The sequence below is a fragment of the Parus major genome, chromosome 3 (genome assembly GCF_001522545.3).
Source record: "Parus major isolate Abel chromosome 3, Parus_major1.1, whole genome shotgun sequence".
NCBI lineage: Eukaryota > Metazoa > Chordata > Aves > Passeriformes > Paridae > Parus > Parus major.
The window spans coordinates 82,155,659-82,299,837 of NC_031770.1; the positions used below are offsets into that span (position 1 = coordinate 82,155,659).

General features: G+C 36.9%; 2 protein-coding genes across 12 annotated transcripts in view; one reads left to right on the forward strand and one right to left on the reverse strand.

Moving 5' to 3' along the window:
* Positions 1–3,801: 3,801 nt before the first annotated feature.
* SENP6 (SUMO specific peptidase 6) lies at positions 3,802–77,369 on the reverse strand. 7 transcript variants are annotated; one of them, XM_033512951.1, is made up of 26 exons: positions 77,228–77,369; positions 58,460–58,553; positions 57,723–57,755; positions 52,124–52,187; positions 51,524–51,666; positions 45,935–46,036; positions 40,626–40,646; positions 35,653–35,723; positions 33,199–33,335; positions 30,391–30,793; positions 29,386–29,556; positions 29,038–29,270; positions 26,426–26,596; positions 25,516–25,558; positions 23,643–23,822; positions 21,522–21,748; positions 20,826–20,932; positions 20,623–20,739; positions 19,617–19,739; positions 19,256–19,348; positions 15,795–16,228; positions 12,736–12,839; positions 10,590–10,678; positions 8,407–8,475; positions 8,096–8,246; positions 3,802–5,801 (listed from the first exon to the last, which is right to left on the reverse strand). In XM_033512951.1, exons 1-26 carry the CDS (start codon positions 77,277–77,279, stop codon positions 5,601–5,603), a joined length of 3,633 nt encoding a protein of 1,210 aa, XP_033368842.1. In that variant the 5' UTR covers positions 77,280–77,369; the 3' UTR covers positions 3,802–5,600. The 7 variants fall into 7 exon arrangements, with proteins under 7 accessions (XP_033368842.1, XP_033368844.1, XP_033368843.1 ...); XM_033512953.1 differs by lacking the exon at positions 57,723–57,755; XM_033512952.1 differs by lacking the exon at positions 40,626–40,646.
* Positions 77,370–111,616: 34,247 nt separating this feature from the next.
* The window catches only part of FILIP1 (filamin A interacting protein 1), a 102,573-nt gene continuing 70,010 nt past the window's right edge, over positions 111,617–144,179 (forward strand). For 2 of the 5 annotated variants that reach the window (XM_015622757.3, XM_033512956.1), the window contains exons 1-2: positions 111,621–112,066; positions 138,831–138,971. The gene's annotated coding sequence lies outside the window, so the exon portion shown is untranslated. Of the gene's footprint in view, positions 112,067–138,830; positions 138,972–144,179 lie in introns of all 5 variants that reach the window. The other 3 variants (XM_015622753.3, XM_015622756.3, XM_015622755.2) reach the window with 2 other exon arrangements.

A 144,179-nucleotide genomic window follows, 5' to 3' on the forward strand; every position in this document is an offset into this window, starting at 1 on the left:
TTGAAATCTAGAAATTTCAGTGGTTTTATAGGATGGGAGGAAGCTGTGCAACTTCTCACGGCCTTTCAATGCCCTTTTGTAACATGGAGATATTATGACAATATTGTTTACAAAGCAGTTTAAGTTTCAGGGCTGAGGAACATTTAAGTAAAAAACATACTCCATTTGTTTGCATTCCAGTACAATTTATGACCTATTTAGTGCTATTTTCTGTGAGAAACATGTCATCCTGTAATAGTGCTCTTTTGGTGTTAGCCTCTCTGACTTTTTTGTATTACAGAATTGACACACTATCTGGCATATTACTGATGTATATATAGTATAAAATAAATTTCCTGGCCTGAAGAGGCAAATATGAAGTTCCCTAGAACTAGAATAATTACTGTTTTCAGTCTGCTGCATAAACAGTGTAGCATTCATCAAGGGCAGGTTGGATGGTCTCTGAGCTGGTCTAGTGGGAGGTGTCCTTGTCCACAGCAGCTGGGTTGGAACTAGATGATCTCTAAAGTAACTTCCAACCCAAACCATTCTATGATCCTAAATCTTTAGATCCTAGAAACTTCAAAGTATTTCCTGAGAGTTCCTATAATTAATGTCATAGGCTTGGTGGAATGTATAATGTCTCTGTCCAGACTACCACTGCATTTCTTAAATACGCATAAAGATACGGGAAACAGGCTAGTTTTTCAAAATGGAAGTTAGGAAGAAGCCTGATGTAAACAGGCACTGTTACAGAGCTTGTTTTAAACAGTTACATCTGGAGGACAATGGGGTACAGGTTGCTAACAGTTTGCAAATTACTGTTGTGAGAATTGCATTGCTATCTTTAGTTACAGAATATTTAGTTGACGTGAGCATATATGTTAAGGTAAGCTAAGTTCCTAAACTTAGAAATACGTTTAAACAGATACAGTTTTGTGTAAATAGTTGATAAATTTCCCTAAGGCACACCACTAAGGAAATCTCACATATTTTAATCTTGTGTTTAGGCCAGAGTCTACACAGACTCTGCAGGCAGGAAACTCAGGCTGGCCAGAGCATGATGCTCTTCCTCTAAGTGGATCCTCACAACTAATGGGGAATAATAAATACTCAGCTGAAGCAAACTAGTCTGGTTCCCATTACTCTTACCCAGTCAGCTTACAGTAGAAGATAACCTGGTCCTGACAGTGGAACTTTTAAGGATCATCTAAAACCATGAAACTGCAAATGGACAGTTGTACAATGTGGACTCGACTATACTATTAAAATAAACCATCTGTTTATGCAGTACATTCAGCCCTACTGCTGCAGATATACAAGAACCCTTTATTTTAAAAATGGCAATAGTTTTCTTTCCTGCCACTGCTGTATTACTTATCTAACGATTGTTTGGGTAAAGTCATACCCCAAAGAACTCTAGAGAGTTATATAATGACTAATAAGCATTAACAAATAAGAAGAAGGGAAGACAAAAAAATAAAAAAGGCAGGTAAGTCAAGTCTGTCTCATTTGCTAGAAATTGGATACTTTTAAATCCAGATAATCTTCTGTTCATATATATTCATGTATGAACGTTGCTTATCTATCTTTTTAAGCATCATGCATTGCAAATAGCACTGCTTACTCTCCCACAGGAACATCAACTGTGAGTCTAAAAGGAAATAAAAACCTAAGGGAAAAAACAAACAGGAAAATATAAACAAGTGAAGAAACAAGCTGGCTGTCTGAATCTATGCTGTGGCTAGCAATTACTCTCAAAACTGAATAAGGAATCCCTAAGGAATGGTGTACATTACCCAGTTTCCTTTTGTAACCACAGGGTTGCACAATTCCAAATGCAAATTTGTTAAAAACAAGCAAAATCAAGTCCGTCAAAAAACTACATCAGACCACAACTGACAGAACAATCATCTTCAAGATTACATCCTCCCCTAACCAGACAAGCCTAGAAAACAGACATTTTCATCATAGCTCTGAGCAGGCATTATTGAGTTAAGCAGAAAGGATTTACTTTGAAATGGTGGTGAAAGGTAAATAAAATGGCTGTTGTCTCACTCTTATTGTTTCAAAGCTGTCATTTGCAACATCAGCTCCCCTCTGATTTCCAGAAGCAGATGGGGAAAAGTCAAAAAACTGGGAGAAGCACCTTTGTGAACCCAACTCACTGCATAGAAGTTCTTTAGGGGTACTGAATAAGCAGCACTGGAGAAAGACTATTATAAAAAGTGTTGTACCAAAATAAAAAGAATTTTTTTTTAAATCAGACTCCAGTACCTCTCATCATTCTTAGGAATCAGGACTGCAGAAAGCAAGCATCTACTTCTGTTCATATGCTAAAATACATGTCATGTTAGCAATGTAAAGCTTTAACCAGTGACCAAAACTACATTCTATTTAAAAATCAGAAGGGAAAATATGAATTACTAAATTAAGGAAACCCCTGCTGTTTGTTTATAAGAGAAGTCTGGTATTTCAGTTTCCAGAAGTACTATATTAAGAGAAATTAAAAATCATGTATGTTCTGCTTTTCTCATTTGCTATGCAAAACTTGTAAAAAATGAAAATGAACAGCATAGTTTCCTCATCTTGCTATAAAGCTTGCTTGATTTTTCACTTTTTTTCACTGAATGTCTTGGAAGTCAGATTCTTTCAAGACAAGAATGTATTACAACCTCAAAAATCAATTCTGTTCAAAGTCTCTGGTCTTGAAAGAGTGTGCTCAGTTTCTCAGCAGGAAAAATAGAAATGTCACAAGGGACTACTTAGATGTCTCTTCTGCTCTTGCAGCTATCCTGCAAATGTGCACCACAAGTACATGCATTTTTTATGCTAAGTAATCTAAAACCTTAATAAGAATTCTGAAGTGTTATTCTACCCAACCTGAAAAACAATACAAACAGATACATTTAATTAGGTAGCCATCTGATCCCGTACACTGCAGAATGCAGTCAGGCCACTCTTAAAGCACTTGTAATCCTGAATCGTCTACAGAAATATACAACATATACTTCCCACAGAATACATATGTTGTCATGTAATTATTAAATGCACTCATCTAGTCCCCACCCTACTAGCTTCCACTGAACAAATCAGATTCAGAAAAGGCACTGGTAAAACTTGTTAAGATTGCAAAACACTGCAGCATTGCCCACCATCATGTTAATAAAAAAGACTTACCAAGCACATGCAGTTGTGACTTGTTAAAGTCAGAAGGTCTTAAATAACTCATTCTTAATTCTGTAGGTTTTTTTCTATTAACGTCACATTTTATTAAAAAAATAGGTTTCCTATATTCAACATGTATATTAGCTTGCCGTATGTGACTGAAGATCTTGAGACCATTAACACTGAATGATAGTAAATCCAACACTTTCTTCACAGCTTTGAAAAAGGGTAAAAGGGAGGATGAAGGGGAGGACAGGAAAGAGAAAGGAAAAGAAGGAAGCACCAGGCCATTCCCAGTAAGAGAACAAAATAGTTCTACAGCATCAAAATATGAAAACCTGCATGACAAATATTAGAAAAAGGAAAACTACTGTATCAATGAAATGTGGATATATTTCATATAATTAAAACATATCATTGGGAAGGCCTAGACTAGGAAGGCATACATTCTATATGCAATTGTCTTTCCTCTATTTCAAAGAAATTATTTTCCTTCCCTCTCTTGTATAAACTACTACTCCAATATGTCAGTTGCACTGAAGCCAGATACACAAGACCCTGCATTTCCACAATCTGGAACTACTTTATCCCTATTTTTCCCCACCAGTGGCAAGAATACTGGATAAAAATTTGAAGGAGGAAACAACTCGGAGATGTGCACATTAAGTATTTAATTTATAGTCCAGGAAAATGCCCCCACATTCTTTCAACAAGAAAACTGCAGGAGTCATCTCTAACAGAACACATATATGTGGTGCTTACATATTCTCCATGGGGCCCAGGGTTTATGCGAGAGAAAGCAGGGAATGTACAACTCCCCCAAAATCCCACAGGTTATCTGTACAAAAGATTAGCAGCCCACAGTTGTATTGCTCTATGTACAACCACTCTGCCTTGGTGAGAGAAACCCCTGGTAATCAGAGGGTGTCACAGAGAGTCCTCTGTGCAGGAATGCCCTGGAAGTAATGTCATTAGCAGCTGTATTTTCAGGGTTTAGTGAGAATCAAAACTCATGGAGGCCATGAAGCACTGGGTTAGATTTGATGTTGTGTACAAAAATAAAATCTCAAGGGGCCCAGAGTTCAGCTAATGAACTCTCTGCTGCTTCTCTTTGGGAGAAGGGAATGGTAAATGACACTCCCAGTAGAAAAATCAGGAGAGAAAATACTATCTGCAAGGAGAGACAGAAGATCCTGCTCTACTCCCACAAATTCCTTCCTGGGAAGTGGCACTTTCTGGTTCCCTTCAAAGATATCTGCATTAGTAGAAAAATGGAGATATATATCCTTGTACAAATCTTTTCTTACTTTCCTCATTTCAATGCCAAAGCCTTTCTAGAAGAGGGATAAAAGGCTACATTTGCAGTTTAAGCAACAATGACATTTTAGATTGTTGTAAAATCAAAACACACTGGAAATATCCAAGCAAGTCCCTACATTAGTCTGATGCTACCTAAAGCCAAGAACAAACAAGCAAGCAATGAACACTGGTATTTTGGTTTTTTGCATGGATATTAGAAAAAATAGTAATCATACACTTTTTTTCTTTTTAAATGTTCATTACTTAGATAAAGCACATATGAATGTAACATTCAGAATTGTAACATAGAAAATGTTATGTGGGCAATCTGCTATTCCAAGTACACTTACCAAAATACAATTTTATAATGAAGAAAGTCTCAAAATACACCTGTACAACAATTGGGATCCACAAAATATGATTTAATAGAGTCACTCAAGATCACTTAATTGAAACCACTTTTATAATACTATTTGAAGAGTTACCTCTGGTCAAAGAGCACTCTCCCTCTTTCCCTAGCCTGTCCCACTAAAGCAAGGGTGGAATTGTAATTGCAATGCATATCTTCTAAACCCCCAAATCTGAAGCGGTCCTATGAACTATGACACTGCCTACACTTAAGATACTGCGAGGATGGGAATCACCCTCTCGGAGGCCATGGTACATTGAGACACTTACCCATATTATTGTTTGTAGCGCAAGCTGAATAATCTTGTAAGGGAAACTAAATAGGGGCAAAATATGAATTAATTATCTCACTACCAAATCATTCCCTATGTGTTACTTAAGCATGGAACATTAAAACTTAACTGAAAGAGAAAAAAGTAACCATTTCAACCTATATTTTCTTTATTTCCTTTATGTTTAGAAGTTGCTATTTAAGTTCTATTAACAGAAATACATAACCAAAGCTCCCTATCGAGTGGAAAAAAAGTAATTACAAATGCTGAAAAAGTTGGCCTCATTAACATATGTACAGACTCACTTAATACACATCTTTGTGGGAATTAAACCATTTTATGACACACATTTATACAGGCATTAAACATTCCCAAGTAACTTTGAGCAGAGAACACGCCAAATCTTTAGTCTGGGCAGACAAAAATGTAGGTTTCAGTTTTGATTGTGGAACTAACATGCAACAGATACAACATTCAGTCTGAGCTGTTGTTGGTAAGTTGTTCTGTCTTTTCCTGCAAAATTGAATTTGGGTCTTTCTGTCCCTTCTTGTCCTTGTTCTGCTGTTCCTGGAGCGTCAGGATTATTTGTCGTATTTCTTCTCTTTTGGTTTTCATTCTTGGGCGTGGAAACCAGTCTGTTAAGTTCATTGGTAGTTCAAAACTCAAAATGGGATTCTGGAAAAAAAGATCATTTGGATATTAAAGAGTTATAGCCTAAATGATTGAAGGAAACTACAGTGAGGAAAAGTACATGTTTTCTCACTTCATTCCATGAGCATCAAACAAAATTTCTACAATTTCTCTGTTTTGTACATGTATAATTATGGTAAAATCAATCAAGCTTCAATGTGTTACAGACTAAAATTCATCCAAATCACAGTCCTGATTATAAGAATAGCCTGAACAATCTACTTGTTTGCTACATCTTTTATACTAAGCATTTGTCTGCATAAAAGCAAGTGAGGGAGAAAACCTACTGTAAAGATATAGGACATTTTTCAAGAATCACTATCATCAAAATCTAGAGCTGATCAGGAATCCAAAACATTCCTCTTCTTATAAATAACCTTTAGGATCACGACCAAGTAGGCAAGAGAGATTTAAATTTCACCATAGAAAACAAAGCCCCTGCCTTACTGCCAGTGCTTTTTATACTTCCATTCTGTTTTCTGGCTAGGTAACATTCATCCAAATAATTATGATAATTATTATTACGAAGCATTATCTACTCCTCTTCAGTGATACCATACAACAATTCCACCCTAACCAAATGACAATTTGGGGAACACTGCTGTCTCTCAAAGAAATTCCTCCCTTTCTGTACTCCAGTTTACATCATCAGGGTTCTTTAAGAGTGAATTACATTCATCACTGGGGGAAGATCAGCAAGGCTGCTTGTGAGGAAAACAACCCAGTGACGTTCTGCACCGAACATGTCAGTGCCTCATGTTGCACTAGCAGCATTTTTCCGTCTGTGTTCAGTGCGGGGAGGACGAGCGGCACTGCGCTGCGCTGCCCCTCCCGCAGCGGCCCCTGCCGGCCCGCAAGGGCACGGCCGGCTCGGAGCGCGGAGCAGCCGCGGCCGTGAGCGCCCGCCGGGCCGCTCCTCGCGGCTCACCAGCCCTGACAAGCCACCCTCGCTTTCGGAAGATACACATCGTGATTTCAGTGCTTAAAATAAATACGCAGATAACAAAAATATGTGCCTGGACTGTTCACCAACATCAGATTAAGCACGTGCTCCCACACGCTCTCCATCAAGTTTGTAGAGCTGGTGCAAAATGAGACTGTGGGCAATTTTCCAAATACAAAGCAGCTGAAATAGTTTGCTGAGTAACTTCAAGACAGTTTAGTACTGTGCAGCCAGCTCACGTTTTCCCTCCCCACTGGACTTACTTCTGAGAATATCCTATGATTTGCTCTCTGACACATGCACGTGCCCATTCTCTGGCAGACAAAGCTGCTGCACACTGCTGGACAGGCAGCACAAGGGATTCAGCCTGACATAATCCAGACATCAATTTGCAAGAAGCAATGGGTTAGGATTAATAAAATTTGGCTGCTCCTCGTACTCCCAGGGAACAGAACAGGAGGCACTTGGTTATAGTTCTGAGCTCTCAGGAACTCATAGGTAAAGCAAAGCTTTTGCCTTCCATTTGCATGAATGCACTCTGCTAAAGCCTTACTGCTCTGGTGTAATGTATGAATGGAGAGAGAGCTGAAGAATGGATAAACTGCCAGCTTTTCCAGGTAAGGATTTAGAACAGGGTTTAAAACTACACAAGAGTTTAGAACAATGCTCTAAAGCACCAGGGATTCTGAAGTGTTACTACTGTCCCATGCAAGCAGCAAACTCACTTGACCATCATTTCTCCTCCCAAACTAGACGAGAAGGTATTAATGCCTCCACTTGTGAAAGGAGGTGTAACTTTAAGACCAAGTCAGCTTGCAAGTAAGCAAGCATTCAAACAATTCCTTCAATGGAAACAAGATTTGGCATTTAGCTGTAATGATTTCACTTACATATTTTCTTAGAAGTTAAAAATATCCCCAAAAGAAACATAAACCCCCTACCTGTGTCACATTTCTGAATTTAGCCAGTCACATTTCTCACAGGACAATGATCAAGCTTTTTGTAGTGCATTTGTAGTTTAGATTTTGAACTCAAGTTCTTACTGGATGATTTTAAAGGGTACCCAGCAGAAGAACAGAAAGGAAGACTAAATGGGTTTTCCTTAGATTCCCAGAGAAAATTTCATGGCTTACAATTTCTTTTATGTATGTAAAAATAAAAAGGATAATTAGTTTACTTTCAAAATGTTACTCTGTGTTTATGTATAAATTACTTTGCAACACAATCTCATTAATAGGTATTGGGCAGCACTAGGAGCTTTTTATAAATGTAATAATTTCCACAGCTTATATTTGATTGCTGCAGGAATCAAAAATAGCTTCAAGAACATACATACCTCAAAAAAGCTCTCCACATACTGCAGGATGTACACTCCACAATCACTGAAGTTGTTCTGCTGTGGCACTTTTGGGTTGGAACCTTTCATGACATCTTTGGAAAAGCTTCTTTTGCTGCCTTTCCTGACTTCCCATTCCACCTCTAAATATCTACAATAAAAGACCGTGCAAGTTAAAATATTTTTTAATTCCTTGAAGAATTAAAAACAACAACAAACCACAAAAAAAACAAACAAAAAAAACAAACAAAAAAACCAAAACAAACAAACACCAAACTAAAGAAAGCCCAAGCATCAGATAGAAAACTTACTCCCTTAGTGTTTTCACAACATTTGACCGGGAAGGGCCTCTCAGTGAGTCCATAAGCAAAATGCAGGGCCTAACAGAGAACACAAGTTTTAAGTACACAATATTTTACAACAGCTTGAAAAACACAGCATTACACAGAAATAGTTTGTGAGGTGGCCTTAACAAAACTAGATCAATACTCCAAAGTTCTGCCAGCACTGCTGTAACCTCCTAATTGGGATAGCTAAACAGCAAGTTATCTTTATATTTAACCATACACTAAGTACACTTAGTAACGTACTTAGGAAAATACTGTACTGTCAGACAATTTGTTACAGTTGCTTAAGACACCTTCAGGTGTCTAATGCTACTTAAGAGAACAATGTATCTGGGATACTGGCAAGAGAAAGTAAGGCACAGAGCCCTCAAACGTCCTGCTGGCAGCTTGAGGCTAGATGGAACACTCCACAGCGTGCTAGAAGACATTAGGAAAGCACGTTCAATAAGTGATCCCAGCCTGAATCTGAAATGCAGCTGGTAGTTATACACAAAACACGCACCAACTCTATTTGGAAGACTTTAAAAAGTAATGTAATGTATCTATAACCAAGTATTTTCTAGAGAACCAAGTCTGCTCAACTCCTCTCCTGCATACTACAGATGCTTTAGATCATTTGATCGAAAGCACTCTACCTTTTCAGAAGACAGAAGCACAGCAATCTTATATGCCATCTTATATGCAAGTTGGATTCCCACATCAAAGCTAACTCATACCAGAGTTCAAAATTTCAGCATTATATGCAGTATGTATTTTAAGGGATAAATAAATGCAATTACTTTTCACAAATCTCTGCTTTTTCTTATCTAACAATAACATATATACATTCAAAGCATCATTTGAAGAAACTTCAAACTAGTAAATTCAGATGAAATATCTGCATGCATTTATGTATAGGTGTATTTGCATTTATAAACTGATTTACATGTATGCAATTTTTTAGGCATAAGCATATAATCACTTGAATAATATTTGCTTGTGCTTGTTTTAATTTCTGATACAACTACTTATATAGGTGTTGCTCTTTAAAAAAAGCATTAAATGCTCATTAAAATGCTCTTTTAAAAATGTACTTTGCAGGGGGAAGAAGTGAGAACCTTTTCAAAGTAATTACTGTTTTATAGAGAAGTATTTTTAAAATATTCTAATAGTAAAATATTTAAGTGCCTTTAGTGACTTTTGATACTTAAGCATCAAAGATGTTATGAAATTTCACACTGGATTAAGATACTGTCTGCTGGGAAGTATTATGTACAGATGATCTGTCATCAAAATGGGACACATTCAGGCAAGCTATAAGCAGAAGCTCATAAATATTCTTAAAACACAGAACACAGATGGACTTTTCCTTGAAAACGTATTAAGTCATACATTCCATAACACCTCTCCATCTGTAATTCTATTCTACCTCCAAAGAATGTACTGTGAGTGTACTGTAAAAGTCTTCACCTTTCTAGCAAACCTTGTATCCACAAGAAAGGAAATACAAAAATAGATAAATTATGAGAAAAACACAAAGGAAACTGTCAAGGTAGCAACACTAGTAACAATATTTCTGGATTTTGAATAATGTATCTGTTACACCATAATGCAAAGATATGCAGTCAATATTTACAAAGAAATTATTCCTGGGTATCAAATATTAAAAAAAAGAAAAGTTTTCAAATCCAGAACAGATAAAAAATTTTTAAAAAGTGTGGAACACTTTTTTGTAAGAGAAAAAAGTTCAGAGAGAGACAATAAAGAGGAACAGCTACAACACATTTAGATAAGAGAAGGGGGCAGTTAAACATTAATCTGCTTTTTAACATAGGATACATTTGAACATGCTTCTGCATCTTGTTTTTGTAGGAATCTGAGTGCAAAATACCAAAGAACAGCCTTATTGGAAGAAATAATCTTCATTTGCTTGATGCAGCACAAAGGCTTAACAGAAACCAAAAAAGCTATTATTTCACTAGTAGTTCCATTCAATAAATTTTCTGCTCACTAAAGATTTTTAATATCAAGTACAAAGTTCTCTCTCAAACCATAACAGCATGCTGATTAAAGTATTTGAAGATTCATGTATGACTTTCTCATAATTGCTGTCATTTATATTTCATAAACTTCTATGAAATTTCCACTTTAACTCTTTTAATACTTACTGTTTGCAGATAGTTGGCTTCAGGTACCACTGTCCCATTTCTGAATTACAGTTATCATCTGCAAGGCCACCATCATCACTACTGTCTTCCTACAGAAGCAATATAGTTACAGGAGTTTAAAAGCTAATACTGTTTTTTTTTCAAACAGATGAAATGGAAACTATTGTTACACTTAGCATTTTCATTCAAGACCAATAACTTAGTTTAATAAAGAAATGATAGCTTTGATCTGAAATGATTCACAGTCTGTTAAATAGACCAACTTTTAGTCACACAGTTTCTTCTGAAATTCATGCTAGAATGACATGGATTGAACACTATTTATTTAAGGACTGTGGAACTAGAAAAATGCAACCAAAATTTTCAAAACACTGCTAGCTTAGAAAAGGTGAATCTTCATTATCTGGTTATAAGCCAAATGATCAATACTTTTCCTTGCCAATGAATACTAGAAACTTACTTGGCAGTTTCATATATGTTATCTTACAGGTGAAATGAGACAAGATCTGCAACAAGCTCAGAAATAGTATTTTTGCTCCAAAATGCAACAACTTGATTCTTAGGGCAAGGAAAATTAAACAACTATGATACAGAGGATTAAGGATTGCAAGAACAGTCATACCACAAGCCTGGAAATATCCTCTGGCCTTTTGACTTCAAAATTGATTGCTATGAAGGTTATGGAAATTTAATGAACAAAAGCACTACGTTGTTGTACCTAAAATAATCCCAGTGATCCACAGTTTCTTACTCCTCCATTGAATTCAATATTACTACCACAGATCACTGCATTATGGGGAAAGATGTGCTTTCCAAAAATGGGAATCCCTGTACCAGCATGATTTATTAACATTTTTGTGTGCATTGTGTACATTTCATTAACACACAGGATCCTGGCACTGAAATCCTCAAGATATGCCATGAACATGTTACCATCTTAGAAACCACTGCCTAGCTCCTCGTACACTCGTTTTTGTTGCAGTTTCAATTCCTTTTTTGGCAGATGAAAAGGTTGGTCCACCCAGCTTGTCATGGTTATTTCTACACTTGCTTTATGCATTCTAGAAAATATCAGTGACAGCTTCAGCCTGAATTAAGTTCTAAGCTACATGGCAACTAAGAAGCTTGGAATTTGTTCCTTTTCTCAAGGAATGCAGCTGGCCATGTCTTTGCTTCCCTGCTTTCATGCCATGTATTTCAGACTGGAAATACTGTAATACATATTCTCCATCTCCTGGAATCTCCTACAAAACAGACAAGCAGTTCCATCAGGCAAAACTCAGAATGTTTGCACAGGTGGCATGACAGGAGAGGTGGGCTAAGTCCAGCTGAAAAGCACAGCTGGGTTTCAGCATTGACTGGAGCTTTTATATCTGTGTACATATATACATAGCTACTTAGAAGTCATCACAGATAGCTGTAGACTGAAAAGTAATTGTTCTGGACTCAGAGGCCCAGAAAAGGTCATACACCTGGAACCTGAACAGGAAGGTCAAATAGGAAGAGCAAATATGTAACTTCTGTCCTGCTTGCACTGAACTTACACTTGCAGAAGCAACAGAGCTATAGAATAATGCCCTCATAACCAGCACTGAGTCAGTCTGGGACATTTTAATATTCAGTCTTTCCATAGCTTTAAAATCCAAATGTTTTCCAAAATGAACAAGGACCACACTTGATTTTAAATCCATGCTGTGTAAATCCGATTATGAGAAGCACCAATGAAACAAAACAACAGAGTAGGACATACTTATAAGTGTCTGGTTATATCCAGGAAATGCAGCTGAAAGAAGGGAAACTTGTTCTTGGGTTTAATAGATGAACATGGAGTGGGGGAAACAAAAGATAGAAGTGTACTGACTTTCAGTGTTCCCACTAAAACCACTGTGTAATATTGTCATTACACAACAGACCCACAAAATTACATGCAGCTTTCTATTAACAGTTAAATGAAAAAAATGTATAATCCTCTCCGTCAGCTAACCTGCAGATTTTTGTAAGTTAACCAGTGCTTTGGACTTGACACTTGTAAAGAAAAGTAGCTTTAGATAATGCACATTCACAATCTGTATACTGCTTTTAAGCTGTCCATTAAAATACAACACAACAGTTCACATTTCCTAAATAAAATTGCTAAATTCTTTACCTGGTTATCTTGGTCTTCAGAAAAATCTATAAGCTCATCTTCATTTAGTTTACTGCCATCAGCTGAGTCTTCACTATAGTTTAGTCTGATTTTGTGCAATCCATCTGTATCAATCACAGACAGCAGGATATTTAAACATCAGATACTATGTCCTCACTGAAGACCAAACTCATTTTAAATACTTAAGATTTCCTCAGGATTGCTCACAGTAACTGATACAGCTAACATACAATAATTTACTTATGCATATGAGCAAAAGTGAAAAGCTTCGTACAAGTAGCACAACAGAAACTATTTCTTATTGTGTGAAATGCCTAAAAAAATTTGAAACACCCACTATGAAATTTCACATAGTTCCATGGAGCCTTTATAACAGTCTAACGTGGTACTGCTACCAAAACGGGCACTCTGATATGCTCTCTAAAATAACCATCTATTCCTATCCCTAGCTGGTTCCTTCCATAACACCAAATACATCCACACACACGGTGGATCACACTGAAATAGGTGAGCTTATTATTTTTTAACTGGAATCATTTCCTCCGTCAGTTCACTGTGCAGTCATATGAAGACCTGTGTTGGCAAAAGGGAAAAGGCACAGCTTGGGAACATACTGGTAGGCAAGACAGAATGAAGGATCAGCTCTCCTGGAAGAAGCAGCTTAGAAACATTTCACAGTTTGTTACATAAAAAGATTATCTGTAAATTCACTCCCAATGACCTTTATATATTTAGTCTCATACTTAGTGGGAAACAGCATCAGAAGAAAAAAAAATGTTCTAACTATACCTGTACAAGAAGCAAATACAGACTGCTACAGGCTCACTAAGTCTTACTACTACCATACAAGACTTCAAAACAGATTTTGATGGGAAAAATAGTAAACTGTGGAAATAAATGAAAAATAAGTAATTCATGCCAGAAAAACTCAAAATCTTCCTAGAAAGGGGCTACGTAATATGTCTAAACAATGGCAAAAATAAAAGTATTGGTTATGGTGTCACTGGAGGACATATTGCCTATTAAAGGAAACTAGGATTTCTATAAGAACAATAAATAGGGCAGCGAACTAGCTAGTGGGAAAAAAAAAAGGAGAACATCTGCATTAGAGAATATTTCAAAAGAGATGTTAAGGTAACACTTTGTAAAGAGGTCACCAGCAGAGCTCCACAGGGACAAACTTGGGAATTAATCTTGCTCAATACCTTTGAAAAGACCTTAGCATAAGAAGTAGGTCATATACTAATGTGACTTACTACTGACAGATTTCTAAAAAATAAAAATTGGTATTGAGACAAATCACATTTTGTTCAAAAACTGAGCAATGAAAAAGCCATTAGATAAGTAATAAAAATAAATATGTTTTGGATTATTTCAAAGTTATTTAGGAATGAACTTCTACAGATTCACAAGTTCAACACCAGGATTTAGACTGAGATCAAGCCATCTCAGTTTAGACTCCTGTGTATAGTTAGCATCTAGGGTCTCCATGTTAGTAAACCATAATCAGAGCACAGAGCTACTTAACTGAACAGCTACTCTATATCTGCTTTAGGATGAAAAGTCTCTTGGCTTCACTCACTACACTATCAGAGGCACATGCGGTCTTTTGAGATATCCTTGGATGGATTTGCACAGTCAAGATCCACACCCTTCCAGAACTGCTCAGATAACCCAAGGCAGAATGCCTATCTTCCATGTGATTGAAATGGGAGCTTAAATACAGTGCATCTAAATTTAGCTTCCTAAACATATCCTTAGGATCAATCTCACTCTTAATTCAGGACTGTGCCCCCTGAGAACATCTACTTTAATAAAACAGTGCATCATCTTCAACAGCAGAGCAAGAGTCTGAGCATCCAAGTCAGAAATGACCATCAGCTGCCAATACAATGCAGCCAGAAAAAAACCACAAGAAATGTAATCCTAGCAAAAATCAGTCATAAAGTAAATTCCAACTAATTACAGACAAGCAACAGTAACAGCATCCAAGACATGAGACCACATCATACAGCAGCAATATCATAAACAGTAACAATCACACATAAAATGAAAAGACTCAAACAAGAACATATCTATGTGCACCCCCAGAACGTCTCACAGACCTTCGAGGAACAGTGACAATGTTACCACACATGAATACATTTAGAATAGAAATTAGTACTGTTTATACCCACAAAGATACCGAAGTTGTAATGGCCTGCAGAATACAGATTAAACCATACGACTGGTAATATTTTCAAAACTTGTACTATAAGGTATACAATTCTTTACTGTGTAAACTAAGTCAGTAGGAATACTACTGGTGACTAAAGTAAAAGCTTTTGCATCATCAGATGTTTCCTAGTCTATGCCTTAAGAAGATCCAAATGTTGCAGTGAACAGAGAAAAATAACCTTTTTCTAATTCCTTCACCTGCCTTTGCAAGTATGCCAGCTCCTTTGTTCACTTGGGTACAAACACTGTTGCAGATTGGTGAGTGCAGTCTCCACAGCAGCAATGAATTGAGAAAGCCTCTCTAAATGTAACACAGTGCTCATGGAGGAGATTTTTTTTATAATTATTTTCTACTTATTCCTTTGACATACCTTCTTATCAGGACATTAAAGAAATCAATAGTGTTGAAGCAAAATATCAAATGATAAAAGATATTAAATTATAAAAGATATTAAGGCTGCTCATATAATCTTAGGTCAGTTTTCACCTGCACAACGTTATAAGGATCCAAGGTCAATTACTATTCCTTCTGTAACAACTGCAATCTTGAGGGATGCAAAGTGGTATCTACAAAATTACTTTGTTAGAAAAAAAAGCTCACAGAACTGAAAAATTAATCTGATTTAGGAAAAGTGTTTTACATCCAGTCCTTTGCCATGAGAGTTATGTCAATAGCCACAGAAACCTTTTAGATGCAATGGCTATGAATTACTTATACTGCAAGCATTTGAACTTAAGCCACAAACTTTTGAAGTATGAAGTTTACATCATTGCAGAAGTAGTAATGGATCTGAAATCTCCAAATATTTCATTAAAATGTGCATATTTCTACAATTACATACCCATAGATTGGCTAGCAGCTGTGAATTCACCCTGTATACCATTTTCATCCAGAGTTCTATGGTCTAGTTTATGGCATGCCAATTCCACAGTGTTGGGTTCTTCCACGTCACTGTCTATTTGATTCAGTTTTTTGAAAGCACTTTTTCCCCTACAAGGACTTCTTCTACAACATGAAGATTCGCTGTCCTCTGTTTCAGTGTTTGGGTCAATTAAAGCTGTACTGTACTTTTTGGTAAATGTCTTCTTTGCTGTGGACTTGGAAGGCGAGTTTTGTGCATCTAATTCATTTGGCAAAGGAGATGGTGTGCTGCTCTCTCCATCTGAAGAGGAAGATTTCATCGGCATTGCAGCATTTTCAAGATAATGGGGATTTGGTTCATATTTGGGTTTTTCTAAACCAGGAAAACAGATAACAGCCAAAAACCAGTGGGCACTGTAAAGGAAAAAAAAAAAAAATTAAAAACTCGTAATTACACTAATGCCCCCATAATTATTCAAAGATAAACTATACTAGCTGTTCATTTTTCTGACCAGATTTTACTCAAGCCTTCACAGGCTTCTGTAAAAGTACAACTTCTCCATGCAAATAATCACCAACAAATTAATTAATATGATGCAGTATGTTTAAAGCAGGTGCTGTCTTAAACATTTCAATTTGCTCACACTTTCTACATTTTTTTTCTTTCTCTGAATTGAAGCTCACTTCTTTTTTAATATTTTCTTCATTAATGCATGAATTTGAGACTGTAGAGTTCATGTTTATAGCTGTTGGAAGTTTTCTAGTAGTTCAGCAGTAGCAACACAAGTAGTCAGATCTATGGCTGAATTGCCCATACTCTTCCACCTATGAGATCTTACAACTGTATTTAACACCTCACATTTTAAAAGAAAACTTGTCAACAATGAGTTAAAGAAAGAGAAAAAGAGTGTTTTTAATGCCATCACAGTGACTCTGCTGTCTTCCTCACCCTTCACAGAACTCACATTATAACTTTCTCAAATCAAAACCAGTTATATCCTCCAACACAAAGTGTAAATTTTTCAACAGCTTCCCCTATTTCCTTGCTTCTTTAGGCTTCACTGATTTGCTACTCAATCAGAACTAGAGCAGCAGCAACTTCAGGGACTGAGGCATTACAAGTGGATTTTGATTGTCCAATTAAATTTTCTGAAGGAACTTTGATTGTCTACAGCAAATAACAAAACAGAAGCTTGCTATGTATTACACAGGTGAAGTCACATTTCAATGTGTTTTAGGAGACAAAGAAAAAGCAGTAGCTAAAAATGCATGTCTAACTGCCATACTAGAAAGATAATTAGATGGTTATGAAGCCTAAACTCCATCAAAACTTATTGGCAGTTAAAAGTAAATGGCCATTAAAAGCAGCATGTGTGGTATGGTTTGTCTTGAATGACTCAGCACACCTAATAAATGAAGGTATTAAGTACTGCCCAACCCTGGAATTTGTCTGTACTCTATTAAACAGAGACGTTATGTACCAATTACGTCAGCAGACTAGCATACTAACCTGGATGTAAAAAGAGAACAGTTTGTAACTTTTAAGAGAACAACCTGTTTTCACTAGACTTGAACAAGAAGGACACGAATTTAGTCACAGTTATATCGAAACACACTGTTCTGAAGATGATTCTGCCCTAGAGTCAACCTGCCCACCTCCAGTTACTGCAGTCTGACAGCTGGTTAGATGATGAGTCTACATTCTCTGAACTAGTGGTTACGAGATAGTCTGGAAAAACTTGTTGAAACTAGACACCAAAACCCAGCAACTCCCCAGCAAACTACCACTTTCTCATCCCCCTGGCTACTTGGTTATTTTTCTGCTCAGCTATTTTCTTACTGTACCTACCAGGAAACCACTGCTACAAATGAACTGTCCTACTATCACCACCTGACAAGCTTCAGCTTGCGGTGAAGGGACAGTTCTGAAAAGTGTGAACGAGATTATATCCAGGTGACAGATGCACACCAGGAGTACACTTTTCATGCTCTAATCACAACAGGATGAGTCCATGAGACCAAGCTACTCTAACCCGAAATCACCAACTCACACATGGTGTGAATGCTATGCCTTCAATATGAACTGTTATATTCTACATGCTGAGACAGACATTGCTTTAGTTTCTTGTCAGTAAATAAACAAGACAGTGAAAACTACTGTGTTTTAGCAATTTAAGTAATTCTTATAAAACCACAGAACTATTTGTTTTCCTTTTCAGGTGGCTTCTAATTCACACTCATTTCTCCTCTGCACAACCTCCTTTCTCCTATGTATAACCCATGTGCATATGTGAATGTCACATGAGGGGATGGTGGCAAGTGAACTATATAACAAGTGCAAAGGCAGCTTAAAATTTAAATGACAGACAATTCAAAGTCTTGGTACTTGAAGTTTCATGGGAGAGGGGTGGTAAGGATGAAATCTGCAGTGGACAGGGACCTGCAGCAGATCTTACAGCAGTGTCATTAAAATCACCTAGACCTGGATGTCTTGCCAGATGTCACGGTATGTCAAAAACTAAACTTAGCTAATGAATACCTTTGTTGGGGAAATACAACTTAATAAACAGGATAGATCTGTGTATGGCCAATTATCTCATAACAGCCTCTATACTGTTAGCCTCAGAATTCAGCTGGAGAGGAGGCAGGAAAATGAGAAGATTTAGAAACTTGCCTTCGACTGTACGATGACACAGTACTTAGATAAATCAGTTTTTATTAAAAAAATCTCTTTTAATTTTTGAAATATCAGCTAGGCATGCCTACAAGCTGTCCATCAGAAAATTCCTATCTATCTGTTATTTTGTTTTTATTGCATACATTTAAAATAGAGTATTTTAACTTTCATAAATATTTTGGCTTAAGAACTGTTTAGATCACTTTTGTGAAATACAGAAATGTGTTTGTGACAAATTGCTCTGATCTTAAGGAACGCAAGCATTATTGAATTCCTTAGCAACCAATAGAAGCTAATGGTCTGCTTCCTGACCCTTAACAAATAGGAGGACAAAGGGATATAAAGAATAAAGTTCTCAAGGCAGTAGCGATTTTCAGTTAGGTTTTCTTTCAATACCCATTTACTGTAACTAAAGATAATGTAAAAGAAGATCTCATCTATACCAGAGAGATCTCATTAGAAAGGACTAAAAAAGATAAATCCAAAAGTTATCTATGTCAAAAGCTTAGAAGAAAGAACACAAGAGATTGAGGTAAAGCCTAGAAAAGTACTCCGAAGTTAATTTTTGATGTCTTTATACTGTCTGATAATTCTTACACTACAACATTTAAACGTCTTACACAACAATTTAATTTTTCTCACCTGGAAAAAGATGTTTATTCTCTTAATTTTTAACTTCAATTCTAATTATAATGTAACTTTCAATTTCAGAATTATGAAGCTCAGGCCTTTACCAAATGTGATAAAAAGATATGTTCACTTACGCTTCATTAAGGGGAACAAAAATGAAATCTTTCTCAAAAATATCAACATGCCGTGTCCACGTTTTTACTCGCCCATGTCGCTTTTGTTGTATTCTGCAAGAAGAAACCAACAAACAATTTGCAGGGTGGCTTATTTTATTTGAAGGAGTATTTTCCAGATATGTTCACCTTAACAGCTTGTTAAGATTTTCAAGGGATATTCTATGTCTGCTACATAGATATTTATAGATATATAGATATCCATACATAAGGTCTGGATATTTCCTAGAGTTCTGTTGATATTTCTCTCTGTAAAGCATCTGTTTTTAAGAGTCTTCACTGCACTTATCTCTATGTTAAACTGACTTATCAACAGACTTACGAAAGGTTTGAAGTTTCATGAATATTTCTTCTTTCTCTTTGATTAAGGCGTTTATAGAAGAATGAACTGAACACATGTATTCTATCAGCATCTTCTTTTTTCAGCTTTTCAAGTACCAAATACCTAATTAGTTTAAAAAAAAAAAAAAAAAGAAAGAAAAAATAATGGAGGTTTTAACTCAAAAGTACTCAGCACCAGGGTAAAAAGGACTGCTAACAGGTGCTCCCCACCAAATTGTAGCAGCTTCCCACAGAATAGCTATTTGGAGCTGACTATCCACAGGAACTAGTTAATGCAAAATTTATGTAAATAGTTCAAGGCATTAATATTTCAGAGTATTATTTTTCTGCTCAATCAACAAGCTGTTCTGCTGCTCTTGTATTTATTTTTGTTTCATGGCAGGAAAACAAATGTTCAAGGAGTTTTTGTTACATAAAAACCTATCTAAGAGACATATACTTTGTATGTGAGCCATCAGATCTCCAAACAATCTTAAGAGTGACACACTAGTTTTATTTTTACTTCTAAAATATGTTAATAGACTGAAAAATATACTATTTTTCAAAATATATACAAATATGCTACCTTCTGTGTAGCATAAAACCAGCAGCATGTAACAATTTAACACACTTCTAACATCTGCAGCATCAGTGACAGTATAAAATTAACTTATGTATTATGTTAATCAAAACAAATTAAATTCCAGGAAACACAGATACTCTGGAAAAGAACAACTAAACTTTAAAAAGCTGGGTTTTTTTGTTAGTTAAATTTGCTCTTGAGATGTTAAAAAGTTCAAAGAACCCTTATCAGGTTGGAACAATGTCACTGTGAAGCAGGATAGAAGAACCAAACTTTCTTGCAAGATCACAAAACAACCTTTAAAATTACAGCTATATATAGTTGGAGACCAAGTGTTGTCAATTGACCTATGAATTTTTAATGTCAGAACTTTTCAAGTTTCAAAGTAAAAGACGACTAAAAACTGATGTGAAATAAAACTTACTTTAAATAAAAATCAATAATAACATCATTTAAAAATTCTCCTTCATTTAGACAATGGAGGTCTTCGTTGGTCACAGAAATACCACCTTTAGCTGGAGAAGGTGGATAAACTATCAACCTGAGAAGAAAAATACATTCAATAAGAAATATGAAATGCCAAAAACCCCTCAGAGAATTATTACAGGGCAAAGATAAATATCTTACTTTTCTATAGGACCAATAAATACTGTATGTGGTTCGCCAATTTCTTCATCATCATCAAAAAATGGTAACTGTTTATTTCGCTGCTGCATTTTGGACTCAGAAGCAACCTTAAGAGAACAGAGTCAATATTAATTTGCATACTGTGCCCAATTTTACTGAAATGGTAATAAAACTTAGTGAAGTTCAGCAGTGTAATATCTGGTTTTTTTGAGGACTTCAAGTCTGTGGGTTTTTAACTTTCCTACCTCATCCATTTGACTTAGGTCTTTGCTCATTTCTTGCAGAATCGTAAAACTTTCTAATGCCTTAAAAAGTAGTTTGTTTAATGAAAACATTAATTACATTAATACAACAGTACAATTTAATTTCTTGTTTGAAATACCGTATTTTACCAGCTGGAAAAAAGTGTGCTGTCTGATTATAGTAAAGATTTCTCATCCCTTAATAATATTTAAAATAACAACACTACTTGTGGGCCATTGTATAAGTTTACTATCAAACTAAACACCCTAAAAAGCACTGTGAATGCACAGACTATTTCCCAGAGTTTCATAATCCACCATGGACCAGTCTGCAGATTCTCATATAAAAGCCAGAAAAAGTTGATGGAATTTTTTTTTGGCTAACACACTATCCTTAGTGTATTTGTAGCCCACATAATATAATGACTTAGTTCTAAAACAAAAACATAATTACATTTTTTAGTTTGCTTTCTCTGTGAGATGGGCTTCCTTTGGAATTGTCCTCCAAGCACTTAGTAAATGCAACAAGCCTGGCATTGGCTTCTTCAAAGGAAATTTTCACAAAGAAGTCAGAAATATTGTTTCTAATACCAATGTCCATAATTATTTTTTCAAATATTGAATTTGCATGAGGATCAAGACCAGTTTCAAAAATCAAAATTATGTATTGTTCTTCCTGACCTGCAAAAAAAGCAGAGAGAAAATTATTCATTTAGGAATAAAATAAAATAAAGCATGTTGCAATTATAAACAGATTTCATGGAATTTTAGGCCAACATGAGTACACACTGCTGATAATGTATGCAAGCAGTAATACAGATGTGAGCAAAGAGACAAGACTAAATGGTGAACTTTTCTTATCTGAATTTGCTAAGAGCGCCTTCAACTTCTACCTTAATGATGAAATGTTAAGTACTACATCTGATAAATTTTTAAATGACACTAATGCAAAGCCAAAACATATTTTGAGATAACATTTTTGTTTACTGAGAGTAAGACTTTGTAACTAATACTTTCTCCTTTTCTTCCTGGAGTTCCTAGCCTATCATTTCACTACAATTTAAAAAATGTGTATATTCAGCACAATCTCCTCTCTGATCCTAGAAGGTTATGCTATAAAACACCACTGTTTTTGAAGAAGTTGGAGAGAATTACTCAGATTAATCAGCTGTTATATAAATATCATCCACTTATATGATCTGGAAAATTAAAAAGCAGTAAGTTTCATTGAAAGGAATTATTTTACACAGCCAGAAAAAGGAATAGCATTCAGGCTGCAAATCCCAGTCTCATGTCACTGCCTAACACAGAGCTGCCAGGACCTGTTTTCCTGTAAGACGTATTTCAGACACAAGCATAACCATTTCCCTTTGGTCATTCTTAACCCAGCATGCTAACTCTTGTGAAAAATAACTCTTGTGCAGCATAATTCCCAATTCACTGCACACAGAATTTAGATGTCTAACTGGCTTTTGGGTGTTCCTGTTTTGGGAGCTAGGTATCTACACACAATTGCTTATATAGCTCTGGATACAGGCTAAAATTAATTTCATTGCTTACAAAGCAGAGAGCAACTGTGTTATCACAAAGCTCCTGCATATCAAATGCAATGAAGCAGTTGGATGTAAAACTCTCGGTGGCCCAGCCTTAAGGAGAAGAGCAGGGCAGGGTCACTGCTGAGAGCCATGCCAAGAGAGTGATTTCTCACACAGACAACTTGGGAAGCTTTTTCCTTTTTGGTGAACACCTGTGTCCACCTGGGGTTTGATTCCTGCTCCCAGAATTGTGTCCGGTCTCCTGCATGCTCTCCAATTACTTCTGTAACTCTAAAACTACTTACAGCTCATGCTTCTTACAGGACATGGATGAGACTATTATATAGTATTATGAGAGCACTCAGCTCTGAGATTATTGAAAGCATTCTTCCTCCATTTGAATGCATTCATGTATGTACAAAACTGTATGTAAGTACAAATAATGACCAAATTTAACCTGAAGAAAAGCCTGTTGAAGAGAAAGAGGACTCAATGATACATTTAATAAGTGTGCCTATTAAGATGCTAGGACCTTGAAAATTATGTAGAAATTGCATTAATCTTAACATACATGAAGATAATCCACATGTTCTCCAAGCAAATATTTGTCTACCTCACAACATCATGAGAAGTATGCTGGGGGGAAAAATCCCAAGGCAACCTATATAATGCTTTCTACTAAAGCTAAAGCCTGTCAGCAGTACAGCACAGAAGGCAGAAATATTACAAAAGCTGTCATACAAATATAACAGCTTGTATACAAAAGCTAATCAAACAAACTTGCTTTCATTAGGTACAAATGTTAGTGAAAAAAGTGATATTAAATTGATTTAGTGCTGTAACTAGCATGTTTCTGCAAAAAGAATGCCCAGCTGCTCTGAACTGTACCTTTTCTCAGCCTGGGATGGTAATAGTGTCTGAAAAAACACTACACCTACCCCAGCTAGTGATGACCCTTTTAGTCTTAATGCACTCATTCATGACCCAAAACATGAAAATACAATTTGAAGTGAATAGTAGACTAAAATTGTTTTACTTACTGTCTCCTTTACATTCGTACCAGACATTGTCTTTACTCATTTTCAGTTGCTCTCTCAGACTGCTACAGGTTGAAGGTACTGTTTGTAGGAAAACTACTGGCAATTTTCGGACACTACACCATTCACATTTAGTAAGCTCTGATGTTTTCAGGTTAATCTCTCTGACATCACTTTCTGATTCTATGAGAAAATAATGACATATTGAAATACAATAAAAGCCTATAAGTTTCCTTTACAATTTCCCTCTTGATTTTAAAAAGTAATCACTATGTGCTCTCTAAATTTCTTAGAAGTTTTTACAACTTTGAAATTAACACACATGCAAGAAGTGATGGCTTTTCATATCTTAAAAGATAGGCTAAATTCCAATGTCATCTGTCAAGAAAGACATCAGAAACAAACTGTTTTCCGCCCACCAACTTTACTTTTCATTCCACAGAAAACAACCCCCATAATTTCCAGTGACTTAAATTTGCAACTATTGCTACAACACATTTTACAGCAAGTTTGTAAAATTTTCTTTGCACATGTATCTTTGACTGAGCTCCCATATGAAAAATAACTTTAAAAAGAAGAGCATAAACACACACAGAGAATTTATCTGATTCCCTGAGGAAACAAAGGACTACTCCTAGTTTATTCCCTAAAAGGAATGTCAGTAACATAGTAAAATTTTAACACTGCATTGGATGCTGCCAATGCCAATGCTGAGTATTTTACAGGTTTTACTGAATTATTAAATTTGATAGAGAAGTGGATATACATGCAAAACTCAAAAAAAGAAGGAAAAAAAAATAAAGAAAAAATAGTGAAGTGCTAAGTGCTCCAACAGACACAGCATTTAATGAGTCACCATTTTTTATGCTATTGACAAATTAGGTGCTGTGGAAATAATTTCACCACACAGCTGTTTTAACTAAAACTTGGTAGCTATTTCTACAAATTACACAAAGCCTTTCAGTGTTTTATTTTTAAAAATACATTTAATGCATGACAACTCATAGTTTCTATGCATCTGTATTTTACATGTAACATAAACTTAAATGCTTGACTTAGCAAAGGCTATGCTTATCTTTACAGGTTGTGAGACAACTTTCTGCATGTAATAATTGCAAAATACAGTAGTTCTCTTTTACAAATAACAACAACAAAATTCAACAGGACTGGATCTTAAGAATGTAACTTAAGATTGATAAAAGGTAACAAAGCTTTTCAGGCCCAGAACTAAACCCTACAAAAGAAAAGATATGACCCAGAGCAGGAGTTGTAACTCACCCTTTCTAAATTATGTCACTATTTCTTTCAGTGATATAAAATATACAACTTTCAGGCTAGAGACAAAATTGTCCAGAGAGATCTAGACAGGAAAGGTCTACAACATCAGTGTGGTTTTTACTGTCTATTTAATACAACCGAAATAAAAGAATTAATAAGGTGTTAAAAAGCTAACAATTTACAGGAGGGTTACTCTTGATTTTTGTTAATGACTTTTGTTAAAGGGTAGAAAGCCTTTGCCAATCAACACATTATCAATAGATCTTTAAATGAATGATTAGATCAAGAAAAATCAGATCAGCTGAAGCAGAGCTAATAACCCAGCTGTACTCATGTCACAAATAGTGAATTTTCTGTCAGTAGAATGTAGAGATAATGCAAAAACATTTTGGTTTTAATTCACTAGGCAGTTCAGGCCAGATTTGTACTCTCCATTTTCTTTTCTCTTATCTAACTACAGACACTCATTATAATTTATTACACAAATGACAAAACGAGAATGAACATTTAATTATGATTCACTTGCTAATACCTTTGACAGAGTTACTTCATTCAAAATAAATACACTGAGTACTAACATAAAATGAAACGTACACACCTTCTTGGCTCTCTAGGCGTATTTTGATATAATCCAGGCAAAACTGAAAGACAAAACAATTGTTAAGGTTTCACATCTGCAAATTTAATTGACTGAAAGCCTTTAAACTGTTAGCAAACACATTTCAGTTGACTTAGTATTTAAGTAATAAACATTTAAAAATTAATATTTAAAATTAGAGTTTCAAGAAAAAACAAAATCTACATTTTAGCACAACTCGAGGCAAGCACATTTTTTTCTATTCTAGTCTGTTTCAGTCATACTGAAAACTTTAGATCTCTCTGAAGTACTCTGCTTTCAGAAACATTACAGTACTCTGAAAAATTCACGAATTCTCTTTCTTCAAAAGAAAATGTCATCTGTCAGCATTTAGGCACATCAAACAATAGTGTTTTGTGGAGAGGTGGAGAGAACAAGTAACATCTCTCTGCTCTTTCTGTGGTTACTCCAGCAAGAAGTATGCATTCTATGTGGCTGGCTGCATACAAGTAACATTCAAGGTCTCCTTGAAAACTCCATGTAACTTACAAAGCTAACAAAAGAAAAAATCTGCAGAAGTAGAATTACTCACCTCTAGGACAATGCTTCTTCCTCACACCTATCAATATCGACTTTCTTGTAGCTGTTGTTTTCAATTTTTTTAACAAATGCATGCTAGCCCATAACCTCCCCCAGCATGCAAACAAGTTTTTTGAGAGTGCTGCAGCACAGTATCCCTATTAAGAACCAGAGCAACTGCATGTATTTGAATGAAGCAGTAATTTGAGGTTCTTTGGAAATCAAAATCTCTGAAATTGGAGACAAACTTACTGTTGTCCAGACAAAGGCAAAACATTATGTTGTTCAAATACAAAAATATAATACCCATCAAAACGTGAAAAGAGAGCTATGAAAGAGCAAGGCTACTCACAATCACAGGTTCCACTACCATTCTGCGCAGCATTCCTATTCGTATACTTCGGCAGTTCAGAATGACACTTTCACAGGAACTTTGATAATTTAGAGGTGCAGCCTCGGTTATCATCTCTTGAGAAATAACTTTGCGACGTTTTATTGGAGTGTTAGACACAATGTTCCCAAACTGAAAAGTAATTTTCAAGGGTTCAGAATGTCTCACTGAGGTTTATTGCTAAATCAAGCTTGTTAAAACTAATGACTCTATCTTCAGCTACTTTTCTGTTGGTCAACAGAAGTACTTACTAGTGCATCCACCTCAAACATATACAGAAGGTAGATAGTTACTAAAAGACTTCCTGTAACACCTGAGGATGTCAATATTGCTACATTCAAGAAGAAAATAAAAGCTAAGCTGACACTCATGAACACTTTATTGACATTTCCAAATCTCCAACAGTGCTTCTAAATTGCCAAAACCAATTTATTTTTACCTTCTGGGAACACTATGCAGTCTAGCAAAACGAAGTTAATTTTAATGCACTTTATTTAGATAAAAAAACACTAATGCTGTAAAACCACCACGATGCTGGTGGTTTAATTTTTTCATTCAATTTTTGTTAATCCAAGCTTTTGGAGACTAATTCTTGAAGTACACTGCATCCATCACTACATTTCCAGAGTACAGTTTTCAAGAAACATAAATAAATAAGCCAAATCAAACTTCCTAAAGACATCTCTACAGAGCAACTAAGATATTTTTAGGATAGATTCCAAGATCAGAAGACTGAACATTGAAAAGCAGCCACGTGGCATTTGGCCCCAGTTCAAGGAAAGTCTCTAGATGCTGACTGAAGCTGTAATCTCAATAAAGTATCCTGTTAACCAACAGAAAAATTTTACAAAAATAAACTATTAAAATGAAATAAAGTCTGCTGATAGTCAGCAGATAAATATATTTATTTGTTGTATTGCTTATATTGCTCTATTTTGTAGACGGATTTTCTGTACACTAGTCTTTTCTTTGGTATTTATATTGTTCATAAAGCTGCCCATGAATAAACGTTCTTTTTGGTTACAAAATGCAATTAAACTCCCACAGAAAAAACATTCTAAGGGATTCAGTGTTTCTATTGAGACTAAATCTTGAAAATTATTTCAAAGTCCCAAATCACTAGTCTATCTTGGAAATAATTCAAAATATACTTTTGGATGCTTCCTTCATTGTATACACTGGAGAAGGTAGGGATTCTAAACCCTTGTAATTAAAATGTTTTCCTAGGCTTCTTGTTGAAAAGAGCATTTCTTTTTTGTCTGCTGGACTGGCTAAACATTATTAAAAGCTTAAAAAAAATCGCAGACAAACAATAAAACAGCAAAGTCTGAAATGATGCTATATTCAAGTAGCCTCTTCAGTGCAGAATTAATGAATATTTTGAGAGAAATACAGCTGAACAAAGATTTGCAATGGTATCTAAGAAGAGTGCTGTGATATCTTGGTAGGTTCATTGAGTCAATGCAGAATTTTTTATCTCACCCATTTTCAAAAGCAATTTTGGATTCTAAAATAATCTAACATATAGTATTAGTGGTTTGTAAAGACTAGTGAACAGGAACATATGGATATACAAAAAAAAAACATTTTTGAGAGTTTCAGAAGTCAGACACCAGTGCCTTCACAATGCAATGCTTTCAAATTAATTCAGCACCTACTGCCAGAATAACTTAATTTAAAAACTATTTATAATCCAAGTTTTGAGTCTCACAGCTTTATTGTAGGCTGGGGGTTCACAGCTTCATATTGATATTGGTGACTAATTATACAACATATTATAAACATCCATAATTTCATCAACTACAGCACCAGAATGTTGGCTTCTGAATCTCAACATAGCAAGAAGGTTTTGGCATCAGTACTTTAGTGTTCTAACTCAAAGAACTGGATATCTGATTCGATTCTCTTGTTGAATCAAACTCACAATAGTGAAACTGGACAAGTGACTCAAGAATTGCTTTCATCAGCACTGTTATTCCACTACTAATTGCCACATGGAATTTATTCCTCTCAATAGCTCACTATTGAGATGACTTTTAACCTAGTATGAAAACTGTCCCCTTTGGCCACACTTCAGGTGTGCCCATGGAGTATTTTTTTGTCTTTGATTATGCAATTCTTACAGCAGCACTCAACTAAAAAGCACAAGCCCCATCCACAAAAGTCCTAAAATAAGTGTTATTAATTGGGACAATTCTCAAAGCATTTTAATTTTAAAGGGTCAATGTGTCTTTTGATGTTTAACTTCATAAAATCTCAACAGGCAACTGACATTCTGCTGCAAACTAAGACCTTGAGCTTCACAGAGAATCCCTGTCCAGTCTCAGAGTAAACATTCAACACAGAAGCATTTATGTTAACAGCATAATTCAAATCATTGTGAATGCTTGTAAAAATGTAATGAACACATTTTCTTATGTTTCCAGTATTAAGTATGCAGAGAGACTACTTGATGAGCTGCTGAATAAGAAAAACAATCAAATATAGCCAACATCTGACAATGCAAAACAAGCCTTTACATATTCCATTTATTATTTGAATCTGTTTTCTTTAAACAAAGCATTAAATAGTACCTGATCTTTCATTCTTGCTTTTCTTGGTAGTGTGACTGCAATTTCTGTATCTGTTGTTATACTACCTATTCTCTGTTCTATTCCACAACTGTTCTCCTTTAATGCTGCTTCCACCTTTCCTGTAGAAGGAGCTGGGGAGGAGCGGGCTGAATCTGCAGGACGAGGTGAAATGCTTTCCATGCTCCTAGTGCTGCCACTATTCTCGTCCTCATCATCATCACTAGACAAAACAACTAAACAGAAAATATTACATTCTCAACCACTACATTTTTCTGTAACCGAAATTTCTTTTCATTCTTGGCTATTCTTGCTAGTGTGATGGCAATTTCTGTATTGTTGTTATACTACCTATTCTCTGTTCTATTTCACAATTGTTTTCCTTTAATGCTGCTTCCACCTTTCCTGTAGAAGGAGCTGGGGAGGAACAGGCTGAATCTGCAGGTCGAAGGGAAATACTTTCCATGCTCCTAGTGCTGCTACTATTCTCCTCCTCCTCTTCCTCACCACTAGACAAAACAACTAAGCAGAAAATATTACATTCTCAACCACTATATTTTTTCTGTAACAGAAATTTATTTTCAAGTAATACTTCAAAAGTTATTTATGTAAATGTCCTGCAGTTCCAAAAACATTATATCCATTATAGTACGCTTTTACTAAAGTTTATTTGGAATCTGGTTGCAAGCACTCTCTTCCTTGTTTTTTATCTCTTATAACTAACTATACAAAGAATGGGTATCATTAGTCCACCTCTAAACAGATGTGAACTTTTCTTGGTTCAGTCAAGAACTGACAGTAATATAACCTATAAACCTGCAAGAGAAATTGACTGAAATCATTCAAACCAATAGGATAACATAGTCTAATAAAACTAACCAAAAACACTTTCCTTTACTCCATCCTTCCTGATTATTGAGTTTACACAGAGAAAGCACAGAAATTAATATTTTACAAATTATTAAATTTAAATAGATTAAGAGCTCAGAAGAAAAGAGGAGGGAAAACACAAAATAAAATCAAATTCTGTCTTTCCTCTTGGGAGAATGACTGATGGAATTCTGCTAAGAATATTGTTTTTTCCAATACCCCAAATGTAAATATTTTTAAAAGCAAACAAACAAAAGAAAAAAAGTCACAAAATAATTTTTGTTTTTTCCCCAGTGTTAATCTTTCTTGAAGTGTACCTCTGCATATGAAAAGGAAATTATTAAAAGTTCTGTCCCTCTTCCCCAAGAACACAGACACAAAATAATCCCATGCAACATCAATTACGTAAACCCGCATGAACAGTTCCTTCGCTACACAATATTCTGGGTTTACAGCTAATGGCTGAATTCATAAAAAGGTACTTACTTGGATCGTTTAGTTCAGATGGTCTTGTACCCCTCTGTCTTAAGTTTCCTGTAATTTTAGGATTTTTTGTCCCAGTTAAAAGACCAACTTTTCCATTCTGTCGTAACATAGAATGTCCTACTACTTCATTACTCAGTAGAATATCCGCTGGACCTTTCCCAACAGCAGAACTGTAAAACTTCTTTGTGCTGAACCCTGTACCTGAAGATTTTTGCCCTGCTGAATTCTGATGTATTGAAGAACGTGATAAAGGTCCCACAGATTCACTTAATGTCACAGTTTGTCTGGAGACTCTTTGCAAATCCTTTAGAGAAGCACTTTCACAATGTCGGCATTTGGTCTGATTTTCATTTGCCCTCCCACAATTTGGGCATTCAGTAGAATAATCAACCTGTTCCGAAAGCTAAAGGAGAAACAAATATAATCAGTAATTCTAAAGAAAGACACAATTTCCAGATCTTGCACTTAATTTCTGTTCAGAATGAATCATACAATCACTTAGCTTGGAAAAGACATTTAATATCATCAAGTCTAACCATTAACACAGAACTGTCAAGTCATCACTAAATCAGATTCCCAGGCACAACATCTACCTATTTTTTAAAATATCTTTGGGGATGGTGCTGCAACAACATCCCTAAGGATCCTCTTCCAGTGCATGAAAACCCTTTTGGTGGAAAAAAAATTTCGTTAATATCCAGTGGAGATTGACAACACTATATAAGAAATTACAGTAAGCAGAGAAAGCAACCATTAAAACACATCTCAATTTTTTATTTCATTTAAGAAAATTAAAAATGTTCTAAAAGGAACAAATGTAATTTGTGGCAACTTTTTTAAAGCAATTATTGTTGGATAATTCAGATTTTCCTTCTTGTATTTTCTTCTGCAAACAAAACCTTGCATACTGTTCAGTGCATACATCTATCCATCAGCAAGATGGTCCAGTTACACCATTCCTGTAAAAAACAGTTCCATGGGACAAAAGTAAAGTAACCTAAGGATCCATAGAGCAATGCTGGAGAGAATTTGAAGAAATCCTGTAGGTCAAATTTATTTGTCCTTCCAAGGTATCTTGTAACAGCCTGGCAAGGCATGGAGGAAAATTCACTCCTCAAGGGAGATGAAGAAAAAGCAAAGTATATATATTGCTGTAGAGTCATGTGTCAGAGAGAAGAAAATAGGACTTGAAGAATCAGAATTCCCCAAACTTTCAAGAAGCAAGCAGGGGCTACAAGGGAAAATTCATCCTATCACTGCAAAAACAGATGTCTTTTGTTTTTCTCATATTTACTAGATCCCACTTCATCTTGTAGTACAAGTGTAGAACTTGGACTTCTAAATCTGAGGGATTCAATATTAACATATAAACTACAGAACAAGTACCAAAGTGAATATGAATATTTTCATCTCTAGAGATGAAAATTTAGTGCATGCTATTGTCTCCTGGAGCACTGAACTCAAATGGCATAACCACTGTACTGTGAACTACTGAAGGCAACAAATACCTATATCCCACCAAGAACTTTCAGAATTTAGTTTTAAAGCACAGCTTTCACAATTTACACCTCTCCCCATACCTGGCCATGACATGCCTCCAAAACAGGACTTCTACAGGTGTGGGAAGCAGTTTTGAACCCCAAATTTAAAGACGAAAATCATACAATGAGAATATACTATTTTTACAAAATTTCTGCAATTTAACAAGGTTATACATACCATAGAGAAACAGAAGCAAAAAACTCCAAGTGTATAAAATATAATACACCCTTAAAATCTGAGTTATGGGATGAGATAGCAAGTGATATGATATCAAAACCAGTGTTGTGCCTCAGCACTGTTACAGGATGTAGTTCTTAGATACTGCTTATCACATTGAAGAATTTCTATCAAACATTAAAAATATTCAAGAGAAGGCACCAAGAGTACCTGCAGGATCTTAAGTATAGAGCAATTGCACTCCCCTACTTCTACCACATGCCTAAAATTTTAAACCAGTTTCCTTATTAACATCATATTAATTAACTAAATAAGCAATGGAAATGCCAAAGAGCAGTACCAGGTGTTTCAAACAAAAGCTAAGCATATATAAAAATCATAAATCTATAATTTTTTTAGCTTGTTTCTTTTTTTTTTTAAACCAAGATCTCCTTACAGGAAGTTTTGCTCTGATTAGTCGAACAGTGTGACCTGTATGTGGGCATCATGAAACTTCCATAGTAGCTTGACAAGTTGATAAAAAATACAGAGAGCTTTACAGCAATTTCCAAAGTATCTTACATCTGATATTCCAACAAGTTCCTGAAAAAACATCCTGGTTGGCTGCATCTAGACCACAGAATACCATTTGGATACCTAAGGAGCTACTTTTGCTGGAAAAGCGAACATCTAAATAAAAGGTACTTGAACTTTTACAGTACTTTTCTCTTTACTGAGTACAGAAAATCATGACACTAAAAAAAAAACCCAAAACTGTCCAAGAGCAATATATTATTCTTCTATTTCTGCAAATTAAAATCATCAGTCTCTGGTTTACCAATTAGCCATTCAATTAGAGCATAGATTCTTTTTCTTTTCAGTGTAGCTTCTGTCCGTTCAAATCAGGAAAGAAATATTTCATAGCTAATAGCAATATTAGCACTTAAATATCTCTATCACTGTAAATTTTTTTAAATTATGTAAATCCTACTCCAAACTCTAAGGATTTTTAAAACATCAAACTGTTTTACTCCTGAATGTCTGTCCTTAAAATATGCAACAACTTTTAAAGTTCAACAAGAGTTTATATATTTTGAAAATATAACCCACCTTTGACTGAGTTAAGCATTTTTTTGGAGCAGAAAGACTCAAGTCAGATTGATAAGAATTGCAATGACCTTTCTGTCGCACCTTTCTCTTAATGTCAGATTCTGATTCAGACTCATCTGTATTCTCCATTGCACTGTCTAGAAGGGAAAATATGCAAGAACATTAACAAGAAATGTCCACTCACATACTGTTATAATTATGATCATCTTACTTCTTTACATATACTAACTTGAACCGAACATAAACACATTTTTAAACCTCAAAAAAGTACACCGTTTCAAATGTCTCATGATTGATTTGTCGTGTAACTAAAAAAAAAAAAAAAAAAATTGCCCAAAGTAACTTCAACAAACTACTTTACATATACTAACTTGAGCCGAACATAAAGACATTTTTAAACCTCAAAAAAGTACACCGTTTCAAATGTCTCATGATTGATTTGTCGTGTAACTAAAAAAAAAAAAAAAAACATTCCCCAAAGTAACTTCAAAAATGTACTTTAAGTAATACTATGGCAGAGATGCTCATTGACAATTTTAATCTTATATCTTTGCAAGAGGCTTTGGATTTGCAAATCTATGCTAACTTCACTGAAAATCAAGTGGAGGGTCTGTTGCCAAAAATAGGAGGGGATGCTAGATTATGCTGATGAAAATCTTTACCACAGAATTACTGGTGAGTGCATTCAGAACAATTTGAAATGCTCTTTGTAATCTGGATTTCACATAATCATCAAGGCTGGAAGAGACTTTCAAGATCATCTTGTTAACTATTAACGTGGTACCACCATCATCACCTCTCAACCATATCCCCAAATGCCACATCTCAAAGCCTCTTGAACACTTCCAGAGACGGTGACCCTGTCACCACCACAGGCAACTTTTTCCAAAGCCTAAATACTCTTTCAGTGAAATATTTTTTCTACTTTCTAATCTGAACCCCCCCTGGCACAACATAAGGCTTTTACCTCTCATCCTTCTACCTAAGACATGGAAGAGAGACTGACCCCCTCCACCTGGTTACAACATGTTTTCAGGTAGTTCTAGAGAGCAATAAGGTATCCCCTGAGCCTCCTTTTCTCCAGGCTAAATGCCCCCACAGCTCCCTCAGCTGCTCATTATCAAAACTGTGCTTCAGACCGTTCACCAGCTCCACTGCCCTTTTCTGGACATGCTCATGTCCTTTCCAAATGAAGGGGCCCAACACTGGACACAGCAGTGAAGGTGTGGCCTTCACCAGTGCTGAGTACAGGGGACAATTATTGCCCTGGTCCTGCTGGCCACACCATTGCTGATACAGGCCAGGATGCCACTGGCCTTCTCGGCCACCTAGGAACATGGCAAAGTGTCAACCAAGAGATTTACTCCTTCATCACAAGACATAGTAGTAGTGAATTATATTGTTGTGTCCTGGTTTATACTGAGACATTAATTTAAATACTGTAAGAGTATAGGAACACAGAAACTCATTAATTAAATCTCACTCTGTGCATTTTAAGAAATGGAATGTGTTGCACAACAGTGCCTTAATTGGTTTCATGAAAAAATGCTATTTATATACCTTCAAATGCAGTCTGCATATTGGAACTTTTTTTAAGACTGTATTATTTTTAATAGACATGAACACCTTTTCAGTATACAGACTGATGGTCTCACAAATATCCCACTATGAGAAGACATCTCAAAACTAAAGAATGACTCATCTTCAAAAAAGAATTAGTAACAGGTGGTGTTTTTTTCCTAAGTTAACTTACTATAGAGTAGTACTGCTGAAGATCTACTTAACACTAACCTAATATGGCACAGCAGTACAACTTGCCAGTGCAGGTGACTAAGCAGCTGAACAGCAGGTTTTCAGACTCTATCTGTACTAACAAAGCTTAAAAAAACCCAGGGTATTTTCTTTTCCAATTTCACAATTTCCACACCTGAAACCAAACTATATCTTTTCTACTGCACTTCCGTCAGCATTTCCTAACTATGAGCTAAGAGCATGTTCTAGCTGACGCTGATTCTTTTATTAACTCCCTCAGTGTATGAATACACTTCATACCAAGTGCTGATTGATACATCGCATTTTTCTTGTACTATCGCTGCTACAGAAGTTCCTCATCAATAATTCACAGATAAGCTAGGGGTTTGGGCTCAGATTAGTTAACTCCAGAGATCTGTTCCATCTCCAATTTTATAATCCTAAATTCTCCCTTATTTCTGTTGCTTTTAAAATAACTGAAGACTAATTTAAAATTATTACATGACTGAACTAGTTGCAGAAATCTGTCAAGAAGGGCAAAATCATCCCTTCATGCACAAACTCGTACAAAACTAGAGTAACACAATGCTGTAAAAGTAGATATACTAAAGGTTATATGAGATTTGGCAACGTACCCACCCAGATCAGGTATTAAAAAAATTATTCTCTTTAGAAGAAATGAAAACTCCAACAGCAACTTACCCACTCCTTGAGACCGTGGTAATCTAATGTGGTCTGCCTCCACTTTCTGAAGCTGAGGTGGGTATTCTTTTCTGGAAAACCAATTAGATGTATGGTTGTTCTTTTAAGAGACATCATTATAATTTAGTCACAATTATACATGAACAAAGCAAACCTGAAATGTATCTGAAAGCTACAATAAGTAGCTTCTCCTATTACATACTATTTGTACACATTTACCAGAACAATAGAAACAGCAACAATAAATGTCTTGGAAGTGTTTCTGACCTACATCTCCCCTATACTCATCAATAGTTCTGGAGTCTGTCACTTTTAGACCCAAGTTTCCAAATATTGAAGCCTGCATCTCCTCCTCTTCATCATTCATGAAATACAAAACAGATACTTTCAAAAGCCAAGAATAGAAACAACTATTATTTTAATATTAAAGTAGATTCCACAGGTTCCACAACTTAAAAAACAGGAAGAGAAGATGCAAAACAGAGGAAAGAGATCCAATGTCAAAAACTATTGTGGTCAAAAACCAGAAAGAATAACACAGCAGGCATGGTTACTATATATTTGTTTTTAAAATATTGTAATATAGACAGCTGGTATAACTTGCATAATATAGATATCACATATTTTTGTGCAAATTAATGTAATATATGGCATTATAGCAAGATTTGAGTCTCCTGAAAGATGTTTTCAGTTTACACACACGTGTGTCAAATCATGCTGACAGCAAATTAAGATTCCTGAAGCTCAGTGCATGTGGGTTACTGTTTGTAGCACATTTCTTTCTCAGCCTTGCAGCAACAGATTACTATTCTTGCCATAACAGAAGATGGCAAACATCTGAAACACAGGAAGCCTTGCCAACAAACTCACCAGAAACTGGTTTTATTGGAAAGTTAAGCACTGGGCTGCAAATGGGTCACACATGTGCCATATTGCTACCTCTGATTACAAGGACATCAACAGCAAGAGAGCAAAGCAAACAGCTGTAGGTAGTAACATCTCCACTAACAGCTAAATTTTGAGGACCCATCTGACAAAAATTTGGCTATGGCTGAAGTAGACTTTAGCTCTAGGTATAAGATTTTATTTCTTTCAGCACAGCATTTCCTAATGCATCAAATTATAAAACCTCTGAATTTTCTGCATTTCTAGGCAACATTATTAACTAATATCTTTGGAGCAAGATTAATCTACAGTGGCCTTTGGGACACTTCTTACCTAATACCAAACACATTTGATTGTGTTGATGGGCTGCAGCTTCAAAGAAAATTCTGGGAGAAAGAAGGACTGAGAAACAAGCATGGCTATTCAGAATGTAGAGATGTCATAGTACTTTATCATGACTGCTGGCAAACATATCACAGATGACAGATGAGGTAATGTATTTGTTACTGATTGTGTCAAATGTGTTTCTGAAGCCCCAGATTTTATTTTTTTTTAATACCTACACACACAAAAATTGGAAACTCAGTATGAATATTTATTCATAAATTAAACACATGATTTTTTAGATAGTTTTCCTTAAAAATTCAAATCACGTGGAATTACTTTAAGCAGAATTAGTGAAAATAAAAGGCAAAGCTCAAACTCATTATTATGAGAAGCTGTAGTGTCAAAACCAATGCTCATGACATTTTAAAGGGTAAAGAAACTAACACCATTTTAGGCTTGAAAAACACAAACACTGCAGTAAGGGTGCAAGTAAGTTGTGTCACAATTATCTTTCACTAGTATTTCACAACAATAAGTCTCATTTTGAACATAATTACTTCTAGAAAAATTATCTGCTGTAAGATGTCTAAAATATATAACACAAATGATATTTAAAAGAAACAATATTGAAACTATTGGTCATTTAATTGAAAGCAAACAAAGCAAACGATATGGCCGATTTAGAGTACTAAAGCACTAGAGTACTAGTATTACCCTTTTAATATGCAAAATATATTTATCTAATTAAGATGACAAATTCATTATCTATCATATAAAGCTAAATAATCCTTTTACAACGTGTCAGAATGCACTAGCATTATCTATCCCATCTGAATTTTATGTTAGCATCACAGACTCATCTTTATAGCTCTTAAACAGCCAAACACTTGCAAGTGTACAGAAGCAGTAGCAAGAAAATGTGTATCTTTCTCCTCCCACAATACAGAACTCATACACTCATAATGAACCAGTAACACCCAAACCCAAGTCACAAAAACCAGCTCCAAGAGAACTGAGGCTTCCCAACACACTTTAGTGTGGTTAGCAATTAAATGTCAGGCTTGAAGTTGCTTTGAATTAGAAAGAAAAGTGAAGACAAATTTAAAGAGTATTTAATTTTAGATTTCAGCTTAAAAAAAAATGTAAAAAAATGCTTTCTTGGAGACAGTGACAGCCCTTCCACAAGATGGCAGCAACTTTAGGCACCTTCTAAGACTTTCCTTTCCTGAAAAACCCACAAAGAGAAAGGGAGAGCACAACACCATGAAGTTTTTACAGACTAGGAAACAAAATTGCCCTTCTGAGCACAATGTTTGTTGCTGCCTGAACAGCTGCAGATCCACTAATACCTTCTCCAGTAAAATACTTAATACACTGAGCCATTTAATTGTGAGTGCGGAAAGAGAAAGCAAACTGGTTGTTTTTTAAATCAAACACTGTATTCACCTTTAAAAGGACTTTTTGGAAAAGAAAAAAAATCTTAGAACAGATTTAAAAACATACAGCACTTCAAAACAAATGTCTTCTTGCTGTTAAACCCTGGCCAAAGCTAAATCTTCCATTTCAACAGGAATAATTGAGGGATCAAACAGCTGAGCTGATCAAGATGCAAGATTAGCTATATACTGTGTCTAACAGTTAAAAAAAAAAACAACCCTCAGAGGTGAAACAATTTTAGGCATCTCGTCTATCTCTATTATAAGCACTTTTACTATCTTTAGGTACAAGGGAAGTAGACATGTATTTGATAAAAAGCAATCTCAGGAAGTAGTAAAGCATCAAACAGCAAAACATTAATTACAGGAGCAAGGAAGATCAAGCTTTTTCTGCAACACACAGGATTGAAACACTGAGGCAGTCTGGACTTCCTGGAAAGCATAATGATCTTTTGACATATTTTACCTGCTAAATGCTACAATATTCTTGAGTAAGCATGTTTTGCCCAGACAAAATGCTGTCACTGATTTCGTATTTTCAGGAAACATTCATTATTACTGCTATATTCTCTTGTTGATGGAATTGGATTTTTAGTATCTTCACACTGGCCTGGTAGACAGACTTTTATAAAAGTCTCTAGATAAAGTGACGTTTTCACTTAAAATTTCATCTCTAGGAAAACAAAAAACAGAAAAGTGGGGGAGGGAAGGGGGAAATGAGGGGAAGAGGCAGGCCCACAATTTCTGGCTATGCCAGAAAACAAACACAAAGAAACATCTGGATCTGGGAATTTGGTACAAACCACATCAAAAAGGCTGCACCAAGTCCTAATTTTGTTGAGGTGCAGGCTTACACAAGAGCTGTGTTTAATGGACAGCCTGGGTCTTTGACAGGCTGCCTTATTCAGCCTTTCCTCTACTTCTGCATGCACTGATTTGGAGATGTACCACTGCACGCAGGCTGTTGGTTTCTACATCATTACACAAAAAGAGAGTAAAGCACAATAAGATTGAAGCACAAAGCTGCTGAGGTGAGATTTACCTTCAGCATGTGTTAGAGCAGAAGCAGAGTAAAACCAAAGGCTGAGAAGAGAAGCAGCAGCACAGGGAATAGGGTTTTCAGAACACAGGTCAGCAACCCCCTTTAGACCAGAAAGTCAGGAGCTGCTGCTGCTGCACTTATCATGACAGTAAATGATTAAAGCTAAATTTAGCAGCTCCTGCCTACATCATCTTCCCCTGCTAGGACAACAACAAAAAGCAGGCAAAGAAAAAGGAACATATCCAGTAGTACTGGATGAAGAAGCAGCAGGTGTCCCTGTGAGAAAATTAAGATCACACCAGCATGGAACTCAAACCTTTTCTTCTATGCCATACAGTGACACTAACTCGCTGATGAGCATCTATTTGATAGTTCTTTTAAGAAGTAACAAAAGGCAGTAGAACAGAAAGGCTTGATTTTCTGAATTTGAAATAAATCTAGAAAATCCTGAATTCACGAAGAACTGTGCTATTTATGTCATTATTAGTTAAACATCATATATACTTTTAAACAATTCAACCTGGTATCAAGCTCATACTGCTAAATGTCACCTACACAGACAGGATATTTACAAAAACTCAATGAGTTCATTACTACGAAGAAAACATTTCCACTACTATATAAATTTATGCTATATATGAAGGAAAATAAATGTATACTATTTCATAGTGCTAACAAAATATTAACAGCAGTAAACCAGATGCAAAACAAGTGAGAAATTAGCCTGAAATGAACAATAAAAACCCAGTGTACCAGGTTTTGCTATACATTCTCTATTAACAGCTTTAACATATGCACTTCATGAACAAAATATACACAATAATACAATAAAAACCTTTAATGTTATTCAAACCAAGCTGAGATGATAGAGTGAAAGCTGTTAAACAGCCTACTAAGAGCATCAGAATAATTTTACTAAGGTGCTTCAGAACCTTTCTATTATAAAAAGTTCACTGCTCTACAAAAAGAATTAGCACTGAATTCTTAAAATCCAGAGAATATTTACGCAATTTTGCATTGGATATATAAATAAATTTCTGGTGGAAAATTATCCAAAATTCACAGTAACACAGCATTACTTAGAGATGGATGTAAAGGTCCTTTTTCAATAAAAGCGAGTAAATTAACCTTAAAAACAGAACTAAAAACAATCAAACTCTACCACACATGAGCAGATATGATTGACTAGATTGAATATTCTTTAACTAGCATTAATACAGCACTCAATCAGTTAATTTTCATAATGCTTATTGCCATGCTCATTTGATCAACAGTAAGCTTACCTTTCCTTTCGGTCCAGATTGCTTAAAATATGAAAAAAGAAAAAAACACATAAGATGTAAAGCCCCACATGTGTTGCACATCACTAAATGCAAAAGTTATTAAATATAAATTGTAACTGTTTCATTGTCTTTCACTCACCAGTCTAGATTTCAAACAAGCAACTATAATTTTTTCACCACATTATTGTCAAAGTAATTAGAAATGCACAAACACTACTTCACAGACAGCAACAGTCAGTGGTCTAAATAGTACATTTACTTGATTATTTTTCAATTAGTAAAATTTGATTAACTCTGAACTTAACCTGGTGAATCTCAATTCACTTGCAATGCAGAAGCCAGTAAGAAGAATTCTAATATATGACTTATTATCAAGCCTGATTTCCAATCACAGGACCATGAAGGTTGGAAAAGACTTCTAAGACAGAGGTCAACCACTAAAACAATCCCTGACTGTCACGCAAATGAGAAAAATATTATATAAGGACTTATTTCCAACTATTAAAAAATATGTGTTTAAATTGAGAAACAAATTTCAGCAGCAGTCCTTAAATACTTAAGAAAGCACATGGAAAGGCTAGAGAATAAGGATAAATGAAAACCTCCTTCTGAGGTTTAGGCAAAAAGTAATCTCCCAAAAGAACCTAGGAACTAGGGTCTAGGTTTTACAAGTATCTCCATTAAGACGAGTTAACATAGAAATGAATGTAGCTGATGCTCACAATTCTGGTCCTTTGTATACCAAAACTGATATAAAAATAAATCTAACTAAGCTTAGCACACAGACAACTTGAAAATAGCATCTACATGTCTTCTGTCATTTCAAAATTTACAATATGGAATGCTGTAAGCTTTTAACCTATGTGAGTGTTCCTCCCAAATATCAAAAGCCTAACAAACTTCAGACATACATTACATTAACTGTATTCTAAAACAGAACAAATTCAAATTGTTTCCTGTTTTACTTCAGCCAAACTAAACAGAGTAATGATATACAGTAATAAAAACTCATCCTCCTTTTCACAAACAGTGCCCTCACAAGAACAGAACAAACTAATTCTCTTGTTACTCAGAAAACAGCAGGAGTGGAAGCAAAGCAGATAAGAATATAGTCCTGATAATCCTACAGAATGCAGTATGAAAGTACTCTGGTACTCCACAGTGCTCTAGTAAGAGAGTAAAAGGACTTCAAAATTGAATGTGACTGTGGCAACTTAAAACTGGGGCGGGAGGTAATGAGCCAGTGCTGTGTGAAGGTGGAGGAGAATTGCTCCTAGGTGGATCTAGCCTTTACTAGCAATAAATGCTGCTTTTGTGCAGGTCACATCACAGTTTATCAATCCAGTCAGATCCAAACCATGTCTGGATGGAGCCATATCCGGTATCTTTGCATCCTTGGCACAGTTAATATGTAACTTGAATTAACTGTTTACAAGTACTTCAAAGAGCCTGTTAAGGGACACATACCTAATGCTAAGGTAACTTAAAGGCAGGAAAAAAATTTCCAGAATGCCTGATATTATGCATTGTCATTACATTAGATGCCTTATTTGTTTGGTTTAAAATTCTTCACCAATCTAATGCATTTAAAGGAATTCTCATTTTTATACCTCAGGAAGATTAAGAGGTGAGAATTCTAGATTGATTACTGTCCCTACCAACTGCTTCATGCAGCTCATGCATAAGATTTGTTAAACATGCGGTACATACATGCTGTTTCAATGCCAAATCTGGAAGAACAGTCAGTCAATAGCATAAGACAGAACTGTGCATCCATTAAATGAAGCAAAATAGTGTGAACCAACTACAACACTAGGCCAAGCTATATCTGAAAATCTGTCGTTATCAGAAATGAACAAATTTTAATTTAATCCCCAGATTCCACTGAAAAAAACCCCCATGAATATTTATCATAATATTATTATGAAATACCAAGTTTTGTGGTGCTAGAAACTTACATTTTACAAATGAGTGCAACAGATACTCAGACTTTAAATTAACATGCATGAGCAAAAAAATTGCAGGAGATAAGAAATGCGGTACAAATCATACACAAATTAAACTTGATAGAGACTGTAACTGAGTTCATAATCGGCTTGCTCCATGTGACACCATCCCCACCCAAAGAACTCAGTGTAAGTAACAGAATCTGTTACGTCAGTGCCAGAGACTAAAATTGCTCATTTAATAATGTTTTTATTTTTAGTTATCCTTTCAAGAACCTACCATGATTTAAGTACAATGTATTAGGTTAGATCAAATTATTTTCCCCATGTTGTTACTGATCACCACACCATAAAATGATCTACAAATGCAAAAAATTAACAGAACATAACTTTGTGTCTCCTGCAAATTAGCATAGGAAAACAAAACAAATCAATTTAGAGTTCAATTTCCATGGTATCAGCTCTTCTGTCTTGATATATATAGGTTTGCCACTCACATTTTCTGCAAATAGTCCTTTTTGAGGAATCACTGCCAGCATTTACTTTTAAACTCAACTACTGCCTAATGTCAGTAAAGACTAGTCAAAAAAGGACACCAAAAATTCCTACACAAGTAAAAAATATATGACCAAAATATATTATATTACCAACTTTATAGGGTCTGGAATTTCACATTATGCTCAGTTTTAAATAGTCCTATTTTAGCTGGCTTTTTTCTGACTATTGCCTTCTCACTCAGAAACCTATGTTTTCAACATCAAATAGCCCTGAAACCTCTCTTTTTTATTTATTAAAAAAAAAGTCTGTCAGGAAGCCGCATTTTATTAATTTTCAATCCTCTAACTCCAAAACAGATTTAGAAGCTTTTAAAAAGCAATTAGTTGAGTCAGAAGCTACTGGAATTAAACACCATTTGCGAAGTTCCTATGTAAAGCTCACCCTCAGTCAATTAGATCATGCTGGTTCTGATATCCTCCAGTAACAAAGCACTGCTTGGGATTGTTATGACTATTTCCTGCCTTTAAAACTCCAAAAATATTCCTAGCATTAGAGTTAATTGTCTGTTGCTAATATAAATGAACTACAATAACAATCCTAAAAGAAAACATATTTAGAACACTCAAGATGACTACTATCCAATTACTTCACACAATATGCAGCCTGCCTATGTTATGCATTAGTTTTCTTTCTGCATATCACACATGCCAAGTCACTGCCTTTTTTTTCTTCACATTACAATTGTAGGCTTATAAAGAAGTAAATCCCACAGGCAAGAAAGGCAAGTAGGCAAATCTAATATCCCCTCAAGATTAAGGATTTCTGGAGCAGGTTTAAGAAACCTATGGCACTGAACTTGGTAAGATGAATCCATTTTGACTGGCTGTTTGAAGAATCATTTCACAACAAAGCTCAAATCAAGTAGATGAGTATTATCAAATCAACGTTCAGAGCAGTCTTGCATGATTTTGCTTAAATCATTTTCATTAGCACTGCATATCAAAATTTCAGAATTACAAGAAACCCCACAAACAAACAACACCCCAAAAGACCCCCACAAATAAACAAAAGCAAGCACACACACAAACAAACAAAACCCACCAGAAAGGCAAGAGCATGAATGCTTAGAGATGCCCCACATTTTCCTAAATAGGACATTGAACAAAAATATTCTAAAAGGGTCGTCATGCAAAAGAAAGCACAGCTGATTCAGCCTAAACCACAGTGATAACATAAACCCCATCTTTCAGCTTAATGCATGGTAAAAACTGTCAATCCTTTTTAGTCATCAGCCTCACACTGATGGCAAGAAATGTAAATAACTGAAAAGAGAGACACTGCATCTGCTATTACTAAGGGGAAGGAAATGTCCCTCCTACATACCATACATATACCTATATACCATTTACAGACTATAGCACTGCTGGAAACACAAAGAGGCAACAACCTAAGTCCTCAAGGACAGGATAAGACAGGAGCTCTCCTGTGAGGAAAGGCTGCATGAGTAGGGCTGTTCAGCCTGGAGAAATGAAGGCTCTGGGGAGACCTTACAGTACTTCAGTACTTGAAGGGGGCCTAAAAGATAGATGGGGACAAACAGCTTAGCAGGGCCTGTTGCAATAGGACAAGGGGTAATGGTTTAACACTAAAAGAGGGTAGATTCAGACTAGATAGAAGAAAGAAGTGCTTTACAATGAGGTGGTGAAACACTGAAACACGCTGACCAGAGACCTGGTAGCTGCCCCACCCCTGCAAACATTCATGGTCAGGTGGGATGGGACTCTGAGAAAGCTCACACAGTTGAAGATAATATCCCTGCTTATGGCAGAGGGCTTGGACTAGATGTCCTTTCAAGTCTCTTCCAGCCCAAACTGTTATTTTGTAACTGCAAAATTCCTTTTTCTATCTATTCTATTTATTCAATGACAGATTAATACATGTTTGGATCACATCATGCATTCACATTAGTATGTGAGCTTTCTTTTTCTGAAGTCCGCAAATCCAACTGAGGGAAGCAGGATGAAAACCAAAAAAATTACAATGCCTGTATACAAATCCCACCACCCTAAAAAATCTATACTAAAAAACAGAGAAGAAAAAAGGCAGCAGAAGAAGGAAGCTATAAAATGCCAACAGGATAAAGCACTCATGAGGAATGGTGGAAATACACAGAATTCACAAACAAAAAGAGCTCTGAATGGATAAACTTTGAAATAAAATTCCTTAAAACAGTTGCTATCTCATGTTTGTGAAACATACTGGCTGTAAAAAATACCTAGAATCAACCCCGCAATTTACAGAGGTTTTACAGGATTTTAAGTCTCAAACCAATGAAGTTCAATTCAGCATAGTTCCATAAGATGCCCTTGTTTCCAGTCATCCCTTCTAAAAATCATTTACATAGATACAAAGCTTTGCTTCTGTTAGTTGTTCCAATTTATATGTTTTACACTATATTTACAGACTATATACAATATTCAGATCTATGGTTTAATGTTTACATGGATCTTACACAAGCTGGACTTGCTGTGACTTTGTATTTGCTGATCACGTTGTCAGTTAAGTGGACTTCTACTGCAAACTATGTTTGTCTATGTCAAGGCATTTTCTCAAAATATGCCCTCCCTACTACCTGCCAGTGTTCTTGAAAATTACTAAATTCTAGTATTCTGATAATAATTCCTAAATGGTTTTATGAAACTTTAGCAATTAAGGTCAAAGCTTTCATAATCAAGAATGCACTCATGTGATTACTTACATTTTCTTAAAACACTTCATAGCATAAGGAAACATATATGACATACAAAACCAGTGAGGACTTTTTACAATTGAAACATCTGGAGAAACAAATGTAATTAGTCTTACCTTTGGGCTGCTGTTTTTACTACAGCTGTCTGTGCGTGTGCGTGGTGAAAACGTCTGCCATGTACCACAGTCACAGGACCTGATATATTCTGAGCATTTTCACTGCAAACATACAGAAAAATGTTTAAGAAAAGACTCTGGTGTGTTTGTACAGTCTTAGGTAAAACATGTGGCATCCTAATTTGACAAAACCAGCCACACAACACCAAGTATTAAAGTATTTCTGAAGCAATAATACACGTTGTTAGGATGCTTTTACAGGCATAAAACCATTCAGCTTTATAATAAAATGGACATATAAGAATACACACAATTTTTTTTTCCAGGAAGGTAAAGATTTATTTACTCAACCCTGTACTGCAAAAAGACATTGCCTTTTTTAAGAACTTGTAACCATTTATAACTAATTTTATACCTTCATCTCTCATTTTATTAAGGCACAATATTAACTTCTTTAATATGACTTAAGGGGCAAAATGTGAACACACTGAATTCAGGTATATCCCTCATAAAAAAAAGTAAACACAGCAAATTTATGGATACAAGATGACCTGTAACTGAAAAAAATCAACACATTTCAAAAAGAATAAAGGAAGGATTCTCAGGTACTCATATCTCAACAGGACTCTTATTCACCAATACATCTTAGCATTTCTAGGGTCTCTTAATTTGTTACCTTTTGACTTTTATCTCATTATTATGTAAAACCAGTAATTACAGAGAGAAGATTTTTTACCATTACCCTCTATGCTAACTAGATCAATAAGACAGTGCTCCTTCAGAGATCATTAAACCCTGAGAATTATCCTGCATGCTGCTGTGACAGGACACACAATACTATGCTTGAAATGTTCAAAAATCACACAACTTTTAACAGACAGCATGTTGATGACGCAAACTCTTTCAAATTATGGAAACACAGTGCTTAAATTGTGCTTTTCAAATTGTTTTAATTAATTACACTAGAGAAAATTATGCGAAAAAGCATTCGTACTAACAATATTTCTCAGAAATATTATCATGCCATTTGTCCTTCTTGTTGCTATGCACAATGAAAAGAAACCCCCAAGTACCACAGTTCAAAGAAAGCTGACAAGCAATTCATAATCCCTCCTTTACATTTCCTCAGATGAAAAAAACAAGTAAACTGTTAGTTAAAAACTGCTTTTTAATTTTCAGTTTAGCACTACAAACCCTTTTGGTAGCCTTACATAAGCCAAGATTAGAAGCTTTCAGAGCATTTCTGACTGCCGCGAACATAACCGCAAATGTTAAGAGAACAAACTTAACAAACCCAAGAGGTTAAATTCTCTTTTCTACAATACAAAATTTAAAAACATCATAACCCATCCAAGTAAATAGTCCAACATCATGAAAATTAACAAACACCAACCAACCAGCAAACACCAACCTCCTGACAGTAAACACACTCATTTCACAGGCTTCATAGTCAAGGCTATGCAATTTCAGCTGGTCAGTCATCATCCAGACCTATCTAGAGTCAACCTTCTGTCTAATTTGCCACCTCAGAAATAAAAAGCTGACAGCTACTTGCCCTAAATACTTTAGAATGTGTCTAATCCTCTTTGGCTTCGCATTTCATGTCTTTGAAAAAGATACTAGAAAAAAAACCAGAAGCAGAGTGCAGGAATGCCTTCTCAAATGCTTTAGACCTAAGGACTTCAAATAAGCAAGAAAACCTATGTATCTCCTGTTTTACCATCATGTTTGTTGGATCTGACCTTTGCCAAATTATCATGATTGTGAAACTTTGCCTTGTGCCCCTACAGCAGGGAAAAAAACCTGTTAAGCAGCACTTTTGCTTTTTGCCTCACACTCATGTAGTGAAAACTCTAGTAGATGCTGGAATGGAGTATCGCAGACTGCTCAGGGATCAGATTTGAGTCAAAGCAGACTGTTCTAGATGGCACACTTAAATGGTTCATATGGCGTCAGACATGTTTCCAACTAGGACAGCTGTAAAATACAATCTGCTCTATAAGCTTGTTCTCTGATTGGAACTTACCCAACACAGACAGAAACACTGGAAAATACAATCGAAGTCCTAGTGAGTTGCAAAACAGGCACATCAGAAGTGAAATCTGAGTTTGCAAGTTTCAGCACAATTTCTTGAACACTAGTATAACACACTAAAAGCAGGGTGCTGCCTGTAATGGTCAGAAAGTTCCTTGAAAGAAAAAATGTTCTAAAAAGAACTCACAGTATTTTAACACTAAATGTTTCATTAATGTTAGCTCAGAAACCACAGAACGATTTGAAGCCCAGGCTCTGACGAACACGAAGTTTTACTATCACGTGCTATCAGCTGATCCTAGGAAATTGTTAACACCACATATTCAAGAGACAAAACAAAAAAAATCTTGCACGGGGCAAATGGATGGAACTAGAAGTAAATGAACAACATTTCAAAAACACTACAGACATTAATTCTGCTGTTCATCAAATAACATTTTTAACAGAAAAGAAAATCTAGAAGGGCCTTAATAAAAGTTACTGAAAGCTAGCAAAGATAAAGCTATTTAAAGACCTCATGATTAAAAAATACAACCAAAACTAATTAGGTTAAGAGTTTGATACTGGATTTTCTTAACCAGGTAACAGATCATGAACTTTTGCTTGGTTTAAATTTCTCTGACAAGTACAGCAAATATTTCTTCTCACTGTCCTTGCATATCCCTTCTTTCTATCTCTTACTCTCTGAATTTTAGGGACTGTTCTACCAGAATAACTCATTTGAGTCAAGCCCCATTGATCTGGAATTTTTTGTCCCTATTCTGCAGATAACATGTCAAAAAAGGATTCCAACATTGTGATAAAAATCACCATGAAAAGAAGAAGAATATCAAGTATCTGATCATCTTGTATTTAATACAGCATCTTAACTGCATGATCAACTTTCAGAATCTTCTCTAGATGAAGAGCCTAAATATTGAAAGAGCAACATTAAGCCCCTTCCATTCTGCATATCAAAGTGAACAAACCAGCAATCACCACTAAGTGACTAGATCACAAACTTTTACTGACACACATTATGAAAGGTACAACAATATCCCAATGAAGTCATTAAATCAAGATAATCACTTGGAGCATAACAACAAAATACAGTGACCAAAATGTGAGAAGCAGTCACAGTAGCCTATACACATCCATTACTCCTAACAAAGTCCTTCATTAATGATAGTGTATTAAGAAGAGGGTGGATGCTTATATTCTTCATTTAAATTCAGTATGCAGCCCAGTACTAGATAAAAGGTGGGTGCCGATTTACATGCAAGAGATTTTACTTTTGTAGTTGAATTTTGTAAATCCTACTAGATCCTAGGTTTACATTGCATTATTTGTCAATAGAAGAGGGTTCCAATCCAAGTAACGGAATGTCTGAAGTACATGCTTAGACCATCTAAAAAAAAACCTCAGTAACTATTTACCTTAAAACACAACCTGCATACCCTTCTGGAACTTAATAAAAACCTACAATGTACAGTCAGGTATGACTGCTTTAACAGAAAAAAATTACATGGTAAGGTTGGATTTCACTATAAATTCCACAGCCACACAAAGAAAAAGTCCAGAGCTACCAGAGAAGAAGAGGAAACTTCTTTTAAAGGTGTACTCAAAACAAAGAACAAAGAACAAGAGTAATGTAGATACACAGGTTTCTTCAATAGTAAAGAGTAAAGGAGCCCTGACAGATCTGTAATTGTTACTTTTGCCTTTATGTCTATGTTCAAGAACAGAATCTTAAAGAATGGAAATGACCAGGATGATTCTGTAAGAACTAGTGAATTTGAAGACGAAAACTGGGTATTATCTTATAAATCTGTTGTTTATACAAAAAAAATTAAAATAAAATCTAAAGATGAAACATTATTTGCACAGTTAAATCAAGGAAAATGAAGGACCATACTAATTTGTATAAATGTAAAAATAAACTATAATAAAAGCCTTTGTCTTTAACAAATTTTGTCCAGTAGTTTATCACAAGACATCAGGCTCAAAGACCAGAACAGCAGGAAAGAATATGTATTACAATGAACTTCAAGGATTTATTTTTTCAAATGACTATGGTAAGATGGTCCCACTAACTAATAGTGCTTACAGCATACAAAAGCCATGTCCTGACTGCAGCAGGGAGCTAGAGCTTGCAAGCACAGCTACATTGCTATTCTTCACTTGTCAAATCATGGCTGGGGGTCATGGTGTCAGGGGGAAGAATAAAGACCATATTCCCAGAAGTGTGCCATTTTTGTCTCCCTCTCTTCATCAGGACTGAGCTGCTGGGATCAGCCCTGCAGACCCCATCCTCAGCTGCTGCCACTCACCACTTTCCCACTGCTCCAAGATGTGACTGCAGGATGTGGCTCTGAAAAGCAGTGAACAAGGCTTTGGGATGTGGCTCTGAAGAAGTGGTGGAGGTGTGTGGAACTGAGCCCAGCGGAGTGGCCCAAAGCAGGAGCAGAACTGAGCCTCTGAGCTGAGCATGAACACAAGCCTGGTGCAGTGGAGCAGCACAACATAGATGATGTCACTTTCAGGGTTTTGTCAGTCATTGTTTTCCATTGGCTCGGGCTTGGGAATGGGAAGAGCCAGGTGTGGGGAGTGCCTACCGTCTTGTCTTTCTCCCACTGGCCACACAGAACTAACTCGAAGTGGTAAACACCTTTTGTGCATAAAGCACCTTCCTTTATTTTTGTATGCTTTTGTTATTAATATTGCTGCTGTCACTGTGCATTTCTTACTCCACTGCTGTTTGCTTTCAGTAAGTGGTTATCTTAACCCATAGTCTCTTCCCATGTCCCTCTCCTACTGGAGGGGGCAAGAAGGGTCATTTGGAGTTTAGCTTCCAGATGGTGATAAACCACCACAAATGAAGACAAGGACATCCCTCATGTAGCTACATATACATTGAATAGTTGAGGACTGGCCCATCTATAGGTGGGTATCTTACAAACTCTTCCTTCCCGCAAAGGTTACCAGACTGAGTGCACTTTAACAGTATGAAACACTCCCTGAGAAAGTCAGGTGACTATATCACTTTTTATTATGCACTACATAAAGAAATCAGTCTCTTACAAACTAGGGACATTAGTAACAAGCAAGTACAACAATGAATGCTTAAAAACTGTTCCTGTCATCTCTAAACACAAATGACAATCTCAACCTATCCCATACAAGTATGGGTATTTGCTGAATCCTTTAACAAAAGGTCTGTGATTCCAAAATCAAGTTATGTCTTGCAGTAAGAAAACCAGAAAACACACCCTGACTTAACCTTGGCCTTTCACAGTCACGTCAAGAAGAAAATCTGCATGGGGATGTAAAAAATATTTTCCTGCCTACTCTCACTGTATAGAGGGAACAATAACACACGCAGACAACATAGGTAAGGTACCCATGTTGGGTAGGAAAGACCCTAAAAATCTAGGTTTCCCCTTTTACACAGAAGCACAGTACAGTTCAGCTTATTAAAATGCACAGCACACAACGTAAATGGACTAGAAGTTCTGTTTATCTTGTATTGATTTGTATCAATGATCAAAGCAAGGACACACAAATTCAATGCATTACCTCAGTTTCTTGCTATTTCCCATCATGTTGAGGCCGATTGCGTTCCCTTTTAAAAGTTTGAAACCTCCAGCTTTGCCTCGCCTTGTATATGCTTTTATGGCATCGCTGCTGGTGCCGAGAGCTCCAGGTCGACAACGAATTGACTGTCACAACAGAATTCACATATATTAAAACAATTATATAATTGGGTAGAAGTTGGAAGGAGAAAATTAATGCAAAAGATGAATATAAATATTATTTCGACTTCATTTTCAAACTACCTTTATACCAAATTTCATGGAAAATATACATTGTTTACACCCATACTATGATTTCTCACTAAGCAAAGTACAATATATATTTTACATGTAGTACAGAATTTATGATAATTGTCTAAACTTAGAATTAGTTATTCTTGGTCATATTTTTCAGAATACTATAGAGATCAAGAGGGGAACAAAAAACTTTAAGGGTAGGCAGATAAACAGCTTGAGCATATGTTCCTAAAACACAACAGAAGCTTTCATTTCTTTACACTGCACACATGGCTATGCAATACTGCTTAAGAACCCAAAAAGCTTTAAAGATACATTTTCACCACTTGATAAACCAATTATTTACCTTTTTTTCTTCATTGGGACTGAAAGACCCATCACTGTCATCTAAACTGAGCAGATTTGCCTCGCTAGACAGGTGTGGGAGAGAAAAGCACATATATTGTAATCCAACAGAGTACCCACAAAACATTTTAAAAGCAAAAGTCTTTTTATCCCACTTCCCTCTACATTTAAATGCATCATTGTATACATTTTATACATTGTATAAATATGCATAAAACAACAGGAACATGAAATGAGCAACAGAGTGATCAGATGCATAATGTGAACCTGAAATTAAGAGTGTACATCAAATTATTTGGCAAAAAGCAAAACTAAAAGGATTAATTCAAAATAGAAAATGCTATTGAACCTTCATAAGGTTACAATATTACTGACACTATAAAAGATTCTATACTCTCCTTATAAATTGAGTCTAAAACTTCATTAAACTATAAAACATGATCTTTTTTGGTTTTTTATGCCTATCAATTTTCAAGTATGTAGTTTAAAACTGCAAACTTCATAGTACTTTGAAGAACTTAATGTAACTACATTTTAGCCCACAGCAACTACTACCGAAGTATGTATTCCTAAAAAGAATATATTCAGTTTGGTTCTACTGCTTATTTAAATGTGTTTCTTTAGCACTTTCAACATATGTAAACCCCAACAATTAGAATGGGGAAGAAGACAAAAAAAAGAAAGCCACTCCATGATACTCTAAAAACATTCTTTTCAGTAACAAGTACTTATCCTCAGGTAATCTTAAGTATTCAAATTGAAACCGCAATCACACATTTCATACTGACAGCAGCTAGATTAGCTGAACAAACTCTAGCTTCCAGGAGAAGCAACCTGTAGACAAGCCCTTCTCATCAACCCTGTTAGGGTTACTCCTATGTTGACTAGAACAAAACAACACAACTTGTATCCAATTTGAAATTGCATGATTTTAAAAGATTTAATCAAGAAAATTCAGGCAGAAATTCCTTAAAATAAAAGCAGTTATGCCAGGTGTTAAAAAGGAAGAGCTACACAGGAGAAACAAACATTTCTTAGCTGTGTCAATTTGACATGCTGGCTTGCAATACATAGTGCCTTTAGCTCTTCCTATATAAATAAACTAATCACTCAGTGCCCCATCTCTCAAATTCCTAACAACTTTTTCCATGCATAATATTTCCCTTCATGTTACAACTTATTTTCTCACCTGATGCAATACAAACATCCCTACAGCAAATAAAAAGAAAATAAAAACGTTGGGTGAGATCTGCAGACTCTGAAACTTCAGGACATAAAATCATGCACACAGTTCATTTTGAAATGGGAAGAATGATGCAAATATCCAAATAGCCAGTGGCACTGTTGTCCTTTCCTTTTATTAACAGAGTACCACAATCCTAGGTGTCAGTGGTAAAACAGTGTAGTAGATTCATCACTAATTTCAAACAAAGGCAAAAGAGTACATTTGTACTTTTGCACAGACTACACACAGATATTAAAATTTTTACATCCTGCAACATTTTTTTTAATTCTCTTTCAGAACAAATCATCCTTTCAAGGGAGCCTCACGGAGCCTTCTCAGACATTCATCAGTAGACAAAGAGTTCCACAATTTCAGAAATTTTCCACATTCCAGAAAATAAACAAAGCCCTGCAGCATAGACATGAGCAGCAACCTACAGCACCTGCAGCTCTGCCATTTGCCTATGGTGCTGCCCTAGTCAGATCATTTCGCCTCTAGAAATGTTTTTGTTCTTAAGGTTCAATTCATATAAAAATGATGACTATTTTCAAAACACCTTTGTACTGTGGCAACACTTTTACGATTTCAGCATGCCTCAATACTGCAACCATTTTAACGAAAGGCAACTGAGGGGGGAGGTAAGAGAAGGTTAACCAATTGCAAATGACCAAAACACTGAGCCAAGGCTTAAATCAAAACAAACAAGAGTAACCCTTATCATGCAGCATGACTACAGCAGTATTAGCAAATTGGTAGTTTTAAATGAACCAATACTTTTAGATCATAAGGAATGCGAAGTGTATGCATCAGAACCAGAAAGGTTGTTTTTTCAGAGAGCAGAATACCTAGCAACCGAGCAATGTCTATTTGTTCATGTATCACGTGCTTCCTGTTGCCTGCTTCAATGATGCAATTTATACAGGCAGGAAAAAAAACCCAAACCAACCCAAAACAAACATTATACCACTCCCGCGACATACCAGTCAGTAACATTTTTAACATCCCTAAAATGAAACTTCAGCTGTCTTGCTGGGAGGATGTCTCTACACTGTCACTTTTAACTGGGGAACCATGAGTTTCCTGGTTATTTTCACATTGGAACATAAGTTTCTAACTTTTCAATACATTCCTTAAAATTTCGTAATAAATAATGTCAAGTCTTCACTAATATTAAAGAAAAAAAACAGAAATAATTCACCTAAACAGAGTTCTTAAGGGGAGTTAATAATTACACATTCAAATTTAGGCATTGAACAAGAAAACAAAAATTTCTATTTACTTACCTCTAATCACATACTATTTGTTCAGTGTTTTAAAATATTAAGAACTATGCAATAGTTAGTTAGACAGCTGAGATTAATAGGCTACTTTTCACTACTATCTAGAAGCAACCCAAACTTTAAACCTCTGTTGACCATTGAGGTTACACTCTAAGCTGCAATCACATTTCTATCAACTACCAACTGATCCAGTCACATGTCAAACATAATTGGAATTTCTTTCTGAAAAGTATTATATATAAAACCAGGAGGTTGACGTACTTGCCCTGACAGCACACTGTGTACATTCTTTGTTTTAAATTACATAGCGGTAGGCAGCACACTAAAAAAGCTGCACTATCAGAGGCACAAAAGAAGTACAGGTATTAACTAATTACAGTGACATTCCATTAAAAATAGCCTTAATTTTAAAAGTTTTTATCAATTAAAAGGCTATAATGCCCTACTAACAGGCTCATGAAAGAAGTACAAAACATCTATATAACTATGGGAGGGGTTTTTTGACAAAGAAATACAAATTTTATAAGCAGTGGAAAAAGCTCAGTGTAAATATATAACACAGTACAATGCTTTTCCATTTGTCAATACATGGAAAAAAGAGGTTTATTCCCCTAAATGGAAGGGACAAAAAAATAAATCTTTTTGAAATAAAGCAGTAGTTAAATAAAGACACTGTAGTGCAAATAAATTAGACCCATTTATTTATATTCCTTGTTTTTGATAAGACTGCTGTTATCTCAGTGGAAGGCAGAAGTCTAGACTATTAAGAAAACAGTATGACAGCCAAGAGTAATCTGGGCCCACTCATTTACAAAATCACTGTGGAGTATACTGATATATTTCAAAAACACTTACAGAGATATTACAAAGGATGCAAATATAAATTATCCAAGACACTTCAAGAGAATTATCCGTAACACCAGAAAGCATCTTATAACATGTTAATTTCATTAATCACTTGAATGTATCATTTTGGCCATGTTTGCTTAAGTCTGCCGTCCTTTCATATCTTCTGCTATGTAAGATCAGCTTAATTTCCACCATTTAATCTGGGGTGAACTACAGAGGTTTCTGTGTGCTCTGCTGACCAACTGGTCTTTTTTTCTATTGTTCTACATAAAGGTAGATCTCCTATGGAATCTCCAATTACAAAGCAAGAAAAGTCTCGCATCACTTGCTATCATCCTGAGTAGATCAAATCTTTTAGAACATCAAAAATGTTACTTTTACTCTTTCAAGTGGACTGAGTATTATCTGTAGGCATTTGCTTTGGGATAAGATACTTGCTAATTATCATTCTTAATTTCTGTAACTCTTGTTCCATGCTGAGTATCAACTTAAATCAGTTTAAATTTATATAGTGTTGGGTGATCATTAATTTTCCAAACCTTCTTCAGTTAATTAATATTTTTTAATTTTTTTCAGTTCATTACTCGATATCTTAACCATTATGACTCACCTCACCTATTTCCCAAATAAGTTAAATGACACCCTTCTTTCAAAATAATCTACCTTTTCTAAAAATTGCTGTGTTAGGATGTCATTAAACACACCCTTTGTGTTCATCTCACTGAAAAAAAATCATCCAAGCAGGCATCCAGTGCTGACCAACATCATTAGCACAGATCTCATGGGGTAGTACAAGAATACAGCCACTCCTTTAAGTGCTGAGATGCTATTCTTAGGCTAGTTCAAAACAAACCTATTGTGTGTCTGCCATTAAGAGGGCAAAAAGCTTTTATCAAGTCAGGCACCGTAACACCACTGCCTCCACAACAAGCATGAGATGCCTCCAGCTGCTTGCTTCAGACTCACAGCTTTCTCCACGAAGAAACATGTAAGAGTCAAGCATTTTAGTAAGTATCAGCACACCACAGCAAATATCTACTTACTGCAGAATATGCTCAAAATACTGGGAGGGACATAAAGCTTTATGCTAGAACAATTATATGAATTAAAGCTGCCGATCTTTGAATGTCCTACTAAGGGTAAAGGAAATTAAGAAAATAAAAAGGAAATTTTGTTACTTGTTTTCTAAAGATTCCCTTCTGTCAATGTGTTGCTATATGAAATAAAAATGCATCAGAAAAGTAAAAAAACACGAATTATTTCAAAATGCTAAAAGCTCGCTATGTCTTTAAGATAAACAAACCCAGGTGTTACCAAAAGTAAGTATGTGGGCAGCTTAAAACATGTGGCTGTTTGGAGGGAATAAGAAATTGCTTCAAATGGTATCAGAGAATGGGTAAGTAAAGAAGACAAGATCTCCGGTTTAAATCAATTTTCAACTACTCTTCTATCTATACTTCAGAATAAGATTCTGCATAATTCATAGATATAAAAGTAAATAAAAAGTGTTCTAAGTAGGCAATAAAAATTCAATTCTAGCAAGGGGAAAACTGCTTATTGTAGAGAATATCTGAAAGAAATGAAAAATCACCCAGACGTACAATCTTAAAATCAGATACAATTACATAAAGATTATGTTTCATAATAATTTTTCTAACTTTTTTTTAACATTATTACTCTATACATTTTTCATTCTATGTTCTTAAGTCAACATCAGCTGGAGACTGATGGAAAACAGCAGTAAATTACTAGTAGAAAAAAAAGCTGCTATGTTATCAAATGTGACTTATTTCTGAAGGCAAGTAAAACAGAAATAGTAACTGTATGGTATGTATTGCCCTTATACTTAAAACATATTTCTGTGCACTGCGAATGGATATAAAGTTGCTAAGGAACAACACGACCTTGATTTTATACAATTAAAATGCCCTTAGTTTGTGAACTCTTTAAAAAGTGCTTTTAACTTCCAATACAGTTCTATTTTGAAAAGAGCTCTTAATGCTTACCTCAGACTTTCATGAACTCCACTCATTTTTTAATTACTAAAACTTCACATTTCTTAGAGTTTTATTAAGATTACATAGCAGAGCCTGCTGTTGGCAGCCGATGTGGTTATGTCTATTTTCCTACCTCCCTTCCAACGCATAGCACTTGGCAGAATATTAGATGATACAGATTCATATATGAATTATTTCTGTATTTAATCACAGGATTCAGTGCCGTCTTACTAGGGAACCACAGCATACCTTTTAAATTTGCAGGTTCTACTCTCCGAATATCTAAGAACAACAAATAAACTAACATGAATTCTTTGTGCATGACACTTATTACTTTAACAATTCATTAGTCATTTTGGAAATAAATACATTAATATCAAGAAAACATATTAACAATAAAATGTCACAAGGACAAGGTACACATTCAAGCAATACACATGGGATTTAAACTTTAGCCAAGTAAAGGATTAAATTATAAGAAAAAAAAACAGCCTTAACTCTATTCAGTGAAATAAACATGAAAGAAGAAAAAACTAGAATCTTTAAGCTTGTTTTAACTTGATGGAGACCTAATGCTACTGAAGTACTTTAACCTCAACAGTCAAGTACTGAGTAACATCATCATTAAAGGAAGGGAAAGCTGAAGCTACTTGGATACTCTGCCTACAAACTTCCTTATTCTACATGTTCATATACTGCTTGTCTGTGTTCTTTAGATTTACACAAAAGCTCCAAAGACAACTGCAGCTCTTGTGAAATGTACTGTGTCCTGTGTTGTAAGTCCCATGTTCACAATACAGCTTACATTATAATGAACTCCTATTTGGCAATACTACTTAAAATTACCACTCATTTTAAATAATTCTTCTTAATCACTGAAAGTTTAAGATATTATATATTGTTTCTTATTCATAAATTATAAAAGTAAGTATTCAATTATAAATATACATTTATACTTTTAATAGCCTAGATAAAAGCATCCTTACTCTTTCTCTGCATCTCCTTCACTTTCTTCTGCATGATCAAAGCTCCAATTACTTTTAAAACCTCCATCTCTCTTGGACTGTGATCTATCCAAAGCTGAAATGAGAACAAGTTAAGATAAGTCTTGATTTCAAGCTGAATTATTAATCAACACAGACTAGAGGAGTAAACCAGATGCATGTATTTTCCACCAGTATCTATTTTATTGATGTCAATGTTTAACTATCATTTGATCAGTAAGTCCATCAATACAGTGGTGATTATTATTTCCCTAAATAAATAAAAGTATCTGTCAACATCTTATTAGCAGAAAGTCAGCAAGCTATTAAAAATTATGACCTGAGGTAGGGTAATAACTGTTTTCAATTGTTTTACTGATACCCATAAATTTAAGGGCAGTTTCTCTAATATGACCTATATGCCACACACAGAAAGGGTCCTAAAATGCATTATTTACCTGCCTAATAACCAAACATACATTGAATTTTTCCATATAAAAGCAATAATTCTGAACTGTCCTAAGTACAGTTTCAACATAATATGCTAGATTTTTAATTCAACATCTGATGCTGACCTGAATTAACACACCATGCACATTGACATTTCAGTATTAGCATCAACTACGTAAAAACTTTCTGTCATACTACATAAAATTTCAGATCTCTCTCCTACAATATCCACCCTTATGGAGATTTTCATATAAGATCATGGCATGGGGTATTCTTAAGTGAAGGTGTTCTAGAGCATGGAGATAGCACTCATTAAAGCAAGGCACTGTTCCCCTTGGGCCCTAAATGCTGCAATTAAGAGCTGTCTCACACAAATTCTGTATAACAAACTATGCCCCTGCTTTGATTTTGGTTTAAATGTGTTTTTGTTTCTTACTATATTTTTCTTTACATTATTGGAAATGCATTTAGAAATAATGAATGAAACTGATCTGCACTGAGAGAAAAGAGTAAGAATATCACAACCAACAACATATGTCTAGGATAAAGTAAAAAAAAACGCACACCAAAATATTTATTGCATATTCAACCGCTACTTCCAACTACTTGCATCTGCTGCAGGATTCCTGAGCCATGGGTGAATGTTACACACATATTTTTGTATTTAATAGCTTTTCCTACCTTTTTCTTCTCCCTGCTTGCTTTTTAATCAAGCTTGCTTTATAGAATCAACAGCATCTTGCAGCAGAAAGTACCTCAGCTTAATTACAGAAGTATTTCCTTTTGTTGATTCTGATTCAATCTGGCACTTTTTGCTCTTAGTACTCTACTTCTCCCGTCCATGTACTCTGGAAGACAGCAATACGTAACCCTTCCCTATTCCCTCACGATTACATAGATTCCTGTCGTGCTCTTTCATGGTCTTTCTTTCACAGGCAGAAAAAGAAAAAAACTGAATCAGCTTAATTTTTGATCACATGAAAGCTGTTTCATGCCTTTAAATCCCTCTTGATGCTTCTCTTTGTGCTTCTTCTAGTCTACTGTACCCCTTTTGAGATGCAGATATACAAACTACAAGGAATACTCAAGATGCATACTTCCCATGAATTTCTACAGAAGCAGGATGTTGTTTCTGTTTTGTTCTTTGTTCCTTTCCTAGTAAATCTTTACACTGGATTTGCTGTTTTCACTGCTAAGGAGAACTGCATTGATCTTTAGGTACTAGATAGTTCCATCTTGCACTCATGATTGGTTAAGAAGCACTTCAGAGCCAATTGTTACCTACAAAAATGCTCTTTTTTTACTTCTCATCCACTTAGATTACTTGACACTTACCTATATAGAATTTGATGTATGATTTCAACACACATAACTTGAAATCTAACCATTTACAACTTTCTTTAAATAGCTAGCCATTATACTAACCCAAGTATAGTTTAAACATCTACAAACTTGGTCACCTGGCTATCACACCATTCTCCTTATAACTGTACACCAATGTTATAAATCCCTGTGCAATTCAATTGGTTCCTCCTATTAACAAAACATACCTTTTTTGCTGTCTCTTTCTAACTCTTCCCAATTGTTTTTTATAAATTTTTCCACTGTATTCAGAGGTAATTCAGCCTTTCCCAAGCCCTTTACAGAGGGAACAATGAAATTAATTCTGACATCCATTATAATTTCCATGAATTCAGGTTACATGGTCATAAAGCTCACTGATGTAAAGTTCTTCAAATACTTCCACCGCATTTTTAAAATGCTGATATCAGGCTAGCTACCCTCCTTACCTGTAGCAGAAATATGATGCTAACCACAAGCAACACACTCCAATCATTAGCTCCTTTACCCCCCAGTTTCTCTTACAACACTTGGATGAATGCCATTTGATCATGCTGCCTTGTTCACAGTTTGCTCAATGTACTGCAATTTCTTCCACTGATGCTTCATTTTGAGTCGTACACTCTGTCACACTCCTTATTAAGAAACATTCTGGCATGAAGAGCTCTCTGAGTGTTGCCAAAGTGAGTGCAAGCAATTCCATTATTCAGCTATGACCTTATATACTCCAAAGCCACCTTTTACAACTGGGCCGTCTACTGATCCTCCAGACACTTCTCAAACTTTCCTGCAAAGTTTGAAGAAATACTTAACAATAGTGTTTATGTCTGTTGGGAATTTCTAATCAATTTTTTCCCCACCTCATTATAATTATAGGTTAAATCCACCAGCTTTATTATTCTCTATTTTCATTACTATAAGATCTGATTCAAGAACTATGATATTTTATTTCAGATATTATATCTTACTCTGTTGTTCAGCCAGGCCAGCATTTGGGGATCCTTTTGAAATCTACTTAAACAAGTAGCATGCATGCTGTAAGCCTCCTGTATCTTTTAATAACTCCCAAGCCGGCTACAAGTATTGTACACTCTAGCTGAATATTTTCTTTCTTTTTCAAAAAGCTTCTTAGTATTTTCTGTAATTCTTTTTTTTAATTAAACACTTCTGTATTAGACAGTTCATCCACTGCTACTGATCAGTGCAGCCATGCATGGAAAATGTCTTAGTATCCCACTTCTGCTCACTCAACTCTGGATCAATTTTCACTCTCTAGCACTCTTGGTCCTAACAAAAATGTAAATCTAGAAGTATACCATCATGTTAGCCAGAGTGTTCACCTGAGTTACTTGATCTTGGTAGCTGATTCCATACAGGAATTTATTTTTTTTTTTAGGGGATAACAAGTAATCTGTTACATAGGCTAAGCTGCTGACTATTTTGGACTAAGATTTAAATTTGGAATCCCTATGATGCAATTTTCACTATGTGCACGATTCAAGGTCTTTTTAACCAGCAAGGCACATCCATACCCAGAGGTGAAAGTACTCAAAAAACCAGAGCTAACCCTAAGGTGTTTGTTGTGTCAAGAGAAGGCAATAGCTGTATCTCTGCCCATGACAGCTAGCACACTGGAGCAGATTTCACTCTCATTTTTCCTACCACTAATAACTCCCTTTTGCTGATACACTAAGGAATATATCAGTTCTGAGCCCAAGAAAGTACCTGGAATTTAACTAGACATGTTACACAGGTGTAGCTGACACATTTCACTGCTTTTTAAACAACTATTGTTTTTCAAACAACAGTTACATGCAATTTCTAACAAGTCAATTAAAAAAATCCTGAAAAAATAATGTGTTTCATTTGGACATTTATGTCATTATTAATCATACCCTGAAGCCAGACTGTTAAAAATCCCCATACAGTCTTTTTGTGTAAAACACAATTATCACCTTTTGGATTAGAAAGCAAAATATGCCTGTAGGAGAATGCCAGAAAGCAGATCAACACCTTTAAATTTCTGTGTGTGGACACTGTTTTCTAAACTCCTTCAGCAGGAGTTACTCTCTGCAGTGTCACTGAGCAATTCCTAAATGGAAGGAAAAATGTCCATAGTGAATATGCATGAAATATGAGCAGAATTTTGCAGTTGCAAAAAAAAAAAAGAATCCTCTAAAATTCTGCCTAAAACACTAAATGAGAAGTGACATACACGGTATTTACTAAAGTGCTAGTGTCCAGCAAAAGACATCATCTTGGAAGATTTGTTTTTTTCACGTCAAAGGCAAATCATTCCATATCAATCTATACTAAAACTCATTAAAAAAATCATGCCCAATGCTTTACTGTTTTGTAACTGATGCAGTATTGGGTTTGTGTGGCAAGATTTTGGTAGCAGTGGGGAGCGGCAGGGGATCAGAGGGCCTCACCTCTGTTCCTGGGAACATCATGGAGCAGATCCTCCTTTCCAGGGTAAGGCATATATAAGACAAGAAAGCTGACCCAAGGCAGTCAGCATAGCTTAAATAAGGTCAAATCACAGGCCACCAATCTGGTGGCCTTCTGTGATGGAATGACAGCAGTGGTGGACAAGGGAAGACTGACAGATGCCATCTACCTACACTTCTGTAAGGCCTTTAATATGGTTCCATATTATGTCCTTATTGCCAAATTGGAAAGACATGGAGGGACTATTTAGTGGGTAAGGAATTGGCTGGATGGATGGATGCAGCCAGCAAACTACAGCCAGTATCTCTATGTCCAGGTGGCAGCTGGTGACAAGTGGTGTCCCTCAGGTCTCTCCTGACTCCTGGGACTGATGCTCTTCCATGTCTTCATCAATGACATGGTGGGATTGAGTGCACCCTCAGAAAGTTGGCAGATGCAAGCCGAGTGATGCAGCTAACACAGTGGAAGAATATGTGGCCATCCAGGGGGATCTGGACAAACTTGAAAAGTGGGCTTTCCCTTGAAATTCAACAAGTCCAACAGCAAGGTGCTGCACCTGAGTTGGGGCAATCCCAGACGTGAGTACAGAGTGGGAGAAGTTACTCAGAGAAGCCCTCTGGAGAATATTTGGGTGTTCTCATGGATGAAATGCTGGATATGAGCCAACAGTACTCACTGGTAGCCCAGAAGGCCAATTGTATGCTGGGCTGCATAAAAAGCTGAGTGGCCAGCAATTTGAGGGAGGTGACTCTGCTCCTCTACTCTGCCCTCATGAGACCTCAGCTGGAGTGCTGCATCCTGATTTGAGATCCTCAACACAACAAAAACATGGATCTGTTAGACTGGGTCCAGAGGAGGACCACAAAACATGATCAGAGGGCAAGAGCACCCCGCCTACAAACACAGGCTGAGAGAGCTGTGATTGTTCAGCACGGAGAAGAGAAGGCTTTGAAAAGACCTTACTGCAGTCTTACACTAACTTAAGTGTCATAAAAAGGAAGGAGAGGAATTTTTATATGGACAGACAGTGATGGGACAAAGGGCAATAGATTCAAACTGAAAGAGGGCAGGTTTGGATTAGATGTATTAAAAAGAAATACTCTGCTGTGACAGTGGTGAGGCACTGGAACAGTTTGCCCAGAGAGGCTGTGGAAGCCCCACCCCTGGAAGTGTTCTAGGCCAGGCTGGATGGGGTACTGAGCAACCTGATCTAATGAATGGTATCCCTGTCCACAGAAAGGGTGCTGGAACTAGATGCTCTTTGAGATAATTTTCACACCTACCCTTTGTATGATTCTCTAAGATAACTCACCAAAGAAGCCTGATGCATTTATTGTCCACACAAAGATCAACTTTTCTAGGAAAGTAACCTTTTCATATACATCACTGGTTTGCTAGAATAATTCCCTATAGCCTGCCCCCTAAAATACAATAGGCAGAGACTTCAAGGTTTCTATTGCACACACAGAATCTTTTTACATCTCTCATCTGCTGAGATCTCATCTATTTCTGTGTGTATAAGAGCCATACTAAACACACAATCTAGATCAAACAAAGGTTTGATTCAGGACCCAGATACATTTCCAGGAAGACTTGAAGTTTACATTCTTTTTCCTCAGTTGCTGGTAAAGAAACACTGCAAGCCTCATCTTATAAATGCTTACACCATCACAACTGCAACCAACTTATCAGATACTGCAGTGCTCGCACAGAAAATGTAAATTAATTTAAATGTACTCAGAATCATTGCCTTCATCCAGACTCATATTTAAATAAATGAAAAAGAATGCTTCTAAGCTTTCTAATCTGTTGCTCATTTAGAGTCATCAGATATACTGTTAAGAGGATACAAGTACTCATAAAACTCTGACACAGAAATATTTTTTTGGTTTACTTTCCCCATTGCTTCATTATTCTTCCAGACAGGCTTCTATGCAAAACAGCTTTTTATCTTCCAGCTTTGATACCATCAGCTCTACTATATCAACTGTAAACACAGTGAGGCTGCATTTTCACATTCTGAAGCAGCACTACATGAACAGTTTTACAGGCCACTCACCCTTCCCAAGAGCTGCAGATTCTTGCTCCTGTCCTGCAACCTGCATATGATGACAGCACTGACAAAAAATCTGGGGAAGGAAACCAATTCAGGCAAGAACCCCTTGAGCAGCAGGAGAGGGGAAAAGTTATTTTTCAATCATAGCAGTTCCCTCCTGTTCAACCACAGTAACACAGTGCAGCTGTGACAGCACAGCAGAGGTAAGAGCCATCCAGGAACTGAAACTATTCTAAGTACTATGGATACTAAAGAAATTTCCATGGAATTGCAGCCTAATCTACATTTATAGGTATAAATTTCAAGATCTAAAGCTTAAAAGATGCTTTAACTTTCCACTCCCTAAATTAGCTGCAGAGGCAAAAAAACACCAAAAACCAGTCAAAAGCATCTCCAGTAAAAGGCAGTAATCATAACTTGACAGTTGCTGAGATACTACATGAAGCAGAGAGTTCGATAGTGAAGTTCTATGATACCAGTGTAACAGATATCAAGCACAGACATTCCTTTGCACGTGAAGGGAATTCAATTTCTCAGCTGGCTAACAAAAACACTCATACCCTTCCAAGAATTTGATGTCCACAGAAAACCAATGATAAATACAGAGCATTCATTCCTAGACAAGTGCTCATGCTTCTGAAAAGCAAAAGCATTTATGAAAGTTCTCTACTTCAAAGATGGAAATCATCTGTGTATTTTGGTAAATGACTGGGTTTTTTTCAGGGCTTGCATGCACATTGGGCTGCTTACATTGCAGGATACTGCACTGATGACAGGACTGAAGAACACAGAACTGTGCAGATTTGATCATTTGCTGTTTAACATTATTAAAGTATTAATAAGGAGAAACAGAGAAGGATAAAAGGACAGAGCTTTGAAGTATGTTAAACACTTTCTTTGTGATGCCTTTGAAAGCTTTTCTGATAAGACATCAGTGATAACCACACAATGGGCAACTAATGCCTCTTTACCTTTTCTACTAATTCTCTCAACAGAGGTGTAGAGGTATCCCCACCCAAGGATGCTGCCCTTATGACAGCATCAGGAAAAAATGCAGAAGTATTTCAAGAGGCCTTCTTTGTCTACATGAGCAGGAAAAGGAATGCTACAGAAAATTGTGGGCATTTTCTGCTCAATGAAACAGAAACCTAGTGACAAAAGACATGAAAAAAAGTTAAGAACTTGATCCCTTTTTTTTGTCATCCCAGATTTCACTGCTAAATTCTGTCTTCTGATCTCACAGTTCCTCAACTGTATCAGCAGAATCTGTGGGAATGCAGTATCTACCATTGTCAAGGAAGATGTGATTAAAGAACACTTAAGCCAGTTGTACCCAAAGACTGGAAAAACATCATTGCCTTTCAAGAAGGGCAACAAGGATGATCTGGTGAACTACAGGCTAATCTGCAAAAGACAGAACTTACTCTTTACCATGTGTGTGCTCAAGAGTGGACCACACTGACCTGAGAGGCAGCAGAGACTGGACAAATGTCTGAGTAACTTGCACTAACTGGGTCAAGCTTGAACAGGATGTTCTGACCCATCTGAATCCAACCAGCTGTTAAATAAAACCAGTGACTATTCATAGGTACAAAGTATCCCCTAAAGTAACTGCACCCCATCACAAAAACTTCCAAAAAGGAGTACCTCAGTCACTTTTCTTCTTTTCCCTCTCTGACTAATTCTGACTGGCTCACAAACTTTCCACACAAGTAAAATAATTTAAATAACATCTAAAGTAGGAACCAACAATAAACAGTGAAAAAAAGAAAAAACAAACAAAAAAGTAATTTTTTCCATCCCTAGCATTATGAATTCTTTACTTAGGTAAGACCTCCATTAATAGACTGTAGATATACCAAAAATTCAGAAATTAGGAAGACAGTTTTGTTGTTTCTACAGGAAAGTTAAGAGAGGTATCCTCCTATTATATAGATAAAATAGAGGATAAAAGGTGATGTTAGCCTAAGAACAATTTCTGAACTGCCAATTCACTCTCTAAATGTGAAAAAAAACCATAAAGCTAACAAGACATTTTGAGGAAGTTGACCGTTAGACAAGAATACATAGAGAATATTCTATACAGAATACAATTTCTGTCACAAATCAGTATATAACATTAATCACAGAAGATTTCAAAATCTGAACACTGGAACAGTTTTAGAAGATGAGCAAAACACAGCAGGAAACCTTATAGTATATTATGCATGTGATTTGCACACTTTGTTATGCACCATGGGATCCACCTTCATATAAAACCTAAGCTTGTGCAACTGAGAATACAGTGGCACTAAACAAACAGAGATCTATTTTTAGAAAGTGCTGAAAGGCAGTTACATACAGAGTAAGATTAATAACCCAGCCAAACTACCTGGAAATTAGACAACTGACACTTCAAGAAGGTTTCCACGTTTGCTGCAGTAATTGGAACATGAGGTTGAAATAAAGTACTGTATCTACATGCCAAGAGGAAGAAGAAATAAAGAATTTGTACTTTTTAATACTTGTGGTTTTATCCTGTAAAGTTTCATAGGTGATGTCAGATAGATACTATCCCCATTATTAAAGCATACATAAATTGAAAGTCCATAAAGGTTCCACAAGCTCTGCAAGATCTTAACTTCCATATGCAAGACAGAAGAATCACAGACTCATAGAATGGTTTCAGTTGGAAGGGACCTTAAAGATCATCTATTTCCAGCCCTGCCACCATGAGCAGAGGGGGGAAACATTCAACTAAATCAGGTTGCTCAGAGCCTCATCCATCAAGCCCAGCCTGCCCTTGAACACTTCCACAAGAAATGTTTCCTCCATAAGAGGAAACTCTAAATTTAATTAAAGCAGAAAAAAAAAGCAAGACACCTCTTTGATGTTGTCAGTTGTTCAAAATTCACATGAAATGGACAGCAAAGAAAGCGTACAAAGAAAATGCTCAACAACCTCAATTAAAAAACCTCAAAAATTTGGTTACATCAAAAAAGCACATTTCAGAAAAAAATTAGGTAGGGAAAGGATGATGAAAGAGTTAGTTAAACTATGTGGCAATAAATATATTTGCATTTGACTTTCTGTAAAGGCTAAATACCTAGAGTTTTCTCCAATTCTTAGAGACACTGGCAAGCTTTCATTCCCATATAAGGCAGCAGTCAGCTGAGTTGGATTTCTGATATGTCTGAAAAGGAATAGACTAGCTCCACCAATACTTCTCCCCACCCCAAGGATTAGTTTTTTGTCAATTCAGCTCTGTCAGCCAATCTGCCATGAAGCCAGGGAAGTGCCAGTGTTGACTGCAGCACAGCTGGAGCACACTGTCTCTGGGAGGGGCAGCAGCTCTGTCCCTCTGAGCAGCACGCAGCTGTGTTGCCAACTGCAGGCACAACTCCTTGCGCGGCCATGCAGTACGGCCCCACACACAGGGTCTTGCTATGACTCTGCAAAGCCACATACAGCTAAGATCCACGTACACTATGTTTCCTAAAAAAAATAAAACAATCAGAGAAATGCAACACAAATATAAGCAACAGCCTTTTGATCAGAATAGATACACCATACACATTAACTCCCTTTGCAATTAGCAATCAACGCATCAAGGTGTGAAATAATGCAACCACAGTACTGCATTAAAAGCAATAAAATCATTGCATTGGAAGTATCAAACTTCTTGAGACCTAACAGCAATGAGTTTAAGGAACACTGAGAACTGCTAACTATGTCACAGTATATTAACATCCACTAAGCAGGCTTTATTTTTAAAAAGCTAAAAAATCACTTCAACATCCCATGCAAAACAAATGTTTTCTCAGTAATTACTCATAAAGCAACAAAAAAGATGACGTGTTATTGATCAACTCATTTGTAGTAAAATAACACATGCCAGCTTGCCAACTGAACCAGTTATAAACTACTTTTCAAGAAAGAGCACTCAAAAAGACAGCTAAAGCAATATATCAAACTTATTAAGTGACCATCCTGCAGAGTTTCAGACACTTTCCTCCAAACACAAAACTCCTGCTTACCTTGATCTATAAGTTCCTTATCAGAGAGTCTTTCTTCCACCTAATGAGCAGTGACTTTTCCATCTAACATAGGTTTTGCTCCATGACAAAGAACTTTTTACTTTACCAATGACAGATAGTTTTTGGTGGTATTTATCAAGTAAAGATCCAGCTATAGCATGTTTGCCTTATGGCAGAACTGTTAAATCTCCATTGAAGTTTTACTGTCCTGGGGCCAGGTATATGCAAGCACAATGACCTGGGCCAGAACAGTCCTGAAGTTCACTTTTGAAAGTTTACTCCCAGCTGTAAACGATCATTATATTGTCTCTTAAGCAGTAAGCCTTGGTAGAAACAAAATTACAACAAATTCTAGTAAATGTTTCTAGAAGTGAGCCTCAGAAATTACAAAGGCAATCGTAAATACAAAACCTAACATCTACTGCATAGTTCAAATTCTCATCTAATGGGCTCTTGAATAATCTTTCTGTTAGTCTGTCATATTAAATTCTGTCAGCAGGATATTCATATTTTGCTAAGTGATCCATAAAAATTGGATGTGTCAAACAAATACAACATTATATCCTATGACATTAATAAAAATACATCAGTAGGATGAATTTTAGTACAAATGAAACAATTGTATGACATTGAATAAAAATATACTCATAAAATCAATATTTTGCAGCTGTTTCTTACAGACATAAATTTCTAAGTTTACATATTATTAATCATGTCATTTAGTAATACGTTTTACCACACCAGCAGAATATTATTGGTATTTTTCATTCCCAGAACATTGTTGTGGCATGTTTTACAATACAAATAAACAAAATCTCAGGGAGATAGGAGCTGGGAGACTTTGTTCCAACTCATATGGTCTGAAAACAAACAAACAAAAAGCCTTAAGAAGGGCTTAACACAGAGTTTTGAATAATCACTGCTCTTTATCTACAATTACTCAAGATTTACTCAGAGAAAGATACCCCAAAGTCTTTCAATCCAAATTCTTCTTTCATAGGAATTACTGTTACACATATGCAGAAATGGTTCCTTGCTTCATGCAGTGCTTATAGCCTTTTTCTGTTAACAAAAACTTTTTAAAGGCCTGCTGACCAACCTGGGAAGAAATAACCACAGCCGGTCAATTTATTCCTTCCAGTCTTCACCGTAACCTTGTTCTTCACAGAAGAAAATCTGTTATTTACAACAATTGTGTTTCCTTGGGCAGAATAAAGCTGCTCTTACACTAAAATATCTGTTACAAAGTTTAAGTTATGTATTACACCTCAGCCTGACTTAACTGATCACTAGGCCGAGATGGAGAAGGAAATGTCCTGTTCTTGTCGTACGTAGAGAGAGGCTGTATATGCTCTCCCCCATCCAAGTCATTGTCCACCATCTACCAGTTACCCCTCAATGAGCAAATTCAACAGAAGTTTGGCAAAATGCCAACCTGGCAAGACAGAACAGAGAAAGTTCAATCTCTTTGGCAAGAAAGAGGTTAAGTCTCCAGGGCCGTGAACAGCACATGCAACTCTGCTTCCAAAACGGAGTCGCACCCACTAACGTGACATTCAGGCACCAACTTTTACTTAATTACGGCTTAAGGTCAGCTTAACCTGAAAATATTAGGCATGCAATGCTGCTGAACACAGAAACAGGAAGTTAGGAGTACATGATTTTAGAAATTAAATGTATAAGATAAAGCTGCCAACAAATTTAATTCATGTAACAGTCATATTTTACTAATGCTTTAATTTTCTTCATAGAAAGTAAGCACAGAGCAGTAGACAGATTTTAAACTATGTAAGAATATCACTACCTTAAAAAAAACTCCAAAATGAAACCAAGTAAGTGCCAAAACATAGGCTAAAAGCAAGGAACTTAACAAATGTGCTTACCTCACCCCCCAAAGCAAGTGCCTTTTAGAACAGACAAGAGGAAAATTACATTTGTCCTTTTTCCCCAAACCCAGATTTGTTCTTGGTATCTCTACAGTATCCTCCACCAAAGCAGCTCCATTTTTATTTGGTTTCTCACTCTCTCACAGAATCTTATGCTATCCTGCACACACTTCCATTCCTCTCTTTGCAACACACACAGATGAAGGCAAACACTGTCCTGTGTCCCTAGTCCTCTTGCTGCCCTAACTGCTCAGTCACTGAAGGAACTAACACCAGTGAGCAGCAAGTTGAGCCATGCTCAGGCAACACTGAAATCTTCACTTCAGGGACACCAATTTTGACTTCTCTGCTTAATGGAGTGAGCCAGTTTCACGAAACTTCTGTATTTTCACCTGTAAGTCCTTTACACCTCTGTAGATAAAAGGGTTTAAGTTTTGGAAAAAGTAACACCACCATGTTTGTTACTTACAACAAAGCATTAGCCAAGGATACTGAGGGCGGTAAGGCACTTGCAGAGGTTGCCCAAGGGGATTGTGAATGCACCAACTCTGGAAGTGCTCAAGGCCAGGTTTAGATGGCGTCTTGAGCCATCTGGTATAGAGGAAGGTGTCCCTGCCTATGGCAGAGGGATGGGAAACAGGTGATCTGTTGGGGTCGATGAAGGCTTCAGCCTTTAAGCCATAGAGGAACTCCCTTAGTTATTAAGAGTAAAGTATTACCTGCATTGTCCCTGGGAGTTATTATGTTAATGTTACTAGAAAGTTGTTTCCCCTCTTATTACTGATTTACATCTGTCACAGTTATTTGCATATTCCTAATCTTCACTCCTGGTTGTTACCCTTCCCTCTGACTCCACCCCTACCTTAGTTTATATAAATTACTGTAACCCCCTGGCCCTCACCCTTCTAGTGCACTCCACACCTTGTTCACATTCTCGGTCATCGTTGTGGTGGTTTGTTATTCTCTCCTTATTAAAGTGCTTTTGTTTCAGGTCACCAGATCATGCCTGCTCCTCATTTTATCTCACAGCCCAAAGAACCTTCACCCTTACATCCCAAGGTAGCACCCGGTTGTCTAATCTGGGCCCGGGCTGCTACAGTGATCCTATTACTGGGAAAGAAAGAGGCAAAATCATGAGGTAACTCAAAAAACCTTTATATTCTTACAAAGCAATATTTAAAAGTGGCAAGTTTGGTGGTTAGTCTCATATTATAGGATCTGCTACAATACAACACATGTTGATGCTCCTCAATTACAACCTATTGCCTAGGTGATACTGCACCAAAACCCATGTACAGTCTTCCAGAAACAATAGTAATAAAAGCCAAATGATTGCTGTTGAAACCATTAAAATAAATAATCTATTTTGTTTTATCCTTGTATATAAGACAGGAAGAAAAAGAGTGAAATCTCTAAACAGGCTCATATCTGTGCAAGCATGACATCTGCTAACTGCTGGTTTGATGTTTGCTATCCAACCACATATTAATGTTACTACTTTTGTTATTACTATTACTTTTTATTTATACTTACATAAAGAAGAGCGTAAAGATCTCTTTTAGGAACTCATTTATCATTTAACTATTTTTTTTTGCCACTAAAACCCACTAGAAATTATGTACTTTTTCTGAGGAAAGAATAGCACTTTATTACCAAATCCAAGAGCCAGAAAATAGTGCATGAGGCATCCCAAACGAGACAATTACTTTTACACCAGAAGCTTCTACGTCCCACTTTGAGAAAACTTAATAGAGTAGCAGTTACTTAGGAAAAACTACCAAATAATAAATGCCTACATAATGAAAACCAGGAAATTGCAAACACTTTACACTTCAGAAAGTTAGGGACAAGCCTGGGCTCCTAGAATCCTGTCTCAAAATTAAGAAGGTGATGATGTAGAAGAGGACTGGAGCACAGGCTTTTACCTTAGAATGTGCTCCCAAGCATATTGCAACGTATATTAGAGAGCAGTAAAAGATAAATCAGGTTTATTTTTAGTATCTTCCCACATACTTTAAGAAGCACCCTGTCTTTCTTAATATTTAATGCTGCCTATCACCCAAGTTTGTCTGGCATGTATAAAAAAATAAGACAGTAAGGAATGCTTTCAATTTGACTTTGTTAAGAAATAGTTCTCAACAAGTGAGTTTCATGCATGGAAAATAACCTGTTACTCAAGTCAGAAGGTCTCCTATTCTTAAAACCACTGGACAGGACAGCTGAACATTCTTCAAGTCTAAGAAGATACATGTGCAATGGTGGAAGAAAATTCTGAATATGTCAAAGGGCCAGGATATATAAACAAGCCATGGAAGTCACAAACTTCACACTTTCTCATAAAATAAAAAACCACTCTCAAGAAAAACAGAAGAAAGAGAACCTGTCTGGACATTGATGGGACAGATGCAAACCAGAGAAAAATTCAACAGAATAAAGCAGGAGTTCCGATAGACAAAGAAGATACCTGAAACAACTCTTCCCCACATTTTCAAGGTAACCACAATCTCCATTTGATCACAAACAAAGCACCAGTGACTGATTAGAGATGATTATGACAATTAATAATTAAATTTCACTGTAAAGAGAAAAATAAAGAGAAGAGTCTTGCAGGTAGAAAAGTCTGGCAGGTAGAAATTTTTCAAGTGTTCTACCTGAACAGAAACTCCACTCTCTCCTCCTAATTTGTACTATTCCGGTCAGAGATTTCTCATTATGATTAAAAACAGAAACAAAAAAAGAGAGGAGGGGCTGACCTCCTACCACCGTTTCAAAAGGTAGGTCTGTAACTCTACACTGATCCACAAAAGTTGCGTAATTCTGTACCACCCCAGAATCTCAGCTATCTTTAAGAAAATATGTAGGTCTACAACTCTTGCTTTGGTGAAGATAATTTTTTACATGTGAACTGAAAGAAGAACAAAGCAGTCTTCTGGAGTCCTCTGGCAGACAACTGTGAAGTTTATACTACTGCTGCTAACAGGTAGACCACATAGTTTTCTTTACTGTTATTAGGAAACCTATAGCCAAGAAACAGGAATGAAAATTGAGCAAATTCCTGCCACAACTACACTGAAATACCTCAACAGCTCTGAAACTAGGGACTAGCAGCATTTCTTAGAAAGGAGATCCTCGAAAAGAAAATCCAATACTAGCCCTTGGCATCACTAATGTAATCACCAGGAGACTGAAATAAGAAAATAGGAAATAATAATACATTTCTCCCTTCTTCAGGAAAATATTTTTAAGTTTACCTATTATCTACTGCATAAACATAGGGAAACTTTAAATTTCACGTTGGAAAACAGAAACTACAATTTCCTTCCAATTCAGTATTAGTGAAGGAAGCAAAAAACAAGAGTTCCCACAATTTTTCTCCAAGGTAATGATCAACAGTACTCTCCATTCCCACATGTTTAACATGCCTCCTACCTTACATCCTATTGAATTTGCCTACCATTCTTTATATTTTAAATGTGACTATCAATTAAAAAACACAGGAACTGCTGCAGACACAAATTTCTAATCACTGAACTCCTCCTCCACATCAGGAAAGAATTCCCATGTAAGAGAAATACTTTGTTAGTGCAAATTTCTGCATATTCAAACCATAACTTTGAACCATCACTGTAAAAAAGCAAATTCTGAACAGTTTTACTAATTTAACTTGCATCTAGATGAAATAATAAAAATAGAGTACTTTCCACACTTCTAACAGTCCTGCCACTTCAACTGAAGTAATCATGCAGGCCCTGTATATCCACATATCATAGTGATCAACTATTATCTCTGCTTCAGAATGATACCAAATGCAGCTTTAAAAAGAGTCCATTATAATTCCTAGGGATCTTGTTCACATTTCCATTAAACAGTCTATACAATACAGCATAAAAAACTATGCACATTAGATACACAGGACTGGACAAAAAACAGGTACAAATCACTACACTCAAGAATGGCATTACCAGGAAGGCAACAAATCAATCATTCAAGGAACACCCTTCCAGAAAGACCATTTTGTTTTTACTGGACAATAAAATAATAAAAATATTAAGAGGAAGCCCTTTTACCATAGAATGACAGACATATTTCTTCACAGTAACATCTGTTACACTAAATGAAAGGAAAGCAGTATCTTACCAGATGTGTGGAATCAAAATCAAAATTATGAACAACTGTCATACTGGAAAGTAATTTATTTCACTTAACTGTGTATTTATCTTTAGTCTGACTGATAGCCAACATAAGCAGGACAGCACCAGAAATGCCTGTGTAAATGTATGTATACACACAGACACAAAATTAACTTACATATTTAAGCAGCACAGTGTCCATCAGACTGAGTTTAACTGGTGATAGAGCTAACGTCCATTTCACCCAGACTTCTCCTATTGTGCACATTTAAGGCAGGGATGGACAGAGGAGTCCTGCCCCTCCCCTGTGCCAGTCTTTGGGAAAACACTTCCAAAAACATTAAGTAAACAATTTTTGGTTGTTGCTTACATAGCCTTCAAAGGACTCTGTGAAATATACTCAGACATGTTATAGATACAGCTCTAGGCTCATGTATTAATAACCGTCATCCAGCAATAGAAGCTGCAATATTTTCTACTCTGTACACTTTCATCCCTTTTTTTGTCCCCATTATACCTGTTTCACAAATCTGGCACTCTTATGCTTGTCTAGCCTTTAGACAATGGTGCTTCTAACATCATTAGGTTGATCTAATACACTACCTTTCCAGACTGCAGATTGCAAAAAAACTCATGTATATATATATATTTATAGATATTCTATGCCTGTACTTTTTCCATAAGTATCTCTAATAAGTACCTATCAAATAAGATCCAAAAGCCCTTTCCCTTTGCTTCAAATCAGTACCAATTTTACCAGCTCTCACTAAATCTGCCCAAGTATGACTGTCCCATTTGGACATGGGCCATCCCCATAAATTTTTTGTCACCATCTACACTAGATTTTCTTCACATGTGGCTGCACTCTTAGGGTTTCTATAATCATAATCAGTTCTAAAATGAACATGTCCCCAAACAATGGGGAAACACAAAACCAACTGATAACTCAGTTCACCCCTTAAGGAACACCAAAGCTTCAAATGGAGATGCTACCCAGTGTTGAGCTGCTCCTGTTGTTGGGAAAAGAATTCATAAGCAAAAAAAGTGTGGATATTGCATATGAAATCCCTCTTCTCTTAGCCACCTGTCCAGCCAGCATGTACTCAAGGTGCACATAGAAGACAGTGACTAGTCATCACCTTGGCACTTATTCACTGTCTGCACAAACCTCACTATAGTCTGTGGAGACTTCAGGAAAAAAATGGAGTGCCTGCATTTCACCACCAAATCCTTTAAAAGTATAAGGGAGGTAACATGACAGCTGTTATTAACCAGAGTTTCTGAACATCATAATTCCAGATTAATTATTCAAAACAACAAGCAGTATTTTTTTCGTACAGAACATCTATTCCAGAACATCTTGTAATGAAAAGCCAATATCCAACATCTTGCAGCAAGAGAAAATCTGCAAGAGATTATGTTCTGTGTAATACAGGTACTGCAAATCTCCAATGCTAAACTTATTCCTGACTTGAAAAACTCTGCTTATGAGGAGTATCATCATGGTAATTTGGCAGAATTTACCAGACTACTGGTCTGTGCCATCAGGACATGTGTTCCTAGCAATTTTGCAAGACTACAGTAGTAGATTTTTTGATGTATCAATGAAACTATAAAGACTCAACAGTTAAAAATATTCCAATTTCAGGAGGCTTTTTGCATTATTATTAAAAGCTTTATAGTGACAAAAAAAAACCACCTCAAGACACTGAAACCGTATAACAATTAAAAAAAAGAAAAAAGGGAAAGAAAGAAAAATAAAAAAAAAGTCAGGGCTTTAAAAACGCAAAAGGTTTCTTTCAAAAGTGGTAATAAGGTTAATCATCCCCTTCGTATCACAATCATAAGCATTACCCCCCTCCTAAAATTAAACTCAGACCCAAACCTTTACAGGAGCCTTTTAGGAGCGGGCGAAGACTCATTTCATGGTGAGGCCAAAGAATACAGGCTAGGCCGGGGCCTGGGAGCGGACTGAGGACAGAGCAATGCAGCCCTGGCCTCCCCTCTCACCCAGCGCTAACCCTGCCCGGCGCCCCCAGCCCACCGCCCGCCGAGCCACGACTGAGTCCTGCCGCTGCACCAAGCCCGGGCTGCTCTCGGCGCTGCCCCGACAAAGGAAAGAAACACCGCACTCCCAACGTCTCAGAACAGTAAAAGAAAGAAAGAAGGAAAGAAGAAAAATGAACCAAATCTCCCTCCCTAAGCGCTCCCTCAAAAGCAGGTCTCTTTTCACCATACCTAACCGCGGCAGCCACCCTTCCCCCACCACGAAGCCACCTCTCATTGTCGTCGCACCCAAAAGGGACACATAACCCCCACCCCATATGAACTCACACGCCCGCCTCCCCCATTGCCTAGTTTGTGCCGTGCCCCTTTACTGCTCGCCAGAGGGGAAACGCAGCTCGCGGGCCACAATTCCCTCCTCGCAGCCCTGCACGCACCTTCCAGAAACAAGCTGTCTCTGCAGCCACCGCCGCCGCCGCCACCGGCCATCTTCCCGCTGCCGCGCAGCGCTCCCTCACTCCATCGCCCAGCGCGGCGGCGGGGCCCGGCCCTTCCCCCGGCCTGCCCACCCCCACTGCGGAAGGCTGGGTGGCTGACCCGCAACGGCGGCAACACCGCCGAGGCCCGGCCCTTTCCCGCTGCCGGGCCGCGCTGCCTTCCGGCCCCCGCGCAGGAGGAAGCGGCGACAGCGCGCCCGCTCCTCCCTCAGCGCGCCCGCCGCCGGCAGCCCCGAGCGGCTGCAGCCGGGCCCGTTGGCGCCCGTTGGGCAGGAGGGCCCGGCCGGGACTCCGCCGCACGCGCCCCGGGAGCGCGGGAGGACGAGGGCCCACAGCGGAGCGGAGCGCGCCGCCGCCGCCGCCGCCGCCCCTCTGCTCCGTGAACGGCGCTGTCCTGGCCGACCTGCGGCGCTCCCGCCGCGGGGGCCGCGGCTTTCTCGGCCCCGGGACGATAAAATGGCCGCAGTAGCGCTGCGCCCCGCAGTACCTCGGGCTCTCCCGCTCCCTCCTCGATCAGCCTGGAGGCAGCAGCTTCTGGGAGACGAGGAGGTGGCTCGGATAAAATGAATGAAGTTAGAGGAATGCGGGAGTCCATGGCGGAGAGCTGGGGCCCGCCGGCCTCTCGCCTCGCTCAAGTTCGGGGAAAAGGTCTTCGCTAGATTCAAAGATTCCTATTAATCTTAAAATCTTCTGTGGCCTGATCATATTCGAATCCAAAAGTTGGGTTTTGCAAAATGTACAGCGTTGCCACGCCAACTAGAGTGAAACTGCAAGTCATGGCCTCAGGTACATTTGACTTTTAGCATGTATGATTTTACGTTTTAAAAAGCTTTCTCGTGAAGCCGAAATACACAAAACATGCATCCTTTAAAAACTAGAAGATAGTTTATGACAGCCTAGGGAAAACCAGATCCTCCTTTCTTCGACAGGTTATTTAATCTGGGATTTTATCTACTCCCCCTTCACCCCAGTTTACTGCGGATTTGGGGAATTCTAATTTCTGAGGTACCTGGTTCCTATCATTTCTAATCCCTGAAAAGTGAGCTTCCAAAAATGCTCGAACTGAAGAGTTTGTAGACTAAAGTCCTAAATTAGGTAAATGAAAGCACGTAGTGTATATGAAGATTAAAGGCTAGAAAGAGAAAAACAGTTGTTTTCCTTTAAGTTTTCTTAATTTGTTATTTTTGTTCCTGACTGCACCTAACGTTTTTAAAATACTTTTGAGAGTGCTCCCTTTTTATGCAATCGAGAGGTGAAAAGGAGTCTGGAAGACGACAGGAGATGTCAGACTGCTCCCCAAGTACTTCATCACACCACCAGAGCTAGCAAGTACTTAGAAAGAATCCCAAAAGCTGGAACAGTGCTGGCAAACCTACAAATCTCAATATTCAAAATCTCCTTAGGAAAAAGGCTTCCTGAAAGAGAGATCACAAAATACCCTTGTTTCATGAGTAACAAGATTAACAGGAAACAATTAGGAGAAATTGGTCCCAGCTAATTACAGGGAAACCAGAAAATCATACGTTCAATAGAAACCTAATAGTTAAAAAAAAAAAAAAGAAAAGAAAATGTAGAATCTGATTTTCAAAAATACCCTATTGTATCTCAGAGGAGCATTGTCCAGTTAGAGGGTTTACAGCATTATGCTGTAAATAATAATTATGCTGAGATTACAGCATTAATCCACAAAAACAAATTCTTATTGACTGTTGAGACTAGACGGATCCAGTTCTACAGAATTCTACACAACTTTTTGAAAACTGAGGATTATAATTTAAAATTATGAATTATTTGAATAAATGGTTGATGCACAGTAGTGGACTTATCAAGGTATCAAATACAGCTGTGGAGTTTTAGTGAACTGAGGTACAGTATTGATTAAAATACCCTTTTAAAATAGAAAGTTTAAGGGAATAAACTACCAGTGTTAATCTAGAGGTATGGTTGGGTTTAGACTTTTTGATTGATAATTTAACATATACTTTTTACTGGGGAAGAGCTGCCCAAAATTACATCTCATTGCACTGTTTTTTCCTTTATTTTGAAGTTCTTTAAGGATGCAAGAGGTAGAATGTAGTCAAAACTCTTACTAATTAAACTTTTATTAGTAGTCTATTCTCAGCCTTAGAGTGGTTTGTTTTTTCATTTGAGAAGTATTTGTGAGGGAATACTGAGAGCACTCAAGTCTTACAAAATCTTTTCAGATCCTCTTAACTTTGCTTGGAACCAGAGGATTTTCTTCATGTATAAGAAGTAACAGAATGAAAAATGAGAAAGAGAAAATTAGTATCCTCCTTCCTGCTGAGGGACATCTTACAGAATTTACTGAGTTTTCTTTTTCTCTGAAGGAAAACTTTAGTTGTGTTCACAGAATAAGAGCCCATGGATGTCATGCAGCAGGTCATTGCTTCCTGGCCTTTAGTAGCCCCTAGAAGTTGACCAGTCCCATTGTGGGTAGTTGAGAATTACAGGACAGTGTAATATCCAGAACAGATAAACACTTGTCTGTGTGCAGCTCTGTTGGCACAGCTCTGTGTAGGGTGGAAAGCTGATTCCTACATTAGGCTGTGATAAAGAATTTTTGTCTCACCTTAGAAATCTATTTTTTCCTTTTCTTCCCACAATCAAAAAGTTATTATTAATGAATCTGTCTTAGATGATTCAGTGCTGAAAATTACAGAAACAGAGAAGTATTTTTTTCTTTGTGTTTCTGATTCTTTCCAGTTACTTCTTGTTTCTTCTGTTTTTGTAAGGTTAGCCAAGAAAATGGGGGTAGCTATTCCCTAGAAACACTAGTTCCTTACTTAAGGAATAAAATGGAATTGGGATTGCAGTTTTGCAGCTTCTGTTGTGGTAACGTACATTACTTAGTTTTCTGTACTGGTATATAATTGCATATAGACATTTAAGGGAATTTATAGGCACCCTGAATATTGTTTTGTTATTTACAACCCATGAACCTGCTCTGTAGACTATAAATAACTTTTATTTAACACTCCCATCTTTCAGGAAGTAAGTGTTCTGGGGTGAAGTTAATTTTCACTGTTTCCCATTGCCGTTCTTATGTTTCTTTAGCATATTAATGAAACACCGTCTGTATTCTCAGTTTTAAAAAAGTAACTCTTTTGTTGCTGTCCTCATAACCTGCTGCCTAGTTTTTTTCCTTTGCAGTTTTCAAAGCAAAATCAGATTTATTTATTGAAATGGAACATCTTTTTCTTATTATTAAAGTTATTGCTTTAATTTTAGGGGTTCTTTTATATTATTCCAGGACAGCTGGCATACTGTAGGTAGCTCTTCAGGAATGTTCCCAAAGGGAAGAATACTATTCATCTCTGTGCTAGGACTTCGAGTGATACATCAGGATATGGAAAAGCTTTTTGTTTAACTGTGATATCAAAGATAGATTGTCAAGTAGGTAGGAAATAACTAAGAACTGCTTAAGATCATTGGGGTTTTGTCTAAACTATTTTCTTAATTCCTTCCTTGAAGGAGACCTGTTTTTTGAATTTGATCAACTTACCTCAAAACTCAACGTTGTGCTGTTGGAAAGTAACCATAATAAACAAATACCTTTTAGGTTTTTTGCTACTGTTATAGGTATTTTAAAATGTAAAATGGCCATTATTCATTTAAATATCTTTTGTATTTGGTCATTACTGCATTAGAATTATTCAAAGAGAAACATTTTTGCTTTAATCACAAGTTCTCTTACTGGATAGTGAGATAAAACAACTGTGATGGGCTAAAAAAAGTAACAACTGATTAAACATCTGTTTTATAGGTATAAGAGTGATTGAGGGATGTCAACATTGTTATCTACAACACAGCATTAGGTATTACTTTTGGAAATAAAAATTTCTTTTTGCATTGTTGGGATACATTTGGGAGATCATTTTTTACAGAGAAAAAAAAACTTAGAGAATTTGTTGAACAGTCCAGAACCATTACATCATTTACATCTCTTAAACAGAAAAATAATTATGATCTATGAGGAAAAATATAACATTATAAAAGAGAATGCTTTCAAATATATGCATGAAATTATGCTATAGAAGAAATATCCAGTTATAAATCAAATATAAAATATTCTATTGGAAAAATAGGGGATAGTCTTGCATATTTTAATTATTTCCTAGTGATGTACATAGGGTAAATGTACATTAAATCTTTGAGGCAATGATTCATCTTTAAGTAACGGAAGACTAAAATGTTGATAGTTTTCTAAGTTAAAAGGGGAGCATCTAAAAGGCTCAAGAAAAATACATTAAAGATATATAGGATATTCTTTCCAGTGTATATTCAAAATGTCTAACTTGCTTTATCATATTTTTCTCAAAGTTTCCTGTAGCAACAGTGTTGTTAATCTGAAATAAACTTTTATTTCTTTCTATTATTTTTATGGTGAAGGTCTAAGGAAATATGATTTTGCCTACAGATTGATGAAATACGTTTATTGATTGCATTTCACCTTTAAGATTAGGCAACAGCATAAATTTTTTCTTTGTCTTTCAGTGTAACTCTTTCGTTATTTTACTGATAAGAGCAGAAGTTCTAACAGGTTTAAAGAAGGAAAAATAGAAAATGTTTCATTTTCATCATAAATAGTATGGCATAACCACAATAGTCTTTCACCTACTAACAAAAAAAAATTATCTACATCACAAAATGCTAAAATCAAAGACTATGTAATGAGGAAAATAAAATAATAGAGTTTTTTGCTACAATAAAAGTTAGGCACAAATAATAAAAGCACAACAAGACTCAGACTGTTACTTAAGGCATGTCAGGAATCCAAAAACATCTAGCATACAAAACATACTATGCATTTATGCACAGGGTCAGATCCTGTCTCTCTAATCTCTTGCTTTTCAAATCAATGGGAAATATGCCTTAAGTCAACTTCCAAAGTATGTTTAAACACATTTAGCAGATACTGAAACTTCTTTTGTATGAAGTTATATAGAAGTCATTCTGACTATCACACGTGGAGAGAAATACAGGTTCTTAATTGTCACCTAGCAAAACTTGCAGGTGGCCTTTCTTTAAAATGGTCTCACCATTAGAAAGAGAAACTGTTTTGTAGCTGATTCTTTGGAGATCCTTTGTCAATAACCATTAGCTTTAAGAATTTTTTTACTAGAGATGGCTTGTTTAAACAAATGTGTGTAATAAATAGAAAATATCTAATTGATATTGTTTCAGCAGGCTCACACCTCTTAGAGGTGTGATCCTTAGATCACCTTAGATCCTTAGAGGAGGATCACCATTTTCCTTGCTTGTTTCATTAGTTGCCTATGTGTCCAGAGCTTTAAGAATACTTGTGCTTCAAAGCAATTAAGGCAATCTTTTAGGAAAAGTTGTTACATGTTTCAAATGGGAAACTTTTATATATATAGTGGCAGCATGTTTCTAAAAATAAACTACATCAATGGCTCATAACATGGTGGATATTAATCTGTATACATACGAGCAAAAATACATTCCAAAGCAAAGAAAAAGGTCTGTCCCAGCTGGTAGCAATGTAACACCAAGACCGGTCCAGCTGGAGAGGTGCATGGCAAAAATAGAGGGATGAGAACAACAGGAATGATCTGGGAACAAAAAAATGGGAAGAAACTGCACAGTTCAAGGGTTGAATCTCAAAGACTACCCCAGGGATCGATCCTCGAGGACCCAGGAATAAAGAGGGTATAACAATATATAGGGTGGGTTTGAGGGTGCAGGATCCAATCAGTAGCAGAGATAAGAAACATAACCATGTAAAGGGTAACCAGCCAATCATGTATCAAAACCAGGAACACAACCTTATTTGTAACAAACTGATTAATATGCTAACTCCCATGAAGCAACTTCTCTTTCTCTCCTCTCACCCTAAGGTTTGATGTTCTCCCTCCTAGCATGGTGTTTCCCAGGGCCAGAGGTTGATGCTCTCTGCTTATGCAAGTGGAGGAACTTTATTGTCCAACCCAACCAGACCCATTCCAAAAAAGGTCAAGTTTCTGTACCTATGAAGATGACCCATAGGGTTGTAGCAGTCATAATGAAAGCAGAGGTAAAAATATCACAGCATCCTCCCTGTTCTCAATTTGCATGACTTACTCCCCTACTGCTCATGCTGCTGGTGAAGACACCAGGTTTGTTGCTTGTAAATTCCCCTTCTAATCGGAACTTCTGAAACCTCTTACCTACTATCAGGAGATCAGAGATCTGGACTATGGAGATGGATGTGCTCCTGTCAGTGCACTGGTTAAGTACTGTACTGGCTCTGTCCCATCTGGGAAGTGGAGCCAGTTAAAGCATATGTACCAATAGCTACTGCAAATAATAGAATCCACATAATGCAGGATTTGAAAGATGTAAAGGGATAATTTCATTTGTCCTTCTGCCTAGAGTTATAACTTAAAATGTCACCAGTATATTCCCTTAAAAATCTCAGTTTAAGACTGATCTTCAGTCTCCACAGATAGTACACTAGAATGGGAGGAGTGGGGGGTGTCCATATTAACCTAAACAATCTTTTCTAGAATCAGGTTTCTTCTTCAGTTAGAATTCACTGTGCACTTTTTTAGTAACCTCTCTATACTGTAAGATTGTAGATACTGCTGGGTATCTCAGCCTTTTCTATAGATCCTTCAGTCTTTCATTTACTATTTTCAATCCCCCTGGGGTCTCTTTAACTTGTCTGGCGGGGCATTCAAAACGGAATGCAGTACTAGTGTAGCTCTCTCCAAAACTGAAAAGAGTAGAATGAGTCTTCTGACATATTGCAATTCCTTCAATATATCCTAAAATATTTTTCAACAAAACCACAGATCATGGTCAGTCTGTAATCCAGTATAAATCGTCCATCCTTTTCTGTATTGTTCCCTAGCAGCTATATCTCAATTTGTATTACTTAATTTTATTTCTCCATCTAAAGTGTCTGATTTTCTACATTTCTTTGCTGCATATCATCTTGATGGTTTAAGTAATTTCTTTTAATTCTAATCCTGTCCTTAACCCCTTGTTAGGTGTTTGCAGTACTTGTGGTCTGGCAGTGAAAGTAATAGAAATACAGCTAGGATAAATCTGTGTATGATAAGCCTGTGTAGGATCAAGTGCCTCTCTCAGATTGTCAGCGAAGCACAAAAGTGCGTTTTTCCAGCCTATTTCCTGGTTTAGTTTTAAGAAGTCATACACAATGGTAAATATCTTACTGGAGTCAGTATCACTTGCTTTCTCTCCCTATTGATCCTGTGTACCAGCTATTCCAGTGAAGATGGACAGAGCTGTAGCCTGTCATCAGAGCTTTTCGGTGATTCTCAGGAGACTGGAATACAAGTCCCAGAGATCTGTAAGAAGACATTCACATCTGTGTAGAAGTCCAGAATGCTTTGATCTTCCCAGTGTTTTTCCTCAAGCTGAGAATAGCCTTCTGAGACATTTCCCTCTGTTAGAAGGATATGGATGTCCACTGCTACTTTTGAAGATGTCATTTACGTTCTTAATTAAGTTATATCCTAACAGCACCAATCCACATGAAATACTGTTATACATGCATTAACTGTCAAATGCCAGAAGGTGTGCTTGGAAGGCTCAGACAAGATAAAGTTTTCTCCAGAATTAAAACTCAATTAGCCCCTGTATAAACCATATGAAGTAAGAGATGAGAAATATTTGTGGCATAGAGTGTGGGCCTGATGGAGTCTGTAGAGAACCTTGATTGATCTAAGCAATATGAGCCCTGAGACAGAGGTTGAAGAAATTAAGAATTACCTATGTGTGCCCAAAGTTATACTTTAAGGATATCTTAGTGGGAGGGGAAGTTCTAACTCTCAGTGACTTGTGAGATCTGTGGTATTTGTTAACAAGCTGTACCAATTTGTAAAGTGGCCTATCAAAGCATTTGTTTTAACTTTAAAGATTCTCCAAGTCTTTATGCTCTTTGATAAATGATGATGTCAGTCATTAAATGTCTGTCTTTGATTCATTCCAGGCGTATGTAATCCTTATCATTAGCTGCATGTATAAAAACAAGATGAATCTGGTTGTCATTGGTGTGTTATTCCTAATGGGTACCATTAGGTCATGTTCAAGGAGATGTAGCTGTTAAAAGTCGGAGGCCCAGAAGCTAACAGATAGTTGGGGTCAAGGAATGGCTGCTACCACTGTGAGTCCTGTCACGAATTGTTGGAGCCCCCTATAATAACACAGGCATTCACATTAAAATATCACTATTACTGCTGTTGGTTTCATCTAAAGCTAAGGGGAGCTTAACTACTACGAGCATAACTGTTATGTGACTGGCCTGCAGACTTTCACAGGAGTGGTTTATGCTGTGTTTGGTGTTATTGTCCATTTTATGCTAAAAATGCTTGAGAGTTGCTTGAGGAGTTATTTGTCTTTTCTAGGAGCCTGAGGTCCACATCAGCTTGCAAGCATATTGTGAACATATGTAAGCATATTACTCAAATTGTTTAGTGCTCAGAAGAAAGATAATGTTCCTTTTAATATTATGAAGACATTAATCTCTATTTCTTTTTGAGAAAACCCCATAACTTGTGATTAAATTTGCTTATTTTAATACATGGGACTCTGTAAATTTGTAAGTAAATAACCTAGATCACAAACACTGTTTTCTTTAGTTTCAAACAAAATAAAGATAGAAAAACTAAACAGTTTCCATCAGTTTGAAGATATATGTACTTTGACCTAGGGTCTGTGATTGCTAAAACAATGTGAAACTTATAACAGACTGTTTAAATTATGGTTACCATATGAGGACATTAAAGTGGAGCTGACCTATTATTAATGTCTGCCCTGTTTGCTGCCTGGTAGTACAGAAATTAAATGTATTCGTTTTCAGCATAGAAAAGTTTTAAAGTGCTGTATCAGTTTTCATCATAAAAATTCCAGATCCTGTACCACCCATAAAGATGAATAAAGATTGTAATCATTCTAGGGAAAATTTAGCAAGTTAAATATAATCTTCTTAAGAATAGATAATATAATTTAAAGAAAAGAAAACTAAATCTTATTCATGACCCACAACCCATGATTTTCCTTACAAGAGGAAAACTGTCATTGAAATCATCCACATGATACTTGAAATGTCCTGTGAAGAAATTCAGTGTTGTAGAATGTTCTAGTTTGTATAATGCATGAAATTTTGTTTTCATATAGCAGAAAATTTTAAGACGCCTTAGAACAATATATATGCTATCTAGTCTCATTTGTAGGATTGATTAACAATATTTTCATAATTTGTGGGTATTTTGAGTTGTATTACTATCCTAATTAGTTTATTTTACAGCAACCTGTCAGCTACCATTTTCTCCTGCCCAACAGACAGGCTCAACCTTGTTTTCAGAATCTCTTTATCCACTTTCCTCCCTGTGGCTCCTGCACTAAATGCAATCCTTCAACTTCTGTCATTGCTTATTCATCCCTCAGTCTCCCCTAAAATCCTTTCCTCTGTCTCTTTCCTTTCATTCAGTTTCTGTTTTCAGTTTCTTTCCACCTAATCTCTCCATACCAAAATCCCTCCCATGCTTCCAACAGAGACTTCTCCAATCCTTTTTGTCCCACAATTGCCACCTCATTCTTGTCTTTTGTTGTGGGTCCCTCCCACTGCTGCTTCTGCTATATTAGTTTGTTAGGATCCATGATCCATATTCAATAATGGAGGATAGTGTTATCTGAGATTTAGCTAGATGATTTAAAAGAAAATCTTGCCCTTATTTCTTGAGAATATTTTCCTCAATGCCATGACTCAGTCTGGTAATAAAACACATTCTTCTCTTATTTATTAGCTAACACATGTAATTCTGTTTTTAAAAATGTTTCATACATACATGTAAGACTGAAACAGCATGCAAAACAAATTTCATACTCAGTGCAAAGAAGCTCAACCAAAACATAATTAATGCAACACAATGTTTGAGATTTTAAGCCAACAAAAGCCAGACCATTTAGAGCTAAGGTTCCCATAGCAACCTTATTCTGTCTCCTCCTGTGTCTGTGTGATAGGGTCTTTTTTTTTACATGACCACATATTGCTAGAGAATGGGCTGTATTATTCCATAAATAGAACATCAGTTTAATAGGTGAGTTAACTGCATAAGGTTTTGTCAAATTCTGTGTCTTCAAAGGAAGTTATATCATTGTGGCTTGTAGAGCTGCTGTACATATATAAGTACTAGAAAAAAATTTATGTAAGCTGCAACATGTTGTTACAACATCATTAACATAAATCCTGCCTGCAAGTGAATTTTTGGCATGTTTTTAGTTTCCCAGTTATCTATTTGCCTGTGTATAATGGCTAAATAATTATGGGAAGAAAATAGTTGGTATTTCTTAAAAAATAATACAAGAAGACTCGTCAATTATAAGTAATTATATTTCAGGGTAGGGAGCTACATAGAAGCATGTAGGAATTCAAAAGGGGCACACTTCAGGGCTTGAAATCATTGCATTTAACTGTAAACACTTATAAAAAGGGGGCCAAAGTTATATGTACACCTCGCAATTTCTCTACAATTTAGCAAGGTGGAAGCGTGTCTCCAAACAGTGATTCAGTCCTCCTGAGATGTGATGTGCCCTCTGCCTGTCTTACTCCACTGACTGTACAGTAGACCCAGAGAAACCATCAAGATTCTTTCCTTGCCTAATTTGTTGCTTCCAGTAGGACAAATTCAAGCTGTTTTCTCCAACAAAAAGGAGTGAGATTTTCAGATAATTCTGAGTACCTAATGTGTCATATGAGATCCAGGAGTCTCCCCAGACTGCACTGATACCAATGTCTAATCAGTGATTTCACATTCACTTCACAATACAGATGTGTTCTGGATTAGATAGGACAACACAGGCCACCTCTTTTGAGCAGATACAAAACAGTACTTTGATTATTCAGGGCTTACATTGACTGAAGAACGACAAATTATATGTTATTTGTCCTAGTATTGAAGTGATGCAGACCATAATACCTGATTTGTGTGATTTACCTGTGATTTATATATAAAGACTGTTGGAAGAATTTAACTTCGTTTATGTGTGTGTTTGAACCAGCAGGGACAGTTAACTTTGACTCTACTCTTTATATTCTTCAGCTGTGGCATTTTTGATACAGGATTGTCTCAGAGAACATAGAAATATATTTTTACAGGCATTGGGTAAGGTTCCTCAGCACTCAGCTCATGATTTTAGATTTCTACTCTGGGTGCTGGGTCAGGCAATGCCACTCAAAGGTGATCAAACCCTAAATTTTTGTTGGATCTGGATGAAGGTAAAAAGTTGAGATCCCTGGTAATTTTTCTGCACCCTTGAAATTTATGTTTGGAATTGGAAGTGTTCTATGTGGCACTGATATAAAACTATGGCAAACCAAATGACAATCTGGTAATTTGGAGAGGATTTTAAAACAAGGATAATGCAAAGAAGAAAAGCGCTACCACCACCAAAGAGAGAAATGTCATCCATTTCCTAAGTTGGGCTGCAAAATTCCACACTCAGTTTCTTATTATAAAAATACCTACAAAGAAGACCTGGTTAATGTTTTGAAGGTTAGAAGAGAAGTGGGTGGATACTGCTGGCATTTAACCACTGTTAACTCTGAAGAAATCGGACACTCAACAATTAGATGACTGGCAAATCCCTGAAGTATCTGCTTTCCTGTAATAATACATAGACAACAATGAGACAATGTGTCCAAATAAAGGTGGATAGCAGTCTGAAATATTGAACAGTTCCCCATAGATAGAGTAATGAGGAACTATTCAAATAATATCCTCTTTCTCACAGGAATATTCCAAAGCAGTAATCCCACTGTGCTCTGCTGGATTAAACTTTGTTGGAACTATTACATTTAATTGTAAAGTCTTCATTGGAGATAGTAGTGAGAGAAGGTTAAATTTTTTTCCACCCAGACAAAAAATCAAATGCATGAGATCCTAGGGATCTGAATGCCCAGAATGAGAAACTTTCATCTATGCACAGTCTGGTAAGGCAAAGAATAGCTCAGATGAAAACACAACAAATAGAAACATAATGGGGAAAAAAGCTTGAAAGTTTGAAGTGTACAAGTGTTTGACTGCTGTTAGAAGTCAAGCCTTATATGTTTGAGAGCAGGATGAAATGGTATCTGATGCTACAGACAGGGTAAGTTATCTAAATCCTCACGTACACTGAGAAGTAGTCGAGGAAATTCTCCTGGGTAAATGCAGAACCAGCAGGCATATTTGACCTCCTAACTAGTTTTTCCTCCTGGCTGAAACAGATGGAAACATTCTGTCTAGTGATAACCTGCATGACAAAGTCCACAGCCAACGGCATATTATTTCCTCTTCTATGACAGGAATAACTGCAGCTCGTCACTGGGAAGGAGAGCACCCCCCATCAGCCTCTGCTGGCATGTGAGAAGTGCCATACTTGTGAGCTGGCTGTATCCCGGGACAAGAACCTCAGTAGCCCTGAGGGTCCACAGCAAAAAGTGTTGTTTTCTTATGGGGTTTTAGGTTATATTATTTAATTTCTTCACACATAGTTACTTACAGGTTTATAGCAATTGCCTGGAGAAAGTGAATTTTGAAACAGGACAAGGAAGCCTCTTACAAAAATCACCTGTTTGGAGAGCCTTCTGGTGGGATTTTTTGGAGCAACTCCAGGTCATGTCCACTCCTGGCAGCTGCCCAATGTCACCTCAGCTGCTGCCTTGGTGAGGCACGAGAGCCTTGAGTGGGCACAGCACTGCCTTTCTCTCCTGTAAATGCTGGAAAGTGGGGCCAGCCCTCAAAGAAGGGCTCTGGTATTGCTCTGCTCTGCCTGCACCTTGGTGGTGATAAAGGGGAAGGAAAGATGGAAAGATCTTGTCCGAATGCAAAAATGTGTTTGTGATTGTCTAATGAAACCTGTGGTTACTGCTATGGTTAAATATAGACACTGTGTTACTGGTTGCCATGTTACTTGAAGAGAGCAGTTTGCAAATCTAGTGAACATAAGCATTATTTTCAGCTGAAAACTCACAGGCCTTTTTTTTTTTTTTTTTAGGCAGCTGGTTAAACCATTCTTATTTTGCTCAAGCTATTTGTTATGAACTTCTTAAGCATCAACATTTCCCTACCATTATTCACCGTATAGGATATTTGTAAGCATATTGGTCATAGCACTTAGATTACTATAAATAAATATATTAGCCTCCCAGCACTTAGGTTGAGATATGTATATGAAACTAGTTGCAAACAACAAATGCAGTTATTTCAATTTCCATAAAACAGTAGTAACCCATAAACAAAAACTGTATTGAAGAGTATTTTGAATTTCTCATAATTTATATGTACCTGTAAGAGGATGTACCACCAAGGGTAAGTGCAAAGAGATATTTAGCTTTATTGTCCTCACGTGCCTGTCTTAGGCCCTGATGAAGTTCTTGATGCTTTTACATGCAGGGTGTACCATCTGCAGGACATTAGCAAGCTATAATGTAATGTAATGGCTTCCTGATACAGATCTCTTTGGTTTAAGCAATAGCCATTGTTTCTCCTTAGATGAAGTCAGAAACTGGCAACTTATATTTCACAGGTAAAACTTGGTGGATGCCTTTCTTCAGCAGAGGTTAGGATTAGTTTGCTAGAGATCTGCCATCAGTGATTGTCTGAGGCATGCCTAATTCTTAACTGGAGCTTCTGGTACAGTAATTACTGTTCTGTTTGTAACAATGATTTAACTGTTAAATAAGTTGTTTTCTCTTAGATCGAAACAGTAAAGATCAGCAGTGAGGTATCAATGCTGTAACTTAAATTAACCTGGCACCATGAGATAAATTAACACTTAGAATACTGTTGCTAAGTCAGCAGGGGAGAGGAAAATCCAGTTTAACTCTAGCTTAATTTTAATTTGTCACTAGTACAAAACCTTGAAAGAAGTTGGTAGAGGTAATTCGTTCAAGTTTCAGACAGAAGTGGTTGAATGCAACAGCTCTTTCAATAGTGGGAGCAAGGAGTCAGTAGATCCTGAACTGGGAGTGGAAATATAACAGGAGAGACAGAGGACCAAGAGATCCAAATAAAATTTTTAAGTCCTTCATCGGGACAAGTTAGTGAATGTTTTGGAGAAATGAACAATTTATTTGGGCAATTAAGGATGAAGGCAGAAAATCAGTACTTGCTCTTACTTTATGTTTTTACAAGACAGCTGCATAATACAGATAATACTGACTGATGCTTGTCAAATGTGTAGATGAAGCCAGGTATTAAGAACAAAATATCTCACATATATGTAATCTCAAAATATTTGTCCTTAGAAGTAAGAATTCTCCTATTATAAGAGTTGGCCAATTTGACTTAAATATTAATTTAAGGCCTTGGGAAACATCTAGTTAGGTTATGGCAAGAAGAACAGGATCATGAGAGTTATTATGTTAATGTCATTCCATATTAAGTAATGTTTCTAGTTCTTGTTTCTGATTGGTTGACTATGTTTTTCATATATAATTATGTTTCCAGTTCTCATTTTTCATAGGACCCTATACCCTCAACCCTACCTTATATAATCTGTGTTTGCCCCATTGTTTTGTCTTCTGAGGTTGTCCCCATATCATGCATGGTTTATGTTCTTTTGTTATTTTATGAATTATTAAAGTTCTTTATTTTTGGGCAACCCAGTTGTACCCATCCCTATTTTTATTTTACCATGCAACCCTTGGCTGCACCGGTCTCAGTGTCATGGAGCTGAACGCGATATCCTGTTAATTCCATTATAGAAGTAAGAGTCTGTTATAGCTAGCTGACCCCTGAGAAGTCAGTCTTTCAACCATTGACAGCTTCTAATGCCTTAAAATTCTCCTAAAAATTAAGAAATACAGTTACCCTCATATAATGAAACATAGACACTGATGGGATCTTTGTCTTTCATGTTTTTAGATGGATGCAGAACTGTAGTCTACATCTAAGCAGGAGCTCTGTCATTCTTTTATGTTTAATGGAGAGAAATAAGCACTTCTAAGGTATGACTCATTTGAGATATATTTAGCTATCTAGTTTAGAATGAGATGAATCGCTTCCTTAAGTCTCCTGGTTCTTTTCATTTACTATAAAGGGTATCTAGATGTCTAGCTCAGATGTAGATTTCTATAGTGTAGGAGTCCCTATTTGAATAGATGAATTGTATCCTGACAGATTTAGCAGAAAATACAGGCTGGCTATCTGAGTTCCTCAATCACACATAAATCCCTACTCTTGAAAAAGAAAATACTGGATAATGTTAGATTTCTGTGCTCTCTGCAATTGTCTCAAGATTAATTTAATTTTTTATTCCTTTCCTCCCTGATTTTTCTGGGCAGCTGTAGGAATGAGGCATACTGCCATGAAATATGCCATAGAGATATAGGCCTGATGACCCTTATCACTGCAATGGAAGACAGACTGATACTAACTTGTCACAGACACACCCTTGGGTGAGACCCACAGCATTTGTAATCTCTTCTGCCAGAAGTGTGAATTGGCGTTTGAAATCCTCCATGCCAGAGGTCAAAAATATGATCACCTTTCTGACAAATTGATGGTCTTGCTGTTCTGTCTTCCCCAGAGCAGTGATGCCTCTTTGTTAAAATTTGCATCTCTGACTATGTGGGAGTATACTCCTGAGCACTTGTAAAGAGCACAGTACACTTGTATTTTGTAGATCTTGGTTATAATAACAAATTAAGTTTAGCTACACCCAAACACCCTCAATCTTCCAGGATTAGCTGGAAAGCAAGAGGGTTTTTCTGCCCTATTTCTGTACTCTTAATACAACAACAGGCTCTCCCCTAAGGCTTTTGCACCCTGATGGATGTTCAGAATATGCCTAAATGTCAGGCCATGATTAGACAGAGTCTTTCTGTGCCAGTGCTGAAAGTCGAGTCAACTTCACTGCAATTGTTCTGAGCCAGCTGAGAGCGCCCTGAGTCCAGGGACTGGCTTGGTCAAATAACCGTGCCACTGAGCAGCCTGCTTAGCCCTGGCATGGCACTACCTTTACTGTCCTCACATGTGTCTTGATCAGCACAGAACATAGGCAGAGGGAAGCCCATCCAAGATAACCATGTAGGCAGAGCTGCAAGACACTTCCCTGTGTTTTTTTGCAGAGCAGCTGCACAGTGTGCTGCTCACCTCATTAGGATTATGACTGTGTTATAGGGTAGATCGTTGCATGTAAGTAAAATAGAAAAGACAGAATGATGCCTTGGAATTGGTGAATTTTTGAAGCTATTCCTTCTTTCTTCCATATGAGCTGGTTGAATGCACAACTCTAAAGAAAAGAGTGTCCAATTTTCTAGATAGGAAGAATCAGAATTTGTTGTTACACTGGTGTGAGTAACAAGGAACTAATAAGCTATTTTTAAACTTGAAATTAGACTAATTAAGATTAGAAGATATTCTGTAGTGGGCAAAGGTTATGATGTACAGTCATTGAGTATAGTAAGCTTGAAATTCTCCACTGAGTTGGCTTTTACTAAAATGATGTGTTAATCACCCCAGGAATTTCAAGTGATGACTACACCTCATGCAGTCTGCATCTATAACCATTGTATCCACAGTATCATTCTCCTTTTTTATTAGCTTCATCTCTTACTGCAGAAACAGCTTTATGACATTTTCCCTTAACTGTTATCTCCTGAGAACAGGGAACTTAGACCAAATTCTTTCTTACCCTGCCTTATATAGATATCATTTTACTTGTGGAAGCAGCACCTTTAATTAAAGGTTTTTGTTAAGTCTTTTGTTAAGACTTCTCTCTTTTGTCATCTTTGGAATTACAATTTTTCAACTCATGAAAATATGTTGTTATGGCTATATTTTACAATGCTGACCTATGCATTTAAAAAATATAAATACAAAATTTTAAGCAAACATAAAAATTTACAGTCTACTTGTGTGTGCTTCAGAGTAAAGTGGAAGACTGCCCTTCCACAAGATGTTTACAAAGTAAATTAAAGGATTACATTAGTTTAATTTTTCATTCCCTTGTGAAGTTGGAACTGAAGAATGACCCTTCAAGTTTTTGAAGGAGTGTTCTAATTAGTGAGCTGATGAACAGCTCCTAAATATGTCAATAATTAGACAGTCTTGGCTTTCTAAACTACATATGTACAATAATAAAAGAGCAAAGCTCCTTAAAAATTACTTTGTCAACTTTTCAAATTATGCTTTTAAAACTATAGTTTTAGGCAGATGAATTCCAGCTGAAAATATTTCTTTTTTATGAAGCTGGTTTTGTCCAGATTGTGCCTTTAACATAGAACANCCCAGTCTTGACAGTCTTTATCTTAAAAATAGGTGAAAGTAACCATGAAAGTATGTATAGACACTTCACTCTTCAGAAGAATTTTAAAATCTTGTAAAATTCCCTCTCATATCAGTAAACTGTGATGCAAGGGACCACAGTATTAGGATAAAAGTACCAAATTGGTATAAGGCATCAGGAGATACAGCTCTGGTGACTTTTTGCAGTCTGTATTTAGCCACGCTATATTTCAACAGTAGCATGAAGAATCTTTGAGATAGCCTAATAACTTTAATTCGATTTTCACCCATTGAATGCTTAATTATTTTTTTTTAATGGGAGGACTCCAGATTTTATTAATCTAGCAATTTCTGCTAGTCTGCCACAAGGGGGCAAATTAGTGCTGTTGAACTCTATGACTTCTCCCTCAGCTTACTGCAGTACCAGTCAGCAACAACACGAGAATATTTACCACTTGGGAATTCTTAAAATACATTGTTGTCTACAGTTTGATTTCCTTATCAATATTTACTGACAAGAGGTTTATTTAAATATTTCAGTCATAAAATGAATGCTCATTCTGGGGGATTGTAACTTTCTAAAGCAAGAAATGAAATTAAACAAAATATTGTCATGGATTTTCCATTCTACTCACTACACACACAGTGTTCAGTCGACCACTGCAAATTATTATCTAATGCCAGTTTTTATAACTTTTGTAACTAAAAAAGGCAAGTGAGAAAGGTTTGATTAATTAAAGTTTGTTCTCAAAACTTCAAACATAGAATTTCTGGTAATCATACGTTAACACTATGAAGTACCCTTTAAAAATAAGATTTATTTATGAAGATAAATTAAACCAGTAGAAATATAGTTCCATAAATAAACCTGTTTCTTAAAAAACTGTATCTTTATTGTCTCTTTTAACCTTATTATGGAATTCAAAGTAACAGCATCTAAAATTATTTATGTTACAATTAGACTTCACTATGTTACATATTACTGAGAACGGAATAGTGCTCCAGATTACAGATTTGTCAATGTAAGTCTGTGCTCAAGACCTTAAACACTTAGTACATGCTAGTGTCAAAATCAAACAAGCTGTTAAAGGATCTCCTCAATTTTGACCTAGAAAATAAACAACCAAAATTTGCTTTGTGTACCAGAGAAAACCAGTAATAATTCCATGGAATTCCACTTCTAAACACATATAACAGAATCATTACCAGTGACACCTGCTGAAAAGAAAATAGATGAGAGATGATGAATCAAAGTACATCTAAATGCACTTTGGGGATGAATTTCACCAAAATACTCTGTCTTCCCTCAGTATGGAGATTGGTCTATAATCTTCTACCTACAAAACTCTTAGCAAGCAAGTACAGTTTTGAGCACTTGCCTCTTAAGCATGTGCAAAATGAGATGATTCAGAAGATTATAGTTTGATAATAAATATTGGCTTTGCACTGTAAAAGCAACCCATGTTCAGAAGTATTGAGTGCCCTATGTAAGACAAGATAAAAAGAGAAGATCTTAGTTTAGGAGAATGGCAATTAATCTTTATGAGAGGATGGCAAGATTTTTTTTTTTCTGAAATAAAACATCTCAAACCAAATAAAAATAACCCGAACCTGAACCAGAGTTCACAAGTAGAAAATGGCAGCTCAGATGTTTAAGGTACGAGAAAATATATGTAATAGAATCTAGCTGGTAATTTGACATTATTCTTATATACATATATATGCGTGTGCACACGTGTGTGTGTGTGTGTGTGTGTGTGTGTGTGTGTGTAAAATATGTAGACATAATGATAAAAAGTGTCAAAAGAAATAACATTTGATTAAAATGTGACATTAAATTCTGCTGAAAAATTCAAACACAAATTATATAAATGGGATTATGTATCTTCATAAATATACACATATAAATGCACATCCTCAAGTGTCTGGATTTGGTACAAATGAGCTAATGCCATAGATCTCTTTTCTCAATCTGCAGGTCATATGTACGTGGGATGAAGTACAGAGTGGTGATTGTTCTAAGATCAAGTGAAAGGAATTACAAAGCCTTTTTGTTGCAGTTTATGCTTTATTTTTAAAAGAGCAAGATGTCAACTTGCCTTTGGCTTTTTCTTCTTTAGAGCAGCCTTACTTACATTTCCGTAATTGTTATGTATACTTCTTGTATTTTTAAGAGCCCCATGCTAATAGTTAATGAGAGAAACAGAAATGTATTTATTATGCCAAGTATTTATTTCATGCTGCCATTACTCCTACTTGTATATCTGGTGTGTACGGACCTTATTCATTGTCTCCAGCACATTATGTAAGGGAAAAATGTGCATAATGTTGTTGTGGACAGTACATCCCACACTTAAACAGAATCAAAGTACTCTTTAAGAAATTTTCTAGAATCTAACCAGAGATACAGACTAGATGGCAAACATTCAGCACACTGTGTTTGCAAATTTCAGTGTGCCCTTTAAAATATTTCTGGATGGATGTGACTCATCTTTTTACTTCTTATGCACTCTCCTTCAGGATGTGTAGCTGATCTTTTCTCTTTGATTTTGCTTTTAGTAAAAAAGTAGAATGACCAGAAAATTTTGGAAAACAGTGACAAAGGTGATGGTAAGGAAGTGTTTTTTTAAGTTCAGTTTTATGTTACAGTATTTATAGAATGAAAATGTTATAAAATTAATTTTGAATCTTAATTCAGTAGAAAAATATAATCTACCGATTAATACCTTTTCAAATATTGAACTCATGTCAAACACAGTATGAAAGAAGAACTGATGTAATTTTTGATGTTGCTAAAGGCTATGTTGTTTGACTTGGATTTTTTGACAATATATGCTGTATATATACATATGCTTATATGTAAGGTGAATGATAGTAAGATATTTAGTAAATTTATTACAGTTAGAAAAATTAATTTCACTTCTGATTTTTAGGAAGATATTTTTATCACTGTTTCACAGATTTTGTGGCAAAATACCTTCTTTTCTACAAGAAGGCAGAGAGCACACAACTGAATAGGATTTGAATCGATTTGATTTGATTTTGTTTTGATTTTTTTCTCTTTCTCAATAACTATTTTCATATTTTGAATTATGGTTCCTATATGTTCACAATCCTGGAAACTGTAACGTGTTTTTAATGCAAATTTAGCAGTTAAAGTAAACAAAGACTGAAGCCCTCAAGTACCACTAGATGTCATCCTCTAGTCATTGATGATGTATAGAAAGGATCACCTAATAATAGCCATAGAGATTACCTGAAAATCGGTAGCAAATTGAAAATGGGTCCACCACAATAAATATTTTTGCTTACATGTAATAATGAAAACATCTCATAAAACTTTTAAAGGTATCAGTGTAAGTCCAGGGCATGCGATGTATTTGCATATTGTTTTTGTAGCAGCATGCAAGTAATTGCTAGCTTATTAACTCAGACTAGCAGATCATATACACTTAAAATTATCTCTGGGATATTTAATAATATTAAAAATGGAGACAGATGACAAAGACATTGTGAGTGCAATGCAGTCATATAATCTAATGCTTCTTTTGCAGTGCCACCATTTGCATCCAATCTTGATTTACTGCTACAGATGGGTTTTGCTTAAAACCCTGGAGATGAATAACTCCAAAGTCTGATGATGTTCAACACTCATTTCCAGTTAGGAATTTTGCAAATGTTCCCCATGTTTAGAATGAGACTAACTCTTGAGACCAATTATTCATAACTTTTACTGTGCTTGAAATCCAGTCTCAGATACAAAATTTGCTGCCTCAGTGTGTCTCTACCAAGAGCACTGCGGCCCCTGGGACTTTTTTGACAAAGCCTATTCAGTTTGTTCTTTGCTATGATGACTTTGTAATGAGAGAAAATAGCCATGAGAAGCCACTTTTCCAGTGCTGCAGCTCTGCAGACAATTCCGGTAGCCCAAAGGCTCATCTTGTTCATAATGGCCCCAGTTCTGACCACTTCTCTACAAGCATAGAGCTTTTGCTGGTTCACCTTCATAAGTTAAAGCAAATTTAGTTTTTTAATTTCTTTCATGAATTTTGATAAAAAATCAAATTTCACTTATCTGTCTTGCCTTGTTTAGACACGATTTTAGTTAAAGTTCATAAAAAAAAAATTCTTATTTTTTACTTTCATTAAATTTTCCGTTGGTAATGGTGCCAGCAGGGAGTGCAGAGTCTTCAGATCTAGTCATGGTGAAAACCTCAGTTTATGGCACCAGTCTCTTCTAGATCCAGGAGGCTGTCAAAGTTTTGCAGGCAGCTTTTTTAGTGAATGCCTGAGTAGTCAAACCCATAAGTGGATCACTACAGGAAAAGCTTTCTATCCTGTACACTTTTAATATTTGTCATTAGAACATGTGAGCAGAAGATATAAAAATGTATGTTGTTTTGAGCTTAATTCTTTTCAGGATTAATCCATTACATTTTTATTCAAATTAAGGTATAATAAATGTAGTTTGTGATTTCACCAGTCACACTCACTCCCTCTACACTGCATAGTATAATAAAATAAGCTATATATATATTCTCTAATGTACTGAGACCTATATATGTATATAATATACAAGTGTATTTTTCAAATAGCCTTCATAGGTAAGTCTGTCTGCTACCAAGACTGCTAACTTAGGTCTGTCTGAAGTAGTCATTCTTTTTTCTTTCTCTTTTACAAGTTAAGATGGGAAGGGTGAGAGTCATGTAAGCCATTTTCAGATGTCATGGGCACCTGATTTAAACTGAGCATCTAATGATCAGTGGAGAGAACAGAACACTATATTAAGGAGTGATTTCACCAACTGTATTAGCAGGAGAGGAGCTTTGCTTTAGAAGTGCTTGTTTCTCTCAATAGCACAGGGAGACTGGGTAAATAACTCAAAAGCATATTAGTACAACTGAATCCTGAAGTGACTGTAATATATATGACCTGTGCTGTGGGTATCGTAATATAATGATGAGGACTATCACTTGCAGCTCAAATCAAAGTGTGGGGGAATGAGCCTCCTTAACCCTCCTTCCTGTAGAAATTCTTCAAGCTTTGCTTGCAAAACTTTTTAAAACTGATAGGTGTTTGGTACCAAATAAATCAATCAGGGAGGTTTTACCTGCTTTATTGACATCTTTCTACATACCAAATAATATATAGTTATCTCGAGCTCATTATAGTTGTGTTTTCCTTCCATTTAATGTAAATTTCATTGGCTGAAGCCCAGAGTCACAAACAGTCCCATGAAGTTTTGTTAGACAAGAGTATCTAATCAGATTTCTCACAGACACACTCCTTGTATGAAGGGTAATTGTGGAGTTTTTTTTTCTGAGCAGTATTACAATTAAGTATTTCTGCATAACCACTGTGAGCCTCATTGAGAGCTGTGGGATAAAGTTTAAGCAACATTTTCATTTTACAATACACTGGAAAACTGCAATATGAAGTTTATTAAATTGATGGAACTAGACAAGTGAAAAAAGTTAACCAAGGAAGTGTCATGCTGGTTTTTTAAAGTGCATTGCTGCTTTAATATGAGGTGTACCACAGAAAAAATCAGATTTAGAAGCTGTGGGCAGTCTAGGGAAATGTGTATCTGTGATTCCATCTTTTGCAAAGGTCAGGAAAAGGGTGACCTTATTTTGTTGGTAGCTGGTAACAGAAGACAAACCTGTTTACGTTCCACAGGAATTAATGTCATGATTATGGTGAAGTCAAAGAAGAGGAATTTGGGACAGTTTGTTCATTAGTGATCTTTCTGGGCAGCATTTCAGTGCTCCTTTCTTTCCTTCTATATGCTCCATCTCATCTATTTTCCTTTTGTTCAAACAGTGTAGAAGAAAAAAAATTGTCTTTGTTTCTGAAGTTGTTCTTCATAAATAGTGTTTGCTATACTTGTGGTTATGTTGTTGTTACAAGAAAACTTCATAATATTTATAAAATTCTAATTTGTGAAGACAAGGATGCAGAAGAATTATTAAAAATATGTCCAATTTATTCTGCTGCCTTCTCTTGAATTTATTTATTCATTGAATAAACCTGAGGTGAGATCTGAGACCTCAGAGAATTTACATAAAAGAATAGAGAGATATTGATATTCAGTTCTATAAATGGGTTGGAGTTTATATGAATCACATATTTTTGGACTAGACTTTGTCATTTGTGGCATCTCTCAAAAGTATGGATCATAGTATTTGTGGAGTAACTTATTTTTCCATACATTCTTGTCATGTATCCAGGAAAAAAAATACAGGATAAAATAAAAGAACATGCACTATCTGGGATTAAATAAAAAAATGGGTAACTGGTGTTAACAAAAAACGAGTGACTAAACAGTCATATAATATTCTCTAAAATCCCTCCCTCTTCTGCCCATGACCTGAAGACAGTAGTGGAAGAACTTCTTCCCACAGTGCCTCTGTAAATAAATGTTTTACTGGTTTTGATGGAGAGAGATCTCAAAGTAAGGGGATACTGCTCTTCACTGGGAAGTGAATCCCTTTTCCTTTAGGATGCAGTGTTTTCCTAAGGGTGACTAGTCTTGCCTATGTCCTTGCCAGCACTGTAGGGGCTGTCTCTGTGTAACTTCAAACTCTGGCCATCTTTTTACTTGCCTTCCTAGTTTACTACAACTACTTCCTAGTTTACTACTGGTAACTCCCTTATTTTCAGGAGGAAAAATGAATAGTGAGGAGCTACAGCCTTTCCTACCATCCTAATAAAACTTCTCATATGTAAATCTCACACTACATCTGTCTCGGTTCCTCCTGTGGCATCCTGATGATTTGAGATCAGCAATCTGATTGCCCAGGAGTGCTGCATAGATTGCCAACTACATCCAAGCAGTGTTTGTGCAGGTTTGCTTTGTCCCATCAGTTTTTGGTCTTCCCAGGGTGTGGAAGGTCTGTGATGTGCTGCTGTACCCACTTACCACTATTCTGATTCTTGTGCTCCTGCCTGGTGCACTCCATTATCCCAAAGACCTACCCCAAAAATGCTGATGAGCAAATGCATAATAGTTATTTTCTGTATTTTTTCCTCTATTTTTTTCCTGAAGGAATGTAGAGAATATTTCCCTTGTGGTTTGAGCACAGTGATTAGGCTGATCCCATGAGGGGCAAGGTATACAGTGATTGTATGTGTGACATCAGATGGAAAGCACTCTGGCTGCCCTTCACCTTTACTGGAGTGGAGACGGGCTGCCCATTCCTTTCTGTTGCTTGTTTCCAAAAAGAAAATGTTTTGAAGACAAAACATTTGTATGTCGCTCTATTGGGAACGGCGAGAATGACACAGACTTTCTTGGGAGTCGAACAGGAGAATTTCTCTCTGGTTTATTACTTCAGCTCTTTTTTATAGACCGATATATGAAAAGTACAGAGAAGAAACTCTTATTGGTTAGTAAACTAACACATCACCATCATTGGTCAGTGGGGTACACCACCTCTCGACCTTCTCCTGCAAGAAAACAAGGAACAGACAAACAGCACCTGCAAGGCTGTTTTCTGTCTCTGAGGATTGTTTTAATTCCTCCTTATGATTTCCCGGGCCACTTTCTCAGACAAGACTGAGAAAGTTATGTGGCCTGCTATTCCACAGGCACTGTGCTGCCTGCTTCATAGTTAGCATCCATAATTTGAACAGTATTTTGGTCTGTTAGAGATGAATGGTGCCTTCAGATGCATTTCAGCATCTGAAGTTGAGTTAGTCTTTCCCTCAGGCCTGAGGAAAGCCTAAGGTCTTTATAGTAATCAGTGTTCACAGGCAATTACTTTCTAAAATGTAATGGTTAACTGACTTATATTATCAGTACAGGAAGATAGTTAAAATTCCTTACTCATTTACTTTATTATTTCTCATTATATTTCTCTTCTGACATTACAATAATCCTTGCTTTAATGATTGTTGAAGTTTATTTAAATTCTTAAAGGCAAATTGCTTTGTGTCTTTATATATATGTATGAAAAAATAACAAATGCCCTTGTTTGCCACTCAAATTCTATCTTGGTTGCCACCTCTTGCTCTATTTGACATCTATTTTTTTTATGAATGGTAGAAGTCAACCACAATGCAGGTAAAGGTTTGAAACCCACACTCCTATAAAAACTGCTTGTTAATCTTGGATTTGAAGAGACATTTCATCCTTTTTCTTTTCTTTTTAAAAAGCTGGCAGTGTAAGCCAAACTGATTGCACGAAGGAGTTGTTTATGTCTAGTTATGCTCTTAGACTGCCCTCATCACTGAAAATTCCGCGCTCCTGCTAAAATATATTCGGTGCACCAAACTGCCTTTCCCATGTTTTCACTGCTTGCTTTTCTTGTTTGCATCAGGACATGTTTTCTATTTTCTTCCCTCTCCTGGGTAGATTATTTATTTGTCTGTATCTGAAAAGCCTTTTTTCCTCTTATTTGTCAGCCTATTGCTTAATAGAGAAGTTGCAATTCCTACTAATATTAATAGTGAAGGAGCCCTCTGCATCAGCTTTTGTTCCTTTGACTAGTAAGCAATTATGGGTTTGGTTTTTTTTTTGTCTTTTAGAGCACTACAGCAATATGTGACAAACCAGCCATATCTTTCAGCTACAGCAAAATTAATATTTTTTTTCTGGTGTTCAGGTTTTGCTCCAGTACTTTATTACCCTTTGTTGAGAATGACTTTTACTTGTTTTGCAATGTTTTACTGATTTGTCTTGGTTTTAGCTTAAAATGGTAATGTTATTCTATTCTGTTTAATTCCCAAATATGTCACTATGGTCTGGAGACTAACAGGTTTGGTTTTTTTTTTCTATTAGTTGTTTTCTGAGGGGTAAACTGTCCCTAAAAGAGTCTTAGTTATGATACCTTGGAGATTTGTTATGTGCTGCAAATTTTTTTATACCCCAACATATCATAGATGCATCACTAATAAAAAGCAAGCAATGCAGAAGCACTTAGTGGACGATGTCCATTCTTCTGACAGAATAGTTTGAGATGCCTAAGTGTTTTCTTGAGTTTCTAGAAGGATTTACTTAGACCTCAGGGAGAAAGAAAATCTGCTTAATATGAAAGGGTTGTGAGAAAAACATGACAAAATACAGTAAGCCTCCATTTTAGAGTTATATATGTGGGAGAGAAGCACAGAATATTAAAAAATCTCAGCCTCCCACATTCTGTAAAGGAGGAATGTGGGGGTAATATTTGCCAAAAAGAGATCTGGTTTTGGTTAAAGAAGTCTTAGACTTAATGTGGATGCTATGGATAATACAACGTAAAGTGCGTCAGTTCTGAATATGAATTGCATTGTATATTTTCTCTATATCACTGAAATGTGTAGTTCAAGAGATTCTTTGAACTTTTCTTAGGGAGTTACACTCTGACTTCTAGAGTTAAACTTCTGAAATTTCTGGGAAAAAAACCCAAATAATTATCTGGTTATTTCACTTTCTTGTGAAGCCTAAATTTTATTTACTTCTTAAAAATGCATTACATAAAATAACACATGAGAAATACTACTAAACACAATAATGAAAAAACCCAAATCATTAATCTGGGAAAAATATAAGATATGGAATTGTGCTGCAAACTAGCTTCTTATCAGATTATTTTTGCTGTCCTAAAATGAATGTTCAATCATCTCCTCTCAATGACTGATGCTGATTTACTACAGAGGGAGCAACACCAAGCAGTTTACACTGTGTACCTAATTCATGGCTGGTTTAGGGGATACAGTTCTGCTCTGAGGTTACTGTTCATTTACTGTGCTGGCTCTGTCTTTGGAGATACTCAGAAGCTGTCTGGACATGGTGCTAGGCAGCCTGCTCTAGGTCACCTTGTCTGAGCAGAATTGGATGACATGACCTCCAGAGGTTCTTCTGAATCTCAACTGTTGTCTGATTCTCTGACATCTGTTAAAGAAATTTAAAAAAACCAACAAAATAACATTGTAAGTAGAAAGTTGTAGTATGTTAATTTGTAAAGAGAAAGGTTACCTAATAGATTGAATACTATTATATAGCTTTTTAAAAAATTTCTTTGGGCAGTACTATCTCTGGCTTCTCTGCTAAGCAGTCTTTGTGCTGTTATGCTTTTGATTGCTAGAAGTGGGGATCCTCAGGAACTGACTGAATATAAAGCTTAAATATCTTTAATAGCATAAATATCTTAAATATCTGCTTAAATTAGTCAAAAAGAAAGAAACTTACATGGCTGTCATTGGTGATGGATGCTTACCTTTGACTCAGTAAGTACCTTGTTCTGTTGAGGTTTCTCATACCCTGAAAGGCAGTAGTTTAGAGGATGAGGAGAATTTAGCATATTTGTTTTGTTTCCCTTTCCTTCTTACGGAAGAGATGCCTTATGAGGAAGCTTCTACAGTGTTCTTTCTATTGTAGGTTCAGTTTCCTCTGTATCCCTTCTTTTGATATCTGCATTGGGCAGTAAAACATTTCCCTGTTGCCTATGGATTCATCTCATCTCCTATCAAAATTTTTGTTTCTCTAAAAAATTGAATTCTGTTTATGAGGACTAAAGAGTCTCAGGTAGTTTCTTCTAACTTAGAGGGGTTTTCATCAAGTAATTTGTGTTAGTAGAAAGATATTGGACACCAGTCTGTACTGAGATTATCAGACATTCATTGCCAGTTTTGGTTCAGATATATTTCATAGGCTCTACATGAGAAAGAAAGGGCTTTAGGTTTGTTAGTTTGCTTTTTGGCCCTATGAACATGCGGTTTAAATAAGTCACATATGATGGGTGATGTCCAGCATAGTGCTTTGTCATCAGAATGAAGGTGGCAGATTTTATATTCAGTCCAAACATGTTATAGTTGAAACTTTTTTCTGTAATTCCAGCTGCTGACTTACCGGTAATAACAGGAGCAGCATTTGGGGATTTTTTCACAGACGATGTTTTCCAACAGATATGATTTAAAAATAGAAATCCTTCTGCTGTTTCCAAAATCAGATCAAAACAAAAGTATTTTTTTAATTTTAGTGCCAAAATATACAGAAATTTTGTATGCTATTATGGGCAAAACCGACTCTAAAGCAGTAAAACCTTTCACCCCAAATTTCCTATTTCCACCTGCGCTTGTTACTATCAATATTTTGTTATCTATATTATCCTGCCCTTTCAACAGTCAATAAAAAAGCTAAATTAATCTCTCCTAACACTCCCCAGTAAACCTGTGCTTAGGGAACTGTTCTAAACAGCACTGCTTAAAAACAAGTCCTTTTTGATTGACAAAAAGTACTTTGGTCTATCACTGGCAAGCAATGTCTTTTAATACTCAAGATACTGGAACACCAATTTAACAGAGCCCTCTTCATTATTGTTCACCACATTTTAAATAATGGAAAGTAGAAAGCAGATTCCTCTTCCCCACATCTGTGAAAGTAAAACCAGAAAATGTAAATTATGTCTTATCAGCTGTTTTGCATGTATCCTTTTTCTTTACATTGAAAATGGCATGTGTTTGATACTTCATAGGGATTAAAACCTTGACATTCAAAACTCTACCTCTGATCCCTTGCAGAAATATTCCTCGAGCATAGATTTGTGCCTGAATCTAAACACCTTATCACTTCCCTCTTGTTTTCCTGCGCAGTTGCACACAAATTATTCATACCAATGCTGTGACTGTCTCTGAGAGGTGTTTGTGTACAGTTTGGTCATGGGACTAGAAACAGCTCTCCATGAAAAAGTTAGTTGGACTGTTATTTACATCTGGAGTACATCTATGTTTTTTTCTGTGGCATCTTGTCCTGAGGCTTCCAGGGAGAAAAAACTGGGAAAGACCACTTCTTCCTAGCCTAGTCGTTCCTAGAGAGAAGGCTCTGGGCAGGCACCCATTTTTAAACTGTTGGGATGTTTATATATGTTTTAGTCACTCCTTTCTCCACAGCAGTTCAAGTCCTACAGATCCACAGATAAGGTAATAGCGAGTTTAGACTCCTGCCAGTAAAATCTGGAGAAGCACTACTGATATGAGTGTTGGCTTACAATATCTGAATTACAGTAGGATGTAACCAGTCTGAATTTGTACTGTACCATGTAAGTGGCACTGAGTGGATGACAGAAGCCAGTGTCTTATAGAAATACAGCTGCAATCTGGGGCTGTGCAGTGGAATAATCTTCCCCCTAGCCCACAGAAAACCAGGAAAGGAAGCAAGGGATGGTGCAGAATTGGGTGAAACGAATCGAACTGGCTCTGCCCGTCCTCTGGCAGCGCCCGCGATGAGTTAACGCAGACGCAGAGATAGGTGGCACTGTGCTCTCGGGGATGGCAGAGCAGAGCTTCCATCCGCCTTTCAGCTCCTAAAGCTGCTTTCGAGGACACAGCCACCCTTCTTGGGCAGCTAGCCCTTCGGTGTCACAGCTTTAATAACAAATTCAGATGATCTGTTTTGTTTGGAGAAAATACTTCTTGCTTCTGGTTTACGTGTTTGCTGTGTAATGCTATTAGTTTACAAACACTGTCATGTTTCACCCCAGAGTGCTCCATTTCACGTGAAAATTATTAATTTGTATGGGGCGGGGAGCTGGTAAAGAGAGTTCCTCTTCAGGGCTGTTAATAACCACAGGAACTTATTTAGAATGGAACAAATGGAGAGAGGTTGGAGGCAACTGACTAACCATCATGGTCTAGGAGCTAAAGTCAGCCAACATCAAGCTGGAAATAGATTGCAAAGGTTGGGATTGCTTGATACAGGAAGTGTAATTTACTCTTGGAATGCATTATACATTGCTGTGGCAAATTATCCATGTTTGATCTGTGTAACCGTTCTCAAAGATGTGCTTTAATTCACTAAAACTTGCTGTTTTGCACGAGGAAAATTCCACAATCTTTCCTGTGTAGGAGGCTGTATTAGATTATGAAAATAGTTTATTCTGGCCTTAAAAGCAAATAATCCATTTTCAGATCATTGTTATCTTTGTTTTTGAGCAAGTTGCATACCACTCCTGGGGTGTGGCAGTGAAGCTAATCATATGTTTTACTCCATTTCCAGAGGTCAGATTTGACTCTTTCCTACAGACTGGTACTTCCTACTGTCTCCATTTGACCCAGCTGTAGTGAGAGCCAGGTTCTGGGGCTTTGGATTCAGAAGTGTTCAAACATGATTCTAAAGTTATCATTATTTTTTCTGTCATTTTTTGTAGACAGGGTTGTGCCCAAGTCCAATGGGCCATCTGATGCTCTTGAAGTGGCTGTATATCTAACTGCCCCATATTTGATCTGCACCTCACTTCATTTGAAGACACCTTATGGGATGCCAACATTTTTCTTTGTACGATGGAAAAATAAATATAAAATAACTGAAATGGACATGCCTTTTAATATGTTTATTTCATTAAGATTACAACTTTAAAAAAGCAAAAAATGTTTATTGAAGACAATATATAGATCAATAAGACAGCATATGAAGAATTGAAATGAAAAACACCCTGGTTTTATTTCACTGATAAAACATGCAAAACTACTACAGAAAATACTGTAATGTTCCCAGTGTTCCTGGAGGTTTGTGACTGTGGTAGGGATCTCTTGGCAAGATTATAAAATAGACAACTAAACTGAATCTATGAACTAAATGCAGAAATATGTTTCTTTCTTTGGTTATAAAAAAGCAGGTGCTGAGATGAAAACATAGCAGACCTAATATTTAAAAGGCAGTGTTGGCTTTTGTAAGTATCTGGACTATACTGTACTATATCAATAGTATCTGGAAAATTTAAAGAATCAATACCTCCCTAAATACAGATTTGAGGAGGTGCAGCCAAGATCTTATTAATCAAAACATGATTCAACACCCTCCCTTCCAACAAACCTCAAGGAAGCACAAGTTATACTGTAAAGCCAAAAGAAAGCTAAAAGCACTAGCATAGTCTAAAATAATAGATTTATGGAAATGAGCAATAAGTATGAAAGCAGGTTATCACAAAACTGTGGTGCATTTCCTTTCAAGCAAATGAAAAAAGAATTGTTAGAAACTAGAATATTGATTACTTACTTCAATGCATTTTATGGAGTAGCTTAATGAAGAACTCACAGTGGTTGCCCACACAGAATTATACACATACTAGAGCTCCTCAGGACATACAGTTAAGAAACTCTTAAGTCTATTCACATAGATCTGTTTCTAGTGTATTGGTCCAGTTAAGGCTGATGCAAAATATTTGAAAAGGACAAAGGTAGTAGGTTGTATCTCTGAATGCCTCTATGACTAAGGGAATGAGATATTCTTGTACACCAAAGTGATGGATGGCTGAGATAAAAATTACATAGTAATACTATTGTAGGTGTTCCAGAAAAAAATCTCTCTCACAGGCATACATTTCAAGAGAAACCAGTAAGATCAGAAGAAGACATCTGTTTTGATCTTCTCTATAAGAACCATAGATTTTCTGCCAGTAATTTCTGCCTCAATTCTGGAATTTCTCTAGAACAGCTCATAAATTTTTTTCTTTCATTTTCTAACAATGTAAGTACAAAGAAATATGATGGTGTGGAGAGTGACAGTCCCTCTTCTATATTTGTGATTAACATTATATTTGAAAATGGCAACAGGTCTTGCTGCTGCTCTTCTCTCTCGTGCCACATTTTGTTCCTTTTCTGCATTGCTCTGGCCCTTGGCAGCCAGACATTTGATAGTAAGATTTTTGGCTTCCATGACAAATTTTCTTAGAATTATTTACTTTGGACTCCACTATCTTGGTTGGTTGACTAAGAGATAACGTAATTATCAGAAATTATAAGGAAGTTGCTTTTTAGACTTAGTTGGAAGATGTCACTAAGATGATGCTCTTTATTGACATTAGGACCTAACTTAGGATGCCAAATGAAAAAGTCTCTTTCATGGTTTTCTTTTTCCTTTTATTCCCCATCCTTCACAACATGTCTATTAATATTTATTTTTTTTCCATCAGTCAGTAGGGGAAAAACTTAGATGAGAACAATTTTCATACTGTACAAAGTTAAAAACTTTACACTTCCAGTATTGCTGATTAATTATACCCTTTGCCATACTAGAAGTCTTTATATTTTCCCTGACTCACTTGCCAAAACCTATGTATTCTATTTTGCCTAATTTTTTTTTTTCTGAAATTCCCCTGGTGTTAGAGGATTATATCTGTGGTGCACAGCTGGGGAGTGAGTTTGGAAGTGTACAAGAATAAGCAGACTCGCACCAGCAGGTCACTATTGAAACCCACCCACAAGGGCTGGCAGCAGAGAATGCCTCCTAAGAAGTTGTATTGTTTTCCACTCAGTGAATGTGCCAGTAACTAATGAGAGAGAAATGTTGGGAATAGTTTTTATTCTGAGATCTATAAGCCAACTTAATTGTTTTGTTTGCCTGATTTATTATACTTGAATGAATACAGTACTGTTAATTGTGCACTTTGAGCAAGAAGTTAAAGCCAGAATAGTCAAAACGTTACTCATCTGGTTGGAGCACCTAAATTTTATATGAGAGAACTAAGCTAGAGATTCTTTTTGGAATGTGGGTATCTGTATCTTACTTCAAAGTGGAAGCATATACCAGCAAAATTTGTGCCAATATATTATGCATCTCTAAAATAATTTTCCAAACAACTGTTTCTGGAAAACATAAGTTTTCCTATTTTTTATACATTGTAAAAATTCTGTCCAAGTCAAATATTGAAATGCAAATGGAAATTAGTGATTATTACTTGGTCTCCAAAACAAAATAAATTTGACATGGTTGAGGTGATTGCGGCTTTCATAAATGTGTCACCAATGTCTAAATATCAGTTACTTGACATAATGTTTATTTCATTTACTCTTTATGAGCAACTTGGGAATGAAAGTATTTTTTTTCATTGTTCCTTGCTTGTTTAGATAATGACACAGATCAAGCAGAAGTCATTCCAGAGACAGGGTTAGAGCACCAGGCTGCAGCTAATCCCACAGCTGCTTCCCATAAGGGCTTGTACTCACCCTCTGGTATTTCATATCGTTGTGGCCAATTATGTTCCTGCATGTTGAAATTGCCACAGCTTCCACTCCCCATCTTACTCTTTGCACAGAGACCCAGCTTCTCTACAGGGTACTGTTATGACCTGCTTGAATCTTTTTTCACTCTGCAAGATTGGTGTGTCCTCATGTATAAATATCAACAAGCAAATTTTTTAGCATAATTTTACTTTTTTCCTTTCCTGTCTTTCTTCCCTGCCTCTTCATCTAACCCTAGATCAATACAACAAATCATCACTAGAGAAAAGTTTTCCAAAGAAGGCTCTTTCTGCATTTAACTCCGAAGTGCTGCTCAGATGAACAGAATTGTTGGGGTAGGGAATTTTCCTTGCCAGGACATTTACAGAGCCTGTTCTGCCATGAGGTGCTAGAACCTCATTCCAGAGTCTGAGACCTGCAACATCTTTGAGTCTTGATATCATGACGGTTTGTGGGCTGAAAGCTGTCCAGCGTTACTGCTGATCTGTTGATTAAGACACTTATAGTTTAGGATTAGGAACAGTAATTAGATCCAGAAGCAAGTGTGGATACATCAGAATGCATACAGCCCTGGAGTAAAGTGTTCCTAATATTCCTATCAAACAAATTCCAATTTGTGTGGCTTTCCTTTTCTTCCGTGAGAGACAGTGTAGGAATAACTGCGGGAAGCTCTTGGTCTGGGAGAAAAAGGTTGTCTTTGGAATAAATATCGCAGTGAAAACTTTCCACCCTAAGCCTTTCATTAATTTCTTCATGTCATCTTAGTATATTTAAACTCTGTAAGAAATTATGCTGCAAAAAGTTCTTCCCACGTGTAATTTTTCCTCAAGTGAAGTGCATACCTTTCAAATTATAAACTTCCTACTTGTCCTAGGAAAATTCTCACTGTATAAATAATTGAACTCATCTGCAGTGAACACTAGTATTCTTTCTCTAGCAGTCTAAAATATATGCCTAAATACACATCTTGTACTTAGTGCTTTAAATAGTAATTACTCCTGTGAAGTCACTGGAAGCCCTTAAAAGGGTTTGACAGTTTCCCCACAATCTTTCAGTGAATGTAGTAGCTGGGCTGTGCAGTGCAACATCCACTGATAATTCAGCAGCTGAGGAACTCAGGAAAGCCTGCTCCAAACTTCTCAGCTGTTGACAGGCTTGACTTGCTGAGAACACTGGTTAAATATAGCACAAGCGAGCTGAGCTCAACAAAGTCATTGCTGTAACACTGTGTGAAGAGACCAGAAGAGGGGAAATACAATCTGAGAACTAAACTGCCAAAGCCTAACACCACCTAGCAACAGCTGAAAAAACTTTTAAACAAAAGTCTGGGTGAGACACAGACAGAATATACCTCCTACTTCTCCTGCCTGGGATTTCTGCGAGAAGCAGCTCTGGTCTTCTGTTCTCTACCTTGTTTCCTTCATTACTTCAACTGCTGGTAGACTTAGAAAAGTGGGAAAAGTTTCTATCTTTGTGCTCTCCTGAGCTGGATCATTCTCCTCCTGTGGTTGTGCTGTGGGACGGGCTACTGCAATCTTGCAGTGTAAAGGATATATTCCTAGCTCCGTGTTGGTGACAGGTAAGACTGAGTTAAACCACTCTGTTGTTTTGTTGTTGTTTTTTTACAAGAACTTTTATTTTCAAGTGTCTTTTCTACAAAAAAAAAAAATTTCTAATGTCTATTGTCTCTTTCCTTTTTGACCAATCTTCTAAATGATTTGGAAATGTCAATAGATGAAAGCTGGCATGAAAGTTTTAGTGGGTTTTTTTATGTTTTCATGGTAGAAAGCATTGCTGAAATAACTTTTGCAGTTCTGACAACAAGCATAATGAAGTAGGTAGTAGTAATATGAAAAAAATTTTTACATGTTTCATGTTTATATCTGCTTACATGAAGACAGAAGACAAATCAACATTTAATTATAGAATACATATCATCTCTGACCAGTGATAGTCTAGCAGCTATTAAAAACAGTGACAACCTGTGTGATAAATAAAAGGAAACAGACATTCAGTAACAGAAGTAACCAAATAGTTCGTTGCCCAGCAAATTTGTACTTTTGTTTCCTTGCTAACTTTTAGGACACACCTGGTGCCTTTCATACTAACTTTGTGACATCTGCTCTTGGTTCTTTCCCTTGTGCTTAATTACATAGAATGAATATTAATCTCTCCTGCTTTGATTAGCAGCATAATGTAACCATCCTCAGGACTGACCTTATGTTTATTGTACCTAGGAGTGCTTGAGCTGGGTTATTGTTGCTATAAGTCTATGTTTCTCTCAGCAAAATGAGGAACCTGTTCTCAGATGTTTTACCCTGAAAGCAGGATGGAAACCTGTTTGTTGTTGGAAATGCATACACTATGGCCCCACCGTGGTCGTGTAATTTAGGGGAGGAATTGCTTAGTGTGATTTAATTTGTCTTAACTGACAAAAGCTGTTTGATCAATTGGAGTATGATTTCCACTCCTCCCTTCCACCTCTTTTAAGGCTGTTTTCTGCAAACCAAATCTAGTATGCATTGATTTTTAAGAGGCATACTGATTATAAGTTCATGTACAATGTTAATTCAGTTATGAAGGCAGAGATTTAAAGCATGTCCTTACCCTGTTCTAAACCCTGTTCACTGATTTATGTAGAATTGTCTCAGATGAAAAATATTTGTCCTAAAGAAGGAATGAACTGAGTCTGTGCTGACTGTGGTGTTTGACACTTAGTCTGTGGACTCTGGGATTGCCTCAGGGAGATGAGCATGTCTTGGTTTAGCTAAATAATTCTAGTTTCATCACTGCATATTACATAAATTACATCAATACCACATCTTAGCAGTGGATGCATTGGATGGAATTAAAATACTCTGAAGCAACTTGTACTTGGAGACTGAGAATATAACTGCCTGTGAAATGATACTCTTTAGAGCAAAGAATAACACAGTGTCCATTTTATTTCATAGCAAGGGGCACACTAAAGCACTAAACAGAAACACTTCTTGGCAACTATAATTTAATGTGATAATCATTGTTGTGGAATTACTCCAGCACTATGGAATCCCAAATCTAAGTCTCAAAAGGAAACTTTGGAATTACTTTTTAATAAGGACATATCCTGAGAAAGTTGTTTTTTCATAAGAAGACTACACAGTGAGAAATAAATCTGAGACAATATGATTTGTACAGTCTTTGTCATCTCGACATTAGAGTGAAAATTATTATTTCTTTCCTTTAATGAAATATCTGGCAAATTAAACCGTGGAGAAATGACAAATTTAACCTTCTGAAAATATAGGGATGGCAAAACCTGGCAAAATGCTATGGTAATATTGGCTCCTTTTTTGATTTAGTTGCTGCTCAATGTAAGGTGGGGTTATACAACTTCTCTCTTTTTGCAGAATTTACATTTAGCAAAGATTTTTTTAAATCAAAAGGCAAATGATTAACCTAATAACTGTCTAATGAAGTGACATTTGAACAGTCTAATAGCAACTTCAAACTCTAACACATGGAGTTGTGGTTTTACATACATCTGTCTTCCTTTCCACTTCAAAATGGAGGAGGAGGCTAAAATTACTCTTTTCAACAGGTGTCCACAAAGAGGCTCTGGGATTTTCCAATCAAATTTGTGGAATATATAATGTGGCTATTCAACAGATGGTTTCATATTTGAAAGATAGCCAGTTCTTCTAATGACTACAGTGAAACCAAGGTCAATTTTATATCAAATCAAAAAGTAATTTATGTTTAGATGATACACTCCGTTGTGATTTTCATGGAAGACAAGTAGACATAGCATAACCATTTATTTTCCCCCTTATGCATCATTTTGGTTTTGTTTATATTTACATAACTGGAATGAATGGTGCCTTTCATGGTGATAAAGACTCCTTCCAATCTGAATCCACTTCCAGACTCTGTCACTTTTTAAATTTTATTATAATATTTTCATTGTTATGGTTATTATTAATTATTATATTAATTTTGTTGTAATTTTAGCTGATCTAGTCCCAGCTAGTCACCATCTTAACTGTTTTCAGTTTTTTTCATCACCTCAGTCTTTCAGTCTTTCTATAGATGATCTGATTGTTTTTAACACCAAATTCAAAGACTTGACACCTTCAAAGCTCAGCACTGTTCTGCCCCTGCTTACATATGCCTTGATTTTCCCAAACTCTTCCTGCTTATATCTGGTAGACCATTGACCTTTGGCTCTGGTGTTTACTGATAGATCATTTATGCTGCTGGTTTTAGTGAGCTTGATGTTGACCCTACGATATCTGAGTTTCCTGTAGTGCTGCTCACTGTCACACCTGACACAAATGGAAAGACTAAACATTGATATTAATAGAACTATGTCAGCCAAAGTAGGATTCCTGAAGAAACGGATGTTCTTTCTGGAAGCAGCCTGTGGACTAAGAATTAGTATATTAGGAAATCTCTGTTTTGCAGGTATGCCCTCTTTTGCTCCTCTGGGTTACAATTTCACCACTGTAGCCATTTCCATTATAAAATGGATAGAGGTGTATCAGTGAAACTCCTACACTGATAGAGGTGTATCAGTGAAACTGTTCCTGACACAAGATCTTTCTGTTGGCAGAGATTCCACACATGCTTAATTTAATGCTTTTGGTAATCTTATCTAACTCAGTTCAGGTACCCCCAGGCAGAAATCAAGAATATGCTTCAGAGCTGTGCCAGTCAAAGGTCAGGTTTATGTCACTGAATTCACAGTTAGATTTCTTTTGAATTTAATAAGATCAGGTTTTAGTATTCAGGAATTAGTAGATAAATTTCTAGTCACCTCAAGAGCATTTAACAAAACAGATCATCTCTATTCCTGTCCAAGTATTTTTTTTTTTTTTCTAAAAGACATTTTTCCTCCAATTTCCTGTTTCTTACCTTGTTTTCTCAAGGTCTGTCATTGCAGGTTTCCATGTTATTTAAGTGTGTAAAGTGAATTTGGAGAAGGGGCTTGTCTTTCTACATATCTAAAATGACAACTGGAGAAATAAAGTGAATATTTGTGAAGAAGCCAGATGAAGCAACATTACAAATGAGAAGAAACTCCATTTATTAATACTTCCTATTTCACCAAAAATGTTTAGTATATAAAACTTAGGATAAGAACTGAAAGCTAGAAAGATAAAATAAGAGTATTCTATTGTACAGAAATGTTTAAATAATTCTTTACAAGAAGCCCAAATGTCTGAACTTTTCAGCTTTATCATTTTTTTGTAGTAGTTTTAATTTTTAGCATTTTCTGTTTTCCTTTCTCTCATTGTTTTCTACTGAAAGTTGTTTCCTAATTTTATACAGAATATTGGTAATTATTTGGGGATGACAGGCTTTTCTTCATTTTGGAGCATATTGGATAATTGAGAACACAATCAATTCATAAAATATTAAGATTTTTTTTTTAACCTTTTTCTACTTAGTAGCCAGTATTTGTACCAAGCTAGTGACACTAGAACTTGTAATACAGTCCTATAGTTATGCTTTGAGGTGAAAGGCAGAAACAATTGTGCCTTTGTCCTGTTCAGGAGAGACAGTGAAAGTCTCTGACTGTGTTGAAAATGTGTGATGCTTCATGTATTTGGGAAAATCCTACATTTCAAGACACTTGATTAGATATTCCCTTTTATTTTGGGTCTTTGCACCTACTCCTCCTGCTTCTGCAGATAATCTGTACTTCCTATATTACTCTTTATTCTCAGCATCATAGTAAAATAAGTACTAATATAAGTGCAAATAGAGAGTCTTCCCAGGTGCTTTTTTTGCCTTTTGTTTTTTTAAATTCAAGAATGCTTTACTGTGTGATTCTCATTCTGCTTTTTCTGGACTATCTATCAAAATCTTTTCCACAGGTAAAGCATGCGAATTGTAGCTCTAAAGGTGATCTGTCAGATTACATAGATTGTGGCATCCTTCACAGTGTTTTACAGACTCAGAAATACAGAGAAAATACAATTAAAAGCTTAATTAAACCTTCATCAGAAATGGGAGTATATGTTTGCATGTGTGCATGACTTTTGCAAGGAAGGAAATGTTTTTTGGCACAACAGAATGCTTTGCTGAGGGACAAACACATCCAAAACACAGGGCAATAAGCTGGAGCTTGTACTTTTTCCCTTAAATGGACAACCCGTCTGGTTGCTGTGTGCTGACAGAGGCAAAGGGGGGTGTGAATCCGAAAGATCGCTGCACTTTGTCCAAGTGAGTTTCATTTCAAAGCTGATAAAATGACAATTAGAATCTTAATTATCTAAGATGTGGCCAAAGTCATTCAGATATAAACTGGTGGGGTTTCAAAAGAAGAGCAGAAACCTCGATGAATTTGCAATAAACTTGTCCAGTTTAATTTAAACACTTTCAGAGCTCTGTAATACAATAATGGTTACGCTCTTCGCTTTTCCTTTTTGGGGAAATGGTGACAAAGAGTGTAATGTTTTGTGATTTATGCTGTTCAAAGGTCTGTACCAGCACATATGTAAAAGTGATATTTTGGAATCTAAATCCATTTTCTATCTGAAGTCCACAGTATTTAGAGGCTTGTATGTTTGTAGGAGGGAGGTATCTGAGTAGTGCGTTATGGTTGTTGACAGCAAGAGCTACAGCTTCGCTAACAAACTAAGAAAACCCAACTGATAAAAAATGGATTTTATTGTAGTAACAGAATAGGTGTTTTTTTTAGAAACTGGTTTTTAAGGCTATTTATTATTATCCTATTATATAAAAAAAAAAGTGATTGGAAATGAAAGCTCATGTGTCCTTGGTGGAAGAATTCTCACTAGAGCTTATCAGCCTGCTTGTGTTTTTCAGAAAATACAAAGCAAATGAATGCAACAGAAAGCAGAGACTGCTTGCATCAGTGTAACAGAATTGCTGCCAACTAGCCTTGTTTATCTAAGAGATCTCTGTGAAAATAAGGTCTTTCCCACACAGGCATGAGTCATAGGATGTAATGCAGCTAAGCAGACTTGCTTCAGCTTTCTAATGCACACAAATCTAAACGAACCTGTTTTAGTGCCTGCCCCTGCAACTAAATGAGATCTAACTTGACAACAGGAAGGGAGAAGTAATGGTGAGTTCACGGTGCTATTTCAGTGCAATAACCTGAATGCTAAGGAAACGATGCAATTTCCATTTATTGGGAAAACTGCAGTTACTGTGACAACAAACATACACTGAAAAAAACATACACAATTTATCCTCAAGTTCAAACTGGTGAACATAGTAGAAAGGGTATAAAATCTCACACTACATAATTATATGTCTCAAAGAACAGTCTTACTTTTAAAATATATAGCCCAAATTGTTCAAGAAAATAACCCTTTAAAAGCCATAAGCAAGGGCATAAAAAAAAAGGTGGGAAAGAATATGTGATTAATGATGACTGATTCTAGTCAGTTGGGCTGACTAAAATTTAATTAAGCATATATTTCTCATGCTGAAGTTATTAAATTCCTGTGTCTGTCATTCATACTTATCCCAAAAATCTCAGTTGTGTCACTCTGTAATTGCAAAGCCCCTTAGATCTAATTTTTAAGGTAAAGGCTGTAATAGTTCTTTCATAGTGTGTTATTTCTCCTTGTTATTTTTCAACACGGACTTCTGTAATGAAATGTACATTTTATTCCAGAAGATAAGGATTTCTGTTCCTCAGTCTGAGAAAATTAAAACTATACATTCGAATTTTTGACTCTGGGCAGGAGATAGCAGGAAGGGAATGATGCCATGCTGGATGTCCTCAAGCATGTCAAACATAGCGCAGAACAAGATGTCCCTGTGCGCAGAGGGACACGCATGGCAGCAGGGCTCCTGAGTGCCAGGGGAGCCTCGTGTTCCGAGCTGGCTCTGGGAACCACTGCTGCTCCAAGTGGCACAGAGACTGGAATCTGAGGCACAAAAGGCATCAGAGTGCAAATATTAAAAGGCAGTGTCACAGTAGCATATCCTCTGCATGAGGGTTGCCACTTATTTACAGAACCATAATTCAGGTGGAAGAAACTGGCAGAAGTCATCCAGTCTCCCTCAAAGTGGGACTATCTCCGGAGTATGAACAGGTTGCTCAGAGCTTTGATTTTTTTCATATATCTTGAGTATTTTTAATATATAAGTATTCTGAGGTCTCTCATCTTTGTGATCTTTGGATTACAAAATTTTGGCCATGGCTGGCTACGGAATATTTTGCAAGAAATTATAATCAGTGTATCAAAATGCATAATACACTGAATTAAAGTTGGCTTGAGAGTTGGTTGATATTAACAAATCACAGGTCTTTGGCACTTTCAAAATTGCAAAAAAACACACGTGTAGTGGAGTGTTTTTTTGTTTGATTTTGTTATGTCTGATATGTCCTAAAATAGGAATAATAAGGACAAAAAATCTTGAATGCAATTTTTTGGTCTTAGTTTACTCCAGCTTTCAGAGTGCACACCCTCTTCCTTCTGCCTGCAACATCCTGTTTGAAAGCCAAACAGAATTAGGCACTGTTGAGGTGCCATCTTTCTGCAAAAACAATTCAAAAAAAATGTTAAGTATATTCTATCCTGGTAGTCCAATAAGCTGCAAGGCTAGCATTGAGAATGTAAATAATAAGAAAATAAGTGTTAAGTGAGGAAGGATAACAGAGATGCTGCTTTTGAGGAAGGAAACTCTGGAGGCTGTTTTCACTGCTGAGTTTCCTTTTCTCACTGAACATCTCTTTCCAATTGTATCCTAATCAGGAGCAGAGCATGATGCACATATGGCAAATAGGATTCCTAGGTGGAATTCTGATTAACCTAAAACTAATTTTAAAAAACCCTTTCTTTAAAAATATGTGAAAGTATCTAAATTTACCTGTTAGTGGCTATTGTAGCATGGAACAAGGACAAAGCAGAGGCCTTGTGATACTCAAAGGGATGCGGCAGTCAGTCTTTCCATATAGGATTTCTTATATCTATTAAGAATAACAACTGAAGACAGGTAATCTTCTCTTTAGATAATGAATGTTCCTAAAACTGGAACTTTAACTAGAATATTGTCATCATCTTTACATATGGAGGGAAAAAGGAGAGGGAATTCTCATAGCTGGCAGTGTACAGAGGTCTCGGATCCCATTGTACTTGTCTGGAGGAAACTCAGCATTGGCTGCAGAGAGGAACTGGAGGAGCTGGTACATCTTGCATGCACAAACACAGACATGCACAAAAATGTTATACACCCTTGCAACCTTTTTAATAAAAAGGGCTGCCAATAAGCTTCAGTGTGGTTAAGTTAATGAGAAAGGCAGTGAGATTTAGGAAGAAGAGTTCATGCTTTGAAAGACACCAGAACAGGCTAGGACAGACAAGAAGTGCTTTAGCAGCAGGCTAAGAAGCTGAGTATTTTAAAGATGAACTCTAAACCCCTTAACCATGAATTATTAGGTAGACAAACATCTTTAACTACCCTGCTGTGTAATCATATGGGCAGAAGTTTCAAAAGTAGCTCATGTGTTGTCGAAAAATTATCTAAACTGATTTTTCCTTTGCTTTCATATTCTAAAACCCATAATTATTTTGAACAGCTTTTTATTAGAATGATAGTGCAGTGTAAGTATCTTTGGTACAGAATTCCATCTATTTGCAAATGAAAATTTACAGAATTTACATGACAGGATTGTACTGCTGTGGTACTTGTGGGCCCAGAGGAATTGTTCAGAGCCTCTCTGTGATAGTAACACAGCTGCCTCATTCCAAGAAAACAAATTCCCTGCAGTGATACAAGTTTCTAGCCCCTGCTCTGTATCACTACCAGCAACACAACCTTTATCACTACAGGTCTCTGAGAACTAATGGTGTGCTAGAGAAGTATGTGAGGGCTATAGACAGTGTAATGGGTTTTTCCTTAGTTTAGCACAAAAGAAGCCTAGGAAAAGAAACATAAATAAACTGAATAATTTACAGAAGTGTTCAGTGAATATCCTCAACATAACACAACAGTTTGTAACAGTTTAAGTAGAATGGGAACAATTCTACAGGCTGTTGATGTCAACTCTAAAAATCCCTCCAGGACAGAAGCGAGTGTCTAGAAATAAGACAGGCATAATTGCACACAAGGAGAGTTAATTTAGTTACCACCAGCACTAGTTGTGTAAACAAAGTCTAAATCACACTGCAAGAGTGTGATTGAACTGCAAGGCTGTAAGTGGCAGAACATGTTATAGATTCCTTATTCACCAGAAACATTTTGCTAAATACAGGTTCCCTCTCCAAAATATTCATGTCATGTTTGAATTTTGTTGTTTAAAATCATGTTACCTTAAAATGAGGTGGTAGTTGTCATACCAGGGAGGAAGAATGCTGGTTAAATGGCTCACTTTCACATCAGTGACTCCTTCTGTGACTCTCAGCAAGTTACTTTTCCACTTTTAATAACAACTTGGAATGTTACAAGAATAAACATAGTAGTGACTTTGACACTCTGAGATGTTGCAGTATTGAGCATCATGTCAACAGCTTTGAATAAGAAGACTTAAATAGCCCTCCTTGGAAACCAGATTCTGCAGGGAGAAGTAGGAATAGAAGTTGAATTAGTCTGCATGACAAGAATATGTATTTTTAGAGGAGCTCCCAGAGAGAAGCTTAGCTGTGCCCTGAGTTGTGGGTCACAATAAATCAGTTATTCTGGTAAAGCACAGCAAAAAAAAGGAAGGAGGAGGACCAGGGATGTGACCAGAAAGCTTCAAGAACAAAATCATACCAGAATAGAAACCAAACTAATGTCAATACCAAGATGTTTCAGGAAAATCAAAACCATTCCCTCAGGTTCAGTTGTACCAGGAGTAATTCACGGGGCAAAGAGGGTGCTGTCAGCTTGTGAGCATGTTGTTATTTTGGGAATGCCCAGGACGAGCTCCCTAGTACAAGAAGGAGACTGCTGGGAAAAAAACCTGAAGGAAAAAGAACCTTTGAAAGCAGGAGTGAGCTGAATGTGACTGCCCAAATTAGCTGGTGTTTGGGAGCTCTGGAGCCACTATGGGGCTGTGGGGAAGGAGGAAGAGGGAGCACTTGGAAAACAGAAAAGCCCTGTGATGCTGCCTGTCTCTTTGCAAGCTCAGCAGGTCAGCAGTGTCTCCAGTCGTGCCTGCTTTGTTAAAGCAATGGTGGCAGCCCTAGTGACTCTTGTCAAGTGGGATTTTGGATAACAACTTACCAAGGAATTAAGTTGCTATTACATGATGTTCAGCTTCAAATAAAGCCAGAGAAAATTAGAAAAACATAAAGTTCTGATGTCTTCAAGGAAGTTGAAGTCTCGGATCACTAGATGACCTGGTGCCATAATGCTTTAAAATGCCCTGAAAAATAACTGTGGAAGATTTTCTTGAGATTTTGAATCTGTGTGCTTGGCAGTGCCAGTAGACAGAAGGGATGGTGAATTTGGGAGCAGGGCAGACTCTCACCCTTAGGTATGAGCCACTGCTCAGAAGAGGCTATGGCTGCTGAAATGCAGCTGAGGGCAGCTTCTGTCTGACACACTGTGCCCTGCCATGTGGAACAGCAGTGACAACTGCACAGTTGGCCTCAAAACTAGCCCAGATCAAAGCAAAAGGTCTGAAAATAATTTCTTAGTTTAGTTGTGACCTTTTCAGATTGGGGAGAGAATGGGGTAATAAATTACCCTTCCTTGGATTTCATGAAAGGGAACTCAGGTCTTTATTGTGAGGATTCCCCCCCCAAAAAATGATGTGAAATGTGGAAGTCCAAGCAGCCACCCACATCCTGGATTAACCAGCACAGAAGAAGGGTCTGCAAGTCCTGTTCTGCTGGGAGAGGAGTGAAAGCTGTAGTCCCATTTTGGGGAATGACACAGGGAGGGGTTGTGGGAAGATAAGGAGAAGACACCTACCAAAAGAGTGAAAAAATAAGTTTTCTGGGGCAGTTACATTCAGATGCAAGAAAGAGGTGTGGAAAGGAAAATAAACCGGTAGTTTCTTTTAAATGATCCTAGTTAATTTCACTTAAAAAATAGTGACCCACAGTGACAGCATTTAGAATCCTCCCTCAAAAGAAGGGAAGGGAGTTGTATACGTAGCACCTGCTGAAATGTAGCAGCATTTCAGCAAATGCCTTGTCCTTGCAGAGAGCAGAGCTTCTCCCCATGAGTACAGTGGTAACACACATTCTCTTACAAAAAACTCATACCATAGTATAGCAGAATATGAGTTCAAAAGGTCTGTTTAAAATCTCACAGCAAATTGTAGCACATCAGGGGGCTTTTTTTGGTTAGTTGTTGGTTGGTTGGTTTTTCTTGCTGTTGTTGGATTGTTTGTTTGATTTTTTTGTAATTTAGAGGTATGGGATTAGTGGGATTTTTTGTGGGATTGTTTTTTCTTCTTTTCATAGTGAAAGAACAAAGTTAAGCCCTCAGGGTTTTGAACCTACTGTCTCATGGCTGAACCTAATATCTGATCTCTAAGCTCCCCTGGACAGCCTACTTCATTGTTGTTTTCCTGATGTAAAAACAAGGGACGCTGAGAAACTGAGAGGTAATAACCTCTTTTCAGGGTGGTCATTTGGTTGTTTCTTGGATCAGGCAGCTTGAGATGCTTCAAAACAACTTAGTGTATTTCCTCCAGAAGATGCATATACATCTCATCTCTGTGTCTAAGCCCCCCTGGCCTCTGTCCAGGAACATCAACATTTCCTGACTCATGGCAACTTCATTAGCAGCAGCTCAAAAATCAGAGCAATATTCTGTTGTTGCATGAGTTTTTCCAAGCAGTAAACAATAACATACTGCCACAAACTTTATTACATTTATCTTGGAATTCAAGATCCTGAAGAGACCACTGCTTATTATTATTTTCTTTAATGACAATCCAAGAAGAATGTAAGATGCTGTCCTTTCATAAATACCTTCAGGATAACTTAGCATCTTATTAATTAAATTATCTGAAAAGGAAGAATAAATGCTACAGAAGCTATATGAAGCTAATAATTTTTCTTCCAGCTGAGAGACATGATCTTTTATTATTGTATCAGTTTTATTGCTGTATCAGAACTTACAGAATGAAATGGTGAGGGCAAATTCAAAGCTAAAGAGGCAGAAAACAATTAGTAGGAAAAAATAAATTTTTAAGGTTTAGTAACATACCTTTCAATATGTCCTATTCTAAATAGCTCTTCTTTACTTTCATCTCAAGCATTTGTTTAAAACATTTTAAAATCAGTAGCATTATCAACTGGCTAAAAGCAGCTTAGAAAAGAAATGGTACTTGACTATTATTTGAGTTCATTAAAAGAAAACTCTTGTCTGACTCTGAAAGCTATTTTGGAGCTACGGCTGCTCCACTCCCCTGCTTGTGGCATGATGCAGCTGCTATTCCTTTAATATTTTTTGCTGACAGCTACAGCTGACAGATAACATTTCAGTTCACCCCAACATCAACTGTGTCTCAAGGCTCCCTTAGGCTGAAAATGCTGTCTTCCTTGTGGCTTTACCTGCATCACAGCGCAACTCTGCAAGTGTGCAATTATTCCCTGGCCACTTGCAATGGCACAGCAGACACAGGGCTGCAGTCAGGTCGTGTGCTGGGGGAGCACATCAGTCATCTTTCATCTGTGAATTGTTGCAGTAACAGCTTTTCTTTCTCTTCATTCCTTCTCCCACATCCGATGAAAATAGGCACCTGAGCCTGAGAATAAAAATAATTTTGCATATATAGCTCTGCAGTATGTCAACTGATATTTTACATTTTGCATTAATTGTCACCTTATATTTTTGTTTTAGTTATATTTGTTACCATAGACAATATAAAAGTTATTTTATCCATCTTAATGTATAATTCCCTAGCAAACAGGCTTTGATTTCTTGGTCCATAGGAGTTTTCAGGTCATAATCAAGCACTCAGTAATACAGTGGTCATCCCCCCACAAAAGGAACTTCTCACAAATGCAGGACTGTTTTCCTCCCTGAGAGAAAACAAGAACATTTACAGTGCTCCCAGTTCTGTCCTTGAACATCCATATCTGTTAGAAAGAAGAAACTGGAGGACAGGTAAGCAGTCTACATGTAAGAGAGAGAGAGACAGAGAAAAGTGAGAAGGAGGCATTGCTCAGTTAGTCATTCAGAAAAATTCTCAGGAAAATTAATTATGATATAGCTGTGCTTTTTTGACTGATGACTAAAAAAAAAAAAAACAACTGAAAAACTAATCAATGCTTTGCTATGTTTTCTGTTGTTTGGGGTTTTTTTTGGATTTGCAGTGAGATCCATTAGCTTTTGTTTGGATTTAATATTTTACTAGACTTCAAAATACTGCTTTTATTATGGGGCTCATCTATCAAAATTTAAAGAGCAGAAAGACAAGTGGGAGTTTGGAACCATGGAAAAAACCCCACCAAAACAACCCAGAAAGGAAAAGGTTACAGTACCTTTTTACTACAGTATAGACATTAAACCATCTCCCAGGAAAATACTTTCACTGTTTCAATTTGCAGAAAAAAAGTCAACTTTGTGTGAAATATTTAAATATTCACTGGAGCTAGAGCTAACACTTGGGAAGACCCAAAGCTACATGCAAAGTGATAGAGTTGGGTGATTCCCTGTGACCCAAAATTCACACATTTTTGTTCAATACCCATTTTTGAATCCTGTAGTCAATTTTAAAAACAGTTTCTGTATTGTAAGAAGTTAAGATAAAACTGGGCTTTGACAGGAAACTGGGACTTTTGGTAAAAGAAGGCAGAGAAAGAAGTTTCTTGAAATTGTTCTACTTCCTTTCATAGTACCTCTGACTTCTTGTCATCTTAGTGTGGGGAAAAAAGTATCAGAAATAGGAAAAGGAACTGTTTCTGCAGTTCATATATTCCAGTTCCATGTCTTGTTTCTTTTGAACTTTATGCTGAATTTGACCCAAATCTGCTTCAGAGTACTCAAACCCATTCTTTAGGGCAGGATGAATTGTTTACTAGGAGAAATAGCCCAGCATAATTTCAGATGTGGGGTCTAATCAGACTTCTTTGCTTCCAGTTCCCCTATGGTGGGAATCCACAAGAGGCAAGCAGCAGGGTGGTTGCATAGCTATAACACCAGAGGCTGAGAAAAGCACATCCTTGAGCCTTTAAAGGTGGTGTGAAGGTGTCCTAGCTCTTCTCTAGGGCATGTGGGGTGGCTGGACAGTACTGGAATAACCTCATATTCCCACTTCTCTGCAGAGAGAGAACCTAAGCACAAAGCAACTACTGAAAAACATACCTGCCAATGCAAATAAAAAATACAGTGTCACTATACTAGGAAGAAAGCAGTGAACATCAGTTTTCTATGCCAGGTGATGATACTAGATTATGTAGTCTTTGACAGTTCGAGAAATGCCTAGTGTAAGTACTGTTGTGTTATACTGGATTCATTTGCTCTTCTTTGGTGCAACTCCTCTTCCACAGGTTTCTCAAGGAAAGCAAAACTCAGTTCTGTCCTGCAGTTCAGTGGAATTGTCTGGTTTCTAACTCTGACGAGTGGTATTTCATCTGTGTGACCCCTCAAATCAAAGCCCTTTCTTTATGGAAACAAGACTGCCTGAAACAGCTTGCATTAAAAATCTGCTGTAGTTAATAGGTCAAAATTCCCAAGGACATTGCACAAAAGTCTGGCAGTGTCAGACTAGTTCATCTTAAAAATGCTGTCATAGAGGCAGGAAAACACAAATTGCAGACTTTATATTATTTTTACATATTTTTTTAGTGCTGCCAACATAGGCATCATTACAATCAAATAGAGAAAAAAAACTTAGCAAGTTTGGCTGAAATAATAAGGAATATTTAGAAATTTCTTAGAGCATGTCTGAGAACATGCTATGTCAGCTCACAGATCATGATCATGTCCTTTTTTCATGTATTCTCTGAGAAACCACAAAATCCACCAAGAATAAGACAGTGAAAGTCAGAACAGACACCTCTTCTTTGATTACAAAACAGACACCTTTATTTTGATTACAAAAAAAAATAAAAATGAATTAATTTAATAAGAGCTCTGGTTTTATTTTTAGCATCTTTAGAAATACTTCTTTTAGAACACAGAAGGGAGGGAATGGATTTGTTGATAAACAGTCTTATCAACATTAGGTACATTTTGAGTCTCTTCAGTAGCTTTCTCTTAAATTTTCTTTGCAAGTCCTTCCTTAAAGTCAAGAAAAAACTGGTAAAAATCAGGGTGTTCCATGAGATACTTTGATGCATCTGACAGATTTATCTAGATAATAACCAGAAACTCTGTTAATGGTGGCATTTGATGGATTTCTCTTTGTTTGAAGATTTGCTTTACTATTAGTAAAATATATCTAATCAACCAGGAATTCACAATAGATGAAAATTTGAAGTATAAATGTGAGCAGATACAAAATGCTATATCAAAACACTATAACATGCATGACAATGGATTTACAAGTGAAATGTTAGGCTGAGATATAGAAGAGAACACATACTGCAGAACAATTTGATAACAAAGCCCTATCTAAGTTTGCCTGACACTTTTCATTAAAAATCCGGTCTTGTATGAAGCCCAGTTGTTTACAGCTTTGCCAAACTTCAGTTGTTCAGGCTGGATGTCTGGCTGAGTCTGAATTGGTTTTGGAAGTTTCAACTAGAATGCTTCGAGCATTTCCAAGAATTAGTCAAGAGAAAATTCTTGTTTGCCCATGTGAAAACAATCCCATAACCATTTTGCTGAAGAGCTTTAATGTCTCCATGTTCCAGTGTGATCTACTGAAATTCAGCCAGGAAACTGCTCTGTGGCAGCAAATTGACTTTTGCTATTCCTGTGAAAATTATGCTGGAGTCTAAGAGCCTCAGAACAGAGCATTTCACCAAGGATATCTTGTGGAAAGATACCTGGTAGAGATTTGTAACTCAGAATAGCCCACACATGCTGAAAGCTGTCCCAATTCCTCATATCTCACCTATTGCAGCTGACTTAGGCACGTGCCATCTCCAGAGAGCACCTCCACCTCACACTTACAGGGTTAAGTGACACTCTTCCCACTGTTACTCCTTCATCTGGTGCCTCAGTTTACAGCACACAACAAAATGAGATGAAAGGCCTTGTTTTTATTGTTTCAACAACACTTCCTCAGCAGAACCTATGCCACGGTGGCAGGAGATGTGTGGATTATATGATTGCTCTTGCTGCTAGGGAGGGTCACTGGTGAGGAATAGCATGGTGACAAGCTCTTTTGTGATACCTTTGTACTTGTCTGTTAGGATTTCTTTGCCAGCAATAAATATTAGCCATCGCCTTTGCTGTGGGATGGAATTGTTGCCTTTGGGAAGGCAGAGAATAATCAAAATCACACTAACACTTTGCCAGTGTAAATATGCTTTTATTAGGAATTTATCTAAATCTTCATCTGATTAACATTTGGACTCAGAATTATCTCAGTCTGTGTCTTTCTGTGGTGTGATATTTGTGCCATTGCACTGTTTGGCATTCACTGCTGCCTGACAAGGAAGTTGGACTTCTCTCTAGGTCCTAGAATCCACCTCAGCCTCATTCAGCTGTGAGCTTTGGAATTTTCAGTCTCCAATCCTTCTCTAATAGCTGCAACTCTCCAACTTCACCCATCAGCATGGTACCACACTTCCCTGCAAAGCTGTCTTCTTAGCTCTTCCCTTTGGATCTGGGCACAGGGCAGGCTCCTAAGGCAATTTGCTCAACCTGCTTTACTCTTGTTGAAACAGCTATGGCAGCTGTTGTTCCCATATATTTTACCATGATCACTGTTCCTCTTCTCCCCCTGCAATCCCCACCCAGGAATTCATTCCATCTGACTGTGCCATCTGTCTCAGTGTTTCTTGCTTGCCCTCCTCTCCAAAGCCAGGACTTTGCAGTTCTGTTGCAGTTCTGTAAAGCAAAAATCTGTGTTTCCACTTCTCACAGTTTGACAGCCACATAGAAACAGTTAAAAATATATGGGTGACACAAAACAATGCCAGTGCTGGTTCTCTGACCTTCAGTCCTGTTGTCACTGGCTGATCATACCTGCATTATTAAATGTAGACTTCAAAACAGGTTGACTGTGTTCAGGCTGCCAAACTCTGGCTGGGCTAATCCCCAGGCAGGGCTAACTTCTGAACCATTCTCAGAAGACCCCTGGTTAGTCCATGCCAAAATTACCAAGCCCTGGTACTGCTTAATCTCCTACTTTAGATGTAATCCTCATGTCATACTTATCTGAGCACACCAAGTGCCTGGGATCATATGAACAATCACATAAAGCATATCTGCATTATAAAGCTATACTTTATTATTATTGAATCAGACTTCTCTAAGGTTACAGCTAGGGTGACTGTTTTCCAAGTATATTTTGAACTTGTAGTACTGAAAAATTCTAGCATTGGAAAAAGTTTTGTGACATGTGTTTAAACTGATTTTTTGAGTTAGTTCCTTAGGCATTATTTTAATATATATACTGTGTGCATCTTTTTTTACTACCTACTTTCCTTTTTCTGTTTTCATTAGATGAGAAAAACCAAGACAGACAATTTAAAGAAAGCTCAGGGATCAATGTTTCCACCTGAACTACCTTCATTAATGAGCACAGCAGATGATACTTCAGTCAGATGAGTCAAAGCTAGTAACACCTCATTGGGTCTTCTTAGGTCCTTATGGACAAGCAGTGCTTAGAGCTACAATTTGCCACATGATTTCACAGGACTTCCTCCTTTTCAAAAGGCAACATGTAAGCAAGAAAAAATAATGACAGCAAAGAAAGTTAATTTTAACCATAATGTGGTTTTGGAGGACTGTTTTTTATTGAACTGCAGTTCAATAAGTAACACAGAAAACTCATACAGGCAATTCTAATTCAGAAATTCTGTCAGAAAAAAACATACCCAAAACTGTATGTTTTATATATATAAACAACATATATATCAACAACTAAACTGTAAACATCCAACAAACTGAACAGAAATTCCAAGAACCACTTTGAGCCCTTGTCTTCAGCAGAATAGAGCACACAACTCTTATGTTGTGTGGATATCAGGCCTTGCAGGGCCTTCTACACTGTTCCATGCAGAAGCAGAGCATTGGAATTTGCAGCTCATGAGGACTGACTAGATGGATTCCTTGGCATTCCTCTCCTGTGAAATGACTGTGGTGGTACCTTAGAGCCCCAGGAGTTGCTCACTCCTGTAAGTGAAGCAGAACCTCTGAGGCAACTCCATCCTGAAATGATAGCATGAAGTAAAAATGACCACCCCCTTTCTTCTTTCACTTTCCAATGTCCTGTGTTCAACGCATGTTTTGTTAAAATTTGAAAATCACAGTTTTAAAGCAAACCAAGAGACTTTCATCTGCCAACATGCCTTTCAAATCCTTCTCCAAGGGTGATGAAATAATCTGACATAAAGCAGAGCAGAGGCTGCATTCTTTACAGAGCTTTGAGTGATGCATATTTTACCAACCCATCTATGAGAAAGGGATTCTTGAACAGAATGGCTAAGTGAAAGAAGAGATAATTTTAAAAATGTGCTTAAATGGAATTTTAGTTGTGACATGCAATGTGAACATTGCTAATGATTTCAGACATAAGGTTGTTCAGCAATTAACAAGCAACTCAATACACTTTTAAATTGTAGATCTGAAGACATAATTTATGTTTCCATTACTTTTATCTTAAATAGTCTTTTTGGCTTTACAAAAATTTGGATACAGCTTGTTTAAAAGCTTGCAGCTCCAGCACGAATTCAGCAGAACAATTTCTGAGGAGCAACTGTTACATCAATAAATATAAATATCTAAATATATGTAAGATTAAAATCTTCCTATCCAAGATATTTCACCTTTAATTTTAGGTGCTTGAGGCATTAGCAAAAGCTTAAAAATGTTATTGAAAAAGTGCTGTGACATCTTTGCTATGGCATGCAATTTGTTCACATGCTCAGCAACAAGCAGCTTGCTCTGCCCTTCTTTTCTGTCCATGGGAAGAATTGCTTTTGGATTTCATTTAAGGGTGAGGCAAGTACTTTTGAGATAACGTTTTGCAGTTCCCTGCTGCCCTGTTCTTATTTGCGGGCCCATTAGTTACTGTTTTGCTAGAAAAGCTTTCACATTTGAACCTCTTAGTAATGGCAATACATTTTTGTGGCTTAAGACTAACATAAGTCAGCTCCAGATACCTGCAGGGAGGTATTATAATTTTTTGTGTACCTCAGCTCAGGATACAGTTGGCTTTTGTTGTTGTAGGGTATGAATTACAATTTTGCTTCTAAAAATAGAAGTCTTTTGTATTTGAACAAAACAATCCAATAAACCATCCTTGGCGAGATAACAGTATGTTTTTCATGTCAGAACTACAGTGGGACAAAGAAGCCTGCTTTCAAGGGTACCAACCAAGCCACAGTAATGTAAAATAGCTGAGCATCAAGTCCTTCAGTTTTACTTCCATGTCTTGTCCTAAGCAACCAGATGAAGAGAGGGATGTTTACTGAATTAGTAGTATGCCACCACTGGTTTTCCCAAAATGAGATTCAAGGTGCAAACCCCTGAAATTCAATCAGCTGCAAGGAACTCTGCAGCATAATTAGTGGCAGCTGGGGATTGCATTTGTGCTCCACTCTGGGCAAGCAAACAAACCGATCAGGCTGAAAACTGCCAGCAGGGGAAAGCAAGAGCATGGCAAGGATTTGAAACTTCCCCTGAGCACTCTGTTTCCAGCTATTTTCAGTTCAAGAGGTTGCTCTAACCTTATGTGGTTAGCAACCATAAGTGAATATTTCTGCCATGAATATCTCCTTCCAAGTCATGTTAACTTCTGCATCCATGGAGAAGGCATTCTGTAGTTCTGCTCTTCAGTGTGTAAGAACCATCCCGTTCTGTTTGTTGGTGGACACTGCTTCAAAGCCCATGTAAAGCAACAATAATCAGCAAAAGACAGCAGGCGCTAGAATATGACAGGAGCATAAACTAGTTTTCTATCAGAACTCTATGGGTTTGAAAGATGTCAGCATCACTCACCTTTCCCAGTCACAACCAGGATGGAAGGCAGTCGGTGCCAGAGCCCTGCAGAGCTCAGATCCCTGAACTGTGGATGAACAAGGAAAGCCAAGGAAATGCTCTCTGCCTGCTGCAATGCACAGAAATAATCTGCTAACTGAGAGATCATTGAGAATAGATTTGTCTTCCACAGGAATTTAAAGAAAAAAGCATATGAAATTGTTGTTCAGGGTTCTAAACCTAGAGTTAATATCATACACTTTCTGACTGTCCTTACACTCTTTCTCACTAATATTTCAAAGGGGCAGTGAAACTAGCAGTCCTTACAGAGACCCTAATATGATTTGACCGGTCACAACAGGGACTGAAAATTTCTTGGTGAAACTATCTGTTGTTTCTGACAAACATGAACAAAATAGTGTGGTCCATGAGGATTGTATTAGAATTTCTCAGAAGTAAAAATGTGTAAATCTAGAATCTAGTGTCAGACAGTATATAACTTTTTCTTTTTAATATGGGCTGAGTTTTCTCTTAAAATTTGCTAGGACAGTTTCCCCCTGTAAGATAAAATATTTCAGAACATCAGTCTTCTGAAAACTGATCAATTTTCATTTACTCATGACCAATTTGTTTGTGAAAGAGTTCAAAAGCATGTGGATGGTTTCTGTTCAAATCAAGAATTAATTTTGCTTGAGACAAAAGTAGGAGTTTAAGGAGGAAATGTGGATGTTTTGGTGTATATGTGTCATGTGGACTGCTGAGGCAAATCAGGAACTTAAAAAATGCATATCTCTTCTGATTAAATCTTTAATCATATATAATGGTGTCATGGTTTAATCCCAACTGGCAACTCAGCCCTACACAGCCACTCAATTCTTCCCCCCAGTGGGACTGGGGAGAGAATCAGAAGAGTAAAAATGAGGAAATTTGTGGGTTGAAATAGGGACAGTTTAACAGGTAAAGCAAAAGCTGCACATGCAAAGAAGGCAAAACCAGGAATTAATTCATCAATTCCCATGGGCAGGCAGGTGTTCAGCCATCCTCAGGAGAGCAGGGACCCATCATGGGCATCAGTCACTTGACAGGACAAACACCATCACTCCAAATGTCCCCCCTTTCCTTCTTCCTCCCCCAGCTTTATATCCTGAATGTGACACCATATGGTATGGGAAGCCTCTTTAGTCAATTGTAGTAAAATTTGCCATCACTGAGCTAGTATACTTTATATGAAGATAGCATGCTGGTATTTTCATCAAAATTTCAAGTAGGAGCTACAGAAAAGTGTGAATATGTGTAGTACCGTCCTGGCTATAGTTTGGTCCCATTCACAGGGGCTCTCTGTGTGTATGTGTGTGGGTTTGCATTTAAAAAGAAGAATTTTTTGTAGATTATTACTTTTTATGTAACTATTTTACTGCTTTTGGTGGAAGTAGATTTTTACAAACAATTTTTTTTTACCCAAGAAATTTTCTTCTTTGTAGAAATCCATGGCTTTTTAATTCAAGCTCAGCATAAGAAACCTTTTAAGCATGGAAAAAAATGAAGTATCTCCAAAACCAGACGACTCTATTTTAAAAAAAAGTCTTCCTTCTCATATGTTCAACCCATGCTATGACCAACATAAATTAGAAACAATCATAATTCTGTTCCCTTGGCTATATCTTTTGGATACCCTCCAAGAGAGAATGCATTAGCACAAAAATGTTCTTGTCCTTAATTAATTTATAGCTTAGAGCAGAATACCATAAATTACAGTTGAACTTCAGCTGCAAAGGTTTTAAATCCATGGATAAAATATTTTATAAAAATTGTAATAAACCTTAAACAGTTCTAGATGACAAGTAGAACTAATTATCAATAATCTTAGGAATTTTGATGGTAGACAACTGAATGTTTGTTGTCCACAAAAAGATGTTTATTTTGTAATATATTCGGGTTCTATTGAATTTATTGTCATTGTGGGGTGGAAAATTACTTAAGTTTTATGCCTACCCTGAACAAACATACTTACTGAACTGAACTATTTGTTTAGAGTTGTTGGTTTGGTTTGGTTTGTTTTTAAATAGCTTGAAGCATATAAAGTATGCTGATATATCTTGCTTTGAAGCATGTGTGATTGAAGTGTACAGAATCTGCATGATACAGCTTTATATGGGAACACAAGACTGGAAAGGATCTAATGGGTCATCAAATTTATTGTTATAATATTGCAGGAATCACGTTTTATAATCTCTTTCATACACTTACCAAGTTCCACTGTGAGTGCATTTAGGAGTTTTGCTGCTGTTTCTCCAACTGGAAAATTGTTACCAAATCTCATCACCCTGTGTGATGAACCTGTTTTTGGTTTCTAACATAGGTTAAATTCTGGCCAATCTATGCCATTGGGTACCATTGCCAACACTCATTTAACTGAAATGGCTCTCCCGTCTCCCTGATGTTTCTCTCTGTGATATATTTGTACACAGCAACTGGATCCCTTAACAGCCTTTATTTTGCCAAGTTAAACAAGCCAAGCTCTTCACTCTGTCTTCTCATATGATAGGCTCTCCATTACCCTGATCATCCCAGAAGTCCATCTTTGTACCTGAACAAGTCTGAGGTAATGTGCTACAAATGACAAAGTACAACAGTCTTGTATAATAGCACAATAAAAGAAACCAGAGCAAACAGATTAATAATTTCAGGCTTGCAAGGATATGCTGTGCCAAATATTTAGGAGGTTGAGTAAAGATTTTGAATCTTCTGAGGGGATCTTCATTTGAAATAATGTGGGATTTCCCCCCCCCCCACAACAAATTCAAGTTGCTTGAAATTGCAGTATGAAAAGTTGTAGGGTTTCAACCAAAAGCTGGGAAGTCAATGAAAATTTTTATTTGGTTGACACCTTCAGCCACCATTGTATGCAGTTCATTAGATTTGTGACAGTAATCATTAAAGAAACGGGTCTGGCATTTTCAGAGTTTGTTTGACAAAGCATGACAATTATTGACTGGGAAAATTCCTATGAACACTGTATAATATGTGATGAACCTTTCCTGGAGAAGGCACACTTGCATTCACATGTTGCCCTTAAGAAATTTCAGTTACAGAGTTCAGAGGGTTGGTTCTCTGGAATTACCTCTGCAGAGTTCTCTTGGTGTGAGCCAATGAAAAGCAGAAGAGGATGTGGGTACAGTTGATCCCACCACCTCCCAGGAACACAGAGTAAAGGATGCTTGGTCAAATCCAATATCCCCTGGTCTCTTGTGCCATAGCTTCTTGGAAAACTCCAGGAGACTCTTGTTTGCCAGCTGTTAAGACTGTGACAGCATTCTTTTTTTAGCTGTTTGACTTCTAATCCTTACCGAGTGGATTAATCAAGTTTCAAGGGGAGCTTCAGAGAGAAGCTTTTTCCCAGTCCTGCTGAGCCTGATATCCCAGTGCTTGGGATCAAGATCACTGGAGAACCAGATGTCTCTGTAAGAGTAAAAGAGAGATACTGGGGGAGAATCTGGTTTTTTTTTACAGTCCTTTTCGCAGGAATAAGCAGGCTGATTTCCTTTTTAGCATTTTTCTGTCCTGTGGCAGAAGGCAAAAAGAGCTTTTGTAATAGACTGTAGGAAAAGGAAAGCACAAAGTTAAGCTACTACATGCACATATGAAGATCAATGACAATGAAAAAGCTTTTAAAATACTTGAACCAGAGCAAAGGGGAATCCCAACTGTGAATACAAGCAGTTAAATAGACAATTAAGGAAATAGATGTCAGGCCACTGCAGGAATGACTGCTTTCTGAGGACTGAGGGTGGCAATCCCCCTGGGGAATTGAGACCTGAGGGAGACAGTTGGGGACAGCCCCAGACTTTGGCATCAGGCACATCCCTGGAGATAGGAGGAGCCCAGGATGGGCTGTAGGCCCAGCTTGGTGGCCTCCATGGATGGGCAGGACAGGAGACCAGCCCTGCTGCAGCAATCCTTGGATTAGGGCTGGTGGCCCCAGTGGGGTTGACGTGGGGTCCTGGGTTCTTGGGGCACTGATAATAAATTAAATGGAACTGTAATTCTGACAAACACTTCTGATGCTAACAGTGATAGTCAAAGAGTCGATTTGGGAGTGGAAGCCGTCACATGCCTCCTGCCCCTGTGGTGGTCTGTGGGTTGTGGGACAGAGGTGCCCCTTCATGCATCCCAAAGCCTTGTCCAGTGATGCTGGTGTGGTGAAAGGTGCTTGGAAAAGTCACCTTAATTTTATGTCCCATTTTGATTAGCTGTCCACAGCCAGACCTTCACAGTGGCCCACCAAACTGTCTGTTCAGGACCTACCCTTTGTTGTACTATCTCCAGTGTGGCTGCTGGGGCTTGGAGCTTGAAGTAAAAAGCAACTTTGAGAGCTCTTTGCTTTCCCTGGATTTTCCTTTGAAAGTCCTGGGAATGGTGGCTTGTAGATCAGTGGGAATATGGGGACTTTCACTGACCCCTTTCATTAGGGCTTCTTGGCAAACCTGCCAAAGTAAACTCCAGCTTTCTGCTACGTTTGGTTTCCTGATCCATGCTTCACTGGGGGAGAGGGAGCATGTGTATGTGAACAAGGAGAGATGAGACGCTTTCTCCAAAACAAATCTACAGAGAATCAATAGCTTCTTATTACTCTGCTGAGAGTAACAAACAAAAATTATTCTGTTTAGTGCACATGATAAAACTCTCAACAACTGGGATGGAAGAGGCAGCCCAAGAATCATCCTGCTGTGCAAAGGGCTGTGGTGTTAAACCCTGCTAGCTTTGAGTTGCTCGTAAGGAAAAGTCTGCAACCAAAGGTTTGTCTTTCATTAGCTTAACAGGGGTTTAGGAGCATTTTGATGTACCTGTTTCATGTCTCTGTATGAAATACCAGCTGTATTAAAATCAGCAGCAAAATCCCATGGGCTTTTTAATACAACACAGTGTTGTATAATGGGGAATATTTAAACTACTACAGTGATATTCACCTTGGCTCTTTCTTTTGCTCAGTATGTTTACTGTGTCATCACTTAATTAAAATGAAGAAGACATGTATAGGTATAAATATTATCTTGAGATATCTTAGTGCTTAATCAAGAAAAGGCTTATCCAAAGAGTATACCGTGTCTACCTTATCCTGCTGCTTGGTCAAGTAGCAGAGGATAGAAATTACTTCTATCTGTGTTGCAGGATGTCTCTTCTTGGGAAGATGTAGTTAAAACACTTGTAAAATGACTTTAAAACAACAAATGGTGGAAACAAAGTACCCTTAAGGGCCTATTTTTAAACAACATCTGTGGAAAAGGTTTCTGCAAATCATGAATAATGCCACTTTTGTTTGCTTACAGAGCATCAGACTTCAGTATCATTTAGGCTGATGAAAATCCAGAGTAACATCTTTAAACTCAGAAGACTAAAGGCAAATGAGGTCAGAATTTGACCCACAAAGCCTTGGTCCACCCTTTTTTTATCTTAATAATTCGTATGTGCTTGTGTGCTTGTTGACAGCAAATTCTTCTTTGTTTCTTACATTGTGTGAATTGCACTTAAAATCCAGCTCTTCATTGCAAAAACATGACTCACTTTCTTTTTTTAGGTCTAGATAGTTGCATATTAACTTTTAAAAATAGTAGTCTTGATCGTTCCTCCATTCAAATGAATGAAAAAAACTCTCTCTGAATTTCTTTGAAGGACAAACCTTTCACAGGCCAAAGAATTAATTGCTGAAAATCCCATGTGTCTCATGCAAGTTATCTCTATTCTGCTTCTTGTAAATTGTCATGAGAGATGTGATTCAGGGCTTGTGGGGATAGCAGTGTGATAACCTGAATTCTTGCACATGTAGGAAATGTTTTCTGCTATTCATAAATAAAGAAATAGATGGGCAATTGCTCAATCTTTTCCAAGAACTAGCTTGAAATTCTCTAAGCAAATTTTCTAGAAAATGAAAATACATATCAATAAAATAACTTTACTGTAAAGCTAAGTTTTCCTTAATATGTATGCAGGAATTATAGCTGGTTAAGATTTCATTACTGCATCCCTCCTGATATTGTTCATAATCAAATAGATCTTCTTCTTTCCACTCTGAGCAAGGAAAAAAAAAATACCAAGTTGAAAGTAACTATTTTGCAAGAATTCACATACAGTTTGTTAAGAAATAATAGGCAAAGGGGTCATACACTGCTCTGACTGCTACTGACTTAGATACTGCAGTAGTCCTCCTTTGTTCCTTGAATGGTAATGTTCTTTATATGACTATACAAGGAGTATTATTAGAACTATATAAATTATTTAAATAGCAGTCATTTTGTAGAGTTGAACAGTATTGTTACTGTCTTATTTTAAAAGATTGCAGCTTCCCAAAACATCCTGTTTTCCTTTCTCAGGAAAGACCTCCATGGCCAGCCCCCAGAATCTCTGTGACCCCTCCAGTCCTGCCACTGAGCCTGGCTCGACACAGCATTGCTCAGACCCACTGGCTCTGGTGTTTCCATGCCAGCTGTGTCTGGAGTGTATTTGACCTGCAAAACTTCTTTTATGCCATAACCATGCTGCTCAGTCAAGAGGGTCAGGGCAGAATTGAGGGAATCCACAATTCTGTTTGTTTATGCAACATAATCAAATGCATGAATGAGCTTTTATGAACGTGAGACCCTGCCTTTGTCCAATGCAATGGCTCTGACCCCCATGTACTCAGCAACATCCCCAGCTCTCCCTGAGCAAAGCTCCTTGCTCCCTGCATGTGTTCTATACCTCCAGGATTTGGAGTTTCCACCATGTCCCAACCTTCCTTTGTTTGCTTTGTAGGCTGTGAGAGAAGCCGGTCTGCACGTCTTGCTGTGCTGCAGGTTGTCTGGCTCAGCCAGCCACGGGAGTCCTGTGTTCCCACTGAGCAGGCATGGCTCTGCAGGACTGCCTGCAGTGTTATCAATACTCTGCTGTCGTGTCACCATGTTGTGTCATTGCACTGCACATATTCTGCAGATCTGCTCTACTCGATGAGGAGCCCAGCACATCACCTACTAACTTTTTCCTTCCCTCATTATGGCTGCTTTTTTTGGGTTGGAGGGGTTTCTTGGTGTTGATTGCCACATTACAGCAGAAAGCTGTAATTACTTCTTTGGAGGCAAAGGGAGTGTGAGGTTTCACCACCTGGATGCTCTACTGTATCATACCTGCAAATGCCTCGCCTCGTGTATTCTGGATTCTTCAGGTCACTGTGCACTGTCATGGAAACACATGGATAAAGACAGCAGGAATGTCTAAATAAAAGATAAAAGTATTTTCAAGCCACTTTAAGTCTGGAAGCCTGTGTTTTCTAGCTAGCCTGCTGGCTGGCTGGTACACAAGCAGAACATGCTGCTTCTCTCTTTGTCCTGGCATGCGGCCCCTGAGCCTTATCTCTTCTCTAGGGAGCAGCAGGGACCCCAGTCAGCCTCAGGTGGGAGCAGCAGAGCCATGGCACAGGGACACCTCTACCCTCGACTCCCTCCTCCCCACTGCGGACCTAGATTCTAGTGAAGCCCCTGCCCTGGGAGCATCCCTCGACACAGGTATTTCTGCACACCACGGGCTGTTCTGCTGACACATGGCTCCCAGCTGGAGCCACACTCCTAAATAAATAACATTTAGGAGATGCTGTTGCAATGGCATGGCTGGAAAGCTATACCTGAGCTTTCTGCAGATGTCAGCTCCAGGAGGTAACCAAAATGACTTATTTCAAAGCAAGAAAATGTGAATATGAAAATCAAGAGTTTTTCAAAGGCTCATCTGAATTGCAGAGTTGTTAAAGCCCTTGGGGACTGTTGATGATTCCCAAGGACATCTTCAATGTACATTATTTTCTCTGAAATTTTTTACTATAATGAGTTAAAAATCAGCACCCTGAGTTAAGGACTTAGTGTAACCCCGAACTCTGCAGCAGGCACTATGGAATCCTATGACCATATTACATTACTATGACATATTACAATATTCATCTTGGATTTTTCCTGTCTTTTAAAAGCCCCATTGCTAGTATCACATTGGTTATACAGCATTCTTTGTTTCCAGTTTTAAAGTTCCTCAAGGTACTAGAACATACTTGGAAACTGTGAACCCAGCTCAGAAAATTGAAGGCAAAAATTAAATGATTTTATAAAAATTTCACAACTTTAAGCCAAATATCATATCATATTTTTAAATGTCTGAGTCATTCGGAAAGCTTGGGACTGTCTGTATTAATAATGGCCTCAGCAGATCTATCCCAACAATCAGAAAGAAACTCCATTTGTAGTCAAGGATTGCAAACCTAATCTTCCTGGAATTGAAAGTTGTACATTGTGCAATTTTTATGGCTTGTATAGCTTTTCTATTTTTAGTTGTTTCAAACCTGCAATACATCATATAATCCTCCTTAAATTGTCATTCATAATGCTAATTGACATTAACTTGGCATAAGCAATTTGCTTTCTTAAATTTATATAGTTACTGTTTTATCTAACAATGTTATATAAACAAAACTTTATTTTTCTCTGATACAAAGTTGATGTGAGTACAAACTGGTAATGATGTGTTTCTAGTTACAGACTTCAAAACAACTAACAAAAAAAAATTACGCCCCCTCCCAGTATTTTCTTTCTTTCTTTTAAAAATATGCATGTGTTATGAAGTCCAACAACTGTTCCATTATTTCAGCAAGCCATTTATTTAATATTTGCCTTTATAGACATTTGGAAAAGTTTCTCTTAGGTCTGAGAAAGATTAATATAATGGTACTTCTCAGCTTTTTTGAATGTACAATGAGAAGAGCAATTTTCAGGTTTTTTTCCTTTCTAGGAATGCATCTTCAAGGTATAAGAGATCAGTCAGTGACAAGTATTTACACAGAACTCCCCAGCCTTGCTCTTGCTTACTCAAATTGTAATGTCATGTGTTTGGCTACCTGCAGAAATCCTTTGTGAGACCTTGTGGCACACCCTGGCTGAGCAGAGGACAGGGGACTTGCCACACCAGTTCATGACTTTTGTACCATAATCCTAAATGTTGAGTTCTGCCAATACTTTTCTTTTCTAGGCTTTTCTATCCCTTTGATTGTAATCGTTTGTCTTTGACGTGCATGCTTATTTCAACAAGTCCAAGGCTTGTCAAATCCTTGGTGTTTGCTGCTTCCAGAGGGTATGGCTGGGTGAATTCTAGTGCCTGGAAATCCAGTGCTGCATCCAAGTAATCCTACAACACTGGGATGTGCTGCTGAGCACTTTTCCATGCAGGCTTTTGGTTTTTCTTGATGGCAAAAAGTAATAACAGTGCCAGAAAGTACAGTCAGAATAAAGATATTTTTTGCAAGCATGACAGCTACCTTAGGTTGAGCTTGTGGCCATCCTCCAGCTGTACAGAGTTTCTCTAAATTCTCTGGCCATTTCATAAAAGAGTGGTTTTTCAGGCCTAGAATTCACTGACAAACTTCTGACTGATTTTTTCATTTTTGTTTTTAAATTTATGTTGGTTTTTTTTTTTTTTTCAGTCAATAGTGTTGCACAGGATGAACTGAAAAAACTTAGTAGGATATAAAGTTTTTTATTTACTTTGGTTAAACTAGTTGCACAATTTAATATAGAGGCATAGGGTGTATGTATTCCTCAAATTCCATTTCATTTAGCAGAGCTAGGTCCAAAGGTGATGCCTTAAGTTTTAGCTTTCACATTTTTCATTTCTGTGTTTCCTAGGTGTGTAGCTTTGAGCTTCATATTAAGTGTTAGTGAACTCTCTTCACAGAGTAGGTAGACAAAACAATTCCTTTTCTAGCTTGATACCAAGGACAATCATTACAAGTTTCAGGCCCAAAAACATAAACAGCAGTGGATTGAAGAGAGAAAACAAGAAGGATGGGACCTCACAACCTGGAGCTGTGATTGGACAATTAATCCTGATAAGCAGATGGACCAAAACTTATAAATGTGAGACCATTTTTAGGTCCATGTTTGGTGTAGCCCTGGCCAAGCTCTTGTACTGCCCAAGGTGTATCCTTTAAGGCCTTTCAATAAATACCTGCTTTATTCTTCACTCTGTCTAGCCTCTGTTCTAGATCAGCCTTCTCAAGGCATCAAAGATAAAAAATATTTTTATTTAGTAAAAGTAAGGAAATATTTATTCAAATGATGACTTTGTTCTGACTTTGTTGAAAGCCTTCGGAAATATTTTCAGTGTATATACAGTGGAGGCTCAGCTGTTTAGTTTGACCTTGCCTTTTTGGGACAGCTGTGCTTACCAGTTGGCTATTGGATGCTCTGGAGAGCTGCACTTTAACTTTCATCTGGGCAGGTCTGAAAAACTCACCTACCTCTGAAATGCATGCAGTCTGCATGTGAACAAATGCAGATAAGGAAAAGCTGTGGTCTTTGTAGTGAATAGTACCACAGCTAGCAGTGTTAGTGAAGGCTCACTTAGATACTTCCACCAGGCATATAAACTTGAGTGAGGTTTATTCTCTCTGGGAGTGAAACAGTAAATGAAATGTGAAATGTAAAACAGTAAATGCAATCTTGTTTCTTAAGATAAAAAAGTATAGCACCTTTAATATGACAAGAGATGGATTTGCTTCCTCAAAGGAAGAAAACTGGCTAATCTTCCTTTTCCCAAACACAGCTTGCTCCAGCTTGGAGCCAGCAGAGCTGCCAGCAGCAACAGCACTTGCCAAGGCCCTGGGTCCACCACATAGGAGGAGCAGTTCAAAGTAATTTATCAGTCAACTAAACTTCCTTGAAGGCAGATGAAAAATATTTAAGGAAACAAATAAGGAATGCTGAGATACTGCATAACTGCAGGGTCAGATAGCTTTTCACTAAATAAAGAAAACCAGTAACGTACTTATATGCTGCTTTCTTACTTCTTGATCTATCAATAATATGCCTTCTGTATATGCACCTCTCTCCTTTCTTTTTTTTTTTTTTTATTTTTTTTTATTTGTACTCCAAGACCCAGTGATGTCTTAATATTTAGAGAGATCCCACCAATTCCTTTCAGCAACAGAGAGCCCCACTGCTTTTCTGTCATACAGCTCCTCATATGAAATAGAAACTTGAAGATTTTATGATTAATTTTTTTTAGATTTTTTCATTAATAAAAATTAGTTTCTAGTTTCACTCTCCCTAACTAAAAGAAAGCTTATCTAGGTCCATTTTTATTGCTCTTTCTTAAATTAGTTGTTTTGTACAATTGCAACCAAATTCTCCCCACTCTTTCTCCCAATAAAAGTTTAGCATGAGAGGTTGTAGCTGGAATATCAAATGAGATCATTTCCAAGTTGGGGAGCTCAGTAAGAATCACCTATTGACTCTTTCAATGCTTGTTAGAGATACTTTGTTCTCTGCCCCTTTCGGGCAGAAGTATGCCTGCAGCAGAGGTCTGATGCCTCGTAGAAAACCCATCCCAACAGCACAAGACACTTCAGTTTATGACTTGATTAATACAAAATTGGCAGGGTTGGTTATAGCAGGGACTGTGAGGGGTGGACACAGTCCCACAGCCTCTGTCGTCTCCTAACATTTGCCACCAAGTGTGGCACTGTGTCAGATGCTGATAACGAGGTGCCAAATACCTGCTCTTGCCTCCCCACCCATCAGCAAAATCAGCCTTTGTGATGATGCATTTCTGGATCCAGACCCAGTTTATCAGTCAGTTCACTGATGCGCCCAAATTAAGAGCTCAACCTCTTTAGACAGATTAGGGCTGATTCAGAGGGGCAAAACGGAGACCTCCAGCCTTGTCCTCTCACAGACAGACTGCAACAACCTCTGCCCAGCACCTTTTACCATGGGAAAATAATCAGGGGATGCTTTCCTTGATAAATAGGAATCATAGTGGGCTTTAGCAGCAGTCACTGGAACTGCATGATTGAGGAGGAGGAGGACAGACCCGAAGTCCTAAAATAGCCTCAGAGAGCTCAGACTCCGTTTCAAAGACACTGCAGATTATGAAACCTAAACTTCTACCTAAGGCACACAAGTGAAATACTTAAAGCTGAGCAGTATGAATTTATACCAGTGCAGACAACTTTAACATCACAGAGGCTTGTAAAACACCCACTCCATTTGTTGGATCTCTTTTTAATATCTTTCCATGGCTCTGAACTGAAATTACTATCAATGAAATAAAATCAGAAAAGCAGCTGAGAAAGTTTTTCTCTATCCTAGTGGAAAACAAAGAAAATTAAACCATTTTAATGAAGTTGAGAAAGGTAGGGTGTTTGGCTAGTTGCAACAAGACAAACACAATTAGCTTTTATTTTACCCCTGCTGAAATTGGATTTTAAGATGTCACAGACATTAAAGAATCTGGCAACAGGTAATTTTAGTAATGCTAATGCAAGACTAAGTCCATGCAGAAATATTTATTTGCTTCTTCTTTCTCCTTTCCTTCCTTACTCAAAGTAGCTATGCTCTATTTTCAGCTTAGCCTGAAATTTTGCCCTGAATTAAAAAGCCAGGTGAAGATTTAAGCAGATTAACATTGAAAGGCTGTTTAAAAACCCCATCAAAACCAGCTCAACCTGTACATGCAGGATAACTCTTTAACTTCATTCTTTTCAAGTGAAGAAATTGTTCTCTAAGGATTTTAAAACCATGGCTTTAGAGGAGGCATGCAACTATGGTTTCTAAAAATGAAAGCTATTAAAGTGGCTGAGGCCATTCTCAATGCCCAGGTGAGCTATCTGCAGGTTTTTGTGCTGCTCCCTGTCAGCGTGAGACATTGGTATTATTTAAATAATTTAGGCTGACATT

Excerpts from the sequence above, each read along its gene's own strand:
- SENP6 (XM_033512951.1), bottom strand. The coding sequence starts at position 77,279 with ATGGCCGGTGGCGGCGGCGGCGGTGGCTGCAGAGACAGCTTGTTTCTG. Across the intron at positions 30,794-33,198 it reads AATGCTTAACTCAGTCAAAG|CTTTCGGAACAGGTTGATTA; the intron begins GTGGGTTATATT and ends TTTCTCCTTTAG. Across the intron at positions 23,823-25,515 it reads ACGCCTAGAGAGCCAAGAAG|AATCAGAAAGTGATGTCAGA; the intron begins GTGTGTACGTTT and ends ATTTTCTCATAG.